Source organism: Monodon monoceros, unplaced genomic scaffold, assembly GCF_005190385.1.
Source record: "Monodon monoceros isolate NGI ecotype Baffin Bay Population unplaced genomic scaffold, NGI_Narwhal_1 Super_Scaffold_21, whole genome shotgun sequence".
Classification (NCBI taxonomy): Eukaryota; Metazoa; Chordata; class Mammalia; order Artiodactyla; family Monodontidae; genus Monodon; species Monodon monoceros.
This window is the reverse complement of record NW_021703778.1, coordinates 12,481,598-12,625,776: the sequence shown is the minus strand read 5'-3', so window position 1 is coordinate 12,625,776 and position 144,179 is coordinate 12,481,598. Positions and strand designations below refer to the sequence as shown.

The 144,179-nt window shown below is 39.1% G+C and overlaps 1 protein-coding gene across 3 annotated transcripts; it reads left to right on the top strand.

Annotated features, from left to right (window-relative positions):
* The first annotated feature begins 45,861 nt into the window (after positions 1 to 45,861).
* Positions 45,862 to 140,703, top strand: ARMC3 (armadillo repeat containing 3). 3 transcript variants are annotated; one of them, XM_029238426.1, is made up of 19 exons: positions 45,862 to 45,890; positions 49,389 to 49,437; positions 57,698 to 57,815; positions 64,612 to 64,737; positions 76,512 to 76,580; positions 76,826 to 77,001; positions 79,372 to 79,566; positions 81,966 to 82,149; positions 88,046 to 88,198; positions 88,300 to 88,405; positions 111,422 to 111,671; positions 115,722 to 115,858; positions 116,684 to 116,852; positions 119,228 to 119,325; positions 120,018 to 120,119; positions 120,513 to 120,629; positions 134,163 to 134,363; positions 136,192 to 136,354; positions 140,388 to 140,698. In XM_029238426.1, the coding sequence occupies exons 2-19, from the start codon at positions 49,390 to 49,392 to the stop codon at positions 140,595 to 140,597; spliced, it is 2,622 nt and encodes an 873-aa protein (XP_029094259.1). In that variant the 5' UTR covers positions 45,862 to 45,890; position 49,389; the 3' UTR covers positions 140,598 to 140,698. The 3 variants fall into 3 exon arrangements, with proteins under 3 accessions (XP_029094259.1, XP_029094260.1, XP_029094261.1); XM_029238427.1 differs by having other exon boundaries at positions 45,878 to 45,890; positions 120,534 to 120,629; positions 140,388 to 140,703; XM_029238428.1 differs by lacking the exons at positions 45,862 to 45,890; positions 57,698 to 57,815; positions 76,826 to 77,001; positions 79,372 to 79,566 and having other exon boundaries at positions 49,390 to 49,437; positions 140,388 to 140,703.
* Positions 140,704 to 144,179: the final 3,476 nt, after the last annotated feature.

Here is a 144,179-nt window from a genome sequence, read left to right as displayed (position 1 = left end):
CTCAAGGAGAGGAGACAAAGTGCAAAGAGGAGATGCAAGGTGGTGGCCTGAGGGACAAGAGTGCTTAAGTGGTGGGGGGAAGAGGAGCATGGGAAGGAAGCTGCACGGAGTGAAGGAAGTCAGACAGAGGAAGACTCATATCATATGATATCACCTATATGTAGCATCTAAAAAAAAGATACAAATGAACTTATTTACAAAACAGAAACAGACTCACAGACATAAAACAGAAACAGACTTACAGACACAAAAAAACAACCTTATGGGGCTTCCCTGGTGATGCAGTGGTTGGGATTCCGCCTGCCGATGCAGGCGACACGGATTCGTGCCCCGGTCCAGAAAGATCCCACATGCCGCGGAGTGGCTGGGCCAGTGAGCCATGGCCGCTGAGCCTGCGCTCCGCAATGGGAGAGGCCACAGCAGTGAGAGGCCCGCGTACCGCAAAAAAACAATGGTTACCAAAAAAACTTATGGTTACCAAAGGGGAAGCAGGGGGGAATAAATTAAGGATTTGGGAGTGACATATACACACTACTATATATAAAATAGATAACCAACAAGGACCTACTGTAGAGCACAGGGAACTATATTCAATATCTTGTAAAAACCGATAATGGAAAAGAATCTGAAAAAGAATAGATATACAGGTACATGTGTAACTGAATCACTTTGATGTACACCTGAAACATTGTAAACCAACTATAATTCAATTAAAAAAAAAAAGATAGGAATAACTCAGACTGCCAAGCCAAGTTTAGAATGAGAAGCAACTCCTCAGAGGAACAGCAGCGAGGACAACATGTACCAGAACTGGGGCTGAGGAGTCCTGCGCTCCGAGAGTAACAGGCACCGCCCGGGACAATGAACCACTGTGAGTGCCCGTCACCACCATGGCGCAGCTCCAACCCCCAGTGCAGCCTTTTCCATCCCGGAAGGCCCTGGTAGGAAGCAAAGTCTGCTAAGTAGGGAAAAGGAGAAGCTTAGGTGCAAATCAGTGAATGAAAAAAGAAGAGAACCCAAAAGTTTCAAACTGAAACCCAAAATATTTCCTTTATTTCAAATTCCATGGTAAGTGGAATAATATTATATACCATTAGGGAAATCTGAAATAAAACTGTTAGACAAACAGAATATTTAGATTTTTTTAATCTAAGAGGAACATGTGGGTAACAAAGGATGTGACTTCTATATTCTAAGAGCTGATTTTAAAGAAAATTATCCTTTTCCCAAGAATTAAGTTATGAATTAGACAGTAAATTTATATTCATATGGATTCACACAAAGAATAATACTGGTCATGGGACTTCCCTGGCGTCACAGTGGTTAAAAATCCGTCTGCCAATACAGGGGACACAGGTTTGAGACCTGGTCTGGGAAGATCCCACATGCTACGGAGCAACTAAGCCCGTGCGCCAACTGTGGCGTTCTAGAGCCTGAGAGCCACAACTACTGAGCCCTAGTGGCACAACTACTGCACCTAGAGTCCATGCTCTGCAACAAGAGAAGCCACCGAAATGAGAAGCCCGCACACCACAATGAAGAGTAGCCCCCGCTCGCCACAACTAGAGAAAACCCGTGCAGCAATGAAGACCCAACGCAGCCAAAAATAAATAAATTTAAAAAATAATAATAATACTGGTCATGCATCCACACATTCATTTGTTCCTTTAACAAATGTTTATTGATGGTCTACCTTGTTCTTGACACTGGACATGACAGTGGTGAGCCAGGCCAACCTGGTCCCTGTGTTCACAGGGCTCCCCTCTGGTAGGGGAGAAAGACATTAGTCACACAATCATACCAATAATTGTAAAACTGGAACCATACTCGAGGATATTTGATAGTAGGGAGACCTGACTTAGAGCCACAAGGGAAGTCTTAACTAAGGAAGTAACAATTCCAAACAGAGGGAACCGCATGAGCGAAGGCCCTGTGGCATGAAGAAGCATGTCCTGAAAGCTCACCATGGCATCATCTGAAGAAGCAGAACAAAGAGTTTTATCTTTTTTTAAAAAAAAAATCAAGCATAATTGATTATCCAATCTTATTGAATACATTAGTTTCAAGTTTCATCTTTATTCTTAGAGCAATGGAAGCTGTGGAAGGGTTTTAAGCAGAAGAACGGCATTCCCAGAATTATGTTTCCAAAAGATCACTCCGGCTTCTGAGTGGAGGAGAGGGGGAAAGTGTCCCTGGGAGATGAGTGTAGTGATCTAGGTAGTTGCAGGAAGAGGCTACTGAAGTCATATAGACAAGTGGTGGTGGCTTGGGTTAAGGTTGAGAATGGATTTGAGATGTTTAGGAGATACAACCAACAGGACCAGATGTTAGAATAAATATATGAGTTAGGAAGAAAGGAAGGTTAAGGGTGATTCCTAGATATCGGGCTTATACAACAGGAAAGACGGGAGTGCCTTTTGCTGAGATAAGGGAAGTAGAAGAGGACCATGGATTGGTGGATGGTAAGGTCATGAATTTAATTCTAGAACTGTAGATGTACCTTTGAGACATCTACATGGCGATGACAAGTTGGCAGGTGGGTCTGAAGTTCTGATGAAACGTCTGGTCTAGATATAGGCATTTGTAAGTCATCCGCAAATGTTTGTGATTGATCAGTACATTAGGAAGAGAACACAGTGAAAAAAGAGAGAGAGAGAGGGCCTGGCACTGTGTGTTGAATAGTTAATGGCCAAGTATAGGAGGATGAGTGTGTGAAGGACAGGTGGCAGCCAGAGAGGTAAGGAGAAGAAGACAGTTCTATGTCACCCAAGCCCAGGAAAGAGCATGTTTCAAACAATGAGACCAGGATCAGCCATGTTAGACACGGCTATGCGATGGAGTGAGTTGAGGACTGTGAATGTCCATTGAATCTAGGGACACGAAGGTCATGCTGACCGTAGCAAGACTGGTTTTAATGGAGAACTGAGTGGACGCCAGAAGGAGGAGTTGGGGAACACGTGGGACATAAAAGGGGAGACAGTGAAGATAGAAAACTCAGGTGCTTTGGCTGTGATGAGACAGCTGGAGAAACAGCTGAGTGGGCATCAGAGGCTGAGTACGTGGGAGGCCCTTCAGTGTGACAAAAAGATTCACCTTGGAGAGAGATTCTCTTTGAGCGAGCCGTTACTGGAGAGTGTAAGATTCTGAGGAGGTGGGTGGGGAAGGGAGAGTGAGAAACGTCTGGTATCCAGACAATGACAGACTCCTGTCACAGCTTCAGTTTTCCTTGTGTTGTAGCAGGCTGTTTTTCTGCAGAGTGAGGGAGGGGCGAGTGTGTATGTTTGCCTGTGTCTGTGGTGTGAGGGCAGCTGGTCGCAAGAGCGGGGAGAAGCTGGGTGGTAGTTTTTGTGGAAAGGAGGTGAGTTAATCAGAGAAATGCAGTGAGTGGGTTCACCTGAGATGAGCTTATATGCGTTGACAGTAAAGCCAACGTGCTCTCGTGTGACTTTCCTGGTAAGGTTCAGCTGCCGGGGGCTGGACGCAGATCGTTGGCTTCATCAAGGATGAGATTTTGCCAGACAAGGGAAACAAAAACCGACAAGGGTAAGGGAGTGGGGAGCATTGGCGGAAGCGCTCTAAAATCCTGAACCATAGCTCTGCTGAAGGAGGAGGTAAGTCAAGACAGGAGAAGGTCACCGCCCTGTGAGGCTGAGGCTGGAGCAAGGAAGCGGAAGTCCTGCCGAGGCTGAAGAATGGTCCCAGTGGGAGGAGCTGAGCAGGAGGGAAGAAGTGATGTGCACAGAGCGTTTGCATCAGAGATCCTGAAGGTGGAGGAGTTGCAGGGTGGCAAGACCCAATCAGTGTACGTGCACTGGAGTGGATAACCTGCAGTAAAGTGTTGGAGAGGAGAACTTGAGGAATGAGGCCATTTCGTCAAATGTCACGTATGCATTGAAGCATCTGAGGGTGGTGGCAGGGCTTACAGGCCACATGCTAAGACTTTGAAAAATAACAGGGAAGGGAGCGGCCAGGAATCTGATAGAAGACAATGACAAGAAGGAGAGGTAGAGATGAAAACTATGAAGGTCATAAAAATGAGATTTTTTTTTTTGCAAGAGGAAACACTAGCATGGGATGGACGTAGCAGCAAGGGGCCAGGAGGACGGCAGCCCTGCCTCCTGGTCCTAAGTACGTGGTGGGGGGGCGGATATGTGAGGGCGATGGGAAGAAGCATCCCTGGGGTGGGACGTGGGCTTCGGTTCAGTCCAGATGCATGAAGGCAGGTCACAGAGAGCAGACGAGTTGGGAGTCTCTCCAATGACAGAGAGGGGAAGAGGCAGGCGAGGGGCAGGGCCTGGATCAGGGCTGCGAAGTACAGAGCATTATTGTCAACACCAACAGGAGGTAGGTCTGGGGGAGGAAGGATGCCTTAAAAATCATAAGAAAAAGAAAAGATTAGCTGCTAATGTCAACCAATGTTAAGCTAATTCAAACCAGGAAGAGAAGGACTGCCTCACCCCCCCACCCCAGTAGGTCCCTGACCACCCCCCGCAAGCAAGGAGGACGTCCACCTTAGAGAAAAGTGTGTCTAAACTAGGGTTTGGGCCCCATTTGAGACAGTTCTCTGAATATTTAACCCCAAATATTCATATTGCAGCTGAAAAGTGTTTCCTCCCTAGTGAAACAGCTGAATTATATATACATATATACAAGCTTGCCAATTAAAGACGCCAATCTAGTTACCTCTTGGCTTTCCCTTCTGAACAATCTCAGACCCTTACTTTTTTGCATAGGTCTTATTTTCTAATCCTGGCTGAATTTAGGGATAGAATGTTCCCCATGTTCTTGGTGTCCTAACTACAGAACTCAGGAAGGGACCCAGTGCTCTAGGAAAAGTTTGGCGAAACCCAAGCATAAAGGGAGGATGACCTCGCTGTCCTTCCAGGCTCTTGTTTTTGCATCCTAACAAAAAGCTGCTGTTATGACTGACTCCCCCTTATCTATTTCCATTGCTGGCTCCTGTTTAGACATCCTTGCCTGTAACCAGTCACTTTTCCTCTTCTTTTTGCATAGTTCATTTCCCGCTCCTGAAGGTAACCACCCTGCATTTATCTTCAGTGAACTTAAAAAAGAATTCTGACCACTTCCGCAAGTTAGTAAGCTTATTTTAAATTTTGTTCTTCATCAGCAGGCTAATGTTGGCCTTCGCACTCCTTGGTGAGGAAGTGACTCATGTGTTCCGAGTTTCCTTCATGGCAGCGCTGTGTTCCAGGGCATCTGTTTGCAAACATTTTCAGCCTGCATTGTTATCTACTACTCCTGTGGCTTCTACTCTGTGTAGGTCAGGCCTTGATCATCTCTCTTCTGCCCTTCATCAACATTAAGAGAATTAATTCCCTAGTGTTTCAAAGCTTAGTTCAAACTTTTGTAGATACTGATGTTGAAGAGAGGTATTTCTAAGTTAATATGTGCAACAAGAAATTAAACTTTTACATTCAAAATCAGCACCTTGATTAGTATTTTTTTAAAGTTCTTGTATATATTGTGTACCTCAAGAAGCACGTGGGCCTGTGAGATGTCTCGTTCTAATTTTTAACCCAACCATTGCATAGAGCAAGGGCATCATCAAAAATTGATGGAAAGAGTCAGAAAATGTTGGAAAGGATACACCTCAGCATGTACAAATCCTCCCTCAGGAAGAATTAATCTCTTCCTTGTCTGAATTATGATGGATTGCATTTTATTTCCTTTCCTTTTCTTTCATCCTTATGACTCCTTTGTAGGTGTTATTACAAACATTTGTGTCTAAGTCTCGTTTCATCCATGGAACTATAGGCCTGCTGAGGAAAGGGATGGTGACTAATTTATCTCACTCACTGCATCTTACATAATGTCTTACAACAGCCAGTGCTCAATAAATATTTGTTGACTGAGTGAACAATTTAGGAGAGTTCAGATCCAAGTAGGATTTTCTTTTCAGCAAAGTAATTCGATTTTAATCAAATTCTTTGTTCTTTCTTATTCGAAATTTTAATTGATTTAAATGGTAAAAAGACTGAAAAAAAATCAATTGAAAGCTAGAAATAAAGATGTTTTTGTAGAAAAGAGTAAATGCTTGTGGATTTTCTTTAAAAAGCACTCATATCAACTTTCATAAGCAAATGTAAGAGGAAGTCATGTGTTCACCTGCCCCTTTCAAACCTGGACAAAATGTTTGGATGGACCCAGTGTGTAGCTCCAGCAGTCCCCTATTACAGCAAATCAGAGAGAGCCATATGCATGGATCCTATTAGCTCCAAACAACCCGATTATGAGCAGAAAAAGCAAATGCAAATGAGTATTTTTGGATAAAGCACACATTAAAAATGAACAAGGCAGTTTAGGAAAAAATTAGATTGAATTAAACATGTAAATCAGGTGCTTTGTTATACTGTCACTACCCATGCAGAGTCATCTAGACCTGGCCAAGAAAGCTATTGTTTGTGATAATGATTATCGTAGGTAATATTGATTCCTGTTAATAAATAGCCCTTTATGTGTCAGGCAGTCTAATGCACTGGGTCCAAAAGGATGCAGCAGCATCACAGGACTATTCATGTTTACAGCTTGGCATTTTCTCTATGGATTTATAAAAAGTCTTAGCTAATGTAAAATGAATCTTCAACATTGTGATGGGAAAAAAAAATGGCAACGTGTAAGAAATAATCACCTGCTCAACTCTCTACTCTAATATAGTTTGCTACATTAACTAAAGGTCAGCCTCCGTGTTGATGTTTCACATGTCATGCGAAGGCAGGATAAAGGAAAAAGAAATAAGGTATTGTGAGCCACAGTCTCCTGCAGTACTCACAAGCTCACCAGGACCCAGTCCTGAGCTTCTCCAACCAGACCTAGAGGAAAGCAACAGCCTGAGCCCATTGTCTTGTGGCGTCTGAAATCATTTCTGCCATTGCAGACCCTGCAGGTCAAGAGAGAAATTTGGAAATGGGGGTGCCCATTGAGTTGCAAAACACTCCTACCCCAATGAAGAGCTGGACCAGCCTAAAGAACATCAACACCAAGAAAAAAAACCTAGACCCTTCCCAATACTAAATACTACTATATTCTTTTATCGAAATTTCTCCCTGTTAAACATTATACTAAATGCTTTATATATAATCTCATTTAAGTCCTCACCACTACCCTAGAGGGGGGCATTATTAGCCCCATTTCATAGATAAAGAAATGCAAGATCGCAGAAGATTAGTGTATTACCCCAAATTGCCCATCTAGAAAGTGGCTGTGGGAGCCTTCCAAACCACATCTACCTGATTTTCAAGCCCGACTGTTCACTCTGATCTGCTGCCATTCCATGGAAGATAGGGCTCACTTTGACCCTGTGGCTTTGGAGCCCTGACATAAACCCCAAACTGCTTGGCAGAAAACCTGGGACCAGTTCTAACCAGTCCCCTCTATCAAATGTGCTTGATGAAAGAGTTGTCCTGCAAGATGATCTGCAGAGAAATGGATTCCAGGAGCAAAAAAAAGAAAAAAAAAAAAAAAAAAAAAGGGAAATGCTGCAAATGGAAGTCCCTCTTGGAGATTCACACTTTAAAGCAGCATCTTAAAGCCTCTGGGAAATCTTGCATTAAAGAAACACCACCTAACTCAGTGTTTCTTAAACTGATTTGAATACAGAACCCTCTTTGTTTACATAAAACCTATTAATAACTATGGGAATTTATATTCTGCAAAAATGTCTTAAAAAATGGTGACTCAGAACATTTCCTAAGCTCTTCTCTCAAAAATGTCTCGCTTTTTTGACTCCTTCTACCCAACCATTCTTGTTCTTGTATCCTTTTGGATATCACACTGCTTGGATCAAGCTGGATTTTGCTGCAATCATCTGGATCTCTCTAAAGGGGTCAATTTCCAGCCCCAAGCCCATTCAGATCCCATACCCCTCTCCCTATGACCTCATGTTGCTGAGGTCACAATCACAACAAGAACAAGATCCATTTCAAATAAGAAAATAAGAGAAATATGATAGGAACCAAGGAACAGAATGAAAAAGAAGGGAACAGGTGACAATTTTCTTGTTTGAAAGCTCAACCACCACTTCCTTAGTGACTTATGATAATGTACAGAATGTATTTACAAATTTTCTTATTCTTGAACCATTCCCCAAAGACTTAACAAACTATATTTTTGTATACAGAATTGCAAATTCAAAGTGAGAAAAGTTCTCAGGCTTCTGCAACAGGGATATCACTCAATGAAGGAAGTTCTATCATCCAGTTAAGTAGAGCACCAACCTTCAGTAGAGGCCTCATTTACTCATTCAACAAACATTTATTGAGCACCTCCTATATGTCAGGCTTTTTAAAATGTACTTAAACAAATAAGTTAAAAATACTGTGTTGCAAGGTGACAAGTGCTATGGAAAAATAGAACAGAAATGCTGAATAAAGGGGATCAGATAGGTAGGCGAAGGGGTACAGATCGCACTGTTAATAGACTTGTGAGATCAGACAAGGGGAAATGTGAGCAAAGACTTGAAGGAGTTGAAGACGTTATTTTCATAGCCACGCTTTTTCCTCATCTCCTCTTCCATCCTCTTTTCTTCCTCCTATGCTTTTTGTTTTCTTTTTGCCTATGCTTCGATTTTTGTCAGCCTTTATTAATAGTTTAACTGTTTTTAGAACATGGATATTAAATTATTCAGAAAAGTATAAATATGAAATCCAAAATGACCTGAAATTTTACCATGCATTACAATTTTGGTGAAAATTCCACTCCATATCTCTATGTATATGAACACAGAAACTTGCAATTTTTCAAAAATGGCATCATGTTGTATGTACTACTCTATAACCTGCTTTTCCACTAAATAGTATTTTTTCTGTCATTTTCATGGCCTTAAAAAAACTATATTCTCATAGGTAGTCCATCACATTTAAAAAAATCAAAATGTTATTAACATATATACATTACAAAATTCACTCCTATTTTTGTGCCTATCCACCCTTTTCCCCTCCATAATAGAAGCAAGGAAGCTTCTCCTGTATCCTGCCCATATTACTTAATGTACATACAGCAGATATAGATTTATATCCTTACCCCCCACCCCTTACACATATATGTACACCATACACTGTTTTACATTTCGCTCTTTCATTTAATGCTAGGGCGAGCTTTCCCATATTAGCACATAGGGGTCCTTTTCAACTGTAGGCATTTGTTGTGTGGATGTACCATAGTTTATTTAGTGACTCCTAACTAATTATTGATGGTTATTTGGGCCCAGTCAGTCTTAAACAGAAGATGACATGAACTTGAAATAGAATGTGCCTGAAACAAAATTTAAGAGATGCTACTAATTTTTTTCCTTGAAATTATAATTGAAGTCAATGGGAAAAGATGTTCCACAAAACTTCTGATAAAGTTATCTATTACTGCTTAAAATATCGACATCCCTGGGCAAATGTTTATGAATGAGAAAATTTGTTCTTTTCATGTTATTTCCCATGTTATAAGCAGCAAAAATTTGTAATAAAACATTTAAAATAATACTTTGTAGGTTTCTTCTGGTTTTGAATATTTTGTAAGTATCTATCTGGTCAACATAAATTTTTTTCTATTTCAATACTAATGGTAAAACTAGTTAAAAATTTCATGTCAAATATTCCTATTGCAAATTTTTCATCGACTTGATTTCCCCAAAGTCTAAAAATTAATCATTGTAAGCATTAGTATAAGGTTATTCTTCAAAATAATTTATGTTTTGGGAAACATGAATAGAAAAAGTAACAGAAAAAATGAATACCATGTACCAGGTGCATCTAAAACTTACCTCACATGCCCCTTAAAAATCTATGAGTTAGACATTATTATTCCCTTTTACAGGTAAGGAAACAGGATCAGAGAAGGAAAATGTTATGCCCAAAGTTAGACACAAATTCAGTTTAAGAGCCAGGATTCAATCCTCTCAGTTTCTGTGCTTGTCCAGTGCTTTACCCAGACTCTTGGGCAAGTTGATTGTACATGGCCTCTGATCATTTATTTTTTGACCATTCATCACAGATAAATCACCTTCTTTTAAATTAAAAAAAGAAAAATCATTTTGCCATCTTTTAAATTAAGAAAAGAAAAATCATTTAGGGTTTCCCCAGCTATTCAGGGGCCTAGGTCAGCTATCTCTCTCTCTTTTTTTTGCCCTCAGGGATAAAGCAGCTCTGAAAATAAGTGATACATATTAGATGTCTCTAAGAGGTCTTGGTTTCTAAAATTTAATAGTGGGGCAACACACTTTTGTAGACAAACCATTGTCTCTTACAAAGATAAAGGTAGAGAGAAACATAGAGAAAATCACTGTGGAGCACAATTATCAGTTCCTTCCACAGAGAAACCAGATCTGGAGAGATAAGTGTGGCACCGAATAAAAGAAAGTAAAAGAAAAATGAGGTAATTAGAAGCATATCTCCAGTTTCATAGAGCACAACCATATTATAACAGTTCCCTATTGACAGAAATATGCTATAATCTACTGCTGGGGGTTGTCACTTGACACAGTATGTTTTATAGAATTATATAGGAAAAGAAGTTCAAAAAAAGGGCAGTGGGGAGGTCCCACGATTCACATACTGGAAAAATCTTGAGTTTAAAGTAGATCATCCTCTTGTCTAGGTTGTTGATGTGTTTTTTGAAATGTTTTCACACTGAGATTTTCCTTCCCCTATCATTGGTCCATCTTCCTCTTTCTCTCAGAATTGAAGTAATTGGATTTGAGGTTCTCCATTGTGAAGTAACTCTGGGCAGGGAAGCTGTGAATGCTCTTTATGCCTAAAAAGTCAGGGCATTCATTTGCAAGAAATAAAGTCAAAAGGATGTTAATGGAAAAATAGAAAAATTTCACAGGTAGGGCAGGTTCAGGAGAAATGGATTCTCTTGAGTGGTGAGAACTGTTTGATTTTAGATATTCTAGGAACCTATGGACTCAGTGAATGTACCTTCCCAGACACCAGTCCCCGTATATCCCAACTCTATAGGTGTTCAAACCTTAGTCAAGAACTGCTTCAACCTGCATGGATTCCTGTATGTATTCACTTCAGAGCAGGTCCAGGGAGGTGAGAGATGGGACAGTAGGTGGAAGTACTTCCCTGTTCACCTCAGTCAATGATGGGCAGAGGCAGCAAACCCCTCATGGTCTGTGGGCAATGAACCACAGGTACCTGAGAGAAATGACACAGCTGGAAAAATAAAAAGGTCTTTTCCCCAAATTTCCTCTTCTCAGAGTAGAGCTAGGGCTATGCACCAGGAGACCAAAAGAAGGTGTCCACTGCGAGAGTTACACACATGTAAAAATCTTTTTTGATAAGAAATAATGGAAAATGAGGCATTGGAGATATTAGTCACACTTGTATGTTGTATTTTCTTGATATATCTTCCTGGAACATACCAATAAAATAAATGAAAATTCAAAAGAGTGATTACCCCTGGGGAAGGGAATAAAATCTGCAAAGGAGTACAAATATGTTGTTAAACAATTCTGGTTAAATGTCATGTCTTTAAAAATAATCTGAAGCAAGGATGACAAACTTGAACATTCGGTAAGCTGGTTTACTTATGGATTGTTAAATGAATTTCACTGTGTCTTTTTCTGATGGTCTTAAATATTTTATGCGTTAAATATGTATTGGTTTGCTCAACATCCACACAAATCTCCTCCGGGTGTGCCTCCCTGATCTCACAGACTGGAAAGTGAAAAACTAGACCCTCTTCTAGCTAGGGTCCCACGTATGATTTAGGTTCCAACAACACAATTTAATCGGAACTGACATAATTGGGGAGAGAGGCAGGAATGAAGCATCTGTCTGTCAGGATGGCCATAGAGATGGTATAGATTAGAAGCTGGTAGCTGTGGGGCAGGTTCCCCAGCTTAACAGAGATGGCACGTTTGGGAACTAGCATCTTCTCTCAGACCATGGTGCAGGGAGAGGACCAGCAGGCAGAGTTCCAGAAATGTGTAAATCTGCACATTTTATAAGCTGAGCAATTCGCAGATAACATGCAGGGCTGGGAGACATTCAGGTTCTGACTTTGCAGAATGCTGAGACCTTGCTGAACACTTGGAGCAGTAGGTAGAGATCCCAGAAGGGTCACATGTTAACTAGTAGAATTAAATTAGTCCTTGATTAAACACTACTCTAGACACACCCGAAAAAAGCTTATAAACAAGCCTCAGAGGGTCAAACTGACTTGCAAATAACTGCCTGTCAACAAAACAAAGGAAGAAAAAATTCAGATACTCCACAACATATCCAGCACCCAATAAACGAGTCAGTCAATATTGGGAAAAAAAATAGAAAAAGATCCAGAAACGATAGCAGTGATGAAATCAGCAGGAAAAGGCTTTAACACAACTATTATAAATATGTTCAAGTATCTAAGGAAAAGCAGGGGGGGCTTCCCTGGTGGTGCAGTGGTTGGGAGTCCGCCTGCTGATGCAGGGGACGTGGGTTCGTGCCCCGATCTGGGACGATCCCACATGCTGCGGAGCGGCTGAGCCCGTGAGCCATGGCCGCTGAGCCTGAGCGTCCGGAGCCTGCGCTCTGCAACGGGAGAGGCCACAACAGTGAGAGGCCCGCATACAGCAAAAAAAAAAAAAAAAAAAAGACAAAAATAAGGGAAAGCAGGAACACAGTGAGGAGAAAAAAGATATTTAAAAAGAACAAAATGGGGGCTTCCCTGGTGGCACAGTGGTTAAGAATCCACCTGCCAATGTAGGGGACACGGGTTCGAGCCCTGGTCTGGGAAGATCCCACATGCCGTGGGGCAACAAAGCCCATGTGCCACAACTACTGAGTCTGCGCTCTAGAGCCTGTAAGCCACAACTGCTGAGCCCGTGAGCCACAACTACTGAGCCCGTGTGCCACAACTACTGAGCCTGCAATCTAGAGCCCGTGCTCCGCCACAAGAGAAGCCTCCACAATGAGAAGCCTGCGCACTGCTACGAAGAGTAGACCCCACTCTCCGCAACTAGAGAAAGCCCATGCGCAGCAACGAGGACCCAGTGCAGCCAAACATAAATATATTTTTAAAAAAAAGAAGAACGAAATGGAACTTCCCAGAGGTGGAAAATACAATATTTAAAATAAAATTTTATTGGATAGGATTAGCAGCAGATTAGACATGCAGGGAGAAAAAGATCAGTAAACTCAAAAGCACTGCAAAAGAAACCACCCAAACTGAAGCAAGAAGAGGAAAAAAAAAAGGATAAAAAAAATGAACAGAGTGGGGAACTATATTCAATATCTCATCATAAGCTATAATGGAAAAGAAAAAATAAAAATGAACAGAGCCTTGGCATCCTGTGGGGCAATGAATATCAGGTGGTGCAGATTCCTGTAATTGGAGTGTGGAGGAAGAGGGGAAAGGACAAAACAGAAGTCATGTGAAGATGCCTGAAGAAATAAGAGCCCCCCAATTTTCAAGTCAAATAAAAAAATTATAATCAACTTGTTGAGAGACAGTGAAAAACAATATTAAAGGCAGAAGAAGGAGAAGGGGAGGGAAGACATTACACCCAGGAGGAAAAAAGAATAATCACTGACATCAGAAACAATGCAAGCTGGAAGAGAGAGGAAGAACATTTCTAAAGTGATGAAAGGGGGAAAAAGACCCTAAAGTTTTATATCTAGGAAAAATATCCTTCAAAAAGACAGACAAAAAATAAATAAATGTTCAGGCAAACAGAGAAACAGAAAATTAATGGTCAGGAAAGCTGCACAACAAAAAACATTAAAGAAAGTTCATTCTTCAGGCCATTGAAAGATGATCCCTAATACAGATTCAGATCTACATAAAGGAATGAAGAACACCGGAAAGAGTAAATATATGAGCAAATATTAATGACTTTTTTCCCTTATTTAAAAAATAATTAAATAGACAACTAATGAGAACATACTGTATAGCACAGGGAGCTCTACTGTGGTGACCTAAATGGGAAGGAAATCCAAAAAAAGAGAGGATATATGTATATGTATAGCTGATTCATTTTGCTATACAGTAGAAACTAACACAACACTGTAAAGCAACTATACTCCAATAAAAATTAATTAAAAAATAAAAATAAGAAAAAAAATAATTGGCTATGCAAAACAAAATTAATGCCAATGTATTTGTGGTTTTTACCATGTGGAGAAATAGTGCATGATGATAATAGCACAAAGGATAGGAAGGGATTAAGTGAAATCACAGTCTATGTAAAGCCGTATAATATTATTTGAAGGTGGACAGTGACAAGTTAAAGACGGATATTATAACCCCTTGAGCAGTGATGACATCAGGGATCTGGGTAGAGGTCTGTGGGAACTCCGAGTACTTCTGCAGCTTTTCTGTAAGTCTAAAATTATTTCAAAATAAAAAGTTAAAAAGGAACAATATATGTATTGGGTACACTGGATCTTATGTTAATTGTATCTCAAAAACATTGATTTTAACAAAGATGATCCAGCTATGTCTCCTCTCTGTGTGTCATAGAGTCAACTTCATTTCCAAGGTGGTTCCCATAAAGGTCTCAAGACTTCTGCCAGCTGCAGCTGGGACTGCTAGTTTCATCACGTCTATCAGGGGAGAGGGCGAGCACCTTATAGGAAGTTCCCATAATTCTTTCACAGAGAGCCCCTAAACATCTTAATATCTCACTGCACTGACTGGGTCACATGTCTACTCCTGAACAGAGCCTTGTGGCCTGGAAAACAGCATATCCTGAATTACTAAAGCCAATCAGGGCTCACCCTGGAGCTGGGGGTGGTGTCAGTCACATCTAAACCTCACTACTGGGAAAGTCAGGGTTTTGTTAGGACAATGATAGAAAGAAACGTATGCTGGGGAGGCAGCCGACAAATGCCTGGAAGAGATGGCTTCTGGGTTGCTATAAGCAAAATATATGTTAAATTCCCAACCTAAGAGGCTCTAAAGACTAATTATCAGCATTACTTAACTACAGCTATTTTATCATTCTACTTGCTTTTTCCAATCAGAGAAATTTCCAAAGAATTTGGATGGGCTTACACTGGGTAATACCATTTAGATAAAATATTCGATAAACTCAACTCAGTGATTTTCATGACTTCCAGAAGACACACCATTCCATTCTCTTTCCTCTCTCCTCTACTTGACAGACTCTTTCTTTTTCCTCCTTCTCTCATTTTCCCCACTCTTTTTGTTCTGAACACCTTGTTTACAGTAACACAGGTAGAGAAATCCTTGAGTCAAGTGCAATGCCAAGTGAAATTAGTTTGATAGTCCTGCTGCTTTCAAAGAATAAGTCTGTCCTACCAATGCTGGGTCTTTGATTTTTCCAATGGCTATGAAATGTAAAAATGGTTAGTGTTACATATAAAAAGGACAAATGTTCTAACTGTGAGCTCTTTCCAGTGGGAATAATCAGTTTAAGAGTGAGGATTAGAACCTCTGCAAACAGAAGAATGCATTTACTGAGAGTCTTCCCTCACTCTTGCTTACCGTACCCAATTTTCTCAAACCTTCATTGGTAGATGTTTCCCCAGTGACTGCCATGGAAGAAAACTGTCATTTTCCTAAGCCTGCTTAAGTGCTTCTAGGCTTGACTGTTTCTAGCCTTGACTGCATCTAACACTTTTGGGACAAATTTCAATCTTCCTAGGAATAATAATTAACTAGTTTCAGAGTTTGCCAATAACAGGAATACACATCAAATAATATATTGTCTGCAATTATGTTTCAGTTAGCATGCTATTATATAATTAGCAATTTTTAGATTACTGTAATAATCAAAAGAGCATATATTTTGATAATGTGCTGATTACATGGCCCACAAAATATCTTAACTCTTCAGGAGAGGCTTGTCTCTGAGCATTTTTTAAATTCATACAGTAGAAAGTCAGCTCATCTAGATTCTCAGCTGCAAACCACTTAACAAATCCAGAGTGAATTTAAAAAATGCCAACCCTGCTATCTGAAGAGCCTGCTATTGTGCCAGATTCCGCTGATGGAAGAATGTTTTCACAGCTTGAATATCAATACTGAAAAAATATCCAAGAGAAAGCAGAAATAGTAGACAAAGGAGAAGACTATAAACCCAAGAAAGGATGTATTATTTCCCTTAGCTATAAGTGGTCTGGACTAATGATTCCCTGAATACTGACTTTGCACATTTGTCCATTTTAGACATGTTACTTTTACTTTTACTATTTCTAACATTAAAACATTTCACACTATTCACTGTTAATAATTCACAATTTAGTTGAGTGTTAATTTTTTTAAAAGGCTAAGTATAATGTGTACATATTTAACCAAGTTTACAAATCAAAGTAAATAATTATTCTTTTTTCCCTAGAACATAAAATGTTCTGTGATATTTCAGTGGGAACTGGAAAAACTAAATGTGAGTGGGTGAAGCCAGGATCTACAATAACTGACCTCATACCCAGCCCAGCGGGAGAGTTAAGAGATTCTAGAGCCACGTTGTCCAAGGGAATATAGTGAGAGCCACATAGGTAACGTCTAACTTCCTAGTAGCCATATAACAAGGCAAAAAGAAACAGGTGAGATTAGTTTTAGTAATATATTCTATTTAGCCTAATATATGTAACATATAATCAATATACAATTATTAATAATATATTTTGCTTTTCTCATACTATGTCTTTGAAATCCAGTGTGTAGTGTACTTACCAGCACACCTCAACTTGGACCAGCCACATTTTAAGTGCTCCAGAGCCACACGGGGCTGGTGGATACCATATTAGACAACCCAGGTCTAGGTAGATTTGCCAAGGATCGATATCATTTGCTTCTCAGACTTTTGGAAGACAAATTAGATTAATAGATTTTTTTTTTTTTTTTTTTTTTTTTGCGGTATGCGGGCCTCTCACTGCTGCAGCCTCTCCCGCCGCAGAGCACAGGCTCCGGACGCGCAGGCCCAGCGGCCATGGCTCATGGGCCCAGCCGCTCCGCGGCATGTGGGATCTTCCCAGACCGGGGCACGAACCCATGTCCCCTGCATCGGCAGGCAGACTCCCAACCACTGCGCCACCAGGGAAGCCCAGATTAATGGATTTTTAAAATGTAAACTTCTTATTGAAGTATAAAAAAGTACAGAAAAATGCACAAATCCTAAATGCATTTGGATGAGTTTTCCTGAAGAACATAGCTGTTTAACTATAATCCAGGTCATGAGATGAACATTAAGAGAACCACAGAAGGTCCCTCAAAATCCCCTTAGATTTTAAAAAATTAATTAATTAACTAATTAAATTTTTGGCTGCGTTGGGTCCTTGTTGCTGCCCGTGGGCTTTGTCTGGTTGCGGCGAGCAGGGGCTACTCTTCCTTGTGAGGCGCGGGCTTCTCACTGCGGTGGCTTCTCTTGTTGCGGAGCATGGGCTCTAGGCTTGCAGGCTTCAGTAGTTGCAGCACGCAGGCTTAGTAGTTGTGGCACACGGGCTTAGTTGCTCTGCGGCATGTGGGATCTTCCCGGACCAGGGCTCGAACCCGTGTCCCCTGAATTGGCAGGCGGATTCTTAACCACTGCACCACCATGGAAGTCCAGATTTTCTTTTAATATCACAAATATGAAGACATTGCTTTCCTCGCCCTCCCTCCCTCAAGTGGATCTACTTATATAACCAGGAAGTGGATATTGCTGATGCACACTGAAAGCCAATCCTTGGGTGCTCAGGGCCATGACTTAGTGGCCATGAATCTGGATTATGGGCCCTCACAAATGTGAAGAAATCCTCATGGGATCATGCCAGGAAAGCAGGCTTGGGAAAGCAGGACATCCCTGACTACATAAAAAAAATTGGCTCTACCTATATTTGTCCAGGCTCTCATTTCGTTTCAAATATAAGGTGATTTAGACTCAAATAGATTTTTAATCTGCTTTCTTGCTTCACATCGTCATTACATATGAGAGTAGGGTAATGATGAAAAAATTATTCTCGGTTATACCAGCTTGCACAGAATTTTGTGACGACCACAAACGTTTCTGATCAGAGGCAAAATTCTCTCTTGGCATAAGAGCTGGGTATACAACATATGCTCTGGAAATACTTGGTAACAGGAGCATGAGAGGCCAGAGCAAGCATCCAATCATTTTATGTATTCTTCTGAAAAAATATTTTTTGGAAGGCTATGTCTGAGATTTATAGACGTAAAATCTTTCTAGAGCCAGGTTGGGGGCTGGGGCACAAAGGGTCAGAGTGAGGATAAGTATGAGTGCAGGGAAGCAAACGCAGCCAAGCTAGAGATTAAATCACACATCTCTGCCCTCTCCTTTAGGGCCCTCTGCCTGGGACGGGAGAGCTGCACGCCTTCAAGGCCCTTCCCAAGCAGAGAGCAGTCTCATCAACAGCACGGATCAAAATGGCTCTCCCAGGAAATAGAACACCTTGCTCCCACTGTGAGCGTGATGTCTCTCTCTTCCTTTCTGGCACATCCTTCCCAGTAGGGTGACTTTCTCTGGGGGAAAAAAGTGTCTAGGCTATTTTCAAGCACCTGACAAATGAAGATCATAATGAGAGCCGGTCGACCACAGAGCTATTTAAGCGGTTAAAGATAGAAAATGGTATTGGCGAAAACCCAGTCTTTCCATAGCCTATTCTGGAGAAAGTGAAATCATTTTATAATATTGGTGTCGAGGAAAGGAGGCTGAGGATTCCATGTTATATCATTTGTTCTATCTCATAGAATATGACTTAACCCTTTCTGTATCTGAACGTGATGGAAAGCCATATCATCATGAGGTCTTGGGGCCTGGCCAGGAAATGGGGTGGCAACACTAGATCTGCCCGGGAATGAGCCCTGTCCAATTTCCCACAAGACTTCTGGGAAGGCTGTTGTTTGATTGAGTACCTCTGAGAAACTTTTTGCCCAGATGAATAAGGGCATTAGAACATTCAAGAATAAAATAAGTTAGTATAATCTTAATAATTACGTGCAAAATAGATCTCACTTCCCAGAAAAGAAAACCACAAGACAAAGTAACGGGAGTTCTAAATTTACTTTTTAAAAATATTTTCAGCTTTGTTGAGGTTTAATTGACATATAAAATTTTAAGATATTTAAAGTGTCCATCGGGGAGATTTGATAGATGTCTACATTGTGAAAGGATCCCCTCCATCAGTGAATTAACACATCTCTCACCTCACCAAAACAGTCAGTGATAGCTACATAGTTATTGCTTGTATTTAGCAAAAAGAGTGGAGATCTAGCTCCGTGAAGGCAGTTTTTAACAGCAGCAAGAGCCTGATCGCCAGATAACCACGGACAATGCCTAAAACCCACCCATTTCCATTACAACGCAGCCTGAGGAGGAAGGAGAAAAAGAAGAGAAAGATGGCAACCACGTGTAAAAGAAACCATGAAGTTTTACTTTCTCTGGCTCTTCCACCTACCTTCTGTCCCAACCTACATTTTACTCCCTGATAAAGCTCTAAATGGTTAATCTGAGCAGAGTACATAGCTAAAGCTGTACTAGAACTTTTCTTTGTGCACATTCTTCCCTAGATAAGCTTATCATTCTCCTGAATTTGCATACCTTCTATATATTCATACCAACAACTCCTAGATCTATCAATATACATCCACGGCACAAACCTTTCCTCTGAGCTTCAGGCACACAAATAGAGCTTCATAGTAGACACCTCCAAACACATGGTTTATAGGTACGGCAAATTCAGTAAGTCCAATTGAGCCTGGGATGTTTCCCTGACAAACCTGTTCTCTTGCAGTGTTCCCTGACTCAGTGAATGGCGCTTAGTTGCCCAAGTCTGACACCTGGGAGTCATCCACCACACGTCCCAGGTCAGTACTCCAACTTCCAGTCAATCACTAAATCCTTTTCATTCTAGCTCCTTCAAATATTTTTTTAATTAATTAATTTAATTTATTTTTAGCTGTGTTTGGTCTTCATTGCTGCACACGGGCTTTCTCCAGCTGCCACGAGCAGGGGCTACTCTTCGTTGTGGTGCATGGGCTTCTCATTATGGCGGCTTCTCTTGTTGCAAAGCACAGGCTCTAGGCACCCGGGCTTCAGTAGTTGTAGCACACGGGCTCAGTAGTTGTGGCTCTCGGGCTCTAGAGCGCAGGCTCAGTAGTTGTGGTGCATGGGCTTAGTTGCTCCGTAGCATGTGGGATCTTTCCGGACCAGGGCTCAAACCCGTGTCCCCTGCATTGGCAGGGGAATTCTTAACCACTGCGCCACCAGGGAAGCCCTAGCTCCTTCAAATCTTAAGTCCATCCACTTCAGCTCAAGGTAGAGGGCACAGTCCTCCAGACTGCCAACTCTGCCCAAGACTTCTGACACCAGCCGGAAGTTTGGGGGCTCCCAGAGCTACCCTCACTTCAGACTAGCTGCCTACAAATACAGGGGTCCCCACAGACACTCTCAGGCTTGATAATTTGGTAGAATGACTCACAGAACTCAGGAAAGTACTATATGTACAATTATGATTTTATTACAGCAAAGAGTAAAAATCAGAACCAGCGAAAGGAAGAGATGCATGGGGCAGAATTTGGGACTGAGAGGGCTCCAGACTCAAGCTTCCATGTCCACATGTTGGTGTCCAGAGATTTTACTGAGGCATTAAGTAGGCATGTTGATTGAGTCATGGCCTACTCTGTTAAACTCAATCTCCAGCCCTCTCTCCTTCTTAGAGGTCAGACTGGCATCACATGGCTCAAAGTCCCAACACTCTAATCACATGACTGATCTCTCTGGTGTGGCCAGTCCTCACTTTAAGACTTCTGGTGTAGGAAGAACCCCGCCACTGAGTCATCTCTTAGCATAACCTATCAGAATGTCCACCATGAGTCATTTACCAGCAAAAACTGTTAGGTGTGCTTTGAGGGGTCACCATGAATAACAACACATTCCTATCACTTGGGACATTCCAAGGGTATAAAGTTAACCCCCGGGTGCAGGAACAAGGCCAGCCCTCTCTCTGAGTAAAGTTAATTCATCACTGTCCGCATCTTAGATCTGGCAGGTTGGTGCTCAGGACAGACAGGCTGCATTCTTTTCTTAACTGTATATAAGAGACCAAAGGCCAAGAATAAGCAAATTAGGGCTTAGGGAGATTTTAGTCTACAAATGCCATAAGCACACTTTATTTTGTCTTCAGCTGCTAAAACTTCATGGTATAGACAAGGAAGAATTAATATCACCAGATATACCCCCAAACAATGACCGCTATACTAAGGCTTAGTTAAACCAAAGGTTACAATAATTTTTGCTTACCTCTTTCTGGTTATTTATAGTTTACAAAGTGCTTTATATACCTTATCCTTGGATTGTTAGTCATACTGTAAAAAGAATATAAAAATTAATTCAAAAATTGAGCGACAGGACTTCCCTGGTGGCACAGTGGTTAAGAATCTGCCTGCCAATGCAGGGGACATGGGTTCGAGCCCTGATCCAGAAAGATTCTGCATGCCATGGAGCAACTAAGCCCATGCACCACAACTACTGAGCCTGTGCTCTAGAGCCCACGAGCCACAACTACTGAGTCCGTGTGCCACAACTACTGAAGCCCGGGTGCCTAGAGCCCGTGCTCTGCAACAAGAGAAGCCACTGCAATGAGAAGCCTGCGCACTGCAACGAAGAGTAGCCCCAGCTCACCATAGCTTGAGAAAGCCCATGCACAGCAACGAAGACCCAATTCAGCCAAAAGTAAATAAATAAATTAATTAATTTAAAAAAAATTGAGTGACAATTAGCAGAGCAAAAAGATTATTCAACTTAATTCATTTAAGAATTAAGTTGTGCTAGAATTCATTTTTCTAACAGTTGATATGCTAATTTAGATTCCTCTAGGAAGTCCGTTATGTGGCAATCCTTTGTTAATATAGTTCAAGATATTTTGTTAATTTGAAAGTTCAGAATTTCATATGCAATAGTTTTTTGAGTTTTTTTTCTCTCTAAAACCAAATTTGTGTTAGTGTGACATGAAAAAATTAAGATAAAGTAGATGATGAGAGGCTTTCCTGGTGGCACAGTAGTGGTTAAGAATCCATCTGCCAAGGCAGGGGACACGGGTTCGATCCCTGGTCTGGGAAGATCCCACATGCCGCGGAGCAACTAAGCCCATGCGCCATAACTACTGAGTCCACGTGCCACAACTACTGGAGTCCTCGTGCCTAGAGCCCACGAGAGAAAGCCCATGCACAGCAATGAGGACCCAACGCAGCCAAAAATAAATAAATTTATTAAAAAAGAAGTAGGTGATGAAATTTTTTTTGGAAGGAAGATGTTTGTCATTTAAGCAGAATATTTTCCCCCTTTCCCCTAAATAGGGTGAAATTCATGTCTCTTTTTGAGAATGTGTGAAAGTTCTTTACTTCTGATATAATATCAACCTACCCACCAGTAATTTTCAGATGCAGAAAGTTATGCCCTCACCCTTTCCTTTCAAATTTTCTATATTTAAACTTTTCACAAATTCATACTGACCAAACTAAGGAGGCTTAGCTATAATGATGATATTTTTCTAAATCTTTTAAAAAGTGGTTCCAGATACTTTATTTAGAAAAAAAACAACTAACTAAAGGATCTGGTCATGACAACAGACCAAGCTCACACCAAAGGCTTATTCTATGCCTCCCAAACCCTAGAAATAAGATAAAATAAATATAATAAACTAGTAAATCTATAACTATTCTAGAAGATAAGAATAGCAGTTGAAGACCAAAAACTATAAGGTTCTTCTAAAGTATGGAAAGCAGATAGGTCCAAAATTTTAAAACCACAGCTGGAAATTCAAGAAGAACTGCTATAAAAGGCCACTTATGAATCGATAGATGTATTCCAGTGTATCCGTTAGGGAAGGAGAGAAACAGGACCAGTAGTGGAGATATCTACATCCCTATGTACAAAGAGATTTGTTACAGGGTTACCACTTGCTCAATTGTGGGAGCTAGTTAAGTGGTCTCTATGAAGCTATTGTCTCTGCATTTGATGCTGGAGCTTCAAGTCCACAGGGCAGGCAGTCACGTGGAAAGATTGTGAGCAGAACGGAACCCACAAATGCAAACTGGAACTCCATAAGGACAGACTGAAACCTGTGCTCATTCTTGCTACTCCTGACATTGGTGTCATTGGTGCCATTGTGTCATAGAGCTAAACATGCAAACCTGACTCAGGGGTCAGAGAAGTGGAAGGGTGATCCAGGGGAAGGGAGAACAATTGCAGGCTTAGCTGCAATTGCTTTGTGCCTGTAAGATACATCAGCAGATGGGTAACAACATGTGAGCATCCTAACCAGAAACATACAAGAAAGGGAATTCTAGGAAATGTAGTCCAGCCTACTAGCCAAGGTTAGCACATGACGAAGCTGTAATGCAAGAAAAGAAAAAAGAAAAGAAATCAGTGAAACAACTTATTAAAGCTAAATGTGCTAGAGACAGACAAATACCCTATGATTTCACTTATACGTGGAATCTAAAAACCAAAACAAATGAACAAACATAACAAAACAGAAACAGAGTTATAGATACAGAGAACAAACAGGCAGTTGCCAGAGAGGAGTCGGGGTGGGGGAGTGGCAGAATGAGAGAAATAGGTGAGGGAGATTCAGAGATACAAACTTCGATGAAATGTACAGTGTGGGCAATATGGTCAATAATTATGTAATATTTTTGTACAGTGAGGGGTGGTAACTAGACTTATTGTGGTGATCATTTAAAAACATATAGAAATATCCAATCACTATGTTGTGTAACAGGAACTAACACAGTGTTGTAGGTCAATTACACCTCAAAAACAAACAAATAAAGAAGGTCATAGAAAAACGGATCAGATTTGTGGTTACCAAAGGCCTGGAGTGGGGGGGAGACGAAATTGTATGAAGGTGGTCAAAATGTACAAACTTCCAGTTAAAAGATAAATAAGTATTAGGGTTGTAATGTACAACATCATAAATATAATTAACACTGTTGTATGCTATATATAAAAATTGTTAAGAGAGTAAGTCCTAAGAATTCTCATCACAAGGAAAATAATTTTTTTCTATTTCTTTAATTCTGTATCTAAATGAGATGATGGATGTTTGCTAAACTTATTATGGTAATCATTTCATGATATATGTAAGTCAAATCATTACACCGTACACCTTAAACTTATATAGTGCTATATGTCAATTACATCTCAATAAAACTGGAAGAGAAAACAAACAAAAACTAAAATTTAACTCTATTTTAGTTTCCTAAAATGTATTAGGAAAAATTGGGTAATGAAGGGAGATACAGAAAAAAAATACTAGGAAAAAAAAAAGGAGAAAAATACACTTAAATGTGTTGATATTTTTTTTAAAAAAATGTAAAGCAAAATCAATAAAAATTACAAATAATATTTTAGAAGAACTCAATATATGAAACAGTAGGAGTGAGGCAGGAAGGAGTAGAGGGAAAGGAAAAAACAAAATGTTTCTGAGATTCTGCTGATTAAGTAAAAGATATAGCTATTGGCTAATTCTAACAACAATAAAAAAGTGACTTTAAGAATGCATTTTAAAATTATGGAAGCAAAAACAAAAGGGTGAAATAAAGACTTTCTCAGACAATCAAAAGCTTAGGAAATTTTTTTGCTTATAGAAACGCACTTTAAGAAATGCTAAAAACTGTTTTACTGATGGCAAGTGATACTAGATGGAAACTTAAATCTATGCAACTGAATAAAGAGTGCTGGGAAAGGTAAATATGTGGGTAAATATAAAATACTTATTTCTCATTTTAAAATATCATAAAAAGACAATTGACTGCTTAAGGCAAAAATAATAATACTTTATGGGTTTATAACATATATAGAAGTAAAATGCATGATAATAGCACAAAGCAAGGGAGACGGGTAATTAGTGTATATTGTTGTAAGGTTATTATATTGTGCAGTGATACAATATTATTTGATGGTAGAATGTTATAAGTAAAGATGAATATTGCAAACTCTACAACAACCCCTGGTACCCTCAAAAAACAAACAAATAACAAGCAATTCAAAGAGATATATAGCTCTAATGAAAAGCCAGTAGAGAAGATACAGTGGAATACTAAAAAAAAGTCAAAAGAATTAAGAAAAAAACGGGGAGAAAAAAAGAACATATGGGACAAATAAACAGCAAAGAGCAAGATGGCAGACTTAAATCCAACTATATCAGAAATTAAATTTAATGTAAGTGGCCTAAATACTCCAATTAAAAGACAAAGCCTCAGTGAAATAAGTCAAACAAAGAAAGGCAAATACTATATGATATCACTTATATATAGAATCTGAAAAATAATACAAATGAATGTATATACAAAACAGAAACATTCACAGACATGAAAAACAAACTTGTGGTTACCAAAGGGGAGAGGGAAGGGGGAGGGACAAATTAAGAGTATGGGATTAACAGGTACAAACTACTATACATAAACAACGAGGATTTACTGTATAGCACCGGGAATTACACCCATTATCTGTAATAACCTATAATGGAATATAACCTGCAAAAATACCGAATCACTATGCTGTACACCTGAAACTAATACAATATTGTAAATCAACTATACTTCAATAAAAAAAAAAAGAAAAAGGCTGCAAGACAGGATAAAATGACAAAAGCCAACTACATGCAAGTTAAAAGAGATGCATATTAAATAGAAAGACACTGAAATGTTGAATGTTAATGGACAGAAAAAGATAAATATAAACCATAACAAAAGAAAACTGACATGGCTACATTAATACTGTCTTCTGGCTTGCATAATTTCAGACAAAAAGTCTTTCTCTTTTTTATATTTGTTCCTCTGTATACAATGTGCCTTTTATTTTTTCCTGTCTGCTTTTAGAATTTGCTCTTAATCATAGGCAATTTAATTATGCTAAGTCTTGAGGCATTTTTCTTTGTTTTTATCTTGATTAGGATTTGTTAATATTCTTAGATCCTTGGATTTATACTTGACCTCAAATTCACAAAAATGGTTTGCCATTTTTCTGCTTTCCCCGTTCTTCTAGGACTCCAATTACACATATGTAAACATGTCTCATAGATAATAAAGAATCTTTACTTATTTTTCCAGCTACTTTTCTCTTCATGTTTCATATTAGAGTTTCTATTTGCTATGCCTTCTTCAAGTTCACTGATCTTTTCTGTGGCAGAATCCAATCAGCTGTTAAGTCCACCTGGTAAATTTTTATTTCAGATTTTGTATTTTTCAGCACTAGAAGTTACATTTATATAGTTTCATTTCTCTCCTCATTATGTTATGTATTCCTTTCATTCCTTGGCATATTTTTAATAGCAATTTTATAGTCCATTTCTACTAACATTATCATCATCATTCTGGTTATGTTTTTATTAACTAATTTTTTCCTGCTGAATATGTCACATATTCTGCTTTTTTGCACAGCTGGTAATTTTTTTTTTTTTTTTTTTTTTTTTGCGGTACGCGGGCCTCTCACTGCTGTGGCCTCGCCCGTTGAGGAGCACAGGCTCCGGACGCGCAGGCTCAGCGGCCATGGCTCACGGGCACAGCAGCTCCGCGGCATGTGGGATCTTCCCAGACCGGGGCACGAACCCGTGTCCCCTGAATCGGCAGGCGGACTCTCAACCACTGTGCCACCAGGGAAGCCCTACTTTTTTTATTGGATGCTGGATGTTGTGAAAATTATGTTGTTGAGTGTCTGAATTTTTTTAAAATTTTTCTTTAAAAAGTGTTGAATTTTGTTATGGCTGGTAGGCAAATTATTTGCAGATGAGTTTGATCCTTTTGATGTTTAGTTATAAGCTTTGTTAGGGTCGGCAGACAGTGGCCTTTACTCTAGGCTATTTTAGCACTAAGTTGCAAACTTTCTATGGTCTCTGCTGAATACTCCAGCTTTTCAATATGGTTTCTCCCTTGTAACTAATTAGAAAATAAAACATATCTCAGCCCATTGTGAGCTCTGGGAATTTTCTAGTTTATAGCTCATTTGCAAAGCCTTATGGAGTTCTGCACTACACATGTGTAGCTTAGTATTCAGCCAAAACCTCAACAGACCCTTATGCAGATTTGTACATTTTTGGAGCTCTAACTCTGCACAGTTCCCTCTTCCCCAATATTTTGCCTTGTAAATTCCATTCACCTTGGCATTCCCAAACTCCAATCCCTGTCTCTTTAGCTCAGTGAGACCACTGTCATCTGCCTGCTGCCCCCTTATTGTACTACAATATGGAAAGTACCTCTGGGCAGAAACCAATGGTGATCATCAGTTTCACTTTGTTTCATTTTTTCAAGTGTTACAGTCCTGACTGGTTTCCAATTTCTAAACACTGTTGTTTCAGATATTTTGTCCAATTTTCTAGTTGTTTATGACTAGTTCAGTACCAGGTATTCTGTCATGGCTGAAAGAAGAAAACCTCTACACTTTCTCTTGTTTGTATCATTGAACCAATGAATCACATGAAAAATTACCTACCTCTGTACTTTTTAGATACATGAGCCAATAAATCTCCTTTTTATTTTAAGACACTATGAGTTGGATTTTTCTATTGCCTACAACCAAAATTTGTATCCTAAGTGATATACTATATAAAGACTTGGATTCATAGCTAAAAAGTGAAATATTTATTTAGTATTTTATTATTTCTCCTACATTTTTTCCCAGATTGATCTTTAGCAATGCAAGCATTGCTCTAATTCAGTTCAGTTGCCTTCTGTCAACTACAAATTGGCACTTGACATTGGCATTTGTCATCTACCTCTACAAGGATTAGATCATGTGCTCTGCAGCTGCTGGCTTTCAACACCCGCTGAAAGGAGCTCAGGGTGGAGAGCAGCGATGAGGCGCTCTGTGCTCTGGGAAAAAACGAGCAGAACAAGTCTTCAGATAGTTAGATAGTTTCAGGAGCTGATTTTATGAGCCCAATTCTTGTATCTCCTCTTATCTAGAAAAGTACTAAAATCCTTCATGGTGACGTCTGTTCCTCATGACTAACAGTAACCTTCACAAGACTAGCAGAAACCTTCTGCAAAAAATATGTGCTTGATTTCATGTACTCTCCCTTCACCAAATTCACATATATACTGACCTTCCCCCCTACCTCTGTGGAGCAGTTTCTCAAAGCTAACTGAAATGCTGTCTCCCGGTCTATAGTCCTCATTTTGCCCCAGATAAAACTTAACTCACAACTCTCATGTTGTGCTTTTTTTTTTAAGTCCACACTTCTATACACATTTACTGAAATGTGTCTACATACATTGAGCTAAATATAATTTGATGATATGCTAGATGCCAAGAGTGTAAAGATAAAGTTACTGCTCTCAAGAAGCTGATAGTCTACTAAGGGGAGTTCACATATAAGCAAATAAGGACAATACAGGTTATTGTGGATTGAATTGTATCTCCTAAAATATGCAGAAGTCCTAACCTCTGATATCTGTGAATGTGAATTTAAGAATTTGGATAAAGGGTCTTTGCAGAGGTAATCAAATTAAGATGAGGTCATACTGAATTAGAGTAAGCCCTAATCCAAAGACTGCTTATCCTTATAAACAGGAGGACATTTGGACACAGACACAGAGAGGAAAGCACCATGTGAAGACAGAAATGCAGAGACACAAGGGAAGAAGGCCACATGAAGACAGAGGCAGAGACTGGAGTGATTCATCTACAAGCCAAGGAATGCTAAGGATTGCCAGCAACCACCAGAAGCTAGGAATAGACAAAGAAAGGATTGTCCTACAGAGCATTCAGGAAGAGCATGTCCCTGCCTACATCTTGATTTTGGACTTTTAGCTTCCAGAACTGTGAAAGAATAAATTTGTCTTGTTTTAAGCCACCCAGTTTGTGGTACTTTGTTATGGAAGCTCAAGGAGACTAATACAGTTTTATACACACAATGGTGGAAGCACATGGCAAAAATGTAGCACAGAGGAAGGAATAAAGCTTCTCCAGGACTCATAAGTGCTATGATGCATCTACTAAGTAGTGAGTAGAAGGACCAATTACTAGGCACCAATCCAAGTACTTTCCATCAGTCAGGAGAAGCCAGAAGGGAAGGGGAGGCAGAAAAATATTTCAAGAAATAATGGCCAAAATTTTTCCAAAATTGAGGAAAACCTTAAACCCACATATTCAAGATCATCAAATCTCAGGGGCTAAAAGCAAAAAGATTTCTCATGCACACAAAACTCACTGTGTTTCTGGGAGACCATGCCAGGTACTTGTCATGAAGGTGATAGCTCTGCAGGATCTGCCTCAGCTTTCCAGCCAACAACATCACACCATCCTCAGGATGGCCCCTAGTTGGTGATAAGCACGGCAATATATCAGGGCCTAGTCATTTCCTCCAAATGCAGAACTCCTCGGAAGGGCAATCTTTGCTCCAGAGTTCTGTCTTCTGGTGGCAGAGACTCTGTCCTGTTTGCCCTGTGGTCTGACAGCTCCCCCTGCCCCATCCCGCTCCCTCCCCCTTTCCTTTGTAACTTCTACTTCACAATAAAACATTTACACTTCTGACTTCATTACCATTACAACTGCTTCCTGGAGAATCCAACCCGTGATCCTCCTCTTAACTCTCCACCCCACCATCAAGGGAGGAATTTGGAAATCAAAGTAAGACAAATCGAGAAAGGTAATTTTTCTGGTTTGACTCACAGAGATACTTCCTGCTAAACTGAGAGCACGTTTTAATGAAAACAGACCCAGGTAGAAGGCAAAAAGTTTTTAGCACAATACGAGGTATTACTGTGTAAGATACATGGCCTAAGTCATAGGAGGAATAGGCTGTCTGTGGTCTCAGAAGAATACTAATTCCTGATAGAGTCAGCAGAAGCCAGCTGCAATCTCACTGGTAAGAGAGGCCAAACTGTTTCTCCCAGAATCCAGGAGCCAGAGCCCCTTTTCCATTCTTTCTGAGCCAGGCCACAGCTGGGTAGAGGAAAACCCATCCACACCCAAGCAAGGTCTAGGTTGGCAGATTTCTGTAAGCCCCGCAAAAGCGGCTGGAGATGACACTCCTAATCTAGCAGGATTACCAACCTTCCCCCCAAACAGGTGATATAAAGGGATCGTAGGCAGTAAAATCCCGACCAGCAGTGTGGTGGTGCTGTGCTGCTCAAGGATGCTTACAGGAACATTCAGTGATGACATTTTTATTTTAAATTTTTACACAGGCTGCATTTACCTCCATCCCAGTTTAGTGTGGTTTAATCTGGGAAGCGAGGCATGGCAATGTTAGGAAGGGGCGGTCTCCGTTCCTGATCACCTGGTAGGTCACTGTCTGAGACAACCTTGGTTTCTCTTAATGATCCCTCCCTCCTGAGGGTCGCAAGGGACACCCCAGTGGAATGAGAAAGTATTCCCATCATACTGGTGATATGATGATCAGTCTGGGTGTAGAATTTCCTGGGTGCAAACTGATCTATTTTAATTTTATGAACCTCCGTAGTTGTCTTTTTTTATAAAGTGGTTTTCCAAAATGTACAGGATAAAACTCAAAATGCTTTGCATAAACCCCTTGGGCATAAGGTCCCTTCCTATATCCCAGCATCGTCTCCTGTCCCTTCTCATGGGCTGTCAGCTCATGTCATGATAACTTTCTTGCAGTCGGCAAAAGATATTTTGTTTATATTATTTCCTCTCTCTGAAATGATATCCACCCCACTGTCTATCTGGCTAAAATGTAACCAATTCTAGAAATTCAGCTCCTTGGAGCCTGCCTGCACCTTCTTCCTTCTCTCCTGGACCTGGCGGTGTCCTGTCCTATTGCTTTTCTCTGATCCTTTTTATATCTAATCACTGAGACTGAGAACTATGAGTTATTGATGGAGTTTATATAAAAGACTAAGATTTTGTGGCCACTAATGAACTCTTCTTGTAAATACGGTACACCTATTTCTAAACCTGTTCATATCATTCAGATGAATTGAAGGAGAAAACTGTGAAACAATAGTTTTGAAATATAATAACTTACTAAAATAAATCACTAATATAAATATCCCAATTGCTGTATTCTTTAGTACATATTCCTGAAAAAGGGGGCCTTATAGTTAGTTCATGAAATATATGATGGGCCAAAATCTCAACAGAGGAGTGAGGTAGAAATTTAAGTAATCAAATAGTTTTTAAATAGATTCTTCTTAGCAATCTCAAAATTTTGCTTCTGAAACTATTAGTCTAATTAAGAACTAACATTCTAGGGAATTCCCTGGCAGTCCAGTGGTTAGGACTTGGCACTTTCACTGCCATGGCCCGGGTTCAATCCCTGGTCAGGGAACTAAGATCCCACAAACCTCAAGGTGTGGCCAAAAAACAAAAAAAAAAAAGAACAAAAAAATCTAACATTCTAGTGCTAGTTCCACAGATGGAGTATGGGTAAAACACCAATAAGTTTCCCATCTCCTGAGACACAGCGGGGAAAAACAAGAATGTCTTTGATAACGTAGGGCGTTCATTCAGCATTAGAGTTTCTTATCATTTCTGATGGTAAGAGGGTAAGTGTCCACTGTCACTTGAGAGGGGGAATAGATTTGTTTCTGAAATGCCTAAGTTTCTAAGCAGCTAGATTCTTCTCCACTGGTTAGAGCAGGAGAACACTGGCATTGGCAGTCTCAACAGTAGTGGAATGGGCTGGCTGTGCATCCTGTCACCTCAGATTGTTCCTATAGGTAGGGACCATGAACTCTGGATACACCCAAGGTTCTGTCAAGCCTAACAGGTCATCCTGGATGTGGGCTACCCAGACACATTACCTGTTATTCTTTTCTTTCTTTTTGCTTTAATTTTCCACTTAAAAATTATCATTAAATGGGTAATATAATCACATGTTACACAAAAGGTATCAAATGCTATACCATGAAGAATAAGTCTCCCCACTCTTGTTTTCTAGCCAGCCAGTTCTCCCCCCAGATTCGAAAACTGTTATCCCCTGCTTGTGTGTCTTCTAGAGTTTTTTCTCCACAAATGGTAGCATAATATTCACACTGGAATGCACCCTGCTTTTTTACTTAATATCTTTTTGAGATTATTTCCAATCAATACATATATTTCATTCTCTTTTTTCAACAACTGCATATTATTCCTTCAGTAAATGAATTTCATTCCCTAGCAATTGCAAATGCTAGAATGAATATTCTCTCTTTCAGCTTTTATGAGGTATAATTGACAAATAAAATTGTAATATAACATTAAAAGTGTACAATGTGATGATTTGATATATGTATATATTACAAAAGGATTCCCACTGAGTTAACTAACATATCCATCCTTCTCATATTTACCTTTTTTTTTTCTTTTGGTGAGAATGCTCAAGTTCTACTCTCTTAGCAGATTTCAATTGTACAATACAGTGTTATCAACTATAGTTGCCATGTTATACATTAGATCCTCAGACTTATTCACCTTATAGCTGAAAGTCTGTACCTTTTTATCAACCTATCCCTATTTCCCCCACCTCCCAGCCCCTGGCAACCACTTTTCTACTGTCTATGAGTTTCACTTTTCAAAAATTATTCCACATATAAGTGACCATACAGTGTTCGTCTTTCTCTGTGTAGCTTATTTCACTTAGCATAATGCCCTCCAGATTCATTCATGATGTGGTAAATGGAAGGATTTCCTTCTTTTTTTTTTTTTTTTTTGGCCATGCCACGGGGCTTGTGGGAATCTTAGTTCCCTGACCAGGGATTGAACCTGGGCCCCAGCAGTGAAAGTGCTGACTCCTAACCACTGGACGGCCAGGGAATTCCCTCCTTCATTTTTTAAGGTTGAATAATTTTCCATTGTATAGATACCAAGTCTTCTTTACCCATTTATCCATCGATGGATGCTTAGGTTGTTTCCATATATTGGCTATTGTGAATAATGCTGCAATGAACATGGGAGTGCAGATAGCTATTTAAGATAATGATTTCATTTCCTTTGCATATATACCCAGGAGTGGGATAGCTAGATTATACGTTAGTTCTATTTTAAAGTTCTTGAGGAACCTCCATACTATTTTCCACAGTAGCTGTACCGGTTTACATTCCCATCAAGTGTCCAAAGGCTCCCATTTCTCCACATCCTCACCGGCATTTGTTAGCTCTTACTTTATTGAAAATAGACATCCAAACAGGTGTGAGGTGATATCTCATTGTGGTTTAGATTTGCATTTCCCTGATTTTTAATGATTTTGAGCACCTTTTCATGTATATACTAACCATTTGTATGTCTTCTTTGGAAAAATGTCTATTCAGGTATTTTGCTCATTTTTAAATTGAGGGGTTTTTTTTGCTATTGAGTTGCATGAACTCCTTAAATATTTTGAATATTAACCCCTTAATGGATATGTGGTTTAAAAATATTTTCTCCCATTCCATAGGTTGTCTTTTCATTTGTTGATGGTTTCCTTTGTTGTACAGAAGCTTTCTGGTTTGATATAGTCTCACTTATTTATTTGTGCTTTCATTGCCTTTGCTTTTGTTGTCAAATCCAAAGAATTATTGCCAAGACCAACGTCAAGGAGCTTATCACCTAGGTTTTCTTCTGGGAGTTTCAGGTCATACATTCAACTCTTTAGTCCATTTTGACTCAATTTTTGTGTATGGTGTATGGTATATCCAGTTTTCCTAACACCATTTATTGAAGAGACTATTCTTTCCTCATTGTATATTTTGCCACCTTTGTCAGAAATTAATTGACACTATATGCATATGTTTATTTTTGGACTCTCCATTCTTTCATTGATCTATTTCTCTGTTTTTATGCCAATACCATACTGGTTTGATTACTCTAACTTTGTAATATAGCTTGAAATCAGGAAGTGTGATGCCTTTAGCTTTGTTCTTTTTTCTCAAGGTTGCTTTGGCTATTTGGGGCCTTTTGTGGTTCCAGAAGAATTTCAGAATTATTTTTTTCTATTTATGTAGAAAACACCATTGGAATTTTTTTTTTTTTTGTGGTAGACGGGCCTCTCACTGTTGTGGCCTCTCCCGTTGCAGAGCACAGGCTCTGGACGCGCAGGCTCAGTGCCCATAGCTCACGGGCCCAGCCACTCTGCGGCATGTGAGATCTTCCCGGACCGGGGCATGAACCCGTGTCCCCTGCGTCAGCAGGCGGACTCTCAACCACTGTGCCACCAGGGAAGCCCGACCATTGGAATTTTGATTGGGTTTGCACTGAATCTGTAGATCGCTTTGAGCAGTGTGGACACTTTAACAATACTAATTTTTCCAATTCATGAAATGTCTTTCTATTTATTTGTGTCTTCTTCAATTTTTTTCATTTGTGGTTTATAGTTTTCAGTGTACAGAGCTTTCACCTCCTTGGTTAAATTTATTCCTAAGTATTTAATTCTTTTTGATGCTATAGTAAATGGAATTTTTCTTAATTTCTCTTTCTAATTGTTCATTGTCAGTGTATAGAAACACAACTGATTTTTGTATATTGATTTTGTATCCTGCAACTTTACTGAATTTATTTGTTCTAACAGTTTTTTTAGTGGAATCTTTAGAGTTTTCTACATATAATATCACATCATTTGCAAATAGAGACAGTTTTACTTTTTCCTTTCTGATTTGGATACCTTTTATTTCTTTTTTCTTCTTTTTCTTTTCTTTCTTTTTTTAAAAATTCCTGATTGCTCTGTCTACTAATGTACAACAATGCTCTATAAAGTAGCTTTGGCCATCAAATAGTTTTCTCAATAGTCATAATACTAGCAAATCCACATTCATAATTAAATATATACCTAAATATTTGCATCAGTTACATACCTTCCCCAAACACTAGAAGCTTTACTTGAGTCACAGGGCAAGATTGTCATCTAGTGTTTTTAAGGCCAAAGAAATATATGGCAGCTGATTATTTTAGCAGATATGCATCATTTCCTTGACTTTGGCCCTTAATATGAGTTTTATCTTGATTGAAGCCAACTGGAGAACCATCTTATAACTTTCAAATCATAAACTGCAGTACTCAGAACTAGTGGATAATAGAACTTCCCGTCTGAGCTGCTACTGTCCACTCTGATGAATCAACTGAAAAAATTCTGTAGTTAGACAATAGAAATTGCAAATATTTCTAATCACCAAAACTATAATATTCTTTAAAAAAATTCTTTTGAATAAATATATAGCATACTAACTTTCTATTTGAATTAGTTTTCAGGTGCTGTAATTAGTATTGCCAAGCTTAGAATGATAGTTTTTGACTTGGATTATGTTCATTAAGATGCTCAAAAATGTCACGAACATAATCCAAAACTGCAAGGTTCACGTGAAATATAATGTGTACAGTGAACATTAATAGGTTCAAAGAAAAAAGTCACTAGTGTTTAATTACTGTTAGAATTTAATGCTAAATAGTAAGAACAGTAGAGTAACATTGGTTTATGCTTACTTTCTCCAATAGTATCCTGTGACTGCAATGAAAACAAACTGCTTAGTAAGTGGAATATACCTAGAACTACATTTTCTGTAGAGGTAGGAATGTGTTTATAAGAGATAGAGACTAAATTTGAAGTGAAGAACTCATCTTATTTTGAATAGAGGAAAAACAAAATCTCTCTATTTTGGCATTGTTTTCTTTTCGGACTTTATTTGAATATATTAAGTCTAATTTAATATGAAAAATTAAATTAGATTAATGTGATAGAGAAAATTATTTGTATTTAAGAGTTTGTTTTGTTATTTAGTTTTTGTGTGAACTTGGTCTGTCTTCCATTAAATAAACATTTCAGAATATTTTCTCTCTCTTTAATTTTTTGATTCTTACAAAGGGGTCATATTTAAAATAAGCCCTACAACCTGAAATAACTGTTCAGAGAATTATAATTATTTTTAACATCGTTATTGGAATATAATTGCTTTACAATGCTGTGTTAGTTTCTGCTGTATCACAAAGTGAATCAGCTATATGAATACATATATCCCCATATCCTCTCCCTCTTGCATCTCCCTCCCACCCTCTCTATCCCACCCCTCTAGGTGGTCACAAAGCACCGAGCTGATCTCCCTATGCTATGCGGCTGCTTCCCACTAGCTATCTATTTTACATTTGGTAGTGTATATATGCCCATGCCAGTCTCTCACTTCGTCCCAGCATAGCCTTCCCTCTCCCCGTGTCCTCAAGTCCATTCTCTGTCTGCGTCTTTATTCCTGTCCTGCCCCTATGTTCTCCAGAACCTCTTTTTTTTTTTTTTTAGATTCCATATATATGTGTTAGCATACAGTATTTGTTTTTCTCTTTGACTTACTTCACTCTGTATGACTGACTCTAGGTCCATCCACCTAAATACAAATAACTCAATTTCATTTCTTTTTGTGGCTGAGTAATGTTTCATTGTATTTATGTGCCACGTCTTCTTTATCCATTCATCTGTCGATGGACACTTAGGTTGTTTCCATGTTCTGGCTATTGTAAATACAGCTGCAATGAACACTGTGGTACACGACTTTTTTTTTTTTTTTTTGCGGTACGCGGGCCTCTCACTGTTGTGGCCTCTCTCGTTGCGGAGCACAGGCTCCGGACGCGCAGGCTCAGCGGCCATGGCTCACGGGCCCAGCCGCTCCGCGGCATGTGGGATCTTCCCAGACCAGGGCACGAACCTGTGTCCCCTGCATCGGCAGGCGGACTCTCAACCACTGCGCCACCAGGGAAGCCCCCCATGACTCTTTTTGAATTATGGTTTTCTCTGGGTATATGCCCAGTAGTGGGATTGCTGGGTCGTATGGTAGTTCTATTTTTAGTTTTTTAAGGAACCTCCATACTGTTCTCCATAGTGGCTGTATCAATTTACGTGCCCACCAACAGTGCAAGAGGGTTCCCTTTTCTCCACACCCTCTCCAGCATTTATTGTTTGTAGACTTTTTGCTCCATTTATTTTTTAAACTTGTTTTACTTGGCATTTCTTAAAATAAGTGATGGAAAATATAACAACTTTGAAATGAAAGTCTGATGATTCTGCCCAAAATTAAACACAAAACTCCAATAGTTTGTGGAAATTAAACTTACTATACCTGAAATGATGCTGCTTTGGAACCAGATCCATGTAGGGTGGCCCACCCCTGCAAATAAGGAGGGCCTTCCAAATTCAGGCTCAAGAACCCTCCTTGGGTCAAGGTTATAGTCACCAACTGTCATTGGAAAAGCATGAGCTCAGACCTCCTTTTCTAGCAGTAATCATGTATCAGTCATGATCCAGCTAAAATCTCTGGCCCAATTTGGTTAAGAAAGCCAAGGAGGGATCAGACCCAGCAGCCTGGCCTCAATAGTACCATGTGCTATTGTATTACCTAACAACTCACCATAACAGGCCAAGAGGAGAGCTCAGAGAACCCTCTCCTACTAATGCACTTGTTTTCTTGGGAAGTCCCCAAACCACATTATATTCAATATAGTTTATTCTTGTAAGTCTGATCTGGGTTGTATTTTAGATCAACCCACTTATTCTCAGTTCAAGGGATCCTTCCTTAAACAGACACAATTGTTCAATTTCTTTTTAAAAACAAGCTGAATGCCAGAAGCCAACTCGGGGAATGTCTTCACGTGCAGGCGTTACTCTGACAGCAGTTCCTACTGTGTATCCACAAGCATAGGTTACACATTCTGTGTAGAGGGCTGGTCAGTGGTGGGGAAGTCATTCTGGAGCATCCTTCACAAAATGAGATGTTATCTCAAGTGGATAAGTTGTCTCAGACTTTCTGTAAGTGGGGTGCATCCTATTTTTTCTCTTAAACCCCTAACCTGTAACAAACAGGAAGATTATCTCCACAGTGCAAATTATAGAAACTTGAGTTCAGAGTCCAAGAATGTAAAACCTAGACTAAGAACTAAATGACTACTACATATGGAAACAGTCCACTAAGTTAAGCTGATTTTAAAGGCCTGGAGTCAAGTACATGATGAGTAATGTTTACTTTGTAATTCTATCTTTCAGGCTTTTCAATGATCTTTTTTATGGTGTGGCTGCCTTTAGTGTGAGTGGATCTTATTTTTAGCAGTGGGAGCTTAGTCGTATTACCCTTTTGAATGGCCAGCAGGGCTCCCCACTGTTTCATGACCATTTGCAGAACAGTGTCAGTCTCTGGGGCCCTTCATTTTTTTCTCCCCTGGTACAACAAGACAAATGCACTGAAATTGTGCCAAGATTTTGCTTCAACCCTAGCATGAGATAAAGAGGATTTACAGGCAAAGAACTCCCTTGAACAGCAGCCAAAAAAGCAGATAACTTTTAAATAACACAATGTGGTGGAAGAAACTGCCTTGTGGCAGTCTACAGTGGAGGAAAATAGCAACTATTTACAGTACACGTTGGCAAACTATCTGTTTAAGCTCTAGAAAAGGTGAAGGGTTACCATACTGTTTCTGCGTTTCCTTACACCGCTAACACTGAATTGAATGTTACAAACAGAAGTCTTACATTTTTATTGTTTATCTTTAACCAAGTTCAATTGATTTACAACAATCAACCATCTGACTAAGTCAATTTGAATGGAAATGAATTCAAAGGATACATTAAAAGGAACATATTATGATAAATTACCTAATATTATACAGAGGTACCCCCTTCACTTTAAGCGAATTTAGATTTATAAAGTAGATAAATAATATATAATTGCTTTCTTTTACTGAAGGGCTCTCTTCTTTTTTTACATAAAATGATTCATCCTCAGATTTCTCTAAATAGTGAACTCTCAATGTTCTTAAAGTATAATTAGATTGCAAAAATTCTTTTCAAAAACATATTTTCTGGAACATATCTATTGAATCAAATGAAGTTTGTTATGCTAAGGCTCTCAAGTCGTTAACATGGGAGAGTTGATGGTGTTGTGAGGTTTAATTAGTTTACAAAACCACAGTACTTGTGGGTGGAGCATGACAGTGATAATACCTAAAGACACTGATTTTTGTTGTTGTTGTTGTTTTGTTTTGGCCATGCAGCTTAGTTCCCTGACCAGGGATCAAACCTACCCTGGAAGTGAAAGCCCAAGTCCTAATTCTCAAGGCAGTATACATTATTATATTTCCTGTGATCTTTCCAATGTTGGATCATGTTCATTAACACACTCAAAATATTAGTTCGTACATTTTTTTAATTAATTAATTTTATTTTTGGCTGTGTTGGGTCTTCACTGCTGCACGCGGGCTTTCTCTAGTTGCAGTGAGTGGGGGCTTCTCTTGTTGCGGAGCACGGGCTCTAAGTGCGTGAGCTTCAGTAGTTGTGGCACTCGGGCTCAGTAGTTGTGGCTTGCGGGCTCTAGAGCGCAGGCTCAGTAGTTGTGGCACAAGGGCTTAGTTGCTCCGCAACTAAGGGGATCTTCCCGGACCAGGGCTCGAACCCGTGTTCCCTGCATTGGCAGGCGGATTCTTAACAACTGCGCCACCAGGGAAGTCCCAGTTCATACATTTTTTAAGCCAACAAACCAACCTTCCAATTTTCAAAGTAAGAATTATCTATACCCACACTTAGAGCCAGAATTTTAATTCTTTTAGCTCAGAAACTCTTGAGAAAATTTTTCATTGGTCATCCTCTTTGGTATGAACTGGCAGAGTGTTTTTTTAATCTTAATTTTTGCATAAAGCTGTAAACAGCTATGACTGCAGTGGCTTGGATTCACCATTTTGAGATTATCATTTAATGTAGAATATGGATCCATGGAAAATCTTTACACCAACATTTCTCTGTAATCAAAACATTGAGTTCTTTCACTGATAGGATTTTGGGAACAAACTATAGATGTAAACCCTTTAACCTACAATTAAACCATCAATACATACATTTAAGCAGTATTCCTAATACATCTTATTTGTTTCAAAATATTCATTAGCACTTTAAATATTTTACCTTAAGGTCTTTGTTTTGGTGCCTCTTTCCAGAATAAATAATGTCTTTTTTGAAGCATTACTCTTCAGGTTATGTAACTAGATCTATTAACTCGTCACACTTCATAATGTCTGTGGATTCATCAATCATTTGATTTAATTATCTTCTAGATTAGTGCTATTTTTATGGCACCTCACATGCCATAAATGCATCTACTTATGGTGCTCTTCAAAAATGACATCTTTTCCTTGCCTTTGCCTTGCTGGTCCCAAACATAGACAACTTTCACAGAGGCTGTTAAACTGAACGATTCTGCAATTGTGCGTGTGTGACTTGGCTTTAGCTATGAAATTGAGCTTAATTTCATAAAGGTATAACTATTTTCATAAAAGAATTTCATTTTTTATTTTGAGCTTGCAAACGCTTTAAGAAGTTTAAATCTTTCTCTCTCCAAGGTCTAAGTTGTGTGGAGTGGAGCTGGCCTGATTCGTTAGGCACTATTGCTTCACTTGATAACTTTTCCATGACAGCAACAACCAAAAAACTGGCTGAGGAGGAAAAGAATTAATGAAGAAGGTAAATGCTAATTGGAGAAAATCCTCCTTATTCTGCATGAAAGTGACTTAAACTTCCTGATTCCTTGGCTTTCTTGTTTAGCCACTTCTGCAGTATTTTTCCCAAGCTTCATTGAGATATAATTGACATACGACATTGTATAAGTTTAAAGTGTACACTATGATGATTTGATACATGTAGGTATTATAGAATGATTACCACAATAAGGTTAGTTGATATATCCTTCACCTCATATAGTTAACATTTTGTTGTTGTTGTTGTTATGATGAGACTATTAAAGCTCCATTCTTATAGCAACTTTCAAGTATACAATACAGTATTGTTAACTATAATCACCAGGCTATACTTTACATCCCTGGAATTTATTAATCTTATAATTGAAAGCTTATACCTTTTGATCAACACCTTCCCATTTTCCCAGACCCCTCAGCCCCTGGCAACATCATTCTATTCTGTTTCTATGAGTTCGATGCTTTTAGGTTCCACATATAAAGTGAAATTATATTGCATTTGTCTTTCTCTGTCTGACTTATTTCACTGAGCATAATGTCCTCAAAGTCCATCCATGTTGGCATAAATGGCAGGAGTCCCTTCTTTTTATGGCTGAATAATCTTCCATTGTACATAGATACACATTTTCTTTATCCATTCATCTGTCAGTGGACACAAGTTGTTTTCACTTCATAGTTATTGTGAATTATGCTCTGCAGTATTGTTTTGAAAGTCATCTCTGAAATATCAGCCTAGAACCTGTTTCTCCAGCCTTTGCAACAATGCTATAAATCTCTAATTCCCTGCTAACTAGAATAGATTTTGTTGTCTGCAATGGGACTTCAAATGACACAGTAACTGAAAGTAGAAGTGATTATTGATCTTAGAAGTTCAAAGATGTAAATCTGGGACTGGCTATTTGACCTGATTGAATTTGAAAACTGAATATTTGCTTACTTTGAGAGGATGGCTTATTGGGAGTCACTTGTGGTCTCCTAAAAAGAAGTACCTAATGAAGAGTTCTGACAGAATAAGTGACTACTGCCATAGCACAGTGTGGTGGACAGAAGGGTTACAAGGGATGTGGGGAGGGTGAACTACTTCTAATTATATTTAGTAGTTCTGAGACAGAAAATGACAGTTTTAAGATCCCAGTAGAAGCCGTGGCTAGAGAACCAGAGAGTGCCTATGCCTGCCCCACAATGATATCTTATCTGTTATAACCATGGTCTGGATCTGTAGATATCTGGTTTATAATGCGTGCTGAATTCAGAGCTTCACCAGGCTTCTGAGAAGGCCTAGAAGGAATGACCAACCTAGTAGCAATGAGCAACGCTAGTGTTTAGATTATGGTCTCTAAATTTCATTTTCCACTGTAATGAACCAGGTCCAAAAATATTTCCAAATTATATATATGATAAATGACCTGATCCAGAATGTATAGCAAATTCTTGCAACTCAGTAATAAGACAAACAGCCCAATTAAAAGTAGGAAAAATATTTGAACAGATGCTTCACAAAAGAAAATGCAGAAATGGTTAACAAGTACAGAGAATCAGCTCATCATGATTAGTCATGAAGGAAATGCAAATTAAAGCCAGAAGGAGATAGCACTACATACCCAATAGGAAGACTAAAATTAAAAGGCCTGACAATATCAAGTGTTGTAGGGCATATAAAGCAACTGGATGTCTGACTCATTGCTGATGGGAATGCAAATATAGTATAGTTCCTTTGGAAAACTGTTTGGCAAGTTCTCATAACATCAAACACACACATGGCATAAGATCCAGAAATTACACTCTTGGGTATTTTCCCAAAGAAGGAGAAACATATGTTCACACAAAAACCTGTGTATAACTGTTTAGAGCAGATTTATTTATAACAGTCCAAAACTGCAAAGAACCCAAATGTCCATCAACCAGTGAATGGATGTTGTACATCCATGGAGTGCAACACTACTCAGCAATAGAGAGAAACAAACTATTGATACATGCAACACCACGGACAAATCTCAAAAGTATTTGCAAAGTTAAAGAAGTTAGACCAAAAAGGTAGTGTACTGTGTGGTTCCATATATAAGGTGTTCATAAACATGCAAAATTAAAGGGAGAGAAAACGGATCAGTTGTTCCCATGGAAGTGGGATGGAGAGAGAGATTTGACTTCAAACGGGCATGAAGGAAATTGAGATGATGGAAATGTTCTATATCTTAATTGTGGTAGTGGTCACACAACTGTAAACATTTGCCAAAACTCATCCAACTGTATAAACAGGACCTCAAAAAAAACAGACATGTGCAGTAAAGACTAAGTCTGTGGGGAAAAACAGAATCAAAACAGCAGTTTTAATTATTTCATGAAAACCCTTTACAATTTGTTATAACACTGAATTTTCAGGATGGGCTGGTATGACGTGTTGGTTCAGAACATGACTGACAGTCAAGCTGATGTCAGCTCAACTCCTGGCTCTGCCATTTATTGATAGAGTGACCTATGCCAATTACTTCATTTGTACCTTACAGGGTTATGGTGGGGGTTTAATGCTGCATTTTAGCCACTTCATAATTGTCTGGCTCATAATAAGTACTCAATAAATGAGTTATTTGAAGAATATTCGGAAACAGCCAAGGTGGGGAGACACACACATTAACAAACGAATTACAATATCATGTGAAAATAGCAGAAATAGAGCAGGTGTAAGGTACAAAATGAGAAATGTTTATTATGTTTGGAGAATTAAGACTTTCTGGATGAAATCATGACTAAAATAAAATTTGAAAGACAGATAGGTTTCAGGTTGATTAGGAGAGTTAAGGGCATAAAATGTCATGGTGTCCTTGAAGAATTATGAGCAGTTTGCTATTTTTTTTTTTTTTGAGTGATTAGAGAAGCTATTGCAGTAGGGAGGAGTCAGCCAGAACAAGGTCTTGAATGCAAATTTAGGAATCTTATTGCATCTCATCATGTATGTGGTGGAGTGACTGGGGACCAGCGAGGAGAGAGACAAATTACAAAGATTACCTGGGTCATCCTGGAGAAGATGGACTGAAGCCAGGAGAAAGTCAGAGGATGGGAGACGTGTCAGAAGGCTTGTTTGATGAAATCAAGCAAAGGATGGTGACACTCTGTACCCAGGCTATGGGAATGAAAAAGTGAGAATAAATTCAAGAGACTTTTAAGGGAATCCAAATAACTGCATACGAGGGAGAATAAGTCTAGAATGACTGTCAGACTTCATGCTTGGGTATCTAGGTGGGTGGTGGTACCCCCTGATAAATAGAAAAATGTTTATATTGGGAAAATAATGAGTTTAGGTGGTAAACACCTGTGGACATTCAGGTGGAGCTTTCCATAAAAAGAAGGATACATGATATAAAATATAGGTAACCAACAAGGACCTACTGTATAGCACAGGGAATTATACTCAATATTTTGTAATAACCTATAAGGGAAAAGAATCTGAAAAACAATACATATGTACATATATGTATATATGTATGTGTATATATATATATATATATATATATATATATATATAGGAATCTCTTCGCTGTACACCTGAAACTAACACAACATTGTAAATCAACTATACTTCAATTTTAAAAAAGGAAGGCTATATGAGCCTATAGCACAGTACTGGAGTCTGGTGCGGAGCTATATATATGGCATTTGAAGTCACAAAAATAAGTAAAATCACCCTGAAAAAGCTATAATATAACAAGAGAACCAGGGACAGATCCTTGGGAAATATCAACATTTCAGGCTGTACAGAAAGGACCTTAAATAATGCTTATGAAACTAGGAGGATCAAGGAAACCCAGGAAGGTGTTTCAAGTATGAGGTATCATCAAGAGTGTTATTTGCAGCAGCGATGTCAAAAAAGATGGAGTCTAAGTAACAGACAATGGATTTGGGTAGTTTTAGTGGTAGGACCAAACCAGATCACTATGGCTTGAACAGTGAATGTAGGTTAAAAATGTGGAAGTATCAAATGCAAGCTACTTTGGGGGAAATTCATGGTCAAGAAGAGAAAGAGAAAAACAGAATGATAGCTAGAAGGAGCTACAGGTTCAAAGGAGGCTTTTTGTTTTTTGTATGAGGCAAATGAGAGACTTCACAGTATTCATATACTGAAGGGAAGAGAGAGAGAGGCTGAAGATAACAGGAGTGTATTATTCAAGGTCCAAGCAGGAGATGGAAATCACATGTTATTTGACCATACAAAATCTAATATAAAGAACTGTTAAATATGTATAAAGCTGTTTATCAGGTAATTGAAAAGGTAAGAAGAGGACATAAAGGGATAGGAAAGAAGCAATTGTAAGAAGCATCTAACACTCTTAGGACTGGGAGGCCAACGGAGACAGCTAGCAGATGGAGTTCAAAAAGCCTGAGGGGAATTCAGGAGAGGGAGAGATTTTTTTTTGCTAAGATCAATCAAAGAGTATTTTATGAAGATGGCATTGGAGCTGGGCTTCATTATGCAGAAATGAAAGAATATTCCAGAAGTTGTGCAAGTTGCCCATGACCTGGCAAATGGTGGATGCTTAATAAATATTTGTTGAATAGATGAAATGATGAAGGAATAGAGTGAGCAAAAATCTAAAGGAGAAAAGCATGGAAAAATTTGGGGGAACAGTAAGTTTGGCTGGGGCTTGTGTTTGGGACAGGGGCGGGCTGCACAGATAGAACTGGGTGGGGGGCAGATGGCTTTGAAGAACAGGCTAACGAGCTTAGACTTTATTTTAGGAAGCCGCTCAAGTCTGAGTAGGGGAGTGACATGACTAGGGCAATAATTTCCCGAAGGTTGATCTGTGGTACCAAGAAAGCACTGGGAAGAGAAACCGAAACCATCACTTAGAAGGCAAAAAATGATGACCTAGACTGGGGTGACAGTAAAGATTTAAGAGAGGGAATAGACAGGGGACAAAAAGTGGAGGGCGGATTGCTTTAAGTGCTGATTGGAGTTGGGGGAGGAGGGGGAAGCCATTTCTAGGCTATTGGGAGAAATGGCAAAAGAGGAAACAGGTGTAAGAGGAGGAGGTTCTGAAGGGACATGATACGTTCTGTGGGGACAGACTGGACACCCTCGTGCATGGCAAGTTAGCAATGCACGTCGGCAGCTCGGCGGAGTCCGGGCAGAAGGTGGCGATTTGGAAGTCACCTCACAGAGACTCTGGCCGAGGCCTGTCGCTGGGACATCCGCACCTCAGAGTATGTGAATCCATAGCCAGTCCTCTGGCCAGCTACTGAGGCGGCCCTGCCTCCCGATTTACACTTGTCTCTAGGGCTGGCCCTCAACAACTGGAAGGAGAGGATTCCCAGTGTTTATACTGCCCCGAAGCCCGGGACTTAGGTACAGAGGGCGCACACCGTCTCCTCGGGTACCTACCTCTCCACGCGAAGGGGAAAGGAGCGCCTCGGGAAGCCGAGCGCGCGCTTCCACTGACGCGGCGCACGCGGGCGCGGATTGCGCAGGCGCGGCACGCTGTCGCCTAGCAACCAGGCACAACAGTGGACTAGAGACGCGAGCTGGCTGCAGCCGGTGCAGTTGGCCAGGTCTGAGAAGCCGCTGCCCGGCGGGATCTCCCTGCAGGTAAAGGCGGGAGGGCGGCTGCACCGTTACCCCTGCGGTTTGAAGAGAGGCCCAGGGTAGAGGCCCCAGCAGCCTTTGGGGAAGGAGACAGTGCCCCGCGTGTGGGGGGCATCTGGGGCAACTGAGGGAACACCTCGTAAGGACCGCTGGGTCCCTGCCTTACGCCCGCAGTGTTAGACTGTGGTCCCCGTGGATTTCATAAGCGTGCCGGCCGCCTCCTATTTAACAAAGAGGTGACAAAACTGAGGCCCAGAGTGAGGATCTGAGGGTCTAAGATTCCGTTACTTGACTCTGAGCAACTCAAAAAGTGGGCCCCCAATTGTTCTAGCCCTTCTCAAAATAAATCTCGTTAGAAAATGTTTAAGATCGCATAGGCTGAAAGTTCACAAAGAAGATCAATAAATTCGTGAAAAAATGTGACTCCTTTCCAATAACCAAGAAGATGCATATTCAAAGCAGATTTGTTTTCATGTCCAATGCCGTGAAGTTCATACCTTTTTACCTAGTAGTTATTTTATTACTAGGGATTTCTCCTAAAGAAACAGTTGCAGGTGTGGATGAAAATTTTATTGTCTAAGGATGTTCATTTGCAGCCTTGTCCATAATTCCAGAAAATTGGAAACAAATGCTCAACAACAGGGGACTGGCTAGATGGTGGATTTTAAAATATTATTTTAAATGACATGCTGATCCACTAATGATGATTGAAGCAATAAATGGAGAATGAGATTTCATGAACTTGTCCATTAGTTTAAGAATTTAGTAAGAAAATGGTCCCAGGAAGGGAAGTTGAGAATAGCAGATAGAAATCCAGGTAAGATGTTAAAATCACTATAGAAAATACACAAAAAATGAGCTATATCCAAATAGTGCTGATCTCCCTGAACTTATTTCTGAGTGATTTTTTTAAAATTCCATATTCCCTTCCTTGTTTTCCAAATTCTCTGTAATGAAATGTTCTACTTTATAAGTGAACAGTAGACACAGAATTATACACTTAAAAATAGTTAAAATGGTAAATTTTATGTGATGTATATTTTAGCACAATAAAAAATCAATGGGCAGGTGGTAAAACAGTCAAGGAAAACAGGTTTAGTTTGCTTCAAAAAGTCAGAGATTTATTTTCTTAATTTGACGTCTCTGTAGCCTTAAAGGGAAATGAGTCTTTAAAGAATAAAATAAGGTAATTTAGTTGTATCACGTTGATTACAAATTATAAAAAAACCTTAGGGTCATCTCTGGGGTACACTGCCCCTGGACTATGTCAGCTGTGTATTTTCTCCCCTGTTAACTGTTATATCCAATATGGTAAAAAAAAAAAACAAAAAAAAAACCAGGGGCTTCCCTGGTGGCGCAGTGGTTGAGAGTCCGCCTGCCGATGCAAGGGACACGGGTTCGTGCACCGGTCCGGGAAGATCCCGCATGCCACGGAGCGGCTGGGCCCGTGAGCCATGGCTGCTGAGCCTGCGCGTCCGGAGCCTGTGCTCCACAACGGGAGAGGCCACAACAGTGAGAGGCCCGCCTACGGCAAAAAAACCTCAAAAACCCCCCAAAACCCGAAATGCTTCCTACTTCACCATATTGCCGAGGGCCAGTTCTCTGTAATCCTGTATGTTTAGGCTACTCCAGCCTCTGTATTTTTGTGTGCAATTACTCAAAACCACTATCCTGAAATGGGAAAAATAAGTTCCTGAGAGAAAATCAGATGACTTCAAGTAACTTTCTATGAGTGTAATTTACTTGCTTCTTGAATGTTATTCATAAGGAATTCTTTTGTAAAGCAAAGGCTGCTATATCTTGGAATTGGTTATAAAGAGCTGTGAAATCTCTTTTTCCTAGAGAAATCATAGGTCAGATTTTCATCTGTCCAGAATAGTCTGTGTGTCTGCCTGAAACATTATAGGCACAAAGTCTGGGATCTGTGTGCTTTTCAAGTATCTGTGAAAGAAAGATATTTGGGGTCTGAAAAAAAGCATTTGGTCTAAAATATGAAAAGAAAATTCAAAAATATTAAGTGTTTTATTAATATTAAAATTACATTTGAAAACAATTTTCTTATTTTGCAAGAATTTCCAGGTGTACAAACTGATGAGTCATTTCAAATGCAAAATTTCATATCTTTTTTATGATGAAAATTATATTTAACAGGGGATGTGGGTGTATTTTAATGTTTTAACATATTAGGTATAGCATGAGGTAGTGCACAGCATAAGCTTGCCCAGGCCCTCAAGGATCTTGAAATTTATGTGACTTCAAGTTAGGGACCTGGAATAGATGTCTTTCAGAAGTCACCATGAGTTTCTATGAACATGTGGCTTTTTAACTTATGTGATCAATTCTTGGAGTTGCTGTTGTCCCTTGGCAAGCCATCTGAACTAACCCCGACATTGTAGATTCTCTCCAAAGATTTCCTACTTTCCAAAATTTTCTTGAGACTATTGTAATTACCTTGAGACTAGAATACACCATCTGAGATTGCCCTAATACCAAACATAACCCCACAAACTCTCATTGGAGAAAACATGAAAGATTTCTAGGGTTATTTATTTATTTATTTATTTTTTGCGGTACGCGGGCCTCTCACTGTTGTGGCCTCTCCCGTTGCGGAGCACAGGCTCCGGATGCGCAGGCTCAGCGGCCATGGCTCACGGGCCCAGCCGCTCCACGGCATGTGGGATCTTCCTGGACCAGGGCACGAACCCGTGTCCCCTGTATCGGCAGGCGGACTCTCAACCACTGCGCCACCAGGGAAGCCCTAGGGTTATTTTAACAGTCACCATCTTGGAAAGTTCTCTGTACCCAGGTGGAGTTAGTAACCCCAATTTCCCTAGAATACATCTTTTGAGATTCTCAATTACTTTTTTATTGAGCTATGGAATACATTAGAGAAAACATTTTTTTATATGGGAAAATGACACAAATGTTCACTTGGTCTTGGTAGATCTTGGATATCATTCAGAAAACAATTACCCCCAGGAACAACAGAGTTAATGATTTTTATAAATGTCAAATGCCCAGTATGTACCAGACCCTGTTCTAGGTGCTTGGGATAGATCAGTGCAAGAAAGCAGACAAAAATCCCTCCTTTTGTGGCAGAACATTCCTGCAGATCTCAAAAGTAATTTAGATTTAGTCTCCCAAGCCCTACACAAGTGAGCTATAAGCATGGTAAACCATTACCTGTTATGTAAGTAATATTTATGTCATTTATGTCATTAATGTATTCTCCTTTCCAAACTGGAAGCCAGGACAAATGCCCAACAATCTTATCAATAAGTTCCTTTAAAATTGTGAAGTCTGGGATGTAGGTAACATATTTGTATATGTATTGCACATATTTGTATATGTGCAATAATTTCTACATGTATTGCCTAGTTTCTTTTTAGGTAAAATTTAGAGGACGAAGTACATCTCCTCCTAGGAATGCAGGTAACTGAGAGATTTGTACATATACAATGTACAAATGACATTTTAACTATTTGTGGCATCTTTTTCCAGAATGGGTAAAAAGATAAAGAAGGAATCAGAGCCCCCTCCCAAGGATGTGGTAAGTTTCTGATTTGAATACTAGCAGCATGTTAACAACCAGTTTTAAAAATAAACTGTTGAAACAGTTTGGCATGTACCAGTATATACATGAGTGCACGGTGGCAGAAGTCCAAAGTCTGACTAATGATAAGATTAGTCAGAGAAATCTAACATTATGTAAACAAACATTTACAACATTGTCATTACTTGATTAGCACAATTAGAGAGTAATTATTAGCTTTTCCAGTATGTGGATGGCATGTTTATAAGCCTAGTTAATGAACAAATAGTTTTGGTTTGTTCTTTCAAATACTTTAAATTTACATTTGCCAGTCTCTCATTAATGTTAATTATCCAAATGAATTTTAAAAAATGACTGAAAGTTATGCTATAGCTATTAGGTATGTATGTGAGGTTGTCTTAAGATGACTATTTGGACATTAGAAGTCCTGTATTTTCCAATTCTATGGAGAGAAAAATCTGTGTTCATCACCTTTTTCTCTTTCCAGTGCTTGAATAATGCATTCCCCACAACACAAAACCTTGTCTCTCCCTTTTAAAAGCAGGGTTCAACAATGTCCAATAGGTTGGTCATTTGGGACAAGGTGATCTTAGAAGTTGTAAAATAATTTAAAGTGATCATGGTAAATAAGCATGGATCATACAAAAAATTATTTCCATAGCGGTAGTGATTATAGAAGTAACAAAAATGTTTTATAATAAAAACTTAGTTAAATAAATTATTCCATTTTGATAAAATGTCACTGAATATTTGATAGCATGGGAATATGATCACAATATTTGAATTAAAAAGCTATGATATAAAGAGGAAAGAAATTGAGTTATTTGTAGTGAGGTGGATGGACCTAGAGTCTGTCATACAGAGTGAGGTAAGTCAGAAAGAGAATAACAAATCCCGTATGCTAATGCATATATATGGAATCTAAAAAAATGGCACTGATGAACCTGGGGGCAGGGCAGGAATAAAGACGCAGACGTAGAGAATGGACTTGAGGACACGGGGTGGGGGAAGGGGAAGCTGGGATGAAGTGAGAGAGTAGCGCTGACATATATACACTACCAGATGTAAAATAGATGGCTAGTGGGAAGCAGCCACATAGCACAGGGAGATCAGCTCGGTGCTTTGTGACCACCTAGAGGGGTGGGATAGGGAGAGTGGGAGGGAGATGCAAGAGGGAGGGGATATGGGGATATATGTATACATATGCTGATTCACCTTTTTGTACAGCAGAAACTAACACAACATTGTAAAGCAATTATACTCCAATAAAGATGTAGAAAAAGAACCCATCTGAAAAAAATGGAAACTCACCAATTTTTGGTTTCTGCTATGCTTACTGGGATACTGAGTTAATCAATTTATAAGAAACTACTATTCTTGAACTGTAGTTGTTCTACAGAAAGTGGAGATACAGAACCTATTCTAATTACAAAAAAAAAAAGCTATGATAAAAAATTAAAGCAGGGTTTTGTTGTCTCTCTTTAAAGTTTATGAACTGATTATGTTAAAAATAGAAAATGTCCTCAATTTTCAATTTAAAAACTTATTTTGAAACAGACATTTGGTGTGGTTGTCTTCAAATAAAATGTGAATGGGAAAAAATTGTGTATAGTCAAAAGACTCGCAGGATTTTACTGTTTGAAAGAATCTGAAGTTAGTGCAGGAATCTTCCTAACAACACTGGAACATTGTGGTTACAAATGTGACCTCTGTCCCAGCTCTGCCTCTCATAAACTGTTATTTTGGTGAAGTTGCCAAATTTGGCCAAGTTATTTCAGCTTTTTTTTTTAATCTCTTAAATGAGAATTGTCATGTCCAAGTCATTTTGGTTGTTCTATCGATTACAATGAGAGTATATGAAGTTCACAGTGCCTGGTACATAGAAAACACTCAATAAATAAGATCTGTTGCCTTTCGAATTCTTTAGATTCTGCTACACACACACACACACACACACACACACACACACACACACACACACCCCTATATAACTTCTGTATGGTCCTTCAATGCAGCTGGAAACAGAGGCTACAGAAGACATGTCTGCCCAGGTCTAGGAAAGCTTTGCAGAGAAGGTCACTGTGGTCTCCTGATATAGATCATCAGTCTGGCTGCTCTCCTTTGGACATACCCCTAAAATGTTCTAAATTCTCTTAATTTTTCACTGCATCTTATTTGCATTACCCTTCTTTTTGCTGCAAACTAGCATTATTGACATCCTATTACTACCAGAAAGTGGAGTCATGAACACAGTACTTGACGACAAACACTTTCTGATTAAAATTAGAATTAAGGAACTATTAAACAATAGATATATTTGTCTAATACACTCTCCATAATTTTATAATGTCTTGCTGGTGTTGTCCTCTGTACTCCAGTCCTTGAGGAGCACAATCAAGGACTGAGAAACAATTCCGATCCTCAAGTTAACAAAAATCTAGCTTTTGCTTCCTTGGGTCACAGCAGTCTTGAGGGCAGCCAAAGGCATGTGTAACAGTGACCATTGCTCTCTGACAATCCCGAGGATCCTTCCATCCTTCCCCTACTCTGATTTTATGTTAATAAAGCTGACAGAGTAGTATTAAAGTATCTAACTGCTGTTCTGTCTTATAAATTCTAATACTTCAAAACACTATAGCACAGTTTAAACTATCTGAACTTGGAATTTGTTCCGAGGTATACCTCTTCAAAGTCTGTGAAAGGTTTGTTGTACAAATTAGAAATAAAAACCAGATTTAAAAGAGGGATATATAAGTGCTTGAAAAAATAAACTTTTCTGTGTCAAGTCATGGCAATTTGCTTCATACATATCTCCTAAAACATTGTTTCCAAAGATTTTTATTTTTATTAGTCTTTCATCTACTGGTTAAAATGGGTAACGGGGAAAGAAAAAAAAGTGTGTTTGGTGATAAGGTTAAAACAAAATGCTCCCTTTGCTTTTGTTAGTATTCTCATTGTCAAAGCATACACTAATGTGTGCATTTATGGTTTATTATTCTCTGTTTCTTCTCATAAAGGAGAACACTAGCTAAGAAGATGCCTAAATGGGGGGAAGCTATGGCTTGAATAACCAACACAACTATATTATGCTTTCCCAAATCATTTCCAAGTCTGGCTGAAAGGCTGTTTGTGATGCTTTAACAAAAGGCAGACTTTTTCTGTGGACTGATTGCACGAAAGAATTATTAACAGAAACAACGTTAGTAGGCAATGTTTGGTATAAGGCATGATATTCGGTAACTGAGTATGGGCTCCAGGGTTATACTGTCAGAGTCTGAATCCTCACCTCATCATCCACCATCTGTGATCTGGGGCAAACCTCCTAACCTTGGTATTCCCCAGTGAGGATGTAATCATGTCCACTGCATACCACTCGCAGCAGCGGGGCAAGGTTAGAGAAGTAAAAGATGCTTAGAACAGTGCCAGGCATTAGATAAGAACTTAGTAAATGTAATTATTAATGATGTAGTTGAGGGTGCTGTCCATCATTGTACAAAACTGTTGAAGTTTGCGTGAACTGTCCAAGGAGGCAGGGCTATCAGCTGTGAAAGCCCATCCGGCCACTGAAGTTCCCAGAGGCCTAGAGCACAGCCATCACAATTCATGGTCAGGTCTTCGAGTTTAAGAGCACGGAAATTTTATTCTCTTGTTTCAGAGGCAGTTGAACTTTAGTGGGTAAATCCACAGTATTTAAACTCACAAGAGACTATGATTTGGCCTTGGAATCTTAGTGGTTAAGTATCAAGTCAACTGAACATTTATGTTAATGGGTCAACGCCTTCCTGCTAGGTGCATACAGGGAACCAGCATGGTGGGTGTTGAATCAGAGGAACGAGCAATAGTGGAAACTGCTCCCTCACCTGGGCAACCAAACCCAGTTCCCTAGAAGAGTGGGATGTCCCCAGGGTCTTGTTTTTCTGGACCCTTTTCATCAGCCTCAGAACTCAACCTTTAACTCTGTCATAGACTGCCAAAACTGCCATAGACTTTTTTTCTAGAAATGAAGCCTCTTAGGGACTTTATTTTCCTATCTTTCTCCCTCATCACAGATGTATGTATAAATAACGTACATATACAAAACTGTATGATAAATATCGGCTTGCTCACCTTGCTCTAAAGATTTGCTATTTTGATTCAGGTTGTAAAGCAAATGAAAGGCCATTTTAGCGGTTTTCATTTTAACCTTTACCCTTTTGCAGATTTTAAGTGATGTCTAGAGAGTCTGTACTAAAAGTCCGTGCTCGAGTGGTGCAGTCTACTTCCTTCTGTTTATCTGTCTCCCTTTTCCTGTGCAATTGGCTTCTCGTGATCGGAGACCACTGACTTGGTAAACACATTCCAACAGAAATCAAAAAAGCCTTTTATTTGCACTCACCGGCAGCATAAAAATCACTCACTCTTTTCACTGAGTTCAGCTTTATAATTGTATGTTCCTTTAGACTTGTGCTGTCTATGTATACAGTAGCCACTGGCCACATGTGGTTATTTACATTTAAAATAACTAAAATTGTATTAATTAAAATCAACAATAAAAAATAAAAGGAAAAATTCAGTTCCTCAGTCTCATCAGTTACACTTCGAGTGCTCAGGAGCCACATGGGGCCTGTGCCTGCCGCACTGGACAATGCAGGATCGGAACATTTCATCGCAGTTCTGTTGGGCAGCCTTATCCTAAATAGTCTTATTTCCTTAACAGGGGTAGAAAAGCATCTCTACAAGTCTATGGCTTCTCTAATTGACTGGGTTTAAAACTCAAAGCTTAGCCAAAACGCTTCCCCTTTCTTTCATTCTCTTTGTAAATCATTTTAGTTCATCATTTATTCAGTGCAGAGCACGAAATTATAATTTCACAACCAGCTTGTTGGTGACTGACTATGAGTTCTTCATGGGAAAGCAGATGGAATCTGTAATTACAGCACAGGATTATATATTTAGTCATGTGGCATTCTGTTATAGCTATCATTTTATTCTCGGCGCCCTTTTTAATAAAAAATTACTATAATGCCGCAGGCTCTGTAGGAAAAACACATGTCATGCCAAGTTTCTCCACTGTCTGCCAAACACTGGTATTTCTCCTCCTTTGACAGCCCTTACAGTGGTAACTCTCACGGTCTCAAAGTTCCTCTTAAGCTTCTTGTACCCCCATCACCTTTTTCTTAAGGATGACCAGAAGATATGGCAAAATACTGAAGCATTTTCTGAACCACTGAAGGAGCATTAAAAGATATTTAAATGTATTTCTACCTACCCTGCTCCTTTGAGAATTGTAGCCATTCTATGGAGATCACGAGAAATCTATGCTTCAACATAGTTTTTTCATTCACGTGCTAGTAAAATCAGCTTTAAAAATACTGAAATATCAGACGTCTCTGAAGTGGAAGTTCTAAAATGGAAGGAAAGGTAACCAGCCAGGATGCTAGGGAAACTGACTTAAGTGGAAAAGGTGATCTAAGGCTTTGATTCTCAAGGGTTTGGTGGTGGGTTGGGGGCCTTGCAAGGGTAGGATGGTGACTGTGGACTCTCTCCCTGTAGAATGCACACCAAAAGTTCTGCACATAATTTCAGAGAGACAAGCTGTCCCTGGAGCCCACTGATGGCTCCGTGAACCTCAGATTTGGAATCTTCTTTTCTGGCATCAACAGACAGTACAACAGTTAAGGCGCTTCAAGGCCACAAATATAAAAAAAGAAGTTTCCAGAGGCACTTTAATATATTTCTTTATAGACATTTATTGAGGATTTCCATATATTGGGTATTGTTCTAGGTAGTGGAGATGGAGAAATAACAATCTTTTGTCTGAAAAAAGTCATTCATTTACTGGACAAATATTGAGTACATACCATATGCCAAATATTCCTTTACATCCTGGGCATATAGATCAGGCCTCAAGGCAACTTACATTCTAGTGGCGGAAACAGTCAATTAACAAATAATGTAATTCAGGTAATGATAAGATTAATGAAATTTTACCTGAGTTTTGTTGAAAAAATCTAGAATTTTAATTCCAAATCATTATTAACTTTTTTTCCTTATTATGTCGTCATTACTTCAGAAATCCCTTCTTAAGAATTACACTGTGATTCAGACCATCATTATCATCCAGTTTAAATATCAATTTATCAATGTATTGATCCACCACTACTGTGTTTATATTTTGTCCTCCCCAATCTTGGCTTAAGTATTTGCCAAGTAATTTGTTTACGTGTACAGTTGATATATTTGTTGAGTTTGTGAATGCCTGATTCAACATGTCTTTTTCACGTATGAGTGATAACTTAGCAAGGTATAAATTTCTAGAGTCACAGTCCTTTCCTCTGAACTCTGTTGATTATCCTCAATAGAGGGCTGGTGAAGGGAAGGTCTAGGTCACTTGCTGAGGCCTCATCTTTCCTTATTTTTCAGTAATATTCTGCTTCCTATTACATATTTTCTATTCAGTCAAACTCCTATTTTATCCACCATAAATGCAGCATTCATTACCATTTTAAACCTTCCTGGTGTCATTTTTCCCATTTGAATATCCTTCCTCCTTATCTCAGCCTACCCCATTGTATCCATTCTTCAAATCACATCTAAAATTCTACCGCCACCGTGGACCTTTCTCCGTTTATCCCAGTTCAAATTAATTCCCCCTTCCGCATCACAACATTTATTGTCTCTGCCATATGTTTTTGTACTTCATAGTATCCTAGAATTTTACATTTAGAAGAGATCTGAGAGATATAATCCAACTCCCTAATTTTTCAGATTAAAAAAGATGTGGTTAGTGAGCTAGTGATGACTCCAAGTGCTCTGGCATTCTGGGGCTACCCTTTAATGCCTATCTAAGATGTTTCTCAAGCATCAATCACCGGGTATTTTTAATAGTTCTTCCTTAAAATTTCTCTGGATTTCCAGGCCTTTATGCTCTCCTGGTCAGCGTTGCAGACAGCATCCTAGCCATTGCTCTAGGCTCTTCTAGAGGCCATTTTTTCTCACTGGTTCATGTCACTGGAACCTGTAAGTGCAGCAAGCCTGGTGCATATGGCAGACTTTTACTGATGATTTGTCTCCCAAAGAGTCTAAGAGGCTTGAGGCTTTGATAACTCTTTCAGCTTCTAGTACAGAGCTAGACATGCACAAACAACAGCTTCAATTTGGATGTTAGATAATGCTGTCCTAAAATCCAACAGCCATTTTCCCTCCAAGAGGTATTTTTATCCCAGCCACGTCCTTTCGGGTCATTGCTTACTGCCATCTTCTCTATCTTTACTCTTTTAACCTCACACAGTTATATCTCCTTATTGAGAATAATCTATCTCTCCATCCTCTACCCAAAACTGAACATCAATTTTTGCTATGTCTCAAAACACATTAAGATGTCCATTTAGAAAGGGCCAACACAAAGAACCAGGTAAAGCTTTGAAATTCAATTTTTTTTTCCTTTACCATAAGCAGAACCTCCTCCTCCATGGTCTCTGGAAATGGAAGAAAAATAGTGTAATAACTTGTTTTCTCCTTGACCAAACAAAACCCACGGGGGTCATGCATTTGTTATTGTTCATTTCAGCTCCACATGAATTCTCAAGATCTCACAGCAAGATACAGGACTTCTTAAGAGTCCTATACTTTTTCTTTATACTATATTACCTTTTCCCCTGTTCCAGATTTTATCCAGTTTTACATTTTGTGATATGCTGTTATCTTTTGCTTTTTAGTTATTTCACATATGTAATTCCTGCTTTTCAAGAGAGGGTGTAGTGGTTAGAAAGCAAGTACTGATCACTGAGACTGTCAGGGCATCTAATACATACAGGTTCTCAAGGATTCTTGTGTATTGGCTAAGAACTATACTAATATATGTTATTTAATGAGCATCTATTATGTGCCGGACAATGTGCTAAGTGCTTTACATATATGATCTCTAATCCGCTCCTTAATCCTTTGCAATAGGTATTATTATACCCGTTATTCAGAGAAGGAAACTGAAATTCTAACAGCTTAAGTAACTAGTTTGGTTCCCCATGGCTAAAATGAGAGACTACACCTGCCGGATTCCAAAATACTTTGCTCTTCCCTCCATACTCCAGGAATTCCAAAGCCGCCAATGTTGACAACTGTAATAGTTTTTAAATAAAAATTTTACAGTGCACTTTGTGGGCAGTGACCACATCCTTTTTGTAAGACTATGCTCTCTTTAAGTTTCAACACACCACTCATGTTTTATGTGCTTTTAAAGCTTGTATGTGGCTCTGATATTTTTCTCTTTGAATTTCAGTTTGATCCCTTAACAATTGAAAGCAAAAAAGCAGCAACCGTGGTGTTAATGCTTAATTCTCCAGAAGAAGAAATTTTGGCTAAAGCATGTGAAGCCATTTATAGATTTGCTTTAAAAGGTTTGGATTTTTTTCAGTTTATCTTTCTATTTCATTAGTTTCTTAAAAATACTTGCTACATAATGGGCACTTTTCTCCCCAGTCTTTAACTTACTTCCTGTCTGATGAATTCTTTCAGACAATCAGAATATTATTTAATGCATCACCTGAAGTAATATATCTCCCTATGTGCCTAACCCAGTCTTAAGGAGCAATTTAGTCAATGAGTAGAAGAGTCATTTTGAAGGCTTTATTGCAGTTTAAAAAACTGTAAATGTCACAGGAGCTGAAAGAGCTCCTAAGGATCAAGGCTGGAATAATTTGAGCAACAAAATAAACAAAGTATTGGATTTATAGCCCTATAATTTATATTAAAGAAGAAAATAAATATCCATAAGTCTATACAGACAAATAAATGATTGAATAAGTAAATAAATGGGAGAGAAAAGACAAATCTCCAATGCAGAAGGATCCCAATTTATGCAGATACTCTGCCCTTGAGGAGGTGGGATGCAACTTCTATTCTTTAGGGGCTGTGCATAGTGACATTTTTCCAAAGAGTGCAAGATGGACACAGGGGGAAAAGAGTAAGTTTGTAGCAGAGAAACCTGACAAACACTTCCTCTGCCAGGTGATCGAAATCAACATCAGCAGAGATAAGTCATTTGATAATAAATGCCCTTGACATGACATAATGAAAATGGCACTTCTATGTTATTTTCCCCAAAACCTATAGCCCCAGTCTAAATATGATTTTTTTAAAAAAATAAAACAAATTCCAATTCAGGGACATCCTCCAATTACCTAACCAGTACTCTCAAAACTGTCATAGCTATCAAAAACAAGGAAAGTCTGAGAAACTCTCACAGCCAACAGGCGCTAAGGACACCCAGTGACTAAATGTCGTGGGGGATCCTGGATAGGATGCTGGAACAGAAAAAGAAAAACTAACAGTAAGGAAATCTGAATAAACTGTGGAATTTCATTAGTAATAACATATCATTATTGGTTCATTAACTGCATCAAATGTCCCTACTAATGTAAAATGTAAAATAACAGGGGAAACTGGGTGTGGGACACATGGGAAGTATCTGTATTATCTTTGAAATTTTTCTGTAAAACTAAAACTGTTGTAAAATATAAAGTTTACTGAAATGTTGTAAATGTTACAAATTAGATTCTGTTGAAAGACTTGTTCATAGAGGATTTACAAACATAAGAGATAGTTACATTTTAGTTCATTCCAAGTGGTGATAAAATCAGACTTTTATTATACTGTGTAACATTGAAATTGGAAATATTTGAAGAGTTTAGTGTAGCTTGGTATTTTTAACAAAACCTTTTTAAACTAAAATGGGAGCAATTTGATTTTAAAGAAATGGTACTTTAAAACATTGTTTGGACCGCCTGGAGGGGTGGGATAGGGAGGGTGGGAGGGAGGGAGACGCAAGAGGGAAGAGATATGGGTACATATGTGTATGTATAACTGATTCACTTTGTTATAAAGCAGAAACTAACACACCATTGTAAAGCAATTATACCCCAATAAAGATGTTAAAAAAAACAAACAAACATTGTTTGGGGGACTTACATGAGAGAACAACAAATCATTCAATTAGCAAATGGTAAAATACTCACCTGGCTAGTCATCACCATCACCTCACTCTAGTCATCGTTGGGAATTCTGATAAAAACCAGAGTGGTTCTGGAAGGTATGGTTCATGAGTAGATTGTGTAGAATACTGGGTCAAATTTCAGGGAGATATTGGATCATGCATCTATAGCACAGAGTCATCGCATGTCATCTCTTCTTATATTGTAAGTCTGATGTTCAGTACTAGCAGTATTTTCTGAAATATTTTCTTAAGTTAAATGATGGGACTTTGCCTTCTTGCCAAGATGAAGTAAGGGGCCAGATTTAACCTCCTTACCAGAACAAGTAAGAAAACAGAAAAATATATAAGAGTTGGCAACACACTGAATATCAGGCCATTGAGAAACAGGAAACAAAGGAAATTAGCCCTCTGATTGCCCCAGCCTATTGATTTCAGAGAGTTTCCAGGCCATAGCCCAGGAATGGGTAACCTGTGCAGAGCCTGGTGGACTCTCTGAGTTGAGACAATAGACCTGAAGACCCAGGAAGATGAAGGCAGCAAGTTTTCAGGACAGAGTAACAGAGAGGAAAGAGTTGCACAGAGAGAGAACTCAGGAGGTCTGTAAAGGCTCCCACTCAAGTGTTCAGCTTGATCCACATGTGTACGTGTGGGGACTACTTGAAGTCAGACAAAGCACCCAACAGGATCAGAGGTAACAGTGCCTAGTGCTCACACAGGGTCAGAAGTAGTGCCTGTTCGCATCAGCCAGACTGCAAAACCTCAAGATTCATGGAGAATTGTGCAAGTACACAGAAGGGTCTTGCCTCAATAGTTAGAAACAATTAGGCCTAGATTGAGCCCTGTTCTAGTACTATCAAATAAATATTTTAAAAGCAAACCTGAAAGGATCAAACTTTCTCCAGATAACTGTGTCCCAGAACAAACTTCAAGGTAACAACAATATCCATTGCCCAACTAGGTAAAATTCACTATGTCTGGCACCCAGTAAAAAATTACCACGTGTGACAAAAAGCAGGAAAATACAATGCATAATGAGGATATAATTCAATTTGTAAATCAAAACTGACCCAATGTATGTGTAACTTGAGTCTCTGAATAAAGGAGTGAAGAACAGAATAAGTATTTCAGAAAATAATGGTTAAAATTTCCCCCAATTTGATGAAAACTCGAAGCCCCCAGATCCAAGAAGCTTAACGAAACTGAAGCACAATGAATATGAAGAGAACTACAAGGCACATTATAATCAAATTTCTTGAAAAGACTGATAAAGAGAAAATCTTAAAAGCATCCAGAGGAAAAAAATGTTACATTCAGGGTGACAAAAATAAGGATGACAACAGATTTATTATCACAAATGATGCAAGCAAGAAGTCAGTGGAGCAATATCTTTAAACTGAATCACTTTTCTGTGCACCTGAAACTAACACAACATTGTAAATCAACTATATTACAGTAAAAGTTAAAAAAAAAAAAGTACCGGAAAAAACCCCAAAACTTTCAACCTAGATTTCTACACCCTTCAAAAATATCTTTCAGAAACATAAGTGAAATAAAGTCTTTTTCAAACATTCAAAAACTGAAATAGTTCATTGCAAGCAGACCCACACTACTAATTATATTAAGTAGGTCCTTCAGGCAGAAAGAAAATGGCATCAGATGGAAATATGGATCTACACAAAAGAATAAATATAGAACACTATAAATGGTAACATATAAGGTTTTTTTTGCTTATTATTTAAATCACTTAGAAAGCAAATTGGTTATTTTAAACAAAACTAATAATCATATATTGTGTAGTCTGAAACATGTAAAAGTAAGATATATGACAACAGAACCAAGGTAGAAAGGTGAAAAATGGAAGTATACTATTGTAAGTGTACTATATGTGAAGTAGTATACTACCACTTGAAAGAAGACTGTGCTAAGACATACACTACAGACCCTAATGCAACCACAAAAATAACAAAGCAATGATATCAAATAAGCCAACAAAGGAACAAAATGGAATCATAAAAAATTCAATTCATACAAAGAAGGCAGAAATGAAGAAAAGAAAAACAACAATGAAACACATAAGAAATAAGTAACAAGATGGTATATTTAAACCTAACCACATCAATAATCAAATTAAATGTAAATGGTCTGGATACATCAATTAACAGGGAGAGAGTGTTTTATTAGAAAAAAAGCAAGACCAAACTGCATGATGCCTTCAAGAAATGCACTTAGAATATAATGACACAAATAACTTGAAAGTAAAAGGATGAAAAAGGATATCCTATGCTAGCACTAATCAAAAGAAAGCTGAAGTAGCTATATTAATATCACAAAAATAGACAAAAAAAGAAGTGGTACCAGAGATAAACATGGCCATCTTATAATAATAATAAAGGGGTCAATTAATCAAGATGCTATGAAAAATCCTAAACAATTAATGTACTTAATATCAGACTTTCAGATTACATGAAGCTAGAAATGCAAGGAGAAATAGACATCTACAATTATAGCTGAGGATTTTGATACTCTTCTCTCAATAAGTGAAAGAACCAGTAGACAGTAAATCTGTAAGGATATAGAAGATTTGAACAGCAATATAAATTAATTTAACCTAATTTATATTTATAGAACACTCCAAGAACAGCAGCACTTTTCAAGTGCATACAGGACATTTATCAAAATGGATTATATTCTGGGCCATAAAACAAGCTTTAATAAATTTAAAAGAATTCCAGTCATACAAAATATATGCTATTCCACATTAGAATTAAATTAAAAATCAATAACACAAAGAACTCTGGGCAATCACTAAATAGTCAGAAAGCAAATAACACACTTCTAAATAACCTGCGAGTCGGGGCTTCCATGGTGGCGCAGTGGTTGAGAAGCCGCCTGCCAATGCAGGGTACATGAGTTCGATCCCCGGTCCGGGAAGATACCACATGCTGTGGAGCAACTAAGCCTGTGCGCCACAACTACTGAGCCTGTGCTCTAGAGCCCGTGAGCCACAACTACTGAGCCCGCATGCCACAACTACTAAAGCCCACATGCCTAGAGCCCGTGCTCCACAACGAGAGAAGCCACCGCAATGAGAAGCCCGTGCGCTGCAATGAAGAGTAAACCCCGCTCACTGCGACTAGAGAAAGCCCGCGTGCAGCAACGAAGACCCAACACAGCCAAAAATAAATAAATTTTTAAAAATAATAATAATAAATAACCTGTGAGTGAAAGTAGAAATCAGAAGGAAAATCCAAATTAAAAATGAAAACACAGCATATAAAAACTTGTAGGATGCTACTAAAAGAGTATTTAGAGAGAAATTTATTGCACCAAGTGCCTGTTAGAAAACAAGAACATCTCTCAAGTCAATGACCTGAGCTTCCACTTTAAGAAAATAGAAAAACAAGAGCTAATTAAACCCAGGCATCAGTAATAACGGTATAATATATACCTGAGCAAAAATCAATGAAACAGAAAACAGAAAAACAGTGGACAAAAGCAGTGAAATGAAAATGTCTAGCCAGATTGATAAGTAAAAAGAGAGAAGACAAATTATTGATGAGGAATAAGAGCATCACTATAGCTCCTATAGATATTAAAAGGATAATCTGAATGTTATGAACAATTTAATGCCAATAAATTCTACAACTTAGATGAATTGGGCAAATTCATTTTAAGACACAAACTCTCAAAGCTCATTAAAGAAAAATAGATAGCCTGAATAGCCCCTTATCTATTACAAAAATGGAAATTTGTAATTTAAAAATCTCACAAAGAATATTTTAGGTCCAGATGTTTTCACTGCTGAACTCTGCCATACTATTATGGAAGAAATAATACCAATTATACACAAACTCTTTTAGAAAATTGAAAAAGATGGAATATTTCTCTATTGATTCTGTGAAGCCACCATTTATTTAAGTATTCTAAAATTTACCCTTAAATTAAAATTTATTTGGGACTTCCCTGGCGGTCCAGTGGTTAAGACTCCATTCTTCCAATGTAGGGGGCGAGGGTTCCATCCCTGATCAGGGAACTAAGATCCCACATGCTGCATGGCGCAGCAAAAAAAAAAAAAAAAATTTATTTGACAAAATATTTTCATCTAAGAAATTCACTTTTAGAACCCCAATAAAATGCAAACATTATGGAAGGTTTGAGAAGGACGTTTGTAATAGTCAATAATGCATATTTCAGCATATTCTTATCAAGTGACAGATTTAATCATTTAGATACAGGGCAGTTCCACAGGCTATAGGAAGGTACAAGTCTGTGTTCAGAGAACTGAGTTATCAGAATGAACCTATAACTTCAAGTATAAAATATTTTAATTTTATAAGAAAACTGAGGCAAAAATGTTTAAAAGACTTTATTTTACTCAAATTAATTTTGAAAATGAAATATGCATTTTCATAGCTGGTGAAATTGAAAAGCTGAAGTTAATCAGGACCTAAATATTATTCCGGACTTTGCAGAATGATATCCCACTTACTGGGGTAGGGATAAACTGCTTTTACAGTTAGGCCAGATGCTGGCCTTCACTGACCTTCTGGTTCTGGGGCTTCTTGCCACAGCTAAGGAATCCCAGTAACCCCGGTGGCTCCGCTTTGTGTGTGTGCCTCCATGCTGGCTGCAGGCAAACCCACTGGGTGAAAAATGAGCACCCTAAACTCCACCACACTTGAATTTGAAGAGGGGACTCTGTGTGTTAATTTTTATAATTAATTATGCAAGTAAGTATTATTGAGTTTCCATTACATGCCTGGCACTGTGTTAGGCACGACGTTATAATAGAACAGAAAGGGTATCTGTCTTCATAGAAAGTTAAGTAACAGGGGTGTAAGCGAACAATGCACGGAGATCGTTGAGTGGTATGAAGGAAATAAAGCAGCATAAAGAGATATCAGAAAGACTGGGATGTAGTGATGACATTAGGTAGGGTGATCAGAAGAGACCCCTCAGGAGGTTCAGTGTGAGCTAAGAACCAAATGAGGAAGCCAGCTTTGTAAACATCCAGGGAAGGGAGAGTAGCAAGTCCAGGGAGAGTAGCAAGTCCAGGATACCTGAGCTCTAAGGTTTATTCTGAGAGAAATACGTGTGGAAGCAGAGGAATGTGAAAGACAAATAAGACATTGGAATGACACAAAGAAGAACTTTGATGAGATTGCTATCCATGTCTGATTTTATTTTACCTGTGACGTCAGGTGAAGAAAATAAAGCAACCCTCCTTGAACTTGGAGCTGTGGAACCGTTAACTAAGCTGCTCAACCACGAAGACAAAATTGTGAGAAGAAACGCTACTATGATATTTGGAATTCTGGCTTCTAATAGTAAGTATCTGCTTTTAAAACTCATCAAATAATCTCACATGATGCATTATACTTTTAAATTTAACCTTAAGGGACTCGGTTTAATTTTATTTAAGCTGACTTTAATGTCAACAAGAAAGTTAAATAAGTGTAATGTGCAACAAACGTATGATTTCATATTTTAAGTGATATTTTTAAATATAAAAATATGTGCACATATATCCATGGAAAAACTCTCAGAGTTGGTGATGTAGTATATTCCAGTCTTACAAGTTAGAACAATCATTGTCTCTTAAAATTAAAATAGTTTTTTTCTTGAGTTAGGATAATGTAATTTGAATGTCTGCCTGTGTAAGTTACACTTCATGTGTATTTCATTGTAACAAGTCCAGAGTAAAAAGTTTTGATACACTTATTTTTTGAAGCTGCAAGCTATATTTTGCCAAACATAAATTTAGATATGTATTTACTCCTTAAATCAGACCTATTACTTGCTTTACTATTTTCACATATTTAATATGGTGGAGTAACAGTATTACTTAAAATATGCTGTCACTTCTATTAGAATATCAGTTTGACTAAAACCATGCAATACAGGCAGTCCCTGACTAGTGAACAGGACGTGTTTTCCGTTTGTAAGGCATTTTCATGTTATGGTGGTAGATTTTCGAGTTGGACAACAAAACCTTGTTATTTATAATAAAAAATGACTTTCTTGGTGGAGACTGAATTCTGTCATGAAACTTGGGCTCATAGGAATAAACATGTCTCTATCATGGCACGTGGCTAAAATCATCCTACCTTCTCCTTTTTACCATGGTCTCAGCAAACACACAAGCACAGATTCCTCCTTCAGCTTCCTGCACTGTCCCAGCTCACATACCCTGGACCCTCTGTGATGCAATGGGGGCCCATCATTCCATGGTGTCCAGCAGGGACTGTGGCCTTGGTGTCTTCAGAGACAGTTATGAGTGGAGGAAGGGGGAGGGAGGGGAAGGAGAGCCTTCTCTGGCATCTGTGCCAGCACAGCCTCAGCTGCGGAGACCACGTGAACAGTACCTGCAGTGTTATGGGGTTGGCGGGGGCACTTTGCAGTTAGTGGAAGGGTTTCTGGAAACTCCAGGGGCTCTAGCAGTGGCTGTGCTACAAGGCGGGGGCTCTGGGAGTATTTCCGGGAACGACAGCAGGATGAGGACAGTCAGTGGGCAGTGGATATTCCACCAATGTAGATTACAATAACATTAGTCAACACTTACAAAGTACTTGCAATGTGCCAGGCACTGTCGTACATAGTATTTATATATTAAATCGCTTAATGAGGTTGGTGCTATTATTTCCTTTACATATGAGGTGACTGAGGCACAGAGAAGTTAAAATAAAGTAGTAATCATTCGTATTGTGGGGCCTTCATAAATCTGTCTCTGGGGTTGTCTGTAGACTAATTCTGCCATATTGAATGTGCCATATAGAATTATTTATAACCAAAACAGGGAAAATATTTAAATTTGTTCCATTTTATTCTGCATGCATACCACAGAGTTTGAAAACCAAAGGTGCTTTGTAACACCCCATGTGCAACTCCTTATTTTATTTTATTTATTTTAATTTATTTATTTTTGGCTGTGTTGGGCCTTCGTTGCTGCACGCAGGCTTTCTCTAGTTGTGGCGAGCGTGGGCTATTCTTTGTTGCGGTGCGCATGCTTCTCATTGCGGTGGCTTCTCTTGTTGCAGAGCACGGGCTCTAGGCGCACGGGCTTCAGTAGTTGTGGCATGCGGGCTCAGTAGTTGTGGCTCGCAGGCTCTGGAGCGCAGGCTCAGTAGTGGTGGCGACCGGGCTTGGTTGCTCTGCAGCATGTGGGATCTTCCCAGACCAGGGCTCGAACCCGTGTCCCCAGCATGGGCAGGTGGATTCTTAACCACTGCACCACCAGGGAAGTCAAACTCCTTTTTTTTTTTTTTTTTTTTTTTGCGGTACGCGGGCCTCTCACTGTTGTGGCCTCTCCCATTGCGGAGCACAGGCCATGGCTCACGGGGGGCCCAGCCGCTCTGCGGCATGTAGGATCTTCCCAGACCGGGGCACGAACCCATGTCCCCTGCATCGGCAGGCGGACTCTCAACCACTGCGCCAGCAGGGAAGCCCCAACTCCTTAAACATAAGAAAGATCCCTCGAAGGATTGGGTTCCTTGCCCAAAGTCATGCAGGTGGCTAGTAGCAGAACTGAGATGAGAGCTAAATTACAACTTTACTCTCTGACTCATAGTTCAGTAGACGTTCTGTTCACTGTATCTTTTACGATCCTTAACATTAGTGTCCATGCTAAGTCAGACTCTCCTTCTAAATGATTTAGAAAGGAGAGTTATAATTTCCTGTTTACATTTGTATTTTCAATTTAATATCTAGGTCTCTGTGATTTTTTCCCTTTTTATGTTAATTTCTGTTATTCATTTTATTTTGTATTTTCATCTTCTAATATATACGAGTTTATCATCTGTGAAACCCTACAATTTGTTTGCAAATTTTTCTAAGTAGGTTTTTAAGTTGAATTTCATGAGTTTCTAAAGGAGTCTGTGGCCCCCAAATGTAAAGAATACTGTTACATTTGGGTGCTAAATGAGATGGCTCCCTTAGACCTGTCAAACCACAGTCTGTAAGCTGGCTGGCTGGGCTGTAACCAGCTCTAGAACCAGTGCAGTCTGCAACTGCAAAGCTTAACCATGGAAAGAGCTTTGCGGTCTTCAAGGTCTCCACTGAGTGCCTGGGTCTCAAGTATACTGCATGAACTTATAAGGACCTTCTTTTGATTCTGTGAAGTGGGTGAAAAAAATCAAACCATTATTGGGATTAACTTACCTGATTCTCTATTTGAACTATCTGATGACATGGATAAAACACATGGCATCCTCAACTGCTTGCAGAGCTCCTTTTTTGGTAAGAGAGCCAATACAGTAGCTAGTGCTTCACTTTTTATACATGTCCAAGGAAACCTGGAATAAAAAATAAGCAACAAGGGGCTTCCCTGGTGGCGCAGTGGTTGAGGGTCCGCCTGCCGATGCAGGGGACACGGGTTCGTGCCCCGGTCCGGGAAGATCCCACATGCCGCGGAGCGGCTAGGCCCACGAGCTATGGCCGCTGAGCCTGCGCGTCCGGAGACTGTGCCCCGCAACGGGAGAGGCCCCAACAGTGAGAGGCCCGCATACCGAAAAAAAAAAAAAAAAAAAAAAGCAACAAGTCTTTTGACCTAAATGCAAAGTCATGTTTCCAGACTAGTATGTAAATAAATGCACCTCTGAACCTGCCTGGTTAAATCATCATCTTTGGACAGTCTTAAAATAACTGATGCTTCTTCAGAAATTTGTATTTTCATATGGTTTTCCACCACTATGCTCATAGTGGATGAACCAACAGAATGTTCCAACATTCCAGGTGCTAAAGGATTGCTATGAGAACCATCTTTTCCCTTTTGCAGTTGCAAATAAAATTTTTTTTTTTTCTAGAGTGATTGAGCTATGTGTTTGTGCCATGCCTGGGTCATTCAAGATAGGAATTTAAATTACTTTGTTAAACCTTTTTATCAAACAGGAGCTGCTGGGGCTTCCCTGGTGGCGCAGTGGTTGAGAGTCCGCCTGCCAATGCAGGGGACACGGGTTCATGTCCCGGTCCGGGAGGATCCCACATGCCGTGGAGCGGCTGGGCCCTCTCAACAGTGAGAGGCCCGTGTACCGCAAAAAAAAAAAACAAAAACAGAAGCTGCTATCTTCTTTCACCTTCCAGTTTGTATTTAGTTCAATGAGGCCATACAACAGAGACTCACTTAATGAAGAGGGTTCAGCTAAAGAGAGAGTTCATTAGGATCCTCGTGAGGAGAAGTAGCCTTGGAAGCCCAGATATTACATTACTTAAGGCAGCAGTCCCCAACCTTTTTGGCACCAGGGACCGGTTTCGTGGAAGACAGTTTTTCCACAGACCAGGTTGGGGGGCTGGCGGGGAGGTCAGGGGATGGTTTTGGGATGATTCAAGTGCATTACATTTATTGTGTACTTTATTTCTATTATTATTACATTGTAATATATAATGAAATAATTATACAACTCACCATAATGCTGTCAGGAGGCAGAGCTCAGGCGGTAATGTGAATGATGGGGAGCGGCTGTAAATACAGATGAAGCTTCGCTCACCCTCCTCTCACCTCCTGCTGTGCAGCCCAGTTCCTAACAGGCCACGGATCAGTACCGTTCTGTGGCCTGGGGGTTGGAAACGCCTGATTAAGGCAATCTGAAGAGCTTGCCATCTTAGGAAAAGGTTGATGTAAAAGAGTATACAAGATCAAGAGTAAATTAGGTGGTCAATATTATGCAACAAAAAAATTGTAAATAAGAATTAATCCAAGAGCATGGGATATCTTTCCTTTTTTTTTTTTTTTTTTTTTTGCGGTACACGGGCCTCTCACTGTTGTGGCCTCTCCCATTGCAGAGCACAGGCTCCGGACGTGCAGGCCCAGCAGCCATGGCTCATGGGCCCTGCCGCTTCGCAGCATGTGGGATCTTCCTGGACCGGGGCACGAACCCGCGTCCCCTGCATCAGCAGGCGGACCCTCAACCACTGCGCCACCAGGGAAGCCCCATTTCTTTTTTTAAAATTTATTTATTTTATTTATTTTGGGGGGTCATCATTGCTGCACGCAGGCTTTCTCTCTAGTTGCGGCAAGCAGGGGCTACTCTTCGTTGTGCACAGGCTTTTCTCGTTGCAGTGGCTTCTCTTGTTGTGAAGCATGGGCTCTAGGAGCATGGGCATCAGTAGTTGTGGCATGCAGGCTCAACAGTTGTGGCACACGGGCTTAGCTGCTCCACGGCATGTGGGATCTTCCCGGAGCAGGGATCGAACCCGTGTCCCCTGCATTGGCAGGAGGATTATTAACCACTGAGCGACCAGGGAAGTCTCTCCATTTCTTTGAATCATCTTCAGTTTCTTTTATTAGTGTTTTATAGTTCTCAGCATATAAGTCTTTCACTTCCTTGGTCAAGTTTATTCCTAAGTACTTTATTTTTTGGATGCGATTTTTTTTTTACATTCCTTTTCTAGTATTTCATTCTTCGTGTAAAGAAATGCAACAATTTCTGTATGTTAATCTTGTATCCTGCTACCTTGCTGAATTCACTTATCGCTTAATTCTAGTAGTTTTTTGTGTGGAGTTTTAGAGATTATCATACTAAGGGAAGTAATTCAGAAAGAGAAAGACAAATATCATATGACTCCACTTACATGAGGAATCTAAAATATGACACAAATGAACTTATCTATGAAACAGAAACACACTCCCAGACATAGAGAACAGTCTTGTGGTTGCCAAGGGGGATGGGGGTGGGAGAGGGATGGATTGAGAGTTTGGGATTAGCAGACGCAGACTATTATGTATAGAATGGCTAAACAACAAGGTCCAACTGTATAGCACAGGGAACTGTATTCAATATCTTGTAATAAACCATAATGGAAAAAAACACGTATATATTTGTGTAACTGAACCACTTTGCTGTGCAGCAGAAATGAACATAACATTGTAAGTCAACTATACTTCAATAAAATAACTTTTTTAAAAAAGGAATGCACTTAAAACAGATGGCATGGGAACTACAATCCTGAAGCTGTGGAACAAAAACCACATTCACAGAAAGATAGACAAGATGAAAAGGCAGAGGGCTATGTACCAGATGAAGGAACAAGATAAAACCCCAGAAAAACAACTAAATGAAGTGGAGATAGGCAACCTTCCAGAAAAAGAATTCAGAATAATGATAGTGAACATGATCCAGGACCTCGGAAAAAGAATGGAGGCAAAGATCGAGAAGATGCAAGAAATGTTTAACACAGACCTAGAGGAATTAAAGAACAAACAGAGATGAACAATACAATAACTGAAATGAAAACTACACTAGAAGGAATCAGTAGCAGAATAACTGAGGCAGAAGAACGGATAAGTGACCCAGAAGACAGAATGGTGGAATGCACTGATGTGGAACACAATAAAGAAAAAAGAATGAAAAGAGATGAAGACAGCCTAAAAGACCTCTGGGACAACATTAAATGCAACAACATTCCCATTGTAGGGGTCCCAGAAGGAGAAGAGAGAGAGAAAGGACCCAAGAAAATATTGGAAGAGATTACAGTCGAAAACTTCCCTAACAGGGGAAGGGAAATAGCCACCCAAGTCCAGGAAGCGCAGCGAGTCCCATACAGGATACACCCAAGGAGAAACATGCCGAGACATGAATCAAATTGGCAAAAATTAAAGACAAAGAAAAATTATTGAAAGCAGCAAGAGAAAAATGACAAATAACATACAAGGAAACTCCCATCAGGTTAACAGCTGATTTCTCAGCAGAAACTCTACAAGCCAGAAGGGAGTGGCATGATATACTTAAAGTGATGAAAGGGAAGAACCTACAACCAAGATTACTCTACCGTCAACAATCTCATTCAGAATCCATAGAGAAATCAAAACCTTTACAGACAAGCAAAAGCTAAGAGAATTCAGCACCACCAAACCATCTCTACAACAAATGCTAAAGGAACTTCTCTAAGTGGGAAACGCAAGAGAAGAAAAGGACCTACAAAAACAAACCCAAAACGATTAAGAATATGGTCATAGGAACATACATACCTATAATTACCTTAAACGTGAATGGATTAAATGCTCCAACCAAAAGACACAGGCTTGCTGAATGGATACAAAAACAAGTCCCATATATATGCTGTCTACAAGAGACCCACTTCAGACCTAGAGACACATACAGACTGAAAGTGAGAGGATGGAAAAAGATATTCCATGCAAATGGAAATCAAAAGAAAGCTGGAGTAGCAATACTCATATCAGATAAAATAGACTTGAAAATAAAGAATGTTACAAGAGACAAGGAAGGACACTACATAATGATTAAGGGATCAATCCAAGAAGAAGATATAGCAATTATAAATATATATGCACCCAACACAGGAGCACCTCAATACATAAGGCAACTGCTAACAGCTATAAAAGAGGAAATCGACAGTAACACAATAATAGTGGGGGACTTCAACACCTCACTTACACCAACAGACAGATCATCCAAAATGAAAAAAAAATAAGGAAACAGGAGCTTTAAATGACACAATAGACCAGATAGATTTAATTGATATTTATAGGACATTCCATCCAAAAACAGCAGATTACACTTTCTTCTCAAGTGTGTACAGAACATTCTCCAGGATAGATCACATCTTGGGTCACATATCAAGCCTCAGTTAATTTAAGAAAATTGAAATCATATCAAGCATCTTTTCTGACCACAACGCTATGAAAATGAATTACAGGGAAAAAAACATAAAATACACAAACACATGGAGGCTAAACAATACGTTACTAAATAACCAAGAGATCACTGAAGAAATCAAAGATGAAATCAAAAAATACCTAGAGACAAATGACAATGAAAACACGACGATCCAAAACCTATGGGATGCAGCAAAAGCAGTTCTAAGAGGGAAGTTTATAGCAATACAAGCCAACCTCAAGAAACAAGAAAAATCTAAAATAAACAATCTAAACTTACACCTAAAGGAACTAGAGAAAGAAGAACAAACAAAACCCAAAGTTAGCAGAAAGAAAGGAATCATAAAGATCAGAGCAGAAATAAATAAAATAGAAACAATGAAAACAGTAGCAAAGATCAATAAAACTAAAAGCTGGTTCTTTGAGAAGATAAATAAAATTGATAAACCATTAGCCAGACTCATCAAGAAAAAGAGGGAGAGGACTCAAATCAATAAAATTAGAAATGAAAAACGAGAAGTTACAACAGACACTGCAGAAATACAAAGCATCCTAAGAGACTACTACAGGCAACTCTATGCCAATAAAATGGACAACCTGGAAGAAATGGACAAATTCTTAAAATGTATAACCTTCCAAGACTGAACCAGGAAGAAATAGAAAATATGAGCAGACCAATCACAAGTAATGAAATTGAAACTGTGATAAAAAATCTTCCAACAAACAAAAGTCCAGGACCAGCTGGCTTCACAGGTGAATTCTATCAAACATTTAGAGAAGAGCTAGCACCCACCCTTCTCAAACTCTTCCAAAAAATTGCAGAGGAAGGAACACTCCCAAACTCATTCTATGAGGCCACCATCACCCTGATACCAAAACCAGACAAAGATACTACAAAAAAAAAAAAAAATTACAGACAAAAAAATCTTAAAATTTTTATGGGACACCAAAGACCCCGAATAGCCAAACAAGTCTTGAGGGAAAAAAACGGAGCTGGAGGAACCAGACTCCCTGACTTCAGACTATACTACAAAGCTACAGTGATCAAGTCAATATGGTACTGGCACAAAAACAGAAATATAGATCAATGGAACAAGATAGAAATCCCAGAGATAAACCCACACACCTATGGTCAACTAATCTATGACAAAGGAGGCAAGGATATACAATGGAGAAAAGACAGTCTCTTCAATAAGTGGCGCTGGCAAAACTGGACAGCTACATGTAAAAGAATGAAATTAGAACACTGCCTAACACCATACACAAAAATAAACTCAAAATGGATTGGAGACCTAGATGTAAGACCAGACACTATAAAACTCTTAGAGGAAAACATAGGAAGAACACTCTTTGACATAAATCACAGCAAGATCTTTTTTTTTTTTTTTTTGTGGTACGCGGGCCTCTCACTGTTGTGGCCTCTCCCATTGCGGAGCACAGCCTCTGGATGCGCAGGCTCAGCGGCCATGGCTCATGGGCCCAGCCGCTCCATGGCATGTGGGATCTTCCCGGACCGGGGCACGAACCCGTGTCCCCTGCATCGGCAGGCGGACTCTCAACCACTGCGCCACCAGGGAAGCCCAGCAATATCTTTTTTGATCCACCTCCTAGAGTCATGGAAATAAAAACAAAAATAAACAAAAGGGACCTAATGAAACTTCAAAGCTTTTGCACAGCAAAGGGAACCATAAACAAGACGAAAAGACAACCCTCAGAATGGGAGAAAATATTTGCAAACAAATCAACAGACAAAGGATTAATCTCAAAAATATATTAACAGCTCATGCAGCTCAATATTAAAAAAACAAACAACCCAATCCAAAAATGGGCAGAAGACCTAAATAGACATTTCTCCAAAGAAGACCTACAGATGGCCAAGAAGCACATGAAAAGCTGCTCAACATCACTAATTATTAGAGAAATGCAAATCAAAACTACAATGAGTTATCACCTCACACCAGTTAGAATGGGCATCATCAGAAAATCTACAAACAACAAATGCTGGAGAGGGTGTGGAGAAAAGGGAACCCTCTTGCACTGTTGGTGGGAATGTAAATTGATACAGCCATTATGAAGAACAGTATGGAGGTTCCTTAAAAAACTAAAAATTGAATTACCATATGATCCAGCAATCTCACTACTGGTCATATACCCAGAGAAAACCATAATCCAAAAAGACACACGCACCCCAATGTTCACTGCAGCACTATTTACAATAGCCAGGTCATGGAAGCAACCTAAATGCCCATCGACAGACAAATGGATAAAGAAGATGTGGTACATATATACAATGGAATATTACTCAGCCATAAAAAGGAATGAAATTGGGTCATTTGTTGAGACGTGGATGGATCTAGATACTGTCATACAGATTGAAGTTAAGTCAGAAAGAGAAAAACAATTATCATATATTAATGCATATATGTGGAACCTAGAAAAATGGTACATATGAACCGGTTTGCAGGGCAGAAGTTGAGACACAGATGTAGAGAACAAACGTATGGTCACCAAGGGGGGAAAGCGGTGGGTCTGTGGGGATGGTGGTGTGATGAATTGGGCGATTTGGATTGACATGTATACAGTGATGTATATAAAATTGATGACTGAAAAAAAAAAAAACCCAGATGGCATGAAGATACTCCAGGAAGGAAGGTGCTGGCAGTTCTGAACCAAGCTAGAATTGTAGGTGTCCCACTGCTTGCCTAGAACGTGTTCATGTGGCCCAACCACAAGTCCAAGTTGCCATATCTGAGAGTTCTCTGCTGAGAAAGAAGGGGACAGAGATCAATATTATATTTAATGTGACAGAAGTAGCAGCTTACCCATTATTTCTGCTGATTTAACCTCAAGAACAGAAGGACTATTTGAACAATCTGGTGTCAGAAAGTTGAATAACAAGTTAATCAGCTATGCCACCAATTTACAAGAGCTGCCATTGAATCTGAATGATCCATTGAGCCTTAAGAAAGTGGTGTAGTGGATAAACCTCCTAGATCTGTTGTTGAACAGACCTGGGCTAAATTCATAAGTAGAAAGGAATTTCGTGGCCCAGAGAATCGTCTGATGAAAAATTTTAACTTGTTTGGGCACAGCAAGGGGGTGGTGGCACATACAGATGCAGCAAGGGGCCCTCTCCCTGTGGGAGCAGATGCTTCCTGCAGGGAAACACAAGGAGCAGAGAGTACACAGGGCCAGAATCTTCCTGACCTCATGGTCAGCATTGTAGCAGAAACTCTGAAGTAGATGGAAGATTATTTTGTATACTAAGTGGAGAATGTACTTGGAGATCTAAAAGCCCAGAAATGCTTTTCTTCTAGCATGTAAAAATAGGGAACTTTGGTACAACCTTCCAAAAAATCATTGCAAACAGCACAGACTGGACTCATAAGAGTGAGAAGAGAATGACAGCATGCTTTTCCAGAGGGGGCACCTCTGCCTAGTTTACCAGGACACTTGGAAGGATCTGACTATTATGCCATGGCTATTATTTCTAGACCTGTGGAGGTAATGCGTTTTTCAGAGGAGTTTCGACTGTAAAATATGAAGTCCTACACTTCCCCAAAACTCAATTATTCTTTTGTGCTGAAAGCCTATCCATGTGCATATACAGCTAGCTGCAAGTTCGCTAGCCCTGTTTGAGCCATTTTGAACAGAACAGAGAGAAAGAAGTTTTGACAGGTTGAGGAACAGCCACATCCCTGAATCACACAGGAAAAGGTGTCCAAGAAAAGGCAAACGTATCCAGCGGTTAATTCCCGAGACCATCTGCTTCAGCTGCTGCAAAGTGAATTTTTCCAAACTTCTGGTAACACTAATTTTGGCTTACAGAAGAGATAATCGACCAAGAAGAGAAATTGCAAAACTGAAGTAGCAGCTATGCCTTATTTCTCAGAAAAAGGGGGTTAAGGATGGCAAGAAAGAAGCAGGGGCATAATTGTCTAGCTTTAATTAGGCTCCTGTAAATAATACAAAAGTGAACTTTAAAAAATTAATATACTTATCTTTAAGCATCTTTGGCATTTCTGATAAGCAAATGGAACATATACAAGATGTATTTATGGGAAAAGGCTGAGGATAATTCTTATTTGCATTTTATACTAGTTTTATTAAAATCTAAATTTAAAAATATCCTCCCAACAAAACAAAACAAAAAGAATTACTGTTATATCATAAGCAAGTGCAGGGCACAGTAACTCAACTTTACTGATGGTGTTCTAGGCACTTTCGTGCATTTATGGTTATCTTTTCTAGTGTTTTGGAAGGTTGTACAGCTGAGCAATCAAGCAACATGGGCTATAGTCTGTCTGGGGTCAGACAGACCTGGGTGTGAAACCCGTCCCCACCTCTTACTTGCTGTGTGATTGTGAACCTCAATTTCCTTATCTGTAAAATTAGGTAATAATAGAACCTATCTCATAAGGAACTATTCCACAGACACTGCCATTATTATTATAATTAATAAACATTAATATTCTGTTTCTTCTTTTGTAGATGATGTCAAAAAATTGTTAAGGGAGTTAGATGTCATGAATTCTGTGATTGCTCGGCTGGCCGCAGAAGGTAACTCTGCATCCTCCATCTATCAATATTTCAAAAATGGGGAATGATTTATTTTTCGCACCTGATTAAAGTACCGATTGAAAATAGTTTATGAAACACCAATTCTGTATTGTCATTAAACTCTCTCAAACTAAGATGGGCTCCAACCAAGGTAAGATCTGTGGAGCTTTGGTTTTCACAGCGTGGTTTAACATAATGGTTGAATAAGCCTTTACATACTTGTGTTATTTGTTTTTGATACACAGAGGAAGTAGTTATCCATGAGTTTGCTAGTCTTTGCCTAGCAAACATGTCTGCAGAGTATACCAGCAAAGTGCAAATATTTGAACAAGGTGGATTAGAGCCTCTCATCAGACTGCTAAGCAGCCCAGACCCGGACGTGAAGAAGAATTCTATCCAGTGCATTTACAACTTGGTCCAGGTGAGATTAATTTCTAACAGTGAGTTTTGACAAAAGCTGGTTATAGAATTTATTTTCCCATTAAAAAAAGGACAAAGCTTTAAAAAAAGGTCCAGTTTTAATTAAAATCACTCCTTCTCAGTACTATTTAGTAGTTATCATTCAGAGGAAAAATAATGGAAGTTTAGAGTCGATACCTTTCAGTTTTCACGTTTTGTAAGTAATTGTCCCCCATAAAAGGGCATTTTAAAAAAATAGAATGGGCTTGCAAATTAAGGCAGGATTATACTAGGTAAGTACTATTTCTTCCAAAACAGGAAATCTAATATTAGTGTTGAACTAGTTTTGACCTAGGCAGTAAACTGTTGATCTAATCTTGGTGATCCAATTGGTTGGTATCATCTGCCTTTCGCAATGTACCAAGATTTTGGATTCAGCTTCTTTGTTGGTGAAAAGTTGAGTTTTGCTGAACAGAACTCATCATTCGCAGTTGCAAGATGCCACCTCACTGTGATGCTTTCCTTCATAATGGAAGAAACACCCTACCCACCCTCCGCCCACAACCTGTCCTGTCCTCTGGCCCCTCCCCTCCAATCCCCAACCCAGCACACACACCCTCACACCCCCAGCAGGTCAGCTTGCTGCCACTTTGGACAGCCTTCTCTGCTTCTTTTCCTGTTCAGGTTCCTGAACAATTCCCACACACGTTTGATAAGCTTTAGATCAACTGGAAGTACAAGACACCATTTTAAATAGCCGTCAAGAGAATGTGAAAGAAGAGATATGGAAGCAAAGGTGAAGGAGGTTTCATTGAGAAGCAAAGTATCTAGACAAAATATATAGAAAAAGAGGACAAAGGCACTCATGCCAAAAGGCACCCAAAGCATGCAACCCTGGCCCTGGCATGTCCTTGCCACGTAGCTGGGCACCCGCTGGTGTTACCTTTCCTCTTCCTGAAGAGCAAGTACAGCCATACCCCTTCTCTGGTGACTTTACTTCATCCTATAGGCCTAAATAATCCTGCAAACGTGTCTGTGTGTTTCATGCCAAGATTCCTCATTAAGTCTATTTCTCTATATTTTTTATCAAGTGGAAATGAAAAGACTTACCTCCACTATTCTTCATAACAGAAGGACTAGCTAATAACAGTGTATTCATTTCCTAAGGCTGCTGTAACAAAGTACAACAAACTGGCTAAAACAACAGGAACCTATTCCCTCACGGTTCTGGAGGCTGGACTTCTGACATCAAGGTGTCATCAGGGCCATGCTCCGTCTGGGACTCTGGGTAGAATCCTCCCTTACCTCTTCCCAGCTTCTGGTGGTGGCGGTGAATCCTTGGTGGTCCCTGGTTTGCAGCCTCATCACTGCAATCTCTCCCTCTGTCAGCTCTCTCGCCTCCTGTCATAAAGACACCAATCTTATACGGACACCAATAATTACCCACCCTACTCCCCCATGACCTTAGCTTAACTAATTACATCTGCAACGATCCCATTTCCAAATAAGGTCACATTTTGAGGTACTGAGGAGTAGGACTTCAAGATATTTGGGGGGGGGGTACAATTCAACCCATAGCAAGCAGCAACCTACAGTTTTTATGTCTGAAGGAAGCTATGAGAGGCCAGTTGAAGGATAGAGGGAAGATAAGCTGGAAGTGGGGTCTTTTCTGTCTTTAATTCTATTTTAAGTTTACCCTGTTTTGATTTAAAATGTCATGATTTAGTAGTCAGAGTTTGGGGGCTTTTCATGACTTTTTTGCTTTGTTTTCTCTGTCGCTCACCCCAACGACCCTCCCTCCACCACTCACCCAGGATTACAGGCACACCATGCAGTCCAGACTTGTCTGGACTCTAATGACCCCTTGCTCTTGTAAATGTCTTAAATTAAGGTTATGTGTCAGAACTAAACCTGATGTAAATTTGCACGCACAGGTCCTGCCAACAGCACTGCATGCAGATTAGCATTTTATAAACCATCCATCTGAATGACAATAATAAGGAATTGATACCGTCATTTCATTTTATCGACTACTATTTGAAACAGGGTATAGCGTGTGAAAAGAATTTCATTATGCATAGATTTTATTGTGATGCTGTTTGTAGTAAGAGGAATTTGCTGTATAATAAAAAAACAGTAGCTGCTGAGAAGTCATAGATCATGCCTATTTCCTATTATTGACAAGGTCTGTATAGTTAAAATGAATATTTTGGTGTTGTCAATCCAGGGTTTGCTTATGTTTGTTTGTGAGTTATTTTGGAAGCAAATCCAGAATAAAAGATGGGAACATTATAACTCATAATGTTCTTTGTTAGAAAATAGAATCTCTCCATTCTTAAGACTGTATTTTGCTTTAAAAACCACTTATTTGAACATTTATATTTCCTGGCAGGATTTTCAGTGCCAAGCGACACTTCAAGAACTAAATGCAATCCCTCCTGTATTAGATCTCTTGAAGTCAGAATATCCAATTATTCAGTTGTTGGCTCTCAAAACCTTAGATGTTATTACAAATGATAAGGAGTGCCGGGCAATGCTAAGACACAGTCAAGGAGTGGACCACCTTATTAAGATCCTAGAAACTAAGGTACCTGTAACATTCATTCAACTCTCTATGAGGAGATGTATCTCTCCTAAGTGTTGTTATAAAATACAAATTATAGAATATTTTTTAAATGAAATTTTATTATATTTAAGCATGATGCTAAGTAGAATGGACTAATTTGCTTATTGCTACATACTTTACCAGCACAATTAAATCAGACAATTGGTAGAGGGCATTCTAAAATAATTTAATTTTTTAAAATCTTCTGATTTAAGATTTTTAAATTTTTGTTTGTGATCTTATGTTTTCTTGAAACACCTAGAATTAGTCTTTTAACTTTTGTCTGCCCCAGTTTTCTCTAGGGTAATGCAAGAAGAGTCATTTACCACACATGATGGAGGGTAACCTGCTTTACTCAGTCTACTGATTTAAATATTAATTTCACCTAAAAAATGCCTTCACAGAAACATCTAGAATAACGTTTAACTAAATATCTGGATACTGTGGGCTAGCCAAGTTAAAACATAAATATTAACCATCACTAGTCAATCTGGCATCCGTACACAGCTCCTAAATCATTAATCTCCAAATAAAGACAAAAACAAGATCATACTTCCACTTAACAAGGTCCAGCTGTCCTGTGTACAACAAAACACACACTGTCCCCTTCCCCACAGGAGGATGCAAAGTCCTTGGATGATGTTTCCTCTTCTCCTTGACATCCCATAATAAGATGTAAAATTAACCGTACTTAAATACCATATTGTAAAGGCAGTACATCTCATGTTGCCTGAGGGGATAAGAGAGAGAAGAAAAGGATATTTCATACACACACACGCACACACACACACACGCACGCACATTCCTAACAAAATAAGGAAGCAATACTCATGACAATTATAGTCCTCTTTTCTGTAACTGATCACATGGTTGTAGTTGGTATTTATAACTACCTTCTTCAGATACCCATTCCATATTCTGCTTGCCCTCAGCAAGCACCTCAGGTCATCTTGATTCTTTTTTTTTTTTTTTTTTTTTTTTTTTTGCGGTACACGGGCCTCTCACTGTTGTGGCCTCTCCCGTTGCGGAGCACAGGCTCCAGACGCGCAGGAGCCCGGCATGTGGGATCTTCCCAGACCGGGGCACGAACCCGTGTCCCCTGCATCGGCAGGCGGACTCTCAACCACTGCACCACCAGGGAAGCCCCATCTTGATTCTTTACTCGATGTGGTGACCCAAACCTTCATTCCTGAAGAGCCTGGACCATTAGTAGTGGTACCCAGATTGGGTCATTATAGTTTTCCATCAACCTTAATCACAGGGTACGGTATTACTAAGAAATGCCATAAGGGACCCCCTGTATTCCAGGCATAGTCTTCCTCACCTCTGTTGTGGAGTAGCAGTCCAATTTCCCTTGGATAGGTGGGCTCAATCACCCCAATCAGCACAGTAACTCTCTTCTTTGCCTGTTGATTCAGAACCATGAGGCTCCCAAAGAGGCCAGGTGGCAGTCTTAGCTTTTAGTTCTGTGGACTCATTGTTGTGTCTCCTGGTGGAAGTATCCCTCCCTTTGGATCTAAGATTTCTAGATCAGCAGAGCATAAGGTTACAGGTACAGGAAACAAAATTTTTGCTACTGAATTGCCATGGGTAATAGTGAGTGGTGCCACTCCCATATCCATTCCTTGGTTCCTGGGAGTAACAGCAACATATATTGGATGCTGTTCCAGAGAATATATAGCCCTGCAAGTTATTGCCACTTAGCTAGCGCTGTCACTGTGTCTTGCATAGGCCATTCTATCAAGCCAGCTGCTTCAGGATGGTAGGGAACATGGGAAGGCCAGTGATTTCTGTGACCATCTGCCCACTGCTGCATTTCTTTTGCTGTGAAGTGAGTTTCTTGATCAGAACCACTGCTGTGTAGAATACCATGGCAGTGGAGCATCTTTACTGTGATTTCTACCTTAAATTTCTAACTGTTCAGAAAAGGCTTCAGTTTTCCACTGCTATGGGGATTCTGGAGATTCCTCAGGCAAGAAAGCCACACACTCACAATACCTCCCTCTACCAATTGGAGATTTTAAGGAATATACTTTCTTTCAGCTTCTGTCTGCTTTTTCAAAAAATATTTTCTTTAGATTTTAAACTTGTCGGTGGAAGGCTGTTTGAGCAACATCACTTGGATACCATTACTGGAAGTTTCCAGCAACTATTTTTTATCTGTAAAACATTTTGGAATAGGGGAAATGAGAAGAGATGGGACTAATGGTCAGGGAGAGAGATGTCACATTAATAAACAGAACTGTTTCCTTGGGCCTCTGTCACAACAAAATTAATTACATTATGTTCTGACTGATCTGAGTCCCTCTTGTAATAAAATTTGGAAAGTGTGGATTGCTTTTATTGCAATTTTCTAAAGTTGTGTTTGCTTTTATCATTAGGAATTGAGTGACCTTCATATAGAAGCGCTTTCCGTGTTGGCCAATTGCCTTGAAGATATGGATACCATGGTGATGATTCAGCAGACAGGGGGTCTTAAGAAGCTCCTATCATTTGCAGAAAACTCTACAATTCCTGATATTCAAAAGAATGCAGCAAGAGCAATTACTAAAGCCGCTTATGATCGTATGTCTCATTTTGTATAAACTAAGCATACCTATTTCCTCCTGTAGTCTTGATTTCAATTAGTACTAACAAATGCTACAGCATTTGTCTGCTTTTAGATGGTCATTTGAGGATAGTGCTATACTTACTATTTAAGATCAAAATTCATCTCAATGCTAGTAAGTAAAAGTAGAGATTGCTTTGTCCAGGATTTAATAAACTCAATATGATTTAATTATAACCTATTTTTAAACAGTTCGTTCCTAAATTAAGTTTTAAGCTTTTATTTCTCCTGATTTTGAAATTTTACAGAATGTATGCACTCTCTGTAATCCCGAAAGCATCATTTCAATAAATCCACATTTGGAATGATATCTATACAGTAATTTCGAGTTGCAGCTGGAGTCTAGCTGTTCCATGTTATATAGCTGTGAAAAATAATATGCTCATACCATACACAAAATACAATTTTCATGTCACTGGCAAGCTATGTTGACATAAATCTGTAAAATATGGGAGATTAATTACATCATGAGCACTGAAGATAAAATTATAGTTTCAATTTATGTATATTTGGAGTATTTTATTTAATAAAAGATGTGATTTTATTTTCCCCCTTCCACATCACCCCTCTTATAAATGATGACAGCTTTGACTACTTTAAGTGATTTATATTCTAAACATATATACTCACATCTGTATATATGTCTATATTATGGGAAACATTTCCTTTTCAACCCATACTGGATTTCTTCAAAGTTTTAATGCAGTATGCCAAATTTCACCTCCCAGTACTGAGTCAATAGAGAGGGGCCTCGTGAGTTACATCATACAGGCCAAATCTAAAGACAGCCTGTAAAATTAATTTTGACAAAATTGCTTAAGTCAGAATTCTCCCAAAAGGAACTTAGGCGTTGTCATTACCTGGTCAGTTCTGTTCTCCATCTATCCCAGGCCTTCTTAGTTATTTGAGACCAGATGAGAGGGCAATGGAAAGACATGAGCAATGTCAAACCTAAAACTTTTACGTATCTCAACTTCTCTTTGGGTTTCGGCCCCTCTCGTGATACAAGTTTCGTGAGTTTATTACCCATCACACGATACAGTAGTGAAAAGAGCACGGGATGGAGAGCTCTTGCACTCTAGTTCTACTACTAATTACGCTACTGGCACTGCAGTGACCTAGGGATGTGTCTGTGAGTAAGCTACAGCCTATCTGGATCTGTTTATGAATTCATTTATTAATGTTTATTAAGCCCCCAGTTTGTATCAACAAACCCAGGGCAGGCAAGTAAGCAGGCAGTCGCGATGCCGTGTTAAACGTGCCTGATGATGGGGGAACAGGATCCCCCAGGAGGTTCCACCTAACGCAGACTTGGGTCAGACAAGCCTTCCTGGAACAGGTGATTTACAGGCTCGGACCTAGAGGAGATGAGGGAAACTGGCTGGGCAAAGAAGGTCCTGGTGGGTCGGGGGGGCTCAGCAGTGCTCTGAGGAGAAGGGACAGTGTGTAGTGGCCAGAGAGGGACAGAGCGTGGTGAGTTCCAGAGCTGAAAGTTTTCAGAATGGCCAGTGAATGGAGTGCAGCAGAAAACTGAGCGTCCAGGCCGGAGAAGTAATGAGGCGCCACATGCTAATGGGCATCACGAGCCAAGTTTAAGGGCTTTGGACTTTATTTTCGTGGCAACAAAGCACTCCTCAAGTGACTTAGAGAGGGGAGGGAACCCTACAGATTTTCACTTTTTAGAGAAAGAGCACTCTTGCTGCAAAGTGGAGAAGAGATTAGACATGCACAGGACCAGTTGCAGGAAGACCAGGAAGGGGACTGCTGCGGTGATTGAGGTGAGAGGAGGGGGGTCCTGAAGCAGAGCCGAGGTGGTCGTGATGGACTCAGAGGCGTCTGCAAGGAGACCCAGCAGCACGGTGCTTGAGGGTCCATATGGGTTTGTTGAATGACTCTGTGGGTTGGGGAAAGAAGAAGGTAATGCCAAGGACAAGGCCTTCTGGCTTGGACAGCCGGACGTAGAATGGTGCCACTCACAGAAATGGGGAACTCAAGAAGAAGGGCAGGTTTTGATTGAAGGGAAGGAGATGAGGTCTGTTCTTTTTTGAAAAATTGTAAAATACACATAGTATAAAATTCACCGACTTCACCATTTCTAAGCGTACAGTTCAGTGGTATTAAATGCATTCATGTTGTTGTGCTACCATCACCACCATCCAGCCGCAGGCCTCTTCGTCTCACAAGCCTAACCTTCTGTACCCATGAATAAATAACTCCCCCCTTCTCCCTCCCTGCAGTCCTTGGAAACCATTCTTTCTGTCTCTGTGAGTTTGACTACAAGTACTTATATAAGTGGAATCATACAATGTTTGTCCTTTTGTGATTGGCTTATTTCACTGAACATAATGTCCTCAAGGTTCATTCATGTTGTAGCATGTGTCAGGGTGTCCTTCCTTTTCAACTCTGAAAAGTATGCCATTGTATAATTATATCACATTTGTTGATCCTTTCATCTGCTAATAGACACCTGGATTGCTTCCACCTTTTGGGTACAGTGAATAATGCTGCTATGAACACAGATGTACAAATATCTCTTTGGGCCCCCGCTTCCAATTCTTTAGGGTATATATCCAGAACTGGAATTGCTGAATCATACGGTAATTCTACGTTTACTAATTTGAGGAACTGCCATACTGTTTTCCATAGCAGCTACACCATTTTACATTCCCATCAACAGGGCACAAGGGTTCCAATTTCTCCACATTCTTGCCAACACTTGGTATATTCTGTCTTTTTCTCTTTTTTTTAATAGTAGCCATCCTAATGGGTGTGAAGTGGTATCTCTTTGTGTTTTGATTTGCATTTCCTTCATGGTTAGTGATGTTGAGCATCTTTTTCATGTGCTAAATAGCCATTTAAAAAATCTTCTTTGGAGAAATGCCTATTCAAATCCTTTGCCCATTTTTAAACTGGGTTTAAAATTTTTTTGTTATTGAATTGTAGGAGTTTTTATATTTTCTAGATATTAACTCCTTATCCGATATATGACTTGCAAATATTTTCTCCCATTCTGTGGGTTGCCTTTTTAACTCTATTGATTGTGTCTTTTGATGCACAGACATTTTAAACTTTGATGTAGTCCAGTTTATATTTTCTTAACTCCATTCATAAGTAGGTTTTTACAAATGTTGCTCCTTATACTGTTCCATATTCATTTATAACATTCTCTTTTTACTTTCCATCATCATAAAAGTTTTTTGTAGGCTAGGATTAGGGTTAGCATTGTCATTGCATGTCAAAAACACAGTTGAAACAAAACCACATAATATACACTCTTTAAGTTTTGTTTGCTGAGTAAAGTTTTAATATGCACCCCTAAATTAGAATGCCTTTGACCTGGCACCAGGAGGAGGAAGGTGTTAACTACCATGTTGCCACGAGGTTTATGAACTGCATTAACATCTCAGCAGGAGCACAGGTGGCCCACTAGCAACTTCTGAGAATGGGTAAAGAAAAGCATCATTACATACAGATTTATTTTCAGATACAAAACCTCATGCTTTTAAATTTAGTGATACTGAACAAATGTTATTTTTAAAGGACATTATTCTATTAGTAGCATAATTACCTTGCCATCTTTACTTTCTGTGTAATTAACACGTAAATACTTCTCAGTGTAGCAATTCAATGAAGGTACTTGGTTAATATGTTAATTCATCTTTTAAATCCATTATAGCCACTCTGCAGTCAGCACTTTTGAGGTTTGGTGAACACAGCTGGATTTTGAGCACACTCCCAGCAGGGTTGAGAAACTAATTGCCCACAGTATTTAAATTAGTTTTTAAAAATTGTTCCAATAATTGTGTATACACTGTTTATTGTAACCATCACATACTCCAAAGTTAGTCTTTTCAAATTAATTCTTTTGGTCGATTTTCTTGATAGAATCCACTCAGAGTGTTCTGTTTAGTGAAGTTGATTGAGCATCATCTCGGAAGTCTTTTTTTTTTTTTTTTTTTTGCGGTACGCGGGCCTCTCACTGTTGTGGCCTCTCCCGTTGCGGAGCACAGGCTCCGGATGCGCAAGCTCAGCGGCCATGGCTCACGGGCACAGCAGCTCCGCAGCATGTGGGATCTTCCCGGACCGGGGCACGAACCCGTGTCCCCTGCACCGGCAGGCGCACTCTCAACCACCGCGCCACCAGGGAAGCCCATCTTGGAAGTCTTAATTATAAATCTGAGGATTTTAAGTCAGAGATTCTGGAGAAGTTTGAGATCTTGTTTATTCAGAGAAAACTAATAAGGACTACATATATTTTAAAACATTTTAGGGGCCATATACTTGAGATTTAAGTATTAATCGCAGCTTGTTAATGAAACAGTTATGGCCTGACTGAATTCCAGTTTTAAATGAAACGAGCAGGGATTAAAATGATAGGATTATAGGACATGGTTCATGATTGCTTTAAGACGAATGAACAGAAGTGTTAGTGACTTAGCTTGTGCCAGTGATGGCCAGATTGCTCCGGCATACATCTGTGTATCAGAGGAACAAAGGCCAAAACAGTATTTGCAAAGGTGGTGACATCTGACCGTGATACCGCTTCTGTGAAAAAGGTAATTTTTAAAAATCATTGTTGAAAGAAGACAAAAATCAATAAAAGTGGAAACCTAGTTGCTATAATTTCTGAAGATATCTCTGGGAAAAAAAGTTAATTAAAATATGTACAAGTAGTGAATTATTTCCACATGTTGATGTAATCTAAGGTAGTATCAGCATTTTTTGCAGAGATCTTTATTCTAACAAAATATTCTTCTCTTGTATATCAACATCCTAAGAGCACATATCACACATTCTTCCATTTTAATCATTTACATTGACTTTATAAAGGTTAATTAATGAGAACCAAACCTATGACAAAATTTTCTTAGGAACTGTAAATAAATTAGCAAGGAATTGTTTGTAAGCTGCTTCTTTTCCAACTTGTCTCTGGTTCTGTTATAGCATTAAAACTGAGTTCGGTTTAATATATATTTTTTATAGTACATGCTTTTAATAAATAGTAATTTATTTAGAATTAATTGTAGAACACAAAACAAAAATTGTTTAATGTTCTAATTTAATTCAATGCAGTATTTGCTTTTGTATAGTGATGAGATTGTCATTTATTAAAAAATCAAACTAAATAGAGGAACATCGGGAACAAAAAGAACATTAAAAATACTTTGGTTTTGGTTTTAATTTAGTGTTTTATAGTGGGGTTAATATCATGGTATGTACTCAGAGTCATAACTTTGTTTTCAAACAGAACTGTGCTATGTTTATGTTATTTTATGTTTATGGCAACTTAGCAATTAAGTAATTATTATAGTTTTTGCTATGTCAGCATGTATTGTAACAAGATAAAAGATGATCATAAATTCCTTAAGACTTGGGATCATATCAATACTTTATTACTCATTTTGACTTTCTCCTCCTCTCTGCTCTGCTCTTGAGCATCCAGCTCACAGGTTTGTGCGTCTTAGGCATTCTTCAAATATAGGGCTTTGTATTTAAAATAAACAGGTTTTTGTATGCAGTGAGAAGACAGCGCATGTGAACACAGCACCATGACAGGCACATGACTGATGTTAAATAAGTTCCTGCTAAGTCTGAAGCTTGCCTCTTTCTTATTACAGAATTTTCTCTGCCATAGTATTGATATCATGAGGGAATATGAAAAAAATGCAATGCCCATAATTCATTTTGCATAATCACTGTGTTCTAAAGGATAAATAGGTATATATTTTAGACTGACTAAAGCTAACAAATAGTTTGAATTCCTATCATATTTTGGATGCGGAAGTCTTTACACTTGCACAGTTTTTGCAGCAAAATTCTGATTTTTTTTTTCTCCCTTTTGGTTTATGAAAGCTGAAAACAGAAAACTTTTTCACGAACAAGAAGTTGAAAAATGCCTTGTAACCCTTTTGGGTTCTGAAAACGATGGAACTAAAATTGCCGCTTCCCAAGCTATTTCGGCAATGTGTGAGAATTCGGGCAGCAAAGAATTTTTCAATAATCAGGGTAAGCAAACTGGAAAAGGCCACTTTGAACATTTTTAGGTTGCCATATTCTAGTTCACATGGATGTCTGTAAAGTCACATTTTACCTTTCTTTTTCTGTAGGGATCCCACAGTTAATTCAGTTACTAAAAAGTGACAATGAAGAGGTAAGGGAAGCTTCGGCCTTTGCCCTGGCGAATCTGACCACTTGTAATCCCGCTAATGCAAAGTAAGTACAAAAAGACTCATTCAACAGGGACTTGTTTGTGGGATATTTAACAGTCCAAGATGTGCTCATCGTAATCTCCTGGCTTTCAAGGCAGTTTACATATTCTTTCAGATGCTTCTATGTTGAGTTATTTATTCCTCAGGAACCCTTATGAAAATAAGAGTCAGCAGATAAGCCTGTTTTCCAAAGACATTACAAAATCTTGAGGGTTTCTGGGCTTGCTGGGAAAATGTGCAGGCCATTCGATGCAGGTAACAGGCTAAATCTTGTAGAGGGTTCCAGAACAGAGAAAACTGGCTAATGTTGGAAATATTAAAGACAGTCTACAAATATTGGTAAATCAAGAAAAAAATTTTAAAGAACCAATTTTAAAAGGACATAAACATTAGATAAATCGAGAAACATTTTAAAAGTCCATTGAAAACAACATATATGGGTATATACTTATGGAGAAGGGTTGAAAAGGTATGTCCTCCGTATTCCAAACACTGTGAAATGTAATTTATATTCATTTAAAATTTTAATTGTCTAGATACTCCATCTACTAATGAGGAAACTGAAGCTCTGCAAGTTTCCCTAATTTTCCTGGGTACACATATTCATTCAACTAGATGAGCTAGAAATTAAAGCCAGATCTGTTAGACCCCAAAGCCTTACTATTTCCTCTACAGAAGATACAGTTGCCTTATAAAACAGAATTTTTAGAAGGCAACTTTCATAAATAAAATGATTATTGCCATTTGCGATAACATGGATGGGCCCTGAAGACATACCGAGTGAAGTAAGTCAGATGGAGAAATACAAATATTCTATGATTTCACTCTTATGTGGAATATAAAAAACAAACCAACAGAATAAACGAACAAGCCCAATCAAACAAAAACAAATGTATCGATACAAAGAACAGAGTAGTGATTACCACAGGGGAAGGGGTGGGGTGGTGGGGCGTGGGAGTGGGAAATGGGTAAAAGGGATCAACTGTATGGTAACGGATGGAAACTAAATTTTTGGTGGTGAGCACACCATAGTGTATACAGAAGTAGAAATATAATGTACATATGAACTTACATAATGTTACAGGCCAATGTAACCTCAATAAAAAGTAAATCTAAATAAATAAAGAAGAGTAAAAAAAATTTTATTGACCTTCCCTAAATATGGTATGAGTATTAGTCAGGGTTCTCTAGAGAAACACAACCAATAGGAGATATATATATATGAGATTTATTATAGGGATTGGCTCATGAGCTTATGAAGGCTGAGAAGTCCCACGATCTGCTGTCTGTGACGTGGAGAACAAGGTTGTAAAGGTCAGTCCCAGTGTGAGAACCAGGGGCACTGATGTCCAAGGAAAGGAGAAGATGGCTGTCCCGTCTCAAGCAGAGAGCAAATTTACCCTTCCTCCTCTGTTCTGTACAGTTCCTCAGTGGATTGGATGATGCCCACCCACGTTGATAAGAGGGATCTTTATTCAGTCTGCGGATTCAAATGCTGACCTCTTCCAGAAACACCCTCACAGACACACTCGTAAATAATGTTTCACCATTATTGACTGGGCATCCCTTAGCCCAGTCAAGGTGACACATAAAATTAACCATCTCAGTACGTTAGTTTTTAACACTCATTTATTATTGTTTTTGTGGCATTGTGCCTAAAATTACCCCTTTCTTACTTGAAATAAATCCTCCTCCATCCCCATCATATAGTTCATCTGTCTCTTACCCTTTCTTTTTCTATACTCCCACACAAATATTTTATAAGGCCTTAATGGAATGACTAAAAATCTAACAATGTCCAATAAAAACGTAGCTGAAATGCATAAGCATCAAAACAAAATTATGTTCCTTTAATAGCTACAATCTTTGACATGATAATTTCCTAAATTCAGGGCCATAATCATCTGTATGAAAGCACACACATTTCTAGAATATTGGGTCATAGTAAGTAGCAATTTGAAAACAACATATTCAGTGATTTTTACAGTGTAGTCATGCCAGTGAAAAAATCTTATGACACAAAAACACTTCTATCTCCAGTGCATTTAGATTTATATATTACCTAACACACTCTAAAAGGCCTCCAGTGTACACAGCCCTCTTGATTTGATGTGAGTTTGCCTGGCTTATGTCGTTTTATATAAAATCATAGAAAATTAGGATGGCAAGTAGTTCTAAAAGAAGCTGCCTTCAGATCTTCTCTCTCAATTACCTATTTATGAGATTTTTGTCTTCTGCCAGTATAGTTCCATTTTGTCAACACAGGGAGGCCAATTAGGGCTAAATGTTGCCTGACTTTTCCTCTATGACAATCAACCTTATTTTTGTAATTTAATTTTTTATAAATTTTAATTGCTGTTATTTCTTTAACCTATTATGTACCGTACATTGTGATTTCTTTTTTCCAACTTACGTTTGGTGAGGGAAATGGGACATGAATAAAAGTGTTTTATGGATTTTTTTTGAGGTCTGTATAGCTTTTACTTTGGAATTTTTGAGCTAAAAGATACTGAAAATTAATGGTTTTGAGGAGGAAATGGAGTCAGATTTGACCTGTTTGTGCCAAATGCTGAAAACTGGGGTTGAAAAAGATTTTATAGTCAATCAAAAGGAATGAACACAAACAAGCCCCATTGTCGATCCTTCTAGGGTAGTACTGAAGCCAACCACAGCAGAAGAGACAACAAAGATGACTGGTTATTTGTAGTAAAAAAATGTTTCCTACTCAGATCATTTTTAAAAGATTATCTTAAACTCGGCATTGGTGAGTGTTTCCAGCATCGATTTTTAGAAGCAGTCCATTTCATCAGCTTTCCTAGCAAAGTGCTAGCTGTAGGAGCAAGGCTGAGTCCCTGCCTCTGCTGCTGGGGGGCTGGAGCTGAGGGTTAGAAATAGTTAGAAAGTTGCTTTTCCACCACACCTAAGTAGTAAGAGAAGAAGGCAAAAACCCAGAGCTATTGTCTTCCAGGTGCATTTGGTAGCTGTTTGGATACCTGATAATTGCTAGCCTTTTTCTTTTTTTTTTTTTTTTTTTTAATTAATGCAGTTAAGCCCTGAGAATTCTAATTTTGTTTGTTAAAATGTAACCCCTTCCCCTATACTTCTATCTCAAGTGCCTAAAATGGATTTCTAATTCTTACACTCAGGGTACCTTCTGGAGCTGGAGACTCATTTCATGAACTGAGTAATAACTGGCATGTTATGACAACATATAATGCTGGTATAATTTCCTTTATGTAACTGAGTTTTGCTTGGAAAGTTGTGGGTAAATCAGAATTTTCTGAAGTAAAGAAAGTAATCAACCAGAGGAAAGAGGAACATACTTTGCTGTGACTCTCTTTGCAAAACTGGCAAATGCTTTTTTAAGTCAAAGTATTTTTATAATCTAAAAACAGAATTTTAAAATATACATAAAATAATTTATAATCTAAAATACATGGATTCAGATTTGCACTCTTGCAAGAGAAAACACACCCAAATGTAATAAAATAGGAGAATGATGAGAAATTTGGTAGCAATGATAAATAAATAACCAGGTCATCCATACCCCTTTGTGGAAGATTTTCAACTTGAATTATAAGTATCTCTTTAATTGGTACCAAAAGATCTTGCCTAATTGTTATTTTCTGTGAATGAGGCTTCCTAGATAAAGTCTTCTAGACACTTGAAAATTTACTTCTATAATCAACAAAGCTTTTAAAAATTTGTAATGAGTTTGAATCAAAACTTTGGTGGGGTGGGGTATGGTTATCATTTTGAGTAAGTGGCTATCGTACACTCCACAGTGGTGTCGTCAGGGCCCCTTAGGGAAGGTGGGTGCTTGCCTCCTCTCTGAGTATAGCCTCTAGGTGGGGTGCCTTTGGGGTTGGTGCATTTTATTGACTCCTACTGGCGGGCTGGCAGTGTTAATATTCACTGCTGTCTGTAGATCTGATTGGCAGGCACAACCCTGCCGAGGTTCTCTTCAGATCCCTTCCTTTCAGTCAGTGAAAAGCTTGGATGCCAGGTAACCAAGCTTTATCAAAGTTTACATAAAAGCAGTAAGGGAGGATCCGAGGCCACTGCTCTAAGGGGTGTTTTGGTCTTCACAGGCCATTTCTTTCTTCCTTTCTTTTTTTTCTGATAGTTCTCATGTGTGTTCTGGATATGTGAAGTCTCCAGGTATTGAGTTATGGATAAGTGAAATTGTAGTTAAAAAAATAATTTAACAAACACAAATCCCTTTACTTACAAACAAGCCAATGTCAGAGAGTAAAATGACGAAGCGTAAAATAGATATATTCTGAGAGTACATTCACCTCCCAGAAGTGTTTTGCTTTAGGCCTTTTGTATGACCATCCTCTCTGCGTGGAATGTTCTACTCCAGGATGCCCACCGCTCAGTCCCTCACCCCCTCAGGTCTGCCCAAATGTGGTGACCACCGTGGTTACAACTGTACCACCCACACACATACTCCATCCTCCTTTCCTACTGCCCTTTTCTCATAACTCTTATCATTTTCTTACATACCATACAGCTCACTCATTATGTTCTCTGACCAGCACCCAACACCTTTGTCTGTTTAATTCACAGACACACACCAAGCATCTAGAATTGTGCCCATCCCATAGCAGGGTTTCGGGGGGAAATACAACCAAAAGGAAAAGGACAGTGAAAAACAGGTCTATCTGACAATGCCCATAACTTGAAACTGAAAGTGATCATCTGTATTGTGGTGTTTGTTTGTTTTCACATAATTTGGATCACAAAGTGGAGAGCAACTTAGCTCTAAGAGTCTTCTAGCCATACTTTTCGTTCTTTATTATCTGCAGAAAAAGGTCACTCAAAGTGGACAAAAGGCAATGAATAAGAATAAAAATAACTATTTGAGGGTATAGGAAAAGAGGACAAGAATAGCCAGATTCACTTATTTAAAGTGACTGGGAGAAAACAAGTAATATTTTTAAGTGAATAAGTAAAAAGTGAGGTTAAAACAACCCCCATAGAAAGAGATAAAAAAGGAAACCAAGAAGCAATAATGAATTTTAAATAAAAATGTAATCCACTTAGTTAATTTGGACACCATTATCTTTTTTGGTTCACTGTTAATCTTTCTGACAGTTCTCAATTTATAATATTTTTTGGAAAGGAGAAAGTTGTTCGCTTTTGAAAGAAGTACTATTTCAGCTAAATTTCATGTTATATTTACTTTGTACTCTTTTATCCAAGTAGTCATATCAAAGTTTTATATTATTTATGCAAGTACTGAGAGAATTTATTCTTGGTTCACATTTTCTGAGGGGCAGAGTCTACATATTATAAGAATATTTTACACTATTAATTTATAACATCACTGCCATCTGTTGGATCTGATCAGAATTAGAGTTTTTAAGTTATTCCAAGAATGAAAAGAGTTCAATGCTTTTCATTTCCCAATGTGAACACTAAATTTTGGCTATTGGTAAACAATGAAAAGATTAGAAAATAATACGATTGTTGACTAGGTATTTTTCAAAACATACAATTATTTTAAGAAATAAAACACAGTGAATAAAATTAAATTATAAAAAGTAATAACTACAATTGCTATGTATACACTACTATATATAAAATAGATAACTAATGAGAACCTACTGTATAGCATAGAGAACTCTACTCAATGCTTTGTGGTGACCTAAATGGGAAGGAAATCCAAAAAAGAGTGGATATATGTATACGTATAACTGATTCACTTTGCTGAACAACAGAAACTAACACAACATTGTAAAGCAACTATACACCAATAAAAATTAATAAAGAAAAAAGAAGTGGTATATATATATATAATGGAATACTACTCAGCCATAAAAAAGAATGAAATTTTGCTATTTGCAGCAACATGGATGGACTTGGAGGGCATTATGCTAAGTGAAATAAGTCAGAGAGAGAAAGACAAATACTGTATGAGATCACTCATATGTGGAATCTAAAAAATACAACAGGCTAGTGAATAAAACAGAAAAGAAGCAGAGTTAAGCAGATTGAGGGAGGAACCAATATGGCGGAGTAGAAGGACGTGCTCTCACTCCCTCTTGTGAGAACACCAGAATCACAACTAGCTGCTGGACAATCATCGAAAGGAAGACACTGGAACTCACCAAAGATACCCCACATCCAAAGACAAAGGAGAAGCCACAACGAGATGGTAGGAGGGGCGCAATCACAGTAAAATCAACTCCCATAATTGCTGGATGGTTAACTCACAAACTGGAGAACACTTATACAACAAAAGTCCACCCACTGGAGTGCAGGTTCTGAGCCCCACGTCAGGCTTCCCAGCCTGGGGGTCCAGCAACGGGAGGAGAATTACTAGAGAATCAGAGTTTGAAGCCTAGTAGGATTTGACTGCAGGACTTCGACAGGACCTGGGAAAACAGAGACTCCACTCTTGGAGGGCACACACAAAGTAGTATGCGTATCGGGACCCAGGGGAAGGAGCAGTGACCCAAAGGAGACTGAACCAGACCTACCTGCTAGTGTTGGAGGGACTCCTGCAGAGGCAGGGGGTGGCTGTGGCTCACTGTGGGGACAACAACACTGGCAGCAGAAGTTCTGGTAAGTACTCCTTGCCATGAGCCCTCCCAGAGTCTGTCATTAGCCCCACCAAAGTGTCCAGGTAGGCTCCAGTGTTGGGTCGCGTCAGGCCAAACAACCAACAGGGAGGGAACCCAGCCCCACCCACCAGGAGACAAGTGGATTATAGTTTTACTGAGCTCTTCCCACCAGAGCAACAGTCAGCTCTACCCACCACCAGTCCCTCCCATCAGGAAACTTACACAAGCCTCTTAGGCAGCCTCATCCACCAGAAGGCAGACAGCAGAAGCACGAAGAACTACAGTTCGGCGGGCTGTGGAAGGAAAACCACATTCACAGAAAGGTAAGACAAACGAAAAGGCAGAGGACTTTGTACCAAATGAAGGAACAAGATAAAACCCCAGAAAAACAACTAAAGTAAGTGGAGATAGGCAACCTTCCAGAAAAAGAATTCAGAATGACAGTGAAGATGATCCAGGACCTCGGAAAAAGAATGGAGGCAAAGATTGAGGAGATGCAAGAAATGTTTAACAAAGACCTAGAAGAATTAAAGAACAAACACCTGGAAGAATTAAAGAACAAACAGAGACGAACAATACAATAACTGAAATGAAAAATACACTAGAAGGAAACAATAGCAGAATAACTGAGGCAGAGGAACGGATAAGTGACCTGGAAGACAGAATGGTGGAATTCACTGCTGTGGAAAAGAATAAAGAAAAAAGAATGAAAAGAAATGAATACAGCCTAAGAGACCTCTGGGACAACATTAAACGCAACAACATTCGCATTGTAGGGGTCCCAGAAGGAGAAGAGAGAGAGAAAGGACCCAAGAAAATATTGGAAGAGATTATAGTCGAAAACTTCCCTAACAGGGGAAGGGAAATAGCCACCCAAGTCCAGGAAGCGCAGCGAGTCCCATACAGGATACACCCAAGGAGAAACACACCAAGACACATAGTAAACAAATTGGCAAAAATTAAAGACACCCAAAAATTATTGAAAGCAGCAAGGGAAAAATGACAAATAACATACAAGGGAACTCCCATCAGGTTAACAGCTGATTTCTCAGCAGAAACTCTACAAGCCAGAAGGGAGTGGCATGATATACTTAAAGTGATGAAAGGGAAGAACCTACAACCAAGATTACTCTACCGTCAACAATCTCATTCAGAATCCATAGAGAAATCAAAACCTTTACAGACAAGCAAAAGCTAAGAGAATTCAGCACCACCAAACCATCTCTACAACAAATGCTAAAGGAACTTCTCTAAGTGGGAAACACAAGAGAAGAAAAGGACCTACAAAAACAAACCCAAAACGATTAAGAATATGGTCATAGGAACATACATACCTATAATTACCTTAAACGTGAATGGATTAAATGCTCCAACCAAAAGACACAGGCTTGCTGAATGGATACAAAAACAAGTCCCATATATATGCTGTCTACAAGAGACCCACTTCAGACCTAGAGACACATACAGACTGAAAGTGAGAGGATGGAAAAAGATATTCCATGCAAATGGAAATCAAAAGAAAGCTGGAGTAGCAATACTCATATCAGATAAAATAGACTTGAAAATAAAGAATGTTACAAGAGACAAGGAAGGACACTACATAATGATTAAGGGATCAATCCAAGAAGAAGATATAGCAATTATAAATATATATGCACCCAACACAGGAGCACCTCAATACATAAAGCAACTGCTAACAGCTATAAAAGAGGAAATCGACAGTAACACAATAATAGTGGGGGACTTCAACACCTCACTTACACCAACAGACAGATCATCCAAAATGAAAAAAAATAAGGAAACAGGAGCTTTAAATGACACAATAGACCAGATAGATTTAATTGATATTTATAGGACATTCCATCCAAAAACAGCAGATTACACTTTCTTCTCAAGTGTGCACAGAACATTCTCCAGGATAGATCACATCTTGGGTCACATATCAAGCCTCAGTAAATTTAAGAAAAGTGAAATCATATCAAGCATCTTTTCTGACCGCAACACTATGAGATTAGAAATGAATTACAGGGAAAAAAACATAAAATACACAAACACATGGAGGCTTAACAATACGTTACTAAATAACCAAGAGATCACTGAAGAAATCAAAGATGAAATCAAAAAATACCTAGAGACAAATGACAATGAAAACACGACGATCCAAAACCTATGGGATGCAGCAAAAGCAGTTCTAAGAGGGAAGTTTATAGCTATACAAGCCTACCTCAAGAAACAAGAAAAATCTCAAATAAACAATCTAACCTTACACCTGAAGGACCTAGAGAAAGAAGAACAAACAAAACCCAAAGTTAGCAGAAGGAAAGAAATCATAAAGATCAAAGCAGAAATAAATAAAATAGAAACAAAGAAAACAATAGCAAAGATCAATAAAACTAAAAGCTGGTTCTTTGAGAAGATAAATAAAATTGATAAACCATTAGCCAGACTCATCAAGAAAAAGAGGGAGAGGACTCAAATCAATAAAATTAGGAAAGAAAAAGGAGAAGTTACAACAGACACCGCAGAAATACAAAGCATCCTAAGAGACTACTACAAGCAACTCTATGCCAATAGAATGGACAACCTGGAAAAAATGGACAAAATCTTAGAAAGGTATAACCTTCCAAGACTGAACCAGGAAGAAACAGAAAATATGAACAGACCAATCACAAGTAATGAAATTGAAACTGTGATTAAAAATCTTCCAACAGGGCTTCCCTGGTGGCGCAGTGGTTGAGAGTCCACCGCCGATGCAGGGGACACTGGTTCGTGCCCCGGTCCAGGAAGGTCCCACATGCCGCAGAGCGGCTGGGGGCCCGTGAGCCATGGCTTCTGAGCCTGTGTGTCCAGAGCCTGTGCTCCGCAACGGGAGAGGCCACAACAGTGAGAGGCCCGCATACCGCAAAAAAAAAAAAAAAAAAAAAGAAGAAGAAAGAAAAAACCTTCCAACAAACAAAAGTCCAGGACCAGACGGCTTCACAGGTGAATTCTATCAAACTTTTAGAGAAGAATGAACACCCATCCTTCTCAAAGTCTTCCAAAAAATTGCAGAGGAAGGAACACTCCCAAACTCATTCTATGAGGCCACCATCACCCTGATACCAAAACCAGACAAAGATACAACAAAAAAAGAAAATTACAGACAAATATCACTGATGAATATAGATGCAAAAATCCTCAACAAAATACTAGCAAACAGAATCCAACGACACATTAAAAGGATCATACACCATGATCAAGTGGGATTTATCCCAGGGATGCAAGGATTCTTCAATTTACGCAAAGCAATCAATGTGATACACCATATTAACAAACTGAAGAATAAAAACCATATGATCATCTCAATAGATGCAGAAAAAGCTTTTGACAAAATTCAACACCCATTTATGATAAAAACTCTCCAGAAAGTGGGCATAGGGGGAACCTACCTCAACATAATAAAGGCCATATATGACAAACCCACCACAAACATTATTCTCAATAGTGAATAAATGAAAGCATTTCCTCTACGATCAGGAACAAGACAAGGATGTCCACTCTCACCGCTATTATTCAACATAGTTTTGGAAGTCCTAGCCATGGCAATCAGAGAAGAAAAAGAAATAAAAGGAATACAAATTGGAAAAGAAGAAGTAAAACTGTCACTGTTTGCAGATGACATGATACTATACATAGAGAATCCTAAAAATGCCACCAGAAAACTACTAGAGTTAATCAATGAACTCGGTAAAGTTGCAGGATATGAAATTAATGCACAGAAATCTCTTGCATTCCTATACACTAATGATGAAAAATCTGAAAGAGAAATTAAGGAAACACTCCCATTTACCATTTCAACAAAAAGAATAAAATACCTAGGAATAAACCTACCTAAGGAGACAAAAGACCTGTATGCAGAAGACCATAAGACACTGATGAAAGAAGTTAAAGATGATACCAACAGATGGAGAGATATACCATCTTCTTGGATTGGAAGAATCAATATTGTGAAAATGACTATACTACCCAAAGCAATCTACAGATTCAATGCAATCCCTATCAAATAACTAATGGCATTTTTTACGGAACTAGAACAAATAATCTTAAAATTTTATGGAGACACAAAAGACCCTGAATAGCAAAAGCAGTCTTGAGGGAAAAAAACGGAGCTGGAGGAATCAGACTCCCTGACTTCAAACTACACTACAAAGCTACAGTAATCAAGACAATATGGTACTGGCATAAGAACAGAAACATAGATCAATGGAACAAGATAGAAAGCCCAGAGATAAACCCACGCACCTATGGTCAACTAATCTATGACAAAGGAGGCAAGGATATACAATGGAGAAAAGACAGTGTCTTCAATATGTGGTGCTGGCAAAACTGGACAGCTACATGTAAAAGAATGAAATTAGAACACTCCCTAACACCATATACAAAAATAAACTCAAAATGGATTCGAGACCTAAATGTAAGACTGGATACTATAAAACTCTTAGAGGAAAACATAGCGAGAACACCCTTTGACATAAATCACAGCAAGATCTTTTTTGATAAACCTCCTAGAGTAATGGAAATAAAAACAAAAATAAACAAATGGGACCTAATGAAACTTCAAAGCTTTTGCACAGCAAAGGAAACCATAAACAAGACGAAAAGACAACCCTCAGAATGGGAGAAAATATCTGCAAACGAATCAATGGAGAAAGGATTAATCTCCAAAATATATTAACAGCTCATGCGGCTCAATATTAAAGAAACAAACAACCCAATCCAAAAATGGGCAGAAGACCTAAATAGACATTTCTCCAAAGAAGACATACAGATGGCCAAGAGGCACATGAAAAGCTGCTCACATCACTAATTATTAGAGGAATGCAAATACAAAACTACAATGAGGTATCACCTCACACCAGTTAAAATGGGCATCATCAGAAAATCTACAAACAAGAAATGCTGGAGAGGTTATGGAGAAAAGGGAACCGTCTTGCACTGTTGGTGGGAATGTAAATTGATACAGCCACTATGGAGGACAGTATGGAGGTTCCTTAAAAAACTAAAAATAGAATTACCATATGATCCAGCAATCCCACTACTGGTCATATACGCAGAGAAAACCATAATTCAGAAAGACACATGCACCCCTATGTTCATTGCAGCACTATTTACAATAGCCAGGTCATGGAAGCAACCTCAATGCCCATCGACAGACAAATGGATAAAGAAGATGTGGCACATATATACAATGGAATATTAGCCATAAAAAGGAACGAAATTGAGTCATTCATTGAGACGTGGATGAATCTAGAGACTGTCATACAGAGTGAAGTAAATCAGAAAGAGAAAAACAAATATCGTATATTAACGCATGTATGTGGAACCTAGAAAAATGGTACAGATGAACCGGTTTGCAGGGCAGAAGGTGAGACACAGATGTAGAGAACAAACGTATGGACACCAAGGGGGGAAAGCCGCAGGGGGGTGGGGATGGTGGTGTGCTGAACTGGGCGACTGGGATTGACATGTATCCACTGATGTGTATAAAATTGATGACTAATAAGAACCTGCTGTATAAAAAAATAAATAAAATTAAAAATTTTTTTAAAATACAAAAAATATTAAGAAAAAAAAAGCAGACTCACAGATAAAAAGAACAAACTAGTGGTTACCACTTGTGGGCGTGGGCAATATAGGGGTGGAGAAAAAAGGGTTATCATGGGTTTATATGAAGTCACGTGTGTGAAACTTTGGGAAATTGTAAAGCACTATATAAAATTTTTTAAATCTTTCATTCAATAAATAATTATTTGCAATACAATTATTTTAATACCTATAGAGAAGTAAGTCAAAACTGTGATTTTGATATAGAAAGTAATCAGGTCTCTGTTGTCTACACATGGATCATACTAACTAACTCTGATTCTTCATACTTACTTCATGTTCTCTCCATAAAGAACTGGGCGATTTCCTTAAATCTGAGAGACCTTGTTATCTCCTCTTTCTTATTTTTTTACTCTTTTTTTTTGCGGTACTCGGGCCTCTTACTGTTGCGGCCTCTCCCGCTGCGGAGCACAGGCTCTGGACGCGCAGGCTCAGCGGCCATGGCTCACAGGCCCAGCCGCTCCGCGGCATGTCGGATCCTCCCGGACCGGGGCACGAACCCACGTCCCCTGCATCAGCAGGCGGACTCCCAACCACTGCGCCACCAGGGAAGCCCTTACTTTTTGTTTTTAATACCCCTTCTTGACTTCCCACAACAGCAGTGACTCAAGGAAGTTTTAAATGGCAGCACATATAGTGGTTACTTAAAAAAAAATTTTTTTTGATTGATTGCTGGGCCACCGCTAGCTTCCACAATACCAGAGACAAAGAACTCTTCCCTGGGGACCATCCTGCCATCATGTAACCTACAGTCAGGACCACAATAAAGGAAATGAGGGAGATGAGTAAGGATTATGCCCCAAGGGGACTCCAGAAAGAGACAGAATGCCGCTAAATTATATGGATGTGCATTTTGAGTGCTTTGGGAACTTTTCAGCGTCCTCATTCTACATGGATGACGTGTCATTTTGTATTATCAGTATTAATATTTCTCTTCACTAACACAGAAATAAAGCATTTACTGAATAATTTTAATACCTAGTAGAATTATTCATGGGGTACTATGCCTAAGAAAGCCATGTAATGTGTAGAGAAAATTTTTGAAAGATATTCCACATACAGAACTTCAAGAAAAGACAGCACTTCATTTATTCACAGTGACCTATCCATTCAGTATTGTTAGGGAAGGGCCTGACCTTGAGTGACTTCTTGGAATGTTAAATCTCTCTAGTGTGCATACAAAGCACTTTTCAAAGCTTTTTTAAATCCCCACCCCATTAAATAGAGTTAGTGGAAGTTAGTATACATGTATATTTATTTTTACAAATATTTTAATTCCTTTTATTCTGTAGACTTAAGTATAGACTAGTGCTGTTCCTTAAAATTGCCTATATTTTCTTGTGTACTTGAGGCTGTAGTGCAGTGAATGATGATGGTCATTTTGAAGGAGGGAAAAAACCACCTCTCAAAGCTGGCAAAACATCACAAGATTCACTTCCGCATCTCCATTCCTCTACAGGAAGAGATGGGATACATACCTCCCAGATGGCTAGAGATTTGTACCATCACCATTTGAGAATAAACTTTAACATCCGTTCTAGATCATACTTCTTGGCCAATATGCACAGATTCACTTAGAATAAGTGATCTTGTCGCTTACAGTACTTTAGTTTTATCAAAGAAACATTGACCATAGAAATAATCCACTGTGATTTACAACATTAAAATGCAGTCTCGGGAAAAATGAAAACTCATGTTACAGACGTGGTGTATGGGTTGGACTTGATAATGCTAAAGTTCTGCGGTTATTGTCTTTGTTAGGGTTTTTCACAGGGAAAATGTTTTCAGAGTTCCATATTCCTTCTAACAGTGGAGGAACTGTGTCTTCATACTGACCCCTAGTGGCAGTTTAGGAAGAAGTTGGGGGAGGGGCAAAAAAGGTAACAGAAGGTTTGTTCTGTATTTTAGTGAAAAGGCACACTAATTTAATTTGAAATACTCTTCAATGTGTCTAAAATAATATTTTAAAACATTACTGAAAGATTGTGATCTGGAAAGCATTCCATTGTGGTGCTTTTAAAGAGATAGTATTCTACTGCTAACTGTGTGTTAATAGATGCTTGTCTTCGTCTCTTTTTAAGGTGAAGTCATTTCAGAATATTTTGACACATTAATTGTCCTGGTGACTGAATATCGACTGTGCTATATAACCATATAGGATAAATATAATACACTTAACCGACATAAATTAATCTTGTTGTTAGGTACTTACTCTAGAGTTGAATTTTTGCTCTTGACTTTATATAACAGAAAAGATTATTTTGTTTTAAAATTCTGACATATCACTTTGTTGTCAGATGCTACCTCCTTTGAATTAGAATGCTCACAATATGAGAATCCTGCAAGAAAACTTGAGTTAGTTTCCTTTTAGAAAGTTCAGTTTTGTAGTAAGGATGTTTCAAACTTTTGTATTCAGTATGATACCTCAAAGAACTTTATTTAAAGTGTTCTTCACTATTTTAAAAGCCTTCTGAGTTAATAGATAAAATAGATGGGAAGCATCTTTGTGGTAAATTTAAGTATTATTCTTGCCTTATTTCCATCCAGGTTTACTGAGTGGATACTTTCCATTTCTACCCCACTTAAGTGCCTAGATTCCTTCTCTGCTGTGTGTTGATAGATGCCTCTGATTTGAAGGAATATATAGAATGAAAAGCTGGATTTTGCAATAAAAACAAGTTGATTCCATACCCCCATTTTGTGTCAGCCTAGTCGACCTTCACAAACAGTATGAATTTTGTCGGCTACAAGTTTTGTGAGGCTAGGTGAATCCCATGAAATGTTCATTTAGAAACTTATCTATGCTGCTTTTATTACCTAGAGAGCAGAGACTAACATTTGCATAAACTTATTTTAAATTTGCTGCTACATCCTTCAGGTTTAATTTCCACTGTTACTGATTTTAAGAGGAAATTATCAAACAGTTTGGATACCTTTATATTGTGTGATTTTTCTCTTAAAATTTGAAGCAGTGCTTAAAACCTACATAAATTCCACTTTTACTCGTCTTTGACTTTTCAATATTAATCCTTTTCCTTGATTTTTCTTCCCTCTGAAAATGGCCTTTATTACTCATTTGTTGCCTAAACAAAGAGACTTGGGTGGGATGCTTGAGGAAACTGCTTCTGCTCTAGCCCTGCAGGGGTTGGAGATTTGACCGTCTAGCTGAAAAGTTGTCTGAAAATGAAAATTTCATACACACATGCAAATTTGGATATAGGATCCTATTTTCCCATGATCCAAGAAATGGAGACAGGATATAGGAAAATCTCTGCCCCTGTGGCTCACTGAGTATGCGTGGATGATGGTGAAGGTGATGTTGATAGTGATGGTGATGGTGATGATACCTGGCCTGTGTGGCCAGGCGTTGGGCTAAGTACTCCAAACGGAATGTATCACTAAATCCTTGAAGCAGTCCTGTGAGGTAGGGAATATTATCATCACATCCATTCTGCAGATGAGGAAATATAGGCACTGTCTTTGCTCAAGTTCACAGAGGTGGGATGCACACTTCACACCGAGGCAGTCAGCTATGTATATCCAGAGGGAGCTCGTGACTCTTCTCTCTCTCTGCCTCTTGCTCACTATCTCTGCGACTTTGAACTTCTCCAAATCTTCCAACCAAATGTTTCCCTTTGCATTCCTGGTCTTTTTGGATTCTTCCAGACTGCAGGCACCTTTGGAGAATTGAATTTCGATCCCCTCCTTTCCTTCCTTCCTCCTTCCTCCTTTCTTCCAGGTTCCTTTCCCTGTTTTGCCTTCTCTTCCTCCTCTTCCTTATATTCTCTTTATAAGAGAATGAGAAAGAGGAAAAAATGTATCCAATGGTTAATAAGAATTTCCCACTATGCTATACATCAAAATGGTCTCCCTTATTTCTCATTCCCTGAGGAATGATGAAGTGAACCAAATAGATTCTGGTTCTTTTTTTTCTAGAAAATACAGTACTTTTTAAAGCTTAAGAGACTGATAATTGTAAAAAAGATAGTCAGATCATCATGGCTTTAATTCTGTGTCTGTTGACTGACTTGCTTCCTGAGCAAGTCTTACTCTCACTAAATACTATCTTTCTTAACTCTAAAAAAAGTGAATCTGGATTATCTATTATATGTTGTGTGTCTAAGCGATTACCCTTGACCCAGGATCACAGGGAGCCTGGAACATACCTTTCACTAGGAACTAGATGGGGTCACTCTTTACCACTTTTGTCATTTTATCCCAGAGGCTAAGGAAGTTATTATCTGTGAATTTCGGTTTCTTTTGTAACTATTTCACAGTTACTTGGGTGTTCTTTATGTGCCAGGTACTGCTCTAGGCTGTAGGGATCATGACAATGGTTCCATGAAACTGCTTTCATGAAGTCTACAGTTTGGACAGGGAGACAGACAACACATGAGTAATTTTAAGGTAATTTCAGAAGTGATAACAGTATAGATGAAATAAAACAGCACGAAGTCATAGAGAGGGGCATGCATGACACCAGCGTTGTGAAAGGGGTCACAGGAATGACACAGCTCATCAATGACTGTCTCTCTGACATTAGAGCTGATGAGATGAGGGTAGTCCTGGCAAGGGCCAGGGGGTTTTATGTGCCATCACACTAGAGATTTCAGCGTCCTTATTTTTTTCAGTTAAGAAAATCAACAACGTGGTATCTCTAATTACTTTGGGATTGTGGCCCTTGTCATATCCAGTTATGTAAATAGACTGCTTTCCAGGCTAAACAGAAACATTTGGTAACTGCAGAAGCCATTTATTATGAATGTTCTAACACCTTGACCATTATTCCTATTTTATCAGGAGACAAGTCAGCCATGTAAAATGAAGACAGTTGTTCTTTCCTGATGGCAGCTAGTTAATTATTGGCAGGCATTCCAGCGTTTTGAAACAGAAGGTGGCATGTATGGAAGTGAAGTATCGTGACTGAACAGATAGGTCAGTAAGGATTCCACGTCACTTGTAAGAAAATTACATTTGATTTCCCTGCACCTTGACTGACTGCCTCGTAATTGGTAACAAAAGCCCGCATGCTCTCTGTGGAGGTGCTGGGTTGGCGTGTGCTCATCTCTTTGCAATTAGCAGTTTTCTCTTGAAAAATCATGATGTCACAGCAACTGTAGCGTAAAAGCATGTTCTGGAAGTTCCCAAATCATACCTGCTAGGACACATCGATATGATGGAAACAATTTGGTTTCACATACTTTTAAATATTTTTTTTTGCATTTTTTTCTTATTTTGCTATAGGATGCAAAACTTCCCACATCTGTTTCTATGTCTGGGCTTCTCTTTAATGATAGTGTTACTTTACACTCTTCATTTTAAGCTTTTTGCCTGCAGCTAATTGTGATTCTCTCCCTTACTATGGATAAGCATCTTTAAATAATACTTTTTTCAAAGGAGACAATACTCTTGGATACTTTTGTCAATCCTGGGGTTCAGCCAGAGTTGGGGGGCACATATATTAGTCTTCTGCAACTGTGGGGCTGCTGCGGGGTGATGGTCCTTTGGGACTCAGAAACTGATCAATTTAACACCCTCGACTTCTCGGGTCATTACCTTTGAAAAACTGGCTGGGATGAGAGTCAGGAATCCTGTTCACAGCATTCCAGATCCGGCTGTGATAACCAGGAGATCTGCTTATCATAACGGCCAGCACCCCACCCCCCTCGCACCTGTATAGACTCGCTGGGAGCCTGCAATTAAACTCGCCAACACTGAGTCACTGCTGCATATGCACCTCTCTTCACCACTTGCAGCGTGTCTGCCACCAATATGTCTTCCTTGGTGTGACAAACCTCACGGAGACATATGAAAAGCCGTGCTGGTGGGAATGGTTGTAATCACTGTTAACAAACAAGGTTCTGATTGCCAATATTACCATCTGTTCCAGCGGGTTCCACATATCCCCCTGTATATGGGCTCTGTTAAACAGATTTTCTATGCGGCCCAAGGTCACCCTTGATTCATGTAACCAGCCTTTGCAGATGAGTTAAATGTGAGTCTCCAAACAGCAGCAAGGATCAAAATCTGAGAGGTACCAAATCGTGTCCTCTGATGACACAACCCAAACAAACTGTGTTTGCAGAGAAAGAATATCCACATCCCTTGATACATGAGAGGGACGGATCCCAAAGACATTGTTTAAAGTGCAAGATTTCATCTATTAAACTTCATATAAAAATGACTTCATGGGGGGACTTCCTTGGTGGCACAGTGGTTAAGAATCCGCCTGCCAATGCAGGAGACACGGGTTCCAGCCCTGGTCTGGGAAGATCCCACATGCCACGGAGCAACTAAGCCCGTGCACCACAACTACTGAAGCCCGCGCACCTAGAGTCCGTGCTCCGCAACAAGAGAAGCCACCACAATGAGAAACCCACGCACCACAATGAAGAGTAACCCCTGTTCGCTGCAACTAGGGAAATCCCGCGCACAGCAATGAAGACCCAATGCAGCCAAATAAATAAATAAATAAAATAGTTAAAAAGAAAATGACTTCACTATATAATCCGAGAAGCCTAGGCGTGAGGAGGAAATCAACTGCTTTTAAGAACAGCTATAAGTGATACAAGCGGAGATCCCCATATTGTTGGATCCCACCCCTTCTTGCAAACTTCACACTGAGCTAAGTACTTTTCCCTCTCCGCTTCTGGATGCCAGCAGAGGTTTTCATCACTCCCCTTGAGTTGATTCAAGTCAATTAAAATATATCGATCTTCTCGGCACTGGGGATATAAAAAGACTCACATGCTGCCTAAGAAGTAGGCACCAGGCGTAGACATGGCAGAGGAGGGGGTGATTAATAAGGAGGGGCAGTGATGGACGTGGGTAACCTCACCCAGGAAGCGGTGAGTGAGCTGGCCTTGCGGGGTCCTCAGGTAGAGGTTCGGGAGGGATCTGGGGGCAAAGGAAGCACGAGTGCAAAGGCACACAGACATGAAATAGCACTGTACTTTCCGGGAAGCATAATAGTCGCTATTTGTGCAATTGAGCTTTTCCTTAGTGCTCTTAGTGCCCATGCTGTAACTGTGGGGCTTGGGGACTTAATATGAAAAACTATGTGCTGAATTCCTTTCCGTAACAGGCGCCGTAAAATAATATTTCGAGATTGTGACTCTTCTCTGACTGTGAACACTTGTGCCCAAACCTCATTTTTTAAAACAAAAGGAAATGTATATATATGTTTAGCAAACGAATGCTCTGAGGACATGTGAAAAAGAGACCTAACCTAGTTTTGGGGGTCAAGAAATGCTTCCTTGAGGAAGAGACATTTGTGCCAAACTTGGCAAGATGAATGGGAATTATCCGGGGGAAGGGACGGCTGGGAGTGAGGCCAGAGTGTGGGCACACGCCGAGGTGAGACGGAGCCTGGCGTATGGCAGGTTGCCAGAAAGGCCTAGGACACGACAACAGGAAGAGGTGGCGGGGTGCACGGGCTGGTGAGGGAGGTGGGGTCAGCTCATGCTTGGCCTCAGAGGCCACGTAAGAAATTTGGGGCTTTATCCTGAACAATGGCAAACCGTGGAAGTTTTAAGTAGGGGAGAAATAAAATTATTTTTAAAAAATCACTTAAGCTGTAAGATGGAGAAAGGATTAGAGGGGATGAGGGGAAACCTGTTAGGAGAGTACTTATATCAATCCACAAGATACAGGATGTTGAATTGGATTCAGTGGGAGAGATGGAGATGGAGAAAAGGAAGCGTTCTGAGAAATATGGAGGAGAGAAATAGTCAGGACTTGGTAATAGATTGGATACACATGACATGTCGAACTTCACTTCTATTTACATATGTCAAATGACATAAACAGATGTTTTTATACATTCCCATATTTGGTTTGTAGTTTGGTTAATTTCTGTTTCAATTTACATTTTAAACTCTTAATTGATTAAACTCCTAATTGATTAAACTCCAGCCGGATGCAGACTAATGATAGTAAATATCAGAAAATAGTTTCAGATTGCTGTGATGATATATGGCCCTGTAATTCTGGATTTTGTAACAAAGCAGTTTGACTTCTGTCCTATTCATTTGGATAATGCTCTACCATCTAGGAGACTAAAATGTGTCTTAAAAATAGGATAGGGAAAAAAAAATAGGATAGGCTTCAGCTTGTGTATATGTTAGACTTGGGGAAAAATAAGACAGAATGTCTTGGGTTTGAAAGCACAAAATTAATGCAATTCTTTTTTTAAAAAAAAGTACAAATTCTGCACTCTATTTCTATGACTGAAATTAGTTTTTTTTTTAAGTAAGACTAATAGCTTGATTTTTCATATCATAAGTTAATCTCAATTATGCTTTTTGCACTTAGAGCTGCACGTAGCAAATTATGGGCAGCTATGCACATACAATATACGTTGCTCTCCCAGCTGTGCCTGTATGATTTGTCTTTCGGTGCTGGCAGTTATGTTCAATTTAGTAAAAGCTATATTCCACTGTGTACTAGAATCTTTGGTTTTTTTAAACAGCTAGGTTTTTATGTACTTCCCTTTACTGCCTCCATAAAGAGCAAAGAAAAAGCAGAAGGTAGAGTATAAATGAACCAGGGCCAGACATGCCTTCATACAGGAGAAAGGGAGAAGCAGAAAGGCTGACAGCAGAGATACACTTGATGAAAATCCCTGTGTCTCCATGACCCAGGTTTGTTTGTTCGTTTTTACATAAACTAGAGAAACTAAAACCATGGAGTATGATCCTGCATACTTACTTAAATTTTCCCTAAACTCCCTGATACACACAAAAGATAAAGCCTTTCAGAATTTACTAGTATGCATTTACCTAAAGCATTTCTGGCTTCTATCATGGATGCCGTTGAAATACCTCCATTGTGTGCTCTTTCTTTACTCTCCAAGATGTGTTAAAAAATGAACATTGTCAAAGATAAAAACCACTAAGTGACAAAGGAATCGTGCATTTTAGCAAGGTGTGTTTATAATGATTAAAAAAACACAGAGTATTTGATTTAAGGAACTGATTGCATCAAGTGCATGAAAAATAATTCAAAGGAAACAATTTTTTTGTGAAGGTTTAAGCTTATGTTAATTAATTAGAATATATGCATAATTAAAAATTCTTCCTGGCATTTTTTTTTAATTCAGTGTTGAGTATGAGAAGTTCCTGGTGAACTAATATATTAGAGCCTTCAAATTTTCCCTTATTCATAAAATCAAATGACCACCGTGTCAGTTAATAATAGGAGAGAGACGTAAATGTGAGATTATCTTAAGAGTGTTTATTTTATCCTCTAGGAAAGGAAATTAAATGCTGTTCCTCAGGCTGCCATAGTGAGATGCAGGGCCTTCCTTCCTCTCAATATTTTTCTTGGGCTTCCTCCCAAATTTTGGTCACATGTCATCTAACCAAATTTTAGTTTTAAGGGACGCCATCCCAGAGAAAGACTAGGAGATGCCACAGAGGGTTAAACAGACACCAGGAACTGGAGGAGGGGAAACACGGAACTGAGTGCTGACTTTAACTTGGTATCAATCAGTAGGGTGTGTTTTCTGGATGGATTTATATAAACCGGGGGTAGGAGGTGCGTTCAAGGTCAACACCAAGGAGCCCTTCGTTCTCCAGAGATGTTGCCTCTAGCCATTCCGTTCCTGCCCAGTGGCTGCTGTTCATTCTCCTTCAGAGCTTCCTTTCACCTAAAGCTAGCAGTCTCCTTATTGAGGTTGTGTGTGTATTCTGCTCTCTGATGAATAATTGTGATACCTTCTGTTCTTGACACTGTCAGTTCTCCTTCACAACCAGAAAATTCAAGTGACAGAACCAAACTGAACTCATCAGGATACAGAGTGATGGGCTAAACTACATAGCCTCACTTCTTTTTTTCAGTGTTGGTTACTACTGTGATCCTAAATTTTTTTAAAAGTGGCAAATATAAACTGGAAAAAGATGTTCGTATTATTGAAGACTCAAGTGTATTTTTATTGTCTTGATTAACTCTATTTCTATGATGATTTAGGTGGATTTTTAACATAATTTGGGGTTTTCCTTTAAAACCAGGATGCTCTATATATCTTACTGCTTGAAACATCTCTTATTTGAAGCAATTCCAAACATTAAAGAACATAATTAAATCAACTTCCACTCTTTAAAATGATCTTTTTTTTAAAATTTTATGAGCTTTTTAAGTGATTACAAAGCAAGGACTATAGAAAGTATAGTGTTTTTAAAAGGTTTAGGATTTCTAATTGTGGGAAAACGTTTTTATACTAGAAATAGGAAATTTAACAACTGAATATGCCTACATTACTAAAATTATTCTTGTCAATATCATGACTTTGATATTGATATTTAATTTGTAAAAGCAACATCCACCCCCAAAATGATTTGCTGCCTTCAAACGTGTTAACGTCTGCCTACAGTTAACAGCCTCACTTAAAAAGAGGGAAGATGAGCTGAAAAATTTTTAATTCCCATGTCCTCTCATTTAAACCTTTGTTTTCTTACTGGTTAGGAATATTTTAATAGACTTTCTTTGAATAGAATTTCCTGGTCTTGTAAGTATCACTGAGTTAAAAGATGAATAGCTGTAGTAGGGTTTCTAAGAAGCAGTCATGCATTTTCCTATAACCCAAAGCTGCAGACGTAGGGAAAGGATTATTTATATTCATTCATAACCCCCCAGACTCCATTTAAATCCCCAGAGCCTCAATTCCGGGTTCATCGCCCAGATAAATTAATTTCTTTCTGAAATTGTCTTTAGGCACTCGTTTGTTTTATAAGCTTAGTTGTATGCTCCAAACATCATTTCCTGAACAGGGGTGAACGGCATTCATTTCTCCTTCATTGACCCAGCGCTGCTGCCGAAGGTGATGGTATCGATGCATTAATTAACGCCCTGTCCAGCAAACGAGATGGAGCCATAGCCAACGCCGCCACGGTGCTGACGAACATGGCCATGCAGGAGTCTCTGCGTCTGAGCATCCAGAGCCATGACGTCATGCACGCCCTGCTCAGCCCGCTGCACTCTGCTAACACCGTCGTGCAGAGCAAAGCCGCTCTCACCGTTGCTGCAACTGCGTGTGATGTCGAGGCCCGGACAGAGGTGAGCATTTGCATCACTTTCCTTTTCTCTTTCTTCTGGTCCGTACCTACTGGTGCATTAATTTGAAACATTTTCAAGTATTTGAACCTACCCATCATTTAAGTCCCTCAAAATTGGTGCAACACATTGGAAAACAAATTAGCATCACCCAGCAAAGAAGGTGAGCGTACCCTATAATGTGGCAATTCTAGGTATAAAACTAGGTATATACCTAAGACACTCTCTTGTCTCTGTGCACCAGGAAGCATTGTTTATAACATCTCAACAGCTGGAAACAAACCAACTGTCCAGTTGTTAAGAGAATGGATACATAAATTTGTGGTATATTCATAAAACAGAATCTTGCATCAGTGAAAATGGATGAACTGTAGCTACAGACATCAACAGAGAAGAATCTCAACCAGCGTAATGCTGAGCAAAGTCAAGTTCAGAAGAAAACAGATGTGTGAATTCTATTTATATAATGTTCAAAAATATGCAAAGCAAAGCAATATGTTGTTTAAGCACATACATATAAAACTATAAAGAAAAGTGAGAAAATTATTGACCCCAAATTTAAGAAACTGGTTGCCTCTTGGGGGATCAAGGGGGTGGATGTGTTTGAAGAGGAGCACACGGGGGTTCAAGGTCACTGAAATGCACCATTTCTTAAGCTGAGTGGGGGACACTCAGGTGTGCCTTTTGCTATGATGCTTGAAATTATAAATATGGGTTACTCACACTCTTCTGTTTCTCTTGTATTTCAAAAATTTAAAACATGGAATTGTAGTTTTTACAAGTGCATCATATAAGAGTGCGTTTGGCCCATTTCATAAAGACTTGATATAAACCTACAAATGTACCTTTTTTCTCTTGCTTTTTTCCTGTTTGCGTGTCGTGTGGCACTCATTCAAACAGCCTAGGACTCTGTTCCTCTCGCCCCAGTAAAAATAACAATATGGAGCACTTATTATGCACAGCCAGTGTGCTAAGCACTTAACATGCATTTAAGCCTCACTTGAAATAGGTATGTTTGTCACTACTTCGAAAAGATACATGCATCTCAATGTACATAGCAGCATTAGTCACAATAGCCAAGACATGGAAGCAACCTAAATGCCCATTGATGGATGAATGCATAAAGAAGATGTGGTGTTTATACACAATGGAATATTACTCAGCCAGAAACAGAATGAAATTCTGCCATTTGCAACAATGTGGTTGAACCTAGCGGTTATTATGCTTAGTGAAATAAGTCAGACACAGAAAGACGAATACTCTGTTATCATTTACATGTGGAATTTTAAAAATAAAACAAACGAATGAATATAACAAAGCAAACAGACTCACAGATATAGAGAACAAACCAGTGGTTACCAGGGAGAGGGAAGAAGGGAGGGGCAGGGGAGTAAGAGGTACAAACTACTAGGCATAAAACAAACAAGCAACAAGGACATACTGCACAGCACAGGGAAATATAGCCATTATTTTGTAATAACTTTAAAGGGAGTATAATCTATAAAAATATTGAATCACTATGTTGTACACCTGAAACTAATATAATAAACCAACTATATGTAATCTATGTAGCATGTAAACCAGCTATACTTCAATTTTACAAAAAGAAAAGAAATAGGTACATTTGCAATCCCTATTTTATAGAGGAGGAAAATGAGGCTTAAAGAAATAATGTGCTGAAAGCAGAGTTGATGGGTCGGGAAATCAGGGACTGCGAACACACCTTTCTGCGTCCAGAGCCCCCGTCCTCACACTGTGCTGTCTGCTCAGACAACTAACAAATCTCTTCTGTCTCTTAGATATTTTTTCTATCCCCTTCTTTGTTCCCGTTGACTCAGTTCATTTGTATTAATCCATTAAGGTAGTAAGATACTCACCAAATATTTTTTTTACCAGCTACCATGTGCCAGGCGCTGCAGTAGGCAGCAGCAACACAGTGATAAACAACACTGTGTTAGTTGGTCATTCCTCCATGCGGCTCACTGAGCAGTCCATCCGTTTCCTGGAATATTGCAACTGACTCTACGGCCCTCCCTACCCCTGCCACCTCCTATTCCCCAAACTGCCTCCAGACTGATCATTCAAATTTATGACCCTCATCACATCATTGCAAGTCCCCAGGGGTGTGCCACTGCCCCATGGGAACAGCTAAGCTGGTTAGTGTGCTCTGCAAGGGCTCGCAATGATCCACCCCTACCTGCCTAAGCCTGAACTCGCTTCCCAGGTGTAACTCTACACTCCAGAAACACCATACGATTTGAATTCTAAAATTCTCTTATTTATATACCTCCTTGATTTCTCTGCTTGGAAAGCTAGTCTCACCTTTGTTCACCTGATAAGTGCCTGTTTCTCCTTCAACAACCAGCTCAGCCATCCTGTCCTCCATGACGGCTTTCTTTAGTCTTCAAACGTGGACTCCAACGTCCTGCTCTGTGCTCACACCACCCCCTATGCATGCTTCCCTTGAACTCAGTTTTGCACTAGTTTTTGTATGAAAGACCATAAGCTCCCTGAGGCTTTAGTGAAGGGAACTGAGGTTTTCCTTCCCTGCGTCCATGTCATTGATCTATACCTGGCACACAGTATATGCTTAATAAACAGTTGTTGAATGAATGAGTGAATGCATGAATGGAGGAATGAGTGGTGAAATTAATAAATGAATTAGATATTTGCCGAAAGAACACGTGGAGTCAGATTGCTATCTTATACTCAGATACAAAGATGTTCAGAAATTTGGCTTGCTAAGCATCAGATGCTTCAAGTAAACTTTTCAAAGCTTGCCCAGGTTACGTGTGCTAATGTGTAATCCCTGTTAGAGTCCCTGTGTTTGAGAAGAACATGATTGGAAGTGGATCGTATCTCACAAGGGCTCCTGTCTTCAGATACTACACAGAGAGACCTGTAGAATATTCTTTTTAGTCCTCCGGGCTCAGATAATACTGTATTACATTTCAAACAGTGAGACAAGAGCTCTGTTGAATCTTCTTTTTTTTTCCCCTGATTGGAACAATTTTATACATGTGTGACTTCTTTTAATAGTGTAATTAATGTAGTTCTCCCCGATTCTCTTCTTGTTCTTTTTCTTCTCTTTTTCACTCCTTGAAGCAATATGAGTGATAACAAAATGGATCTCCTTCTGGTGAACTGCTTCAGCATTGCTTCGTCCACACTGCTGACGTCATGGCACTGTCCAGTGACACAGGTGGCACTAGCCTGCATTGGTTACTCCTGCCTAGCTTTGGAGACTGTGTCCGTTTCCTATTGGTGCTGAAACAAATGACCACAACTTAGTGGCTTAAAGCAATAAAAATCTATTATCTCATGGTTTGGGAGGTCAGAAGTCTGAAAATGGTCTTACGGGTTAAAGTCAGGATATCAACAGAGCTGTGATCCTTCTGGAGACTTGAGGGGGAAATCTGTTTCCGGGTCCTTTCTAGCTTTTACCGTCCACCTGCATTCCTTGGCTGTGGCCCCTTCCTCTGTCTTCAAAGCAGATTACTGCAATCTCTGTTTCTACAAGTCTCCTTTCTCTGCTTCTCACACTCTTATCTCCCTCTTGCAAGGACCCCTGTAATTAAGTTGGGCCAACCTGATAATCCAGGACCATCTCCCTATCCCCAGATCCTTAACCACATCTACCAAATCCCTCCCAGGGACAAGGGCATCTTTAGGCGCCCGTGATTCTGTCCTCCACAGGCCAGATGGACACGCAGTGGTGAGCAGCAGAGTGAATGAACGTGGGACATCCCGCTTGTAGAGGGAAGAGGACAGGCTCTTTGCCCTGCCCACCCCATGTAAACTCACAATGACCTCCCTCAGTAACTTTACTGCAGCCTCTTCTTAACTTTGAACAGAACACCACGCTCCTGCCTGTAAGGTTTTTGCAATTGATTCTTTCCCCCTGAATTTAATAAATCTAAACATGGACACATCCTAAAATGTTTTTTACATAGTCAAAACCCTTTCAACAGTCAAAAAATGAGATTTTTTTTTAAAGCATGAATGTTTATGTTCTGTACTCTTAATGTGTAAAATTTTGGCTTCCATTTCTAGTTGAGAAATTCGGGTGGGCTGGAGCCACTGGTAGAGCTCCTGCATTCCAAGAACGACGAGGTACGACGGCATGCCAGCTGGGCCATAACGGTCTGTGCCAGCGATGAGCCCACGGCCGCTGAGTTGTGCAGGCTTGGGTGAGTGGAGCGGTCTGGAGGGTCTGGCTCAGATGAAGGACACACAGTCTTCAGGCCCGAGGAAGGTCGAGCAGAGTCTCCACGCCCACTCTCAGGCCGCAGGGCGTTCAGAAGCTCTGCGGGTCACAGCCCCTCTGAAGGGACCGCCTGCAGAAGCGGGATCCTCCCCGTTCCTCCCCTGAGAGATCTCCCCCGCCACCTCCACAAAATCATCTTCAATGTTTCCTTTTCCACTTTTTCATTCTGATAAACGCTTCTTTCACCTTCCTCTGCTTTGCTAAACACAATCTTATTTGTCACTCAGCTTTCAAGGCTAAATTAAAACAGGCAAGCCATGAGTGCCACCTTTGTTTTCTCCCCCACAAACCGCTCCACCACAATGATGCCTTTAACCAACCTCACCACGTCGGTTCCCTTACCAACAGCCTGTGAGTCAGCTGCCTTTAGCAACTCAGCCAAGAGGGTTTCAAGGTTCCTCAGACAGATTTACCCTGTTTCTAGCCATTTTTGTTCTTCGTATATGTCACCTGGTTGGCTGAAAAAATTGGAGTCCGATACTAATTTTGCTTTAAATGAAGAACTTTTTCTTCCTAAAGTGTCCTTTTCAACTGTTTGATTATGAGTTTCCACATGGCATGTATGTTCTCAAAAAGGGCTGATTTGTCTTCATAATTCTGTCAGGATTAGTTTACCTAAAAGGGTGGAATGGTTTTAACCTTTCCATCTCAATCCTTCATTCAGGATCTTAGTGAGGTGTATGAATGGGAACTTACTGTTGGATTGCTTATATAAGGCAAATAATGCCTTTTTTACTTTTATTGACAGGGCTTTAGATATCCTTGAAGAAATTAATCTATCAGTAAGTCGAAAAAATAAATTCAGTGAGGCAGCTCATAACAAATTGCTCAACCACCACCTGTCTCTGAAATACAGCCAGACTGGCTATTTGTCATCAAGTAACATAATTACTGATGGAGTCTATGATTATGGTCGGGTAAGTGGCAGCACTAATTTGTATTTTAGTATGTGTGATCAGTTCTTCTTGCATCGTGATGCCATTACGTTGCAATTTTATAACCGCCTAACATAATTTATATTTTTATAGGCAGAAACTTGGGAATCAGAACTTCATCCTTAAACTTTGTCTGGTTATAAGATTTTGCATTTGTGTACAGTTTTAACTAGAATCTGATGACCTGAACTTAAATTAGTTCGCTGCTGCTAGTCTCAAGTTTCAGAGAAGATATAAAGCAATCGGCTTTTATATTACTTCTAGGGCTCAGTGTTAATGATAATGTCAATAACAGAAGTATAAGTTTTTATTCTATTAATTATAATCTAATTGAAATTAACCAAATTGTAATACTGAATTTTAAAATGTAATGTAGAAGAATATTATTTTACGTAGCTGCGTTTGTGATTACGATTTTAAAACAATACAGTGTAATTCAGTGTTAATGTTAAGAGAAATGGGAAGCTAAACAGAGTCTTGAGGGCTTTTTGACATTACTGTCTAAGTCAGCATGTTCTACTTCTGGAAACCAAAAGCAATAAGGAGAATAGGGAAATTTTTTAAAAACCTACAAATCCCATTTTAGGCAGAAGTAGGAAATTGGTATGATCTGCAGACTTCAAAAATATTTAAAAGTCCCTGGGATCAGGCAGAAGTTACACAGGAGGAAGAATGGAAAGGGGAAAAAAAGCACAGAGAGGGACAAGAGTGGTAGCAGATCTCAGAAAGCACCATCAAAAGTCTATACTTCCCGAGGGGATGGAGAACTCAGACATACAAAAGCTATATGCTTGGTTCGCAAGGGGGTGGGTGGGCAGGACCTCAGGAACCGGGGTGAGCAGGGCTGGTAGCAGAAACCCTCTTGGACAAATTTGGTTCAAAGAAGCAGAGGAGACAGGGCCATAAAAGAATCACAGCTAAGCTGTATTTGCAGGAAACACTTTATCGTGGTAACAGAATTAGAGACATGTTGAATAACCAAAACTGCTAGCCTAAAACTTTTTCTCTTCCTTCTGCTTCTGCCAGCCACTGCCACCACCATACCCCCCATAACAGATACACACAAACCACCAAGAAATTACTGCTTTCGTTCAATGATGAGTAATTTTAAAAGAACAGGTGCCACATTATTAGCATAAAGATGCTTTAAGAAAAATGAGGAAAAGAGCAGAAAAACCACCAAAGAGCACTTACCAGAGCACTTATCTGTTGCCATGGAACAGATAAAACTGTGACAAAATATATTTGTTCATGAGTTTTTTTTTTTTTTAAAGTAATGAGACAATGTCCTTATGAAGGAGAACTCGCTGATTCACTCTAAATATTAAGTTTCTAATACTTCAGGCTTTAAATGTGTCAGTGAACAAAAGAGACAAAGATCTCTACTCCCATGGTACCAGTGAGAGGAAACAGACAAACAATAAATCTCACCAATACATTCTATCACGTGATAGAAATGATAAGCACTGCAGCGGGTGGGGAGGAGGATAAAGGGGCTTAGGACACTGGAGTTGATGTGGTCAGGTAGCCCCACTAAAAGGGTAATATCTGAGCAAAAAATTTGAAGGAGGTGAAGGACTTCTTAGCCTTGGGGATAGTGGGGAAGGAGCTTTCTAGATGGAGGAAAGAGCTAGTGCAGAAACCGTGAGTGGTTGGCACACTCAAGGAACAGCAAAGTCGGTGTAGCTAGAACTGAGTCAACTAAGGGTGGAATAACAGACCAAATCAGAGCAGGTAAGAGCAAGCAGCTCATGGAAGTCTTGTAGACCATTGGAAGGATTTGGGCCTTTACTCTGAATGAAGTGGGAAAACACGTCAGGGTTCTGGGCAGAAGAATGACACGCTCTGTCTTACTTTAAGAGAACCATGAAAAGTATCTTGGATGAGAGAAGGATCTATTACTTGACTGGAAAAAGAGCTCACAGGGTGATCTGGTCTAACCCTCTTCACCAGGCTGATAAAATTGCTAGTATAGGGCTTTGTCTAGCTTGTTGTTAGTTATCCTCACAACATTTTTAGTGATCTGTTTAGTAATTAGTTACTCTTACAGATGATAAGCTCTTCCTCACGTATATGGATAGATTTTCAAACTCAAATACTTCCAGGGCCAAGCTGATAATTATGGTATGAAACAGTTGAGTATCAAGTTACAGAGACTGGGCGGGGGGGGGGGGGGGGGAGGACGACTGGAGGGTGTATCTTGCCCAAAGATATCCACAAGCTTCAGTTTCCTATTTTTAAGTGTTTGTGTGTGAAATTAGATACCTCAAACAGTTAAGAACCTATTCTATCAGTATTCATTAAAAAAATATATAATGCATGCAGGTATTACTTTTCAATTCTTAAATTATCTACAGATAAATCCTGGCACCAAACTTTTGCCTTTGAAGGATCTCTGCTTACAAGAACCAAGTGACCAACGTGCTATACTCTTAGTTAACAGTAAATCTGATGCGTGAGTCTTTGCGGGGAGGAGGAATGAAGGAAAGCAAATAATTTTTTTTGTTTGTCCATCATCATGTGAATACATAAAGGTTCCCAGTATGGTATCTTTTCTTACTTCCTGTATCTAGCAGCACCATGAAAGTAAACACTGGCCCATAAACTCATAGCCTGACATAGTAAAGAACACAGAATAGTCACCACTGTGGTTTTTCCTTTGACTCCATGTTACCAGTCAATTCCATGGGTATTTCTGCAATCAGGGCTTCTTACCCTTCCGGCAACATGAAGTAACTGAAGAAAGTATAAACAGATAGGAGCAAACCAAGATGAATTATGTTTACAAATCTCCAGAACTAAATCCAGGAATACCACTGCTGCCCAATATTTTTAATAAAATAAGGAGAAAATAGTAGAGCTAAAAATGAAAGCTTCAACAGCCATTAAAATGGTCTTGTATTCCTATATATCTATATAATACATTTTATGTGACACATTTTATAAAACTATTTCTAGTTCTAGCTCATGAAAAGGTTATTCATTTTATCTTATTTTAAACTCTCCTTTTTGCTTTTAAAATAATGTGTCACTGTTAAAAGTCAGCTCTAAATATGATTTTTCAGAAAAAAATCTATTTTGTAGGACAAAGTCAATATTGACAAATTATTTTAATTTGTACATAATTTCAAATATGTAAAATTTTAGTTCTCCAACTCCATCTACGGAAGATAAGTCATCAGACGTTGGTTATGGACGAAGTATTTCTTCTTCATCTTCTTTAAGAAGAGCAAGTAAAGAAAAGACCAAGTAAGAAAATGATGTTTTGTCTACACTCAAATAATTCTCTCCCTTAATTTGGGAGTAAAAAAGAAATTCAGATTTTAGGTTTTGGCAACTTAAATTTTAGTCTTCTCACAGTCACACAATTTCAGGATGAAAGCCAGGAAACCTGGTTTGACATTCTGTCTTCTGTGAACCCAGAGTGAGATCTTGAGCCCCTGACTCAGTGTCCATGATCAGGCTTAGTGTCCTTATCTGTAGATGGAATAATGCCTGGAGCCCTGCTTCTTCTCTGTGACTGGGATCAAAATATATAATGGAAGTGAAAATGCCTTATGAATTATAAAATGCCTTGCAAATGTAGTGCATTGCTATTTTCTGTATGATTGAAATTGGTTGTGGTGTTTTTCAAATGACAAGAGAAAACAGTTATCATTTTAGTGCTGGATTTGGATCTCCCACCGAAGAGAAATCAGAACCTACTTCGGGACGCAATACTGCTCTTAGCAAAAGCGCCACTAAAGAGAAAGGATCCAGGTAGAAACCTCCTTACTGTATTCTTCTCCTAACTGTAATCCTGTCAAGTTTTAATTACCCACAGAGTTGGTGAAAGGGAGGGGTGGCTTTTAACTAGCAAGCTCTTCTTATGGAATCAGATGTAGGACTAAACAGGACTCATGAAGTATAATTAAAATTACTTTTGTGTCTCTTGTTGTCTCTTTAAAACTTACCCAGAGGGGATTTCTTCTCCTGCCTCTGGGTGAGAACTCAGGGTACTTTGCTCACTGTAAAGTCCTACAGTCACTTTAATGCAGAGACAACAACGGAAACAGCAGTCTCCAGTCAGCCCTTTAAAAGTCCAACCATGTGTAGGAATCAACTTGAGACGAACTTTTCTGCCCCGCACCCCCACCCCGTGGCTGGCTGGGCAGCTGATGAGCAGCACTGTAAGCCCCCCTCGCCCCTGCCCCTTCTTCCACACCCCCTCCCCGTCTTGCCCACGGAAGCCCCTGACCCTCAGGAAGCAATGAGAAGAGGAAAGGGAAACGGGACCACATTCTGAATTTGGCTGGAACCATTATAATGTGGTTCCACGCTTTTTAGGCCTGGCATATTTTAAAACACTGTCTACATGTTTACATATTTTTAAAAATATTCTTTCTCTTGTCAGCGCTTTCCCGGATTCTTCAAAAAACCACTCAGACCTCCTGCCCCACCCACTCCATGACCTGTCAATTATTGTTGACTTAAGCCCTTGAAAAACACTGGGGTGCTGGAGGCTATTTGGCACACATGTATATAATTGAGCATCTACCTTCTAAACCGAGACTGTCTCCTAAGGTCTCCTAAGGAGTGGTCTGCCCTCCTCCGCAGACCTCGGAGCTGTGTATGTTCTATTTCTGACTTTATTTTCTCCTGTCAGTCTCTGGTGCTCACTGTTCTGATCTCTGCTTCTGATCATCCCTCATCCTCTCTGCCCTCCTGCCCCTCCTCACCTCTTCCCTTCCCTTCCTCTCCTCACTTGGCTTCTCTTGTTTCTCCTCCCCTGGACTGAGAGTGCCTTGAGCACAAGAACATGTTCGGACTCGAATAATTTCTCTTTTCATCGCCAGCATTTAGCACAGCGCTTGGCTGGCATACATAAGGCATTTGTGTTTATTCAAGAGAATAGAAATCTCAACTTTTTGCAGGAAAAGGTTCTTTTCAACAAGATCCACACTTAAAAACTGTGTCTCTTGAGCAAATAGGTTACCTTCTCTTTGGCTGAGTTCACTTATCGGTAAAATGCAAAACAAAACAAAACTGTAGTTTGGGGCTTCCCTGGTGGCGCAGTGGTTGAGAGTCCGCCTGCCGATGCAGGGGACACGGGTTCGTGCCCTGGTCCGGGAAGATCCCACATGCCGCGGAGCGGCTGGGCCCGTGAGCCATGGCCGCTGAGCCTGCGCGTCCGGAGCCTGTGCTCCGCAACGGGAGAGGCCGCAACAGTGAGAGGCCCGCGTACCACAAAAAAACAAACAAACAAAAAACCTGTAGTCTGTTCCTCACAGTGTCTTGAGAAGATTAAATAAGTTAATGAATGAAAAGGGCTTAGAGCAGGGCCTGGCCCAGAGTAAACATTCAACAAATGTTAGTACTATTGGATGAAACAGTTGCAGGGAGCCCAAACCCACTCCAGCCTTGCAGGGATGCAGAAGAATCCCCAGAATCCAGCGCACGACAGGAGCTGGGAGTAAAGTAGATAAACCGTTAGTCTGCTTGTCTCTCTCCCTCTCTCTTTTGCTCTCTCCACCTGCACAGTGTCTGTTTACAATTGCTTTGTTACCTTCCTTGACTTCCTTTTGGTTGCCGCCTCACCCATAACTGTAGCTTATATGTGACTTTGACTTGCCATGGGACCAAATCTGGGCCCAATTCCAAGGCAGTCTTTCACTTCTAAAGCCCAACAATAATCAAGTACAATCTGCGTCTCTTGTGTGTATTTGTGGGGGAGACCATCTTATCTTCACATGCTTGACAGGACAAGGCTGGCTCCGAGGCAGGTGTCTCCATGTGGTCTCCTGAACTCCTCAGCTTCCTCGGGAAGAATCCACCTGGCTTATTTAAGTGATCAGTGTGTCCAGGCTCTTTCCCCTTCTCAGCCCTTGGTCCACTGGGGGATAGATTGGTCATAATCTCGTTGTCCTGTTGTTTATCTTTTGGTCAACCTTTCTTGTCTTGTGGCTGTTAGAGACCCCTGGACATAGAGTAAAATATTTTAACTCTATTCATCTGAAAATGTCACGGAGAATGTTTAATGTTGACCAAAAAGATACTGAGCAATACTGACAAAGAATAATGAGACATCTAGAACCACAAAGCAGCTGAATTTTTGAAAGGGAGAGGAGAGATGGGAGACAAGTCAGTCAGCTGTGTGTGAGGTACCAGACAAGGAAAGTGAAAGTGCGGACTTCTTTTTCCTGATGAATATTATTACCATATACCATGTAAATTAAAATCATTGAGCAACAGGCTCTCATTAGGTGACCAGCCACCATCTTATTTCTGTTTTCTAAGGTTTTAACTGCACTTTCTTTTATGGCATAGCACTCAAAGGAGAGGTGATTAATTTATATTTTGTTTATCCAGACACCTTCTTGATACTTCCCTAGGCTTCACAGAAACCAACATGTGTAATGCTCTCTAAAGCTTTTCCTTGTAAAGACCATTCTCCTTACAATAAACACTTACTATACCCATTCATGAAAGGAATTACAAGGTCTATCTATACCATATTTTTTATTGAGACTAGTTTTCATAAATATTTAAGTTGATTGCACATGAGTTTATTACACACACTTAAAAGTGTGTTTTTCTGTCCCCAAATAGGAGGATATGAAATACATATCCTTCTAGTCTGTTCATCTTTGGAGACTTTTAGATCTTTACAACATATACTTTAACATTTCTGCTACTTAGGTCATCTTGATCCCATCACAATGACTTCCTAAAACATTTTTGTTTTTAAAATGATTTTCCTCAGAAAACTGGACAGCCACATGCGTTAAGAATGAAACTAGACCACTATCTTATACCATAAACAAAAATTAACTCAAAATGTGAGACCTGAAGCCATAAAACTCCTAGAAGAAAACTTAGATGATAAGCTGTTTACTTCAGTCTTGGCAATTGATTTTTGGATCTGACTCCAAAAGCAAAGACAACAAAAGCAAAAAATAAATAACTGGGACTACATCAAACTAAAAAGCTTCTGCACAGCAAAGGAAACCACCAACAAAATGAAAAGACAACCTACTGAATGGGAGAAAATATTTGCAAATCATATATCCAATAAAAGGTTAATATCCAAAATATAAGAATTCATAAAACTCAGTAGCAAAACAAAGCAATCTGATTTTTAAAGGGCAGAGGATCTGAATAGACATTTTTTCAAAAAAAGACATGCAGATGGCTAACAGGCACATAAAAAGATGCTCAAGATCACTAATCATCAGGGAAATGCAAATCAATACCACAATGAGATATCACCTCACACCTGGTAAATTGGCTATCAGGAAGACAAGAGATAGCAAGTGTCGGCCAGCATATGGAGAAAAGAGAACCCTCGTGCACTGTCGATGGGAATGTAAATTGGTGCAGGCTTTATGGAAAACAGTATGGAGGTTCCTCAAAAAATTAAAACTTAAAATGATCCAGCAATTCCCCCTCTGGGTATTTATCTGATGAAAATGAAAGCACTAATTTGAAAATTTTCTACACCCCCACATTCATTGCAGCATTATTTAACACAGCCAAGATATGGAAACAACCTAAGTGTCCATCAATGGATGACTGGATAAAGAAGAAGTGGTATATGTATACGATAGAATACCACCAGCCATAAAAAAGAATGAAATCTTGCCATCTGAGACAACATGGATGGACCTTGAAGGAATTATGCTAAGCAAAGTATCAGACAGAGAAAGACAAATATTGTACAATTTCACTTATATGTGGAATCTAAAAAACAAAACAAATGAACAAACAAAACAAAATCATAGATAAAGAGAATAGAATGGTAGTTGCCAGAGGGAAGGGGGGTTGAGTGGGCGAAATGGCTGAAGGGGGTCAAGAGGTCAAACTTCCAGTTATAAAATAAAGTCATGGGAATGTAATGTACGGCATGGTGACTACAGTCAATAATATAGAGCATATTTAAATGTTGCCAAGAGAGTGAATCCTAAAAGTTCACTTTGTATGGTGACGGATGGTAACTAGACTTACTCTGGCGATCCTTTCACAATGTATAGAAATATCGAATCATTGTGTTGTACACCTGAAACCAATATAATGTTACATGTTAATTATACCTCTATTTAAATTTTTAATTAAAATTTAAAAAATAAAAGAATTTCTCTCAAACCCTCTTTTTACCCATACCTTACCTTTTTTTTTTCCCTTCCCTTAAATCTTGACTTCAAAAGTCTTCCAAAAACACATATTGTCTCTTGGTAACATTTAAATACCTTCTGACCTTCTTTTCTTGAATTTATTCATTCATTCAACAAATATTTACTGAGCACTTAGATGCCAGGAATTATTCTAGTATTGGAAGTATAGCAGTGAACAAATACCTCTGCCCTAATAGAACTTACATCCTAGTGGAACAAACAAAATAAACTACAGACACACACACACATCACACATCACACACACACACACACACACACACACACACACACACACACGATGTACCTTCCTAAGACCAGAATAAATCATATCTCCACTTTGTACAATACTCCCTTCTCATCCTTTTGGAATAGATTGGGTAGAACAGGACACCTAACTGGAATAGATTTTGTTCAGTGTTGAACTGCTTGAGTTTCTAATTTTTATTCCTTGTGGAATTTATTGAATGCTACATGGTATTGTGATTATTTTTCACATACCAAAATCTTCTCACCTAAATTGAAACAAGTGGGCCGGATTCATGACTTACATCTCTCCCACCAGCTCTGCCCTATAATTTATATATTCAAATAGTTGGCACTTCCCTGGTGGTGCAGTGGTTAAGAATCTGCCTGCCAATGCAGGGGACATGGGTTTGAGCCCTGGTCCGGGAAGATCCCACATGCCGTGAAGCAACTAAGCCCATGCACCACAACTACTGAGCCTGCACTCCAGAGCCTGTGAGCCACAACTACTGAAGCCCACGGGCCTAGAGCCCATGCTCCACAACAAAGAGAAGCCACCACAACGAGAAGCCCGTGCACTGCAACGAAGAGTAGCCCCCGCTCACCACAACTAGAGAAAGCCCGTGCACAGCAACAAACAACCAATGCAGCCATAAATAAATAAATAAATTTATTTAAAAAAATAGTTGATGGGATCAAGAAGGAGCAAGTGGTTAAACTTTGATAATGTCAATACACAATTTTGAGCCAATTATCTCTCTCTACTTGCCTATCTACCTACTCATCTACCTGTGAACATAGAAAATATCCTTATTGTTTTGGGTTCTCACAGTAAATCTCTGTTCTCTGAGGTAGTTTTGCTAAAGTTTCTGCAAGAAAGCTAGAATTTCTTATATCTTTAATCATAAATTGATGTTCTTTCTGGAGATTAATTTTACAGGAGTTAATTTTGTAATTTCCAAGCTCTTGTTTCCATGTTTATCTAGAAATGAAATTCATTTAAGTACTGAAGCCCTTATTTACACTACTTGGCAGCCTTCACGGGAAAGAAGTCCAAGTGAAATACTTCTATTTATAGCAGCAGGAAATTACAATTCAGGGGTTCCCATAAATTATCTCTTTTTAATCACTCAGTCAGTTTCCCTCTCTGATGCGCTTAGCCCAGGGTACTGGACGTCATCTTCTCACACCAAATGATTCTTCTCACTTCAGGCAGCATGCTCAGGCAGAACTACACCTGCTTTGTTTCATAGGTGGCTCTGAGTAATTACAGGGTCGAGATCTCCAATCTTACAAAGCTACCCTGTAATTTTAGAAAACAGGTAAACCTATTTATGCTTTCTTGCCATTCTAATTGACCTTCCCAGGATTAGTTCCTAATTTACTAACATCTGACTATGCATTGTAAGGTGTTCAGTTTATTTATCTTACAAAAAAGGAAAAGGGTTAAGATGATATAGCTGGAAAGTAGTCATTTTTGCTTGGAGATTTTATCACAATATATCATTAGTGTATTTAATGCATGATTAGACTCTTTCCTTGGCTGTAGTAAATAGAATATTGGATTAGAAAATATAAAACTTTTTTTTTTAGTATTTGTTATGATTATAGAGTTTTGTGTAATTCTCCAATAGCAGCTGATTGGATTATTTTTGTATTTTTTTCTCTAAATTAAAGGGAAAACTCAAATGGACTTTAGTTGATCCTCCTCCCACACCATGCTTCAAATAATACTTAAAGATAATTCCCACCCCTAATTTACTGCTAGTGGAACAGAATGCTCCATACTTGTAAATATATAATTTAGGAGATTTACCTGCCTACACCAGCCTAGTTCCATTTTGGGGCTTTCAAATACATAATCACAGCTAAGATTTATTATAGCAAAAGATACAATGCAAGATCAGCAGGCAAAAGATACACATAAGAAAAGGCTGAAAGAAGTCACACACAGGCTTCCTAGTCCTCCCTCTGTCTCTGCTAGCATAGCATAGGATGCTTCTCGTAAGAGATTGCTCCACCCAAGAAAGCCCACCTGAGTCATGGGATCCAGACTTCATAAAGGTGTAAATTCCAATTACCTATAGGGAAACACCAATTTGAATGATAGTAGATTTCTCTCAGACCAGAAGGAAATGGCACACCATTTTTCAAGTGCTAAAAGAATCAACCATGTGTTCTCTATCTGATGAATCTATCCTTCAGCAATAAAGAGGGAGAAATAAAAACATTCCCAGATGAGGGAAAAAAATTTACTGCTAGCTGGCCTACCCTTACAGATTGGCTAGCTAAAGGAAGTTCTTCCAACAAAAAGAAAATAATGAAAGAATCTGGAAGGATCAGGAAGAAAGGAAGAGCTGAAATATGGGTATATACAATAGACTATTTCCTCATGAGCTTTATACATCATATTTGATGATTGAAACAAAAATTATAAAAACATCTGACACTCAAGACGATGGTATTTAAAACTGGAGACAGTAAAGAGACCTCCATGGGTGTGAGGTTTCCATATTTCCCTCAAAGTGGTAAAACGTGGATACCAGCAGACTGTGATAAGCAATATATGTATATTATAATACCTACAGTAACCACTACAAACCAATACAAAGAGCTACACTCAAAAGCAATGTAAATAAATCAAGATGGATAAATAAAAAATGTTCAAGTAACCCACAGGAAGGCAAGAAAAGAAAAACAAAGGAAAAGAGCCAATCAAAAGGCAGAGATTGGCAGAGTGGATTAAAAAGTTATGATTCAACTATATGCTGTTTAAAGAAACTCAAATGTATTGATATAGGTGGGTTGAAAATGAAAGGATGGAAGAAGATACCATGTAAACATTAATTTTTTTAAAAACAGGAATGGTTTTTTAAATATGTATTAAGGTAGACTTCAGAGCAAAGAAAAATTCTAGAGACAAAGAGGGACATTACATATGATAAAATGAATCAATCCATGAAGAAGATATAATGATCCAATGTATATGCACCAAACAACAGAGCCTCAAAATACATGAGGCAAAAACTGATAGAGCAGAAAGGAGAAATAGAGAAATCCAAAATTATAGCTGGGGACTTCGACATGCCCCTCCAAGCAACTGATACAACTACTTGACCTAAAATCAGCAAGGATATAAACGAGTTGAACAACAACAGAAATAAATAGGATTTAATTGACATATTATGGAACATTCCATCACCAGCAACAGAATACACATTTTTTTCAGCTGCACCTGGAACATTTACAATACCCTGGGTCATAAAACAAGGCTCAGCAAATTTAAAATAATTGAAATCATACAGGTTATATTCTCTGACCATAACAGAATCAAACTAGAAATTAATGACAGAAAGACAAGAAGAAAATCTTTAAGCGTATGGAAATTGAATAATACACTTCTAAATAATCTCTGGGACAAAAGGAAGCCTCAAAGGACTTAAAATATACAAAGAACTGAATGAAAATGAAAATACAACTCTCAAAATTTGTGGGATGCAGCCAAAGCAATGCTGAGAGGGAGATTTATTTTACTAAAATGTATTAGATAGAGAGGTCATAAATCAATAATCTAACCTCAAGAATCTATAAAAATAAACTTAATAAAATTAGAAGGAAGAAAATAATAAAAACAGAAATCAATGAAATTTAAAACAGAAAAACAGCAGAGAAAGTCAATGAAATCAAAAGCTGGTTCTTTAAAAATGTCAATAACTATGTCAACAGTACTATGAGAACTTTAATTCAGCACCTTAAATGAAATGGACCAATTCATCAAAAACTGCAAACTATCAAAACTCACCAAAGATGGAACAGATGCCAAAATCATCATTTAACTATTAAAGAAGTTGATTTCATAAAACCCTTCCAAAAGAGAAATCTCCTGACCCCAGATGATTTCATTAGTGAATTCTGCCAAATATTTCTAGAATTAACACCAACTCTGAACAATCTTTTCAAGAAAATAGAAAAGAGAATGTTTCCCAACTCATGTTATGATACCAGCATTATCCTAATGTCAATACCAGAAAAGGACATTATAAGAAAATTACAGCTCAAAATCCATCATGAAAAAAAAAAAATCCATCATGAACATAGATGAAAAAAAACCTTTCTGAAATATTAGCACATCAAAGCAATATATAAAGAGAATAAATAATTCATCTCAGAGGAGTTTATCCCAGGAATGCAAGGCTGGTTCAATATTTGAAAATCAATCAATGTAATCCATATTAACAGTATAAAGAAGAAAAAGCACATAATCATATTAATTGATGCAGAAAATCAGTTGACAAAATTCAACATCTATTCATGATAAAAAATAAAACTGTCAGCAAAATAGGAAGAATATAAGGGAACTTCCTCAGCCTGATAAAAGGCATCCACAAAAATTACCATACTTAATGGTGAAAGACTGGATGCTTTCCTGCAAAGATCATGAACAAGACAAGTGAGGAGAGAAAAATTGTTCCTATTTGCAGACAACATGATTGTCTAAATAGAAAATCCTTAAGGAATCCACTTAAAAACAAACAAAACTCTTAGAACTAATAGGTGAGTTTAGCAACATGTCAGGATATAAGTTCAACACAGAAAAATCAATTATATTTTTATATACCAGCAATGAAAAATTGAAAACCAAAAACTTTTAATAGGGCTGAAAAATGAAATATGAAATTAAAGTGAAAGAGAAAATGAAACAAAACATGTATAGAACTTATATATTGAGAACTGTAAAACACAAAGGAAATCAAAGAATCACTAAATATGTGAAGGGATATACCATGTTCATGTGTTGGAAAACTCAACATAGTGAAAATGTCAGTTTTCCCTGAGTCGGTCTAGATTTGATACAATTCTATCAAAATTCCAGCAGCATTTTTGGTAGATTAGCGATATGCTAATTCTAAAACTTTTATGGAAAGGTAAATAAATTATAATAGTGAAAAATCATTTTGAAAAAGAATAAAATTGAATCATTCTACCTGATTTTATGACTTACTGTAAAGCTACAGTAACCAAAATAGTTTGGTATTGATGAAGGGATAGACCGGGACATGAATGAACAGAATAGAGTCCAATAATAGATGACAGAAGCATGGTCAATGGATTTTTTAATTGAAAATATTATGATATAATTGTAAATTCACATGCTATTGTAAGAAATAACAGAGTGAGCCCATATACCCCTAACCCAGTTTCCCCCAATGATAACATTTTCAAAACTATAGTACAATATCACAACCAGGATAATGACAAATACAATCCAATGATTTTATTCAGGTTCCCCCAGTTTTACTCCTACGTGTGTGTGTTTGTGTGTGTATTAACTTCTATACAATTTTCTCACATGGGTAGGTTCATGTTAAGATAATAGTTCTATCACCACAAGGATCATTCATGTCTAACTGCTCAGCACCATTTGTTGAAAAGTCTATACTTCTCCCATTGAATTGCTTTTGCACCTTTGTTAAAAATAATTGAGCATATTTGTGTGGGTCTGGGTCTTCTGTTACATTAATCTGTGTGTCTGTCCCTCCACCAGTATCATTCCATCTGGATTACTGTAGCTACACAGTAAGATCTGATATCAAGCAAAGTGATTCTTCCCACTTTATCCTCCTTTGTCAAGTTTGATTTAGCTATTCTAGCACCTGTGCCTTTCCATATAAATCTTAGAATAAGATATTGTATTCTACAAAAAAACTTTGCTTGGATTTTGATAGGAATTACGTTAAACCTAGAGATCATTTGGGGAGAATTACATCTTTAATATGTTGCATCTTTAAATCTATGGACACAGGATGTCTCATCATGTATTTACGCCTTCTTTGATTGCTTTTGACAGCACTTTTTAATATTCAGCACACAAATCCTACACATGTTTTTTAGAAGCTTATACCTAAGGATTTAATTTTCTTGGCATAATTGTAAATGCTCCAAATTTTTTTTTGGTTTTTAATTTTGGTTTCCACCTGTTCATTGTAACTATATAGAAACATAATTGATTTTGTATGTTGTTCTTATATCTTCAGATCTTGATGAACTCAATTCTTAGTTCTGGGAGTTTTTTCAGTAGATTCCTTGGGATTTTCTACATAGGCAATCACATCATCTGCTTTGTCTTTAGTTTTCAATAATTTGATTTCAACATGTCTGGAGTGGATTTCTTTGGGTGTACCTTATGGACACTCACTGAAATTCTTTTTCTTTTTTTTAATAAATATTTATTTATTTATTTATTTTTGGCTGTGTTGGGTCTTCGTTGCTGCACGTTGGCTTTCTCTAGTTGCAGTGAGCGGGGGCTAGTCTTCGTTGCAGTGTGTGGGCTTCTTGCAGTGGCTTCTGTTGTTGCAGAGCATGGGCTCTAGGCATGCAGGCTTCAGTAGTTGTGGCACATGGACTCAGTAGTTGTGGCTCAAGGGCTCTAGAGCACAGGCTCAGTAGTTGTGGTGCACGGGCTTAGTTGCTCCGCGCCATGTGGGATCTTCCCGGACCAGGGCTCGAATCTGTGTCCCCTGCGTTAGCAGGCAGATTCTTTTTATTTTTTTTGGTGCACGGGCCGGGAAAGATTCTTAACCACTGTGCCACCAGGGAAGTCCCTGAAATTCTAGACTATGTAGATTTATGTCTTTAACCAAATTGAGGAAACCATTTCAGCCTTAATTTATTCAATTTTTTTTTCTGTGCTTCATTCTTTCTCCTCTTCTTCTGAGTCTACGATGACACCAATATTAGCTCTTATTTATTGCACCACAAGTCCCTGAGACTCTGTCAGTTGCTTTTTCAATCTTTTGCTGTCCAGATTGGATCATTTTTATTGATTCATCTTCAAGTTCATAGACTGTTTCTTCTGTTATCTCCATTCTGCTATTAAACCTATTCAGGGAATTGTGTTTTTTAAGTTTTGGTTATTGTATTTTTCAGCTGCAAATTCTATTTTTTTATCTTCTATTTCTTTCTAAGACTTTCTAACTCCCTGGTCATTTCAAGAGTGTTTGACCTACTTGTTGGAACAGTTTACAGCTGAGTCATCTCAGCACTGATGTGTTTTGATTGTCTTTTCCCATACAAGGTGAGATTTTCCTGGTTCTTCATATGTTGAGTAATTATATAGATTGTGATATTATGTTATGAGTCCTTCAGTTCTTATTTATGGGTCTTACACTTATGCTAAGAAGAATGTTTCTTTTGTGTGTGTGTTTTAGCAGTCAATTGGCCCAGATGCTTTCAGTCTTCAAATTTCAACCAGTGTTTTGTGGGTTGTCATTCCACCATTAGTCCCATTTTCAAAGGCTTTGTGGTGCTATTTGGATCAGCCCTGCACGTGTACCAAATAGTGTCCAGTATGGGACTTGGGCGGTAGTTTATACCATAGTTCCATCTTCAAAATCTACGTATGTGCCATTTAGGATCAGAACTATGCACACACAGCTTGGAAGTAAGCCTAGGAATATATAAACAATTTTATAGGGTTGCTTTCCTGAGCTCCTCCCTATCCATGATCTCCCTTGTCTTTTTTGGTTCCTTGGAGCTTCCCTTTTGGTCCTCAAGCCAAAAAACCCTTTATTTACCCTGCGCTGCTACACTCTTGCCATGACTGCATCATCCATGTCCACAGCCAAACAGCAGGAGAACTGAGCAAGTATAAGGCAGTTTTAGACTCTTAGGGACCTTAATGTCACCGCTGCCACCACCGTCACAAGCTTCCTTAGAAGATGGGGTACAAGATAATGGATAAAAATAAGAAAAAAAAATCAAAAAAAGGGTTTTCCTCCACTGTGTCTCTTTCCTGTTTCTCAATCGGGCTTCTCCTTGGGCTCTCTCTGTGCTGATGCCCACTTCCAGACTTGGGACTATGTTTAGTTCTGCTTGGAGAATAGTGGAGGAAAATTAAAATATAAGCTCACCGTCAGTTCCGTAGTCATTCAAATGTGAGTCTTCTCTGATCTTCCTGCTGTGCATTATTTTTCAGAGTTTTCAAATAGCTATTGCATGCACCCTGTCCAGGTTTTATGACTGTATTCAGTAGGAGACACAGGGTGAAGTGTGCTTACTCCCTGTTACCTGGAATGAGAACCCCTGTCATTGTTTTGTTCCACTCATGAGAGAATTAGTAAGATATTAATACTGGTTCAAAGATCATTTGAGAATATATGCATTTATATCCAATTTAATTAAGGAATGTTAGAAAAAGATTTTAACCTTTGGGAGTATCTTTTCCATTGAACAGAAATAATTTGCCTCTCTACTAAACAAAAATCTATATGTTAACTAGTAACTTCTCTAAGTCTGGAACTTTTCATTAAGAGTATCTTTTAATTAAACAGTATCTTTACTGTTTACTAAGTACATTCTATTTTCCCTAAGTACAGAACTAAATACGTTTCCCTAGATAAACTTTGCATGAATCTTTGCCCCTGCATGACATGGAAATTCCATGCCATCCTTATTTTGTTTTTGTCTTTTTCCATGTTTTGGATAATTGTTCTTAAAAGTGGGATCCAAATTCTTCTTGCAGAAGGTCTCAACTGAAGCAAGAGATGATATAAGACTGGCATAGACTCTCTGAGGAGGCAACCTATTTTTTCCCAATTCCATAAATATTTATTACATACCTACAATGTACCAAATATCTTGATAAGCAATGGTACAGAAAAGCAATGATTTTCATAATATATATCAGTCGTGTAGTAATCTCTTGAAAAATAATTTCTCCGGCAAAATGTAGAGACTATAAAGCTCTATCTTCGTCGTGGAAAATTTGAAAACTCTGTATGGTATTGTTGCTGAGGTATATATAAAATACTGTATTTCTGCAATGCTCTTCAGATCAACTCAGAGCACAGTTAGTGCTTATTCACTCTGTGATATTGATTGCTATTGTTTACTCTCTAAGGAAAGGCAGAGTAAAAAAAGAAGAGGAAAAAGTGAAGGAGGAGGAAGAGGTTGCAGTAGCACCAAAACTGACTGGAGAAGGAAGTCCTGATAAAGAATGGCTCCCTCCCTCTGATCCTGACTTCTGTGTTTATGTGTATGAAGTGACCAGATCCATACTTCCCATCACCAGTATAAAGGAACAGGTTGAGGTTCTTGCAAAGTAAGTGTCTATATATACATACACATTTTCAATTTCTGAAAAATGTTTTTGATGTTACTGATTTGCACTTTTTAGCCAATTTTCAAACAACTACACCATAATAAAACCAAACTTGTATAGCACTCTGCTTCTGATTCTGAAGCAGAAACACAATGAATTGGATATAAATCCTCCATTTCTATTTTAGATCATATTTCTGCCAAGAATCAGAGCTAGGAGCTGGAAATTACTTAAAGAAAAACGCCTAGGTCATTTTCTCCAGCTAAACCAGGAAAAGCATCTTTCAGGGTGATCCTAAAGAAGTTATGAATGAAGGAATCCTAATTTGAATTATTTGTCAACTCACAAGTTGTTTTCTAATACAAATAGCCATCCCTTATTTTTATGTTATATGTCTGATATTTTGTGTTTCATGTTGCTCCAAAGTGGGATTGTGGGTATTCTAAGAGATGGTTCGGCATGCTGTATAAGCTAAGTGAGGTCGCCTCCTAAATGAGAGCATTTAATCTGATTCCGCTAAGAGAAGGCTGAGAACCTGACTTTATGACTGACAGGAAATCTCTAGAAAGGGAGGCTCGCCTTCATGACGGACACCAGCCAGTCGTGAGCTCCTGGCTTGTGCAACAGCTGCAATCTCCGTGGGAGCTTGTACCTTCTCCAAATAGAAGTGAATTGCAGGCACCAAACCTGGATGTGACAACTGCAAGAAACACAGCCGCCGGGTCACTGACTTCTTGTCAGGTGACTCTGGAAGAGAGCGTTTTTGGCTACCGAAGTTTTCCTTGGTGTCCTTGAGAAATGATGACTCAAGCAGAACTCTGACTTAGCTCATTTCAACACTTGTCAAATTTCCTCATGCTTTGTTCCTATCAGAAATAGTTCTCATCATTTCCAAATAATTGTTTTCTTAACCTGAACCCACACCAAGAGAGCAATACAGAGATGTGTCCCCATGCCTTTGGCTCCTAGAGGCTGTTACAGGACATCTGGCTGGCACTGAGGGTCAGTTTTCTGCCTAATCCTTTCTCTTGGTTTTCACCATTGTTCTTCTTCACTTGGTTCCACGTACAGCAAGAGGAAATTCTTTCTTTACAATGGGCAATCCTGCCTTTACTCCATGATGTAGCAGCCTCAGCTGACAGAGGATTTTTGCAGGTGTGCTTACTGACATCTTCAGTGAGAGCCTAATCTTAGGAGAAACTCACAGGCAAAGTACACCCCTGCACCTCACCTCCGAGGAGCCTAACTGTTAGTAATTTTTCTTTTTTGCCTCTTCCTGTCTCCTCTAACCTCAGTGTTACGTAAATGCCATGTCTTTCTCTAAATTAAAAAAAAATGATAAAATTTAAAAGAAAAGGATGATAAAACTTGAAAAGATTTGTGAACCTCAGAGTTCACAATGGTCCTATATGTTTGTCTTTGTCTCTGAGTTTAAATTCCTTAAAAGAAGGACCACATGTCAAGACAATGCCTTGGATTTCAGATTCAAACATTTGAAAATACTTTCCAAGATTAAGATAACATTTAAAAACTGTGTTGATACAAATGTAGTGTGATATTGATTTGTATCTTGCTATACATATTGGGAAAATTAGCATTCATTTCCTTCTTCCTGCTGAATGAAATGTTAGAATTTCAGTTTATGTAAGATAGTTTAAATATAGTAAGCATAATGTTAACTTATAGTAAATACATTTTTTAAAGTAAAGCAAACAAAAATCAGACGGAAAGTATCTTTTACAAGTATAACTACACAGATATTTATACTCAAAGCATCCAAAGTGAGATATTAAACTTGATTGATTAAATCTCACTGTAATTGACACAGGTACGTGGCAGAAAAAATGGGTGGTAAAATTCCAAAAGAAAAACTACATGATTTCAGCTGGGAACTTCATATAAGTGAACTAAAGTTTCAACTTAAATCCAATGTTGTACCAATTGGACTGATCAAAAAAGGAATCTTCTACCATCGAGCTTTGCTTTTCAAGGTATTTAAGATGTTTTGCTCATTTCCCACTAGGTAAAAATGTTTTGTCTGTGTCATTGTGGAGTAAGCCAGTTGCTAACAATTAACTGGATGATATTAATCCTATCATTTAGATGTACTTATATTTGGCATGTATATGTATGTGTATATATACATACACACACGTATATTCACCAGACTATTGGAAACATATTCATTCAACATTTATCATACACCTACTCTAGGCCAGGGCCTCTTCCAAGGTCTGGGAATATACGGATACTAAAATGACAGTCTCGGGACTTCCCTGGTGGTGCAGTGGTTAAGAATCTGCCTGCCAATGCAGGGGACACGGGTTCGAGCCCTGGTCTGGGAAGATCCCACATGCCCCAGAGCAACTAAGCCTGTGTGCCACAACTACCGAGCCTGCGCTCTAGAGCCCACGAGCCACAACTACTGAGCCCAAGTGCCACAACTATTGAAGCCCATGCACCACAGCTACTGAAGCCCACGCACCCAGAGACCCTGCTCTGCAACAAGAGAAGCCACCGCAGTGAGAAGCCCACGCACCACTATGAAGACAACCCAAGGCAGCCAAAAATAAATAAATAAATAAATTTTTTTTTTTTTAAATTTAAAAAATAAATAAATAAAGTGACAGTCTCTGCATTCAAGGGGGACCTAAGCCAGACTTGCAGGTTCTCAGGTGACGTCAGGGAAAGTTTCAAGGGAGGAAGTGATATGTGGCCTCAGAATTAGAGGCTACATAGGATTTCAGCAGGTAAAGAAGGAAGACAAGGGTGTTCTAAACAATACAAATATTTTATTTAAAATAACATGTATGAGAGTCAGTGGTCCATTTGAGGGATGTAGAGTAGTTGGTCTGGATCCAGAAAAGCGGGGAGGGGTTGGATAAGGCTAAAGCACCAGACAGTAAAGCACCATGTGAGTTTGTACTTGATCTTAAAATCTGTGAGTAACCACTGAAAGTTAAGGGGAAAGTGATTTTGAAAGACCACTCAGGCAACAGAATGTGGAATGAACTAGAACGGGGGAAAGACTGGAGATGGGAAGACCAACTGGAAGGTCACTGGAGCAAGAAGTACAGGTGCCTGATACTAAAGCCATGGCGGAGGCTGTGAACGAGAGGTGAGTTTGGCAGGAGATGTAGGAGATAAAACTGAAAGGAGCTGTTGACTGCCTAGTGGTGGTGTGAGAGACTGCATGAGAAGAAGAAAATGATTTCCAGGATTTGGGCAGGGTAACTGGAAATGATGGCATCATTCACAGAGATGTGGACACTGGGGCAGGATTAGGTTTAAGGGAGGGGGTGATCTTCTTTTTTCCTCCATTGTGTCCAGTGTCTGGAGTATAAAAGGAGCTGAGAAAATTGTTTCAGAGCCGTAGACTTAAATGTATAAACTTCCTACCCTCTCCTGAATACCTATAAACCTCATTGCATCTTACCTCCAGTTCCAAGCCAATTCTGTTTATAATCCAAATGCCAGTCTTTCCCATTTCCTTGGATTTCTTGCTCTATCAATTCCTCTCTCCCATCTTAAATCTCTTTCTCTCTACTAGCTGTTTTACCTTTAAAATCTAAACTTAAGTCCAAAACATTTAAAGAGAAAACATAAATCTTTTCTCATTATATCTACAACTACTCCTATAAGCGCCTATCACCATGACCACCATCATTTTGAACTTATGTGCCAGGCACTTAATAAATATAATTGTGAAGAGCCTCAGATATGCCAAACGTTGAAATTACTACCTTTGTTTTAAAGATAAGAAAATTGATACTTAGAGAAGGAATTTACCCAAGGACAACCAGAGATACAGCTGGAATTTGAACCCATGCCTATCTGAGCCAAAACCTACCATACTGCTTCTATCTGAAGATAATTCTCATTCCCAGCCAAAATTCTGAGTCATCTCAACTCCTAGTCACTCCTTGACCTCAGTTTCATCCTCAACTCCCTGCAGTCTGGCCCTTGTTCCCTCCCAAGAAGGATCACAGTGATCTGTTTTCTGTCTTGCTTGATACATCAAAGAATTTGTCACTGATCCTTTTTCTTTAACACCACTTTCTTTAGTAACTTCTGTCCTCTCTTGCCATTTCATCTCAGTCTCCTTTGGAGACCTCTTTTCCTCCATCCTTGTCTTAAATGTTGGGGTCCTGACCCAGAACTCAAGGTTCTGTCCCAGGCTCTTCTCTTTTCTCCCTTTACACACTTCGTTTGGTGAGGTCATCCTCCTACATCACCTTAAATACGACTTACATGTCTCAGGTTTCTAGATCATTTCCTCTCTCCCACAAGCTGCTCCTGATTCCAGGTCTATCTGTCTGTTTACCCGGTAGCTAGCTGCCCTTGTGTGTCTTGTAGGAACTGCATTAGTCTTCTCAGGCCACTATAACCAAGTACCACAGACAGGGTGGCTTAAACAATAAACAGTTATTTCTCACAGTTCTGGAGGCTGAGAAGTCCAAGATCAAGGTGTCAGGAGATTCAGTGTCTGGTGAGAGCCCACTTCTTGGTCAGCAGTTGCAGCTTTTGTACCGTATCCTTATATTTCAGAGTTGGGGGAGGGCCCTTCCTCCTCTTATAAGGGCACAATTCCCATCGTGGGGGCTTCACCCTCATGACTCCTCTTAAGGGACCCACCTTCAGAAAGAAAACAGGAATCTCAAGGGGAAACATTTCAGTTCATAACGTTACAGCAGACTGAATTCATTACCCTCACACCTCACCTGAGTCATGCAGTTAATCACCCAGGTCTTGCCTACCACTGAATCCTGAACACCAACACTCACTGGTAAAACGTGTTATCCTTCTATTCCTCCCAAAAGCATTCACTCCCCCTACATATACTCTTCATCTCCCCATTTTCTTCCGGCTCCTTTCCTCCATGGAAGCCTAGATAAATCGTCCACAGACCGTGTAAACTGCTCACTGATTTCCTTCATCTTCATGACCCCATCCTTCCGCCCCCTCTGCCTTGCCTGCCCACACTGGACCAATCCGACTGCCTGCCCTTCCCACAATGACACTTGGGCTGCAGAACGCGACAGTGGGATGTGCCACAGCCAATTCAGGATCCAAGGTGGTGGATGTACGTGCTGCCTGGCCATCTTTCCCAGCTCCTGGCCACAGGCTTTTCCTGTTTTCCTCAGCAGCTGTGCCCCACATCTGCCTTCTTTCCTAAGCCTTTTCATCTTCACCTCTTCCTATACGCAGATGACCTTGTTTCCCACTTCACAAAGAAAATAGATACTTCCAGATTCAACTCAGCTGAGGTTAAGAACTCAGACTCTGGGAACTCCCTGGTGGTCCAGTGGTTAGGACTTGGCGTGCTCACTGCTGGAGCCCTGGGTTCAATCCCTGGTCAGGGAACTGAGGTCCCACAAGCCAGCTCTCTTATCCACTATGATGTGGCTAGGAAGTTTCCAGATTATTTAAAAAGTGCTTTTAAAATCAGGACAAATTGAAGAGACAGCTTCCGAGGAACATATGCAACCCCTGAGGACAGGGCATCAGGCAGCCCAAGAAGGACCAACCGCTCACAGTTCTGCCCCCCCGGCTCCAAAACACCTGTCTACACCACACAGAACAAATGGGCTAGAAACAGGTCCCCGCCATTCCAGTCCTGCTATTCAATCCCACTGCATATCACACCCAAGGAGCAGCCCAGGAGCATGGAAAGATTGATAGATGCACTAGAGCTGAAAGCCTGTGGAACAGCTTTTCTCCAATTACGTTATCAATCTTGTGCTGATACAACGCAGCGCGACTGCCTGAAAAATGTCCCTTCCCAGCAGGACCTACACAGAGATTTTGAGTCCACAGAATCTTGAGCAACAGGGGAACTTATCACATTTTACCGACTCCTATCACAACACTCCACCTTTTTTCCAGCCTCCTTTCTAAGCACTTTGTTGTTGTTCTGCAAGAGTGTATATTTCACCTTCGACCAAGGTGGGTCTTTCAACCAAGGCTTTTTCTCCGCCCCTCTCCCTCCTCCCTCTTGGTTGATCTCGCGTTTTCTCCCCACAGGCTCTGGCTGACAGAATTGGCATCGGCTGCTCTCTGGTTCGCGGGGAGTACGGCAGAGCCTGGAATGAAGTCAAGCTGATGAATGAATCCCGAAAGGGGGTGATTGGGGCTCTCCCTCCCCAGGAAACTTACATAGTTGACCTCATGTTCCATCCAGGGGCACTGATAAAGTTAAGAAGCCGAGAGGCAGATCTTTACAGATTTCTCTAAACTTCCAAATGAACACAAAAGGTGTTCAAACAAGAAATCCATTATATACCCTTTCTATGAAGTTCACTGGTAGATTTTATCAGTATTTCTTTAAATAAAAATATTAGAAATGCTCTCCCTGTGTAGAAATGAGGTCACTAGGATTGGACTTGATCGTGCTTCTGAGTTCAGGCTTTTGGCAAGCATTCAGTCTGATGAGATCAGATTACACTTGTGTAAAGCTTATTATTCTCGAAATTAATCCACCCCGCTGTTTCCTAAGGAGCATCTCTGCCCTTTGGGAATCATGTGTAAAAGCACTCAGCTACTGTTCCCAGCACAGTGCCCTATGACTGTCATTCTTCATGTTCCGGATGCTCCAGGAAGACTTGGTTAAATCAAGTCCATGGTTTGTTGTGTCTTCAGTCGCCTTGTCTCACTCCCATAAAGTAAGATTATTGATATTTTGAATATTTGTAGATCTATTTTAGTATCACAAATTCCTTTCTAAAATTTTTTGTTCATATTTTCCCAAATTTATCATTAAGAACACTGTTTAGTATACTTCACTGAACTAAAAATATTTCTAAAAACTATTTCCATACACTGCACTTGTCTATATTGACTTGGAAACATACCTTCATTTAAAAACAATTCTGATTTGCTTTTTGCACATTTGAATGCTGGGTCACAAAAATGTGACTTCAAATTTACATGACTTAAAAGTTCTTTTCTGGAAAATTCTGAAATCTAAGTATAAAGTAAATCTTTGCTGAGGAATTGTGTTTTCAGTATTGAGCACAAAATGGGGAGCAAGCACCCATTTCAAATGGCAAGAGGAAATGAATCTCATGAAGTATACATTTTCTTAGCCAGGCTTTAAGTCTAAAGTTGACCCATCTCATCATTTTGCTAGAAGGTTTTCAAAAGTGAGTTTGATTTTAGAAATTAAGGTGAAGATTATTCTGTATGAACCAATGTGTAATTTCAAAGAATGTGTAATTATTTCAATATAAAGTTCCTTACATCAAATGGTGTGGTAATTATATTTATCACCCAGTTTCATGAAGAGAGCACAGATTATAGGATACATATCCGTCTAAGCATTTGCAAGTCTCTCTTGATCCAGAAAGCATTCAAAGTGGATTAAAAAGATATATAAGATGTAACAAGATAAAAATAAATGAAAAACAGGCATAAGTGTAGGAAAGAAAGTTTGACAAGGCCAGGAACAAGCTTAGAATTCAAAACGCAGTCCATGAAAATCCTGCGTATTTGTTAGAGGTAAGTGAAAATTTGACTCAAAACTTTCTAGCAGCCAGTGCAGAGGGGAATGCTATCAGTTACATGATTGGTAATAGGGTCCACTAGATAAAAGCACAAAATGGCTTCCCAAGAGGAACAAAGACCAGGGGAATTCTTCTTTGGGAGCTTCATACAGATGACAAATGCAATACAGAAAATAACATCTTTGAAAAACAACCTCCTGGCAAGTTCTGGAAATAGTTTTCATAGGCCAATGGCCAAAACATCAAAATGGAATGAGGGAAAAGTTCCATGCAGAGCCACTAAGATGTTGTTCAGGTAGACACCACATTTTTTAGTCTGGTGCAGACCAAAGAGACATTCTTTTTTTCATCTTAGAGATGATTTTTTGTATAGTGTCTCTCTCGCTTAGGTTCTAGGTAATAATTGCCCTCCACTTTTAGTAAGTACACATCAGATTGCACATGTATTATTTCCTTGTCAAAGAATCAGCATTGTCAGTCATGGAAAATATTTTCTAGAAGCTCAAAATACTATGTCAAGTCAAATGGATATTGACTTTTCCTTTTTATTGACATGAAGTTCTTTAAATAGTCACGTTTCTCAGCAAGATTTCCCCATACTATCCCTCCGCCAAAGGCAGTAATCTGGAGATAAGAGATAGGGGGTTCAGGAGACAGTACATTTTCCCTTAGAACCATTCCCAGAAAGGCTATAAACCAATTACTGGTGTTTTGGTTTTTTGTTTTTGTTTTTGTTTGTTTGTTTTTTAGCTCAGTTGAATAATAAGGGTAAGATAAACTGACAATATGAAAACTATATAGAACATATCACCAGTTTGGGTATATTTTTAGAGCAATACAATAGTATCAAATCACTTATCTAGAGTTTAGTATTTAAAAGTACTATTCTTAATTTAAAATTACCTTATTATTATATAGATCACTAGCAAAACCTTTGCCTAGGCATATGCTTTTAAAGCCAGAAACATCATTATTTTAATAATAAAAGTAGACTTGACTTTAAAGGACAACTATCGAGTGTCAGGCATGAATATATTAATATAGTGAATTCAAGTAAGACCCTTGTGGAACTCACACAGTACAAAAGACCTGTAGGATATGCCAATAAGCCACAAATCACAATTCGAAAAATAGGAAGCATTGTTGGAAAAGGTAAAGAAATTTTATTATGGTGATTTTACTTATAAATTTAATAAGCCTTTATTATTGACAAGCAATACAATAATAGTGGCAAAAAGCCCAGATTTGTGAGTCAGAGCTGAGATTAAGTTCTGCATCTACCTTTTTCTACTTATGTGATTTTGAGAAAATTACTCAACCTCTCTGTCCCTCAATTTACTCATCTGGAAAATGGAGATAAATGATAACAAATAGCTACATGTTGTTTACTATGTGTCAGAGGCTATATTCTATACCTTCATTTAATCCTTCCAGTAACCCTATGATGTATAGGTGATATTACCCATGTTTAGCAAGTGAGGCACAGAGAAGTTAAGTAACTTACCCCAAAGTCACTCAGCTAGTAATTGGCAAATCTTTAAATTTAAACCTAGTTTTTCTGTAGAGGTGATGCTCCTAATCTATATGCCTAATAAAGGTGCTGCAAGGATGAAGTAAGACCATGCATGTAAATGACAGGTGTGGGTGTACATGGAGGGGCGGGGTTGTACATGCCTATATGTGAGTACGTGTGTGTGTTTATAGCTTTCTTTTCTTTTCTCAGATAATGTTCTGTTCATACCTTGGCCTCTAGCATGTTTTGAGGGAATTCTTTATTCTTCAAGTATCTGTCTCTTCTTTTAGATCAGAGGTTAGCAAATATTTTCCTTAAAGAGTCAGATAGTAGGGGCTTCCTTGGTGGTCCAGACTCCACGCTCCTAATGCAGGGGGCCCGGGTTCGATCCCTGGTCAGGGAACTAAATCCTGCATGCCACAACTAAGAGCCCACATGCCGCAACTAAGACCTGGCGCAGCCAAATAAATAGATAAATAAATAAATAAAATATTTTTAAAAAAATACTCTCAAAAAAGAGTCAGATAGTAAATAGTTTAGGCTTTGCAAGCCATACAGTCTCTACTGTGACCACTCAACTCCGCTATTGCAGCACAGAAGCAGCAGTAGATGCTGCTAGACAATAAACTTTAATAAAACAGGTGTGGGCCAGATTTGGCTCACGGGCCAGTTTGCCAACCCTTGCTTTAGATGAGGAGCACTCTGAGGGTATGGCCACGGAGAGGCTGTACTGAGCCTAGTCCCTGGGCACCCTGACTAAGCATCGAAGGGAGACTCTCACAAGGGCATTTTGTCTTCCTT

Coding starts and splice junctions, on each gene's coding strand:
- ARMC3 (XM_029238426.1), top strand. CDS start 49,390: ATGGGTAAAAAGATAAAGAAGGAATCAGAGCCCCCTCCCAAGGATGTG. Junction 57,816..64,611: donor TTATAGATTTGCTTTAAAAG/GTTTGGATTTTT, acceptor CTGTGACGTCAG/GTGAAGAAAATAAAGCAACC. Junction 116,853..119,227: donor GAGTCTATGATTATGGTCGG/GTAAGTGGCAGC, acceptor AATTATCTACAG/ATAAATCCTGGCACCAAACT.